Source organism: Eleutherodactylus coqui, chromosome 5, assembly GCF_035609145.1.
Source record: "Eleutherodactylus coqui strain aEleCoq1 chromosome 5, aEleCoq1.hap1, whole genome shotgun sequence".
Taxonomy (NCBI): domain Eukaryota; kingdom Metazoa; phylum Chordata; class Amphibia; order Anura; family Eleutherodactylidae; genus Eleutherodactylus; species Eleutherodactylus coqui.
Window position 1 is genome coordinate 13,755,402 of NC_089841.1, and position 144,179 is coordinate 13,899,580.

Sequence of the window (144,179 nt, forward strand, 5' to 3'; positions counted from 1 at the left end):
GCACAATTCTGGTCACCGGTGCTCAGGAAATATGCTACAGTGCTGGAGAGGGTTCAAAGAAGAGCAACTAAACTAATACATGGAATGACGGGACTGGAATACCCAGAGAGGCACCAAAACTGGGATTATTTACTCTAGAAAAAAGAAGGCTAAGGGGTGATCAAATAACTATGTATAAATACATGAGGGGACAATACAAGGATCTCTCCCATGATCTGTTTACACCCAGGACTACGATGGCAACAAGAGGGCATCCGTGACGTTTAGAGGAAAGCAGGTTTCATCACCAACATAGAAGGGGATTCTTTACTGTAAGAGCAGTTAGACTGTGGAACTCTCTGCCTGAGGATGTAGTGATGGCAAAATCCATAGAGGAGTTTATTACGCTCTAAATGTGACCACCTTAGATATGTGATAACTTCACGGAAACAAACCTTTGTTCTTTGCACAGATGCAGCTTAGGACATAATAGATGACTAAGCTACTTCATAGTGTATAGAAGATTGGAGTTGATGCATGGAGGACAGAAGCCAGGGACCCATGAGTAGGGGACGCTCTCATGGTGTAGTTTCCCAGGGGCTCTCTGTCTTCCACTGCCCGCTTCTCCAGTGGACGCCCAGACAGATGATGTTAAAGGGGTTGTCCCGCGAAAGCAAGTGGGGTTATATACTTCTGTATGGTCATATTAATGCACTTTGTAATGTACATTGTGCATTAATTATGAGCCATACAGAAGTTATTCACTTACCTGTCCCGTTGCTAGCGTCCCCGTCGCCATGGTTCCGTCTAATTTCGGTGTCTTCTTGCTTTTTTAGAAGCGCTTGCACAGATGGGTCTTCTCCCTTCGGCTCGGCTCGGCAGCATCTGCGTTTTGGCTCCACCCCCTTGTGCGCGTCATCACGTAGCTCCGCCCCCGTCACGTGCCGATTCCAGCCAATCAGGAGGCTGGAACCGGCACACGTCATGGGGCGGAGCTACGCGATGATGCGTACAAGGGGGCGGAGCCAAAACGCAGATGCTGCCGAGCCGAAGGGAGAAGACCCATCTGCGCAAGCGCTTCTAAAAAAGCAAGAAGACACCGAAATTAGACGGAACCATGGCGACGGGGACGCTAACAACGGAGCAGATAAGTGAATAACTTCTGTATGGCTCATATTTAATGCACGATGTATATTACAAAGTGCATTAATATGGCCATACAGAAGTGTATACCCCAACTTGATTTCGCGAGACAACCCCTTTAACCTTTGCATAAGAAATGTTGTAAAAGTGTATGCCATATCAGCTATTTCATGTAACTTAGTTTAATTATCACTTACTTTATACAATTTTGTTCAATTATCATCTTATTAATAAAATTGAGTTGCATCAACCCATCTGTCCTTCCTTAAAGCCGTATTCGAACTTGTTGCCTTTCAACTTGGCAAAACAATGGTCCACACGGTTCACCGACGGAAATGCGCAGTACAGATCTATAAAATCTGCGGCTCATCCGCAATGTCACGCAAAATCTGCAGTAAAACTGAATATGCTGCGATTTTTCATCAGTTGGTTTCCGTTCGTGTGCATGAAGAATCCTTTTTGCATAGCATGTTATGGAGGGTTATTGCCCATGTTCATGAGGCCTAAGGCCATGTTCACATGGAGTAGACTTGCAGCGTAGTTTTCCATTTTTCACAGGAGAGTTATAGAAATAGGGCCTTGCCTAAATATTTTAACCCCATAACACTATAGGACATATCGTAACTTCCTGCAGCATCGGGGTATGTATGTAGAGAGATAACACAGCAATCTCCCTTCAAACAACGTGGGCACCCGCCAGCAACAGCTCCGATACGACGTGTGGCTCATCAGAGCTGTTAATCTTTTAAATGACCCAGCTAATACTCTGGAGTCCCGTATGACTCCCCCAAGATGAGATCGCAGGGAGGAATGCGGGTGTCATGGCAGCCGGAGGCTTTCTGAAAAGCCCCAGAGCTGTCATAATAGAATGCCTATTAAGTTATGCCCTTGGGGTGGCATGATAGAATGGCTGTCTGATTGCAGCATGATGTAATCCTATGGCATTACATCACACTGTAGGAGCAATCAGAGCATCAAATGTTAATGGTCCCTATGGGGGCTAAAAAAAAGGAAAAATAAACTTTAAAAAGTTTTATTAATTATTAAAAAAAACAAACCCCTTTGCCGTATTTTTAATAAAAGAATCTAAATAATAAAACAAAAATACATATTTGATATCGCTGCATTCATAAATTTCCAATCTTCCAAAGTAACGCATTATTTACCCCACACAGCGAACGTCATCCGGAAAAAAACGAACGCCAGAATTGGGCTTTTTTGTTCACCCTGTCTCCAAGAAAAAATGTAATGAAAAGCGATCAAACAGTTATATGTACTCCATTATGGTACCAATGGAAAAGCTGAGTCCTAGCACAGCTATGTCAACAAAAAAAGTTATGGCGGTCAGAAGATGGTGGCAGAAAATAATTGTAAAAAATTAAATATCCTTGAAAATAAATAAAAGTAGCAGAGCAAAAAAAAAAAGCACAAAAAATTTGGTAGTGTAGTAATCGCGCTGACGCATAGAATACAGTTATCATGTCATTTGTGTTGCAGTTTGTGTGCCATTTTTTCCATTTTACTCCTCTTAGAATTTTTAAAAAGTTTTTCAGTACATTATATGGTACATTAACCCCTTCATGACATGGCCTATTTTGGGCTTAAGGACGCAACAATTTTTGGCGGATTTTCTTCTCCGTTTATCAAAAGTCATAACTGTTTTATTTTTCCGTCGACGTGGCCGTATGAGGGCTTGTTTTTTGCATGGCGAACTGTAGTTTTTATCGGTGCCACTTTTCGGTACATAGACTATATTGTAAAACTTTTTTTTTTTTTTTTAATGATAGCAGGGAGAGAAAACGCATCAATTCTGCCATAGATTTTTTTTTTTTTTTTTTTACAGCGGTACTCATGCAGCATAAATGAGACATTCCTTTTTTTCTGCGGACCGGTATGGTTACAACGATACCAAAATTCTTACATTTTTTTTAGGTTTTCCCACTTTTCTGCAATAAAAACCCTTTTTCTGGGTAATCTTTTTTTTTTTTCTAAATTGCTGCATTCAAAGTCCTGTAACTTTTTTATTTTTTGATGTATGGCACTCCATGAGGGCTTATTTTTTGCGAGACGAGCTGTAGATTTTATTGGTACCATTTTGGGGTACATACGGCTTTTTTGATCAATTTTATTGTGTTTTTAGTGAGGCAAAATGCTAAAAATTAGCATTTTGCCTCAGTTTTTTAGCGTTTTTTTTTGCGTTTTTTTCCGTGCACAGTCAAAAGCATGTGCAACTTATTGTACGCGTCGTTACGGACGCGACAATACCAAATATGTGGGGTTTTATTTTTTTTTTACCTTTTTTTATGCTAATCTGAGAAAAAGCATTAAAAAATGTTTTTTTAAACTTTTTTTTACATTTTTTTAAATTCTTTTTTTAATCTTTGTTTTTTTTACACTGTTTGTGTCCCTCTGAGGGACTTTAACCACTGCCCTGATGATCGCTGGTATAAGGCATGGCAGAGCTACTGCTCTGCCATGCCTTATCGCTTGTACAGCGATTATAGGCACAGGCAATACAGGACGCCAGTGTCTGGCGTCCTGTTGCCATGGTGACAGGCCGGGCTCTCGCGATGACATCGCGAGTTCCGGCCGGAGACACAGAGGGAGCCGCGCTCCCTCTGTGAACTCTTTCCCTGCCGCGATCTACTTAGATCGCGGCAGGGAAGGGGTTAACAGCGGGGGATGCATCTCCGATGCCCCCCCGCTGTTGCAGCGGGACGCCGGCTGTGACTGACAGCCGGCTCCCGCTGCGAGAGAGCGCGGGATCTTATGTGATCCCGCGCTATCTCCAGGACGTAAGTTTACGCCCTGTTGCGGGAAGTACCAGGCTGCCAGGACGTAAACTTACGCCCTGCAGCGGGAAGGGGTTAAATAGTACCATTGAAAACTACAACTCGTCCCGTAAAAAACAACAAGCCCTCATACAGCTACTTCTAAGGATAAATAAAGGAGTTATGATTTTTTAAAGGGGGGGGGGGAGGAAAAAATGAAATTCGAAAAAAAAGGGCCATATCCTTAAGGAGTTCATGAGCTGAAAACCCTTCGCTCTCCTATGATGTCACGTAAAATGAAAACCACGATACCATGTGACCTCTTGTTGGAACACAACCAGAAGTGGGGGATCCCACTCTGCGCCGAGTAAGAAATTTAAATTTTTGGAAAACCCCTTTAAATAGTTATTAACTGTTGACTGTACCCGGAATCTAATACAGCACTCAGCAAACCTTTATGAAGAGCTGCTCTGAGTTTTGGCAATGTGACCAAAATGTGTGATATTTGGTCTTATGGTATAGGATGCGTCAGAGAAAGGGAAATATAAGAGCAATCAATCACTGAAAATGGCCAGATACTTACTGATACAGTAGGAAAGATATCTTCACCACCTCAGCATGCAGGCAGCCAAATATCAAATGAGGGAGCCAATTACACCTGTGGAGGCCACCGATGAGACCACCACTCACACAACCTCCTAATATAGATGGGGGTGGCTGCTTAGTGTATACTCCTACACAGAGTAGTAGATACAGGGTGCCAGACCATTCCGATACATGTAGTGCATTATGCAGGCTAGCAACCAATTAGTGGCAACGTATCAGTTTTGGCGGGTTGCCCTGCACCCTTAAAAAATGCGACCGGCCAACTAATAGGTTGCTAGCCTGCATGGTGCACTACATGTAGGAGAAGGTCCTGCACCATGTATCCACTCTGTGCAGGAGTATACACGAAGCAGCGACACCCTCCCCCCCTTCTTATATTAGGAGGTTGTGTGAGTGGCGGTCTCATCGGTGGCCTCCACAGGTGTAATTGGCTCCCTCATTTGGCAGTTTGCCTGCCCGCATGCTGAGGTGGTGCACATATCTGCCCTCCTGTATCAGTTAGTATACGGCCGTTTTCAGTGCTTGTATGATATAGGATTCGGTTTAGATCAAAATGTGTTTCCTGGAGTGAAGATAAGAAACCTGTTATGGGAGATGAAGGGATTTGGTGTCCAGATTCAGTGACTCCTTTAATGTTATAAGATCAAATGTTTATAATAACCCAAATCATTATATATTTATTATAAGGGGAAAAAAGGATGGCTTCGGGGGCGGAAGAAAACCAGGAAATATGACCGTCGTATACCAACTGTTATCCATCAATCCATCGATTAATATCTTCCTTGTACGGTTCCAAGTTAGAATATGTAAAGGTAAGGGTACGAGCTCGGGAGAAATACACAGCGGCACCAATCAGTTATGGGATCAAGGTAAGTCCCAGTTTATTAACACAAAACCATCATTCTATATGGGCAAAATGACGTCATAGATACAGGGGGTGCAGCAATCTGGGGTTTTCCGTTCATATGTTTGGCCTTCAGCAGTTTCATGGAAGATCAGTGATGCATGAAACGGGTACAATAACATGTCAGTATGCACCTGCAATGGAGCATCTCTCTATATACACATATATATCGATACCAGATGAGAAATAACAACTCCCTTGAGTCTTAGGGTGAATCTAATAGGAGATTGTCATATGAGCCACAAAGCTTGGAAATCCCCTATAGTTGCTCATTACTTAGACAGAAGCTTAAGTAGGTGGGAGGTTAGGTGACAGAAGAGGAAGTCACATATTATGGAGACATCTGTTAAAGGGAGCAAATATTAACAAAACATTCTGTATTCTAAGATACAAGTTCTGCCTGATAAAATAGAGCAATAGAATGTCATTACCACCAACACAGTGGAGAACGGGCAGACAGGACATGAAAAGATTACATAGACAGACAGAACGATTCCAGTGGACAAGCTACAGCCAAATATATTCATGTCAAACAGCATCCCGCCCCGAGAAGAAGCTTCTGGAATGGAAGGAAACTTTCTCTGTGATGGTAACATTGATATAAGTGATTCCAATATCAGAGCAATGGGAGAATTTATTGTGGAGAACCGACCCCTTGTGGGGAGGCTCTAGTACCCTGTTGTACCGCCTCTAGCTTGGATACAAGATGTGATACACACGGGCTTGGGGGCTCTAGTACCATATTGGCCCGCCTCTAGCTTGGATACAAAATGTGATAGGGGTTGGTTTGCAGACTGTAATATTCTTTTATACCGCCTCTAGTTTGGATACAATATGTGGATACAGGCAGGCATGAAAGCTCTGGTACCCTGCTTGGCCGCTTCTAGCCTAGATACAAGATGTGATACTGGCGGGTGTACAGAGGATCTAGTACCTTGTTGGGCTGCATCTACCTTGGGTACAAGATGTGATACGGGTGGGTAAGGAGGCTCAAATACTTTGCTGTACTGCCAACCAATCATCACAACAACAGTAGGGGCAGTGTGCTGCTCCACAGCAGAGGCAGGATTGCGTCTCTCACCCCCTAGATCTCGAGACACAAACACAGCCGTCTTCAGTGCCCAAACTAAATCTGGATTATTGCTGAAGACAACCCTGTTCGACTACGTAACAATCCAGTTTAATCGTTTATGACACCACTGCAAACGGAGGCGATGGTGAGTGGGTGTCAAAGGCCATACACGTAATGGGTGCTGTGAGACCAAATGTCCTTCAGCCAAGCACCCGGAAATGGCTCCAACAGACAAAGTGGCCTGTAATGATGGCACCACCTGTCTCTGGATGGCAGACACAAAACAGTTGGAGCTGCTCATGCTTGTCGGATGAACAGACGGTCCTCTGGTGGTTTCTCAAAGGTATCCTGAGCTCGGTCACCTTCTGTGCCCTCACACATCTACTTGTCCTAACACCTCATAAAAATCTGATCAGAACGGTCCGATGGGGGACAATTTGTCGAAACGATCATACAGCTTTTTGCATTCCAAAAATATGCCCTTTCTCAGACTCGGATAACGGAGTGAAATCTCTTCTCTGCATCATGGAGGAGTCTACCAGTCAACAAGCTCTACACAAGCGTAAGAAGAGGTCACTACACACAAGGAGCCTCTGAGAGCCTTTTATTGCACAAGGGGGGACCAGTTTTAGAGCCCCAGGTGACAAGATCGTTCATCTAAACGGAACTTTCATCATTTGTATATCTGCCTGAAATGGAACTGCATGCCGAGTTATCAGCAAAACGACAACTTCTTCTGGGGGCCGGATTGTTTTTAACAATGAGTATACATACCTTGGTTGTGATTATGTCTCTGACCGCCTGGAATATTTTTTCCTTATGTTTTTTTTTTCTCTATATGTTATATTTTGTTCAAAAAAACTATATTTACTTGAAACTTGAGTGCTTTCACTTATTTAGCATATTTCAGTTCTGGACTGCAATGGTAAAGCTGTTCCATTATGACAATTATGGTACATGGGTTAATTAGTGGTACTGCTGTCTACTATGGCCCTGGGTGGGTAAACAAGCACTGTGCTGTAAAATCAAGTAACGGTTATTCGATAAAAGCCTTGTGAAACTAAAGGAGATCGGCTCCAGTACAAGCAGATACGTTTATAGATATAAGCTTTTATTAATAATTAGAAACAATTAGAAGCCGTTATATGTATCAATGTAAAATATTCTATACACATAATTATAGTATGAAATCATTTATTTCCACCATCTTTTCCTTCATTTTATCTTCAATATCATTTCGATGCTAAAAGAACTATAAAAAATTCTGCTTAGCTTGAAGAATTTTTTACCCAAGGGCAAAAATAGGCCTTCAAAAGGAACTATAGGGACCCCGGCCGTGCCGTCTCCACCCAAGTCCTGGATCAAGGAGAGAACATCTGCCACGACGTCCATATCTTCATGCCAGCTGCTGAATCAGTTGTTTGGTATCCAGATATAATGCGGTTGGACAATTGCTCAACGTAAAAAATAACTTTTATTAAATAATTTTAAAACACCCAAGACGGTCCAAAGAAACACAGAAAAAGATTCACGTATTTACATATGATCATAGTCTGTCATATGTAGTGCATTATGGAGTATTGTTCCTGCCTAATAACAAGGCCATTCTGTGATTATTGGAAACATTCTGCACGGTGGTTGATTCTACTCTGCGCACGTCTTTAGCTGTCCTCTTAGGCCTTAGTCAGACGGGCGTTTTTTCGCGCGATTTGCGGATCGCATGATGGATGCACATCCGCAAATCGCGTGACCGGTGCGCGCAAGTCGCCCGCAAATCGCCCGAAAATCTGCTCCTAGCCGCGTTTCATTAGAAACAGGCCGGAGCTGTCCAGCGCATTGCATTCAATGGAGACGGCAATAGAGCCACCTCCATTTAAAGCAATGCGCTGCGGGCGAGCCCGGGATGAATTGTCGGCAAGGGCTTAAATATATAAGCCCTTCCCTGCAATTCATCCTAAAATGTGTAAAAATAAAAAATATATGTATACTCACCTTCTCCCGGCAGCCGGAGCTCCGCGCGGCCGTCCTGCAGTGGGTGTGAGTCAGACCTGCCCCCTGATTGTCTCAGCGCTGAGCCAATCAGAGGCATGTCTCACTCACACCCATTCATGAATGGATGTGAGTCAGACCTGCCCCTGATTGGCTCAGCGCTGAGAGGCAGCAGTCACTCACCCATTCATGAATTCATGAATGGGTGTGTGAGTGAAACCGGCCTCTGATTGGTCAGGGCTGTGACCAATCAGAGGCAGATCATTCAGCAGGCGGGGATTTTAAAGCCCCGCCGGCTAAATAGTGCCGAGAAGCAGTTCAGGAGAACTGACAGCGGCCGCGGCTGGACTCCGGCTGCAGCGGAAAGGTGAGTATACATTTTTTTTTTATTTTAACCCATTTTAGGATGAATTGCAGGGAAGGGCTTATATATTTAAGCCCTTCCCGACAATTCACCCCGCGCACGCCGGCAGCCCATTGCTTTCAATGGAGCGGCTGTATTGCCAGCTCCATTGAATTCAATGAGCAAACATCGTTCTTCTCTGTCACAGCTGTTACAGCTGTGGCAGAGAAGAATGATTTGTCTTCTATATGTTCTCAATGGGGTCGGCGCTGCTGCCGCCGGCCCCATTGAGCGCATATAGAGAAGTGAACAGGAATCGCAGATCGCAGATAGGTGCGATCTGCGATTTTTTGTTCTATAATTTATCGGACGAGCGGATAAAAAGCGCTCATGTGTCCGATACCATTGCAAAGCAATGGTTTTATAAAATCGCCGGACGCATGCGCATGCGCAAATCGCGGCAAAAAACGCCCGTCTGACTAAGGCCTTAGATGGTAAACCTAAAAAGACCATTCAGATTATTTCCTTATTTCAAGTCCTCTTTGTGTGTTTATTTCTTTTTTTTATTTTTGTCTTTTTTTTGCCCTTAATCTAGGACATAATAGGGATATATAGGGTGAGGTTCCAGCATGGGGGGGGGGGGTCGCCTTTTTCACATATTATTTGAGGATACCACAGGGCATTAAAAGCCTTTTTAAGGCATCCTCTTTTTACATCTGTCTTTTTCTACATTTTCTTTGCTCCCTCCTAGATATTTTTAATTATTTAGTAAGTTATGTTATACGTTAATAATGTGCAGCAGTGATTTCTGTGATCCATGAATAATCTTTGCTGTACGACTAAATATCTTCCTTCCAAGTGGGTGTAATTTCTTGGATTCTGTGATATATGGACAATTGCTCAGCCCGATGCTATATAATCCCCTCTCATCTGACCAGTAGCGCTCTCATTCATGTTACATGTGAATGCTGTAGGTCACTTTATTGTATCCTGCCGGAATAATAAGAGTTCGTATATTTGGAGAAGACGCTTTATGTTGTCTTCATCCATAATGATAGATGTGTTTTCTGGATTACAGACGTTTATTGGTAATTCTATACATTTAGTGCTCTGAATTGCTTCCCTTTCTCTTCTGTGACATCTCACTTTACTTTGATGGTAACTTCTATTTTAACTTGTACTTTTTGTCAAGAAAACAAGTTTGTAAAGAAAACCCCTGAAAATACTTTCCCGTGTGAGTTCTGATACGTCTAAGAACTGATTTCTGAGAAAAAAAATTTGTATAATGTGAGCCTGTATTCTCACGGCAATATTCCTGTGTGAGTTCTGTCCAAGATGAACGAAATTCACGTAAGAACAGAACCCGTTGAATGACTTCATTCACAGTAGCAATTTTTTCACTCGACCAATAGTTAGAATTTAAAAATTCGCTGTATGTAGTATTCTTGTCCAAATCTCGGATGAGAATAGTACATGTAGCTGTGTGGTGTCCCGCCCGTCAGATAGCACATGGACAGCGCGTCCGTCTGCTGTCTGATGCCAGTTACACCTGAGAATCTCAAGTGCAACTCACTCTTGTACATGTGTAAACAACCACAAGATGAAAATGGGTTGCCTCCTGTGTGAATTCTCTGATTTCTAACAAGATCTGATTTACTGAAAGAACATTTCTCACTTTCTGCACCTTAAAGTACTCTCTATCCTGTGTGAGTTCTTTGATGCTTAACATAGTGTGATTTCTGAGTAAAACATTTCGCACACTCTGAATATGAAAATGGTATCTCCACTGTGTGACTTCTATGATGTGCAGTTACAGCATACATTTTAATAAAAGGGGATTTTTTTTTTCTTTTTTAGTCTACATCCATCCACTAGAGTGTTGAAAACTGACAGATCGATTAGAGTCCAACCACTGCACCCACACCAATCCCGAGAATGAAGGGGGGGTTATTTGACCCACTTCTGGTCATCCCTGCATCACTGCTGTAAACAGAGGGATGTCACCTTGAATGGAACTCTGGCTGCACATGTGCAGCACAACTCTAATCATTTCAATGGGGCTGATGCAAAGAGCTGAGCAATAGTGTTTAACTATTTCTGTCAGCCCAATTGAAATTAATAAAGTGGGATCACCCATGTGCAGCTAGAAGTGGATGGAAGGGGGGCAAACAAGATCCCCTATTCTTGGGATGGTGGGGGTCTCAGTGGATGGATCCTCACCAAACAGCTAGTTATCCCCTATCCCACGGATAGGGAATTACTTAACCTAAACGGAATACTTTTTTAAAACACTTAAAGTACATAAAAATGGCTTTTCCTCTGTATGAATTCTCTGATGTTTAACAAGCGATGCTTTCTGAGTAAAACTTTTCCCACATACTGAACATGAAAATGGCTCCTCCCCTGTGTGAATTCTGTGATGACTAGCTAGATCTGATTTCTTTATAAAACATTTCCCACATTCTAAACATACAAATGGCTTCTCCCCTGTGTGGGTTCTTTGATGTGTAACAAGAGTTGATTTCAAAGTAAAACATTTCCCACAATCTGTACATAAAAATGGTTTCACCCCTGTGTGAATTCTCTGATGTGTAACAAGATCTGATTTCACTTTAAAACGTTTCCCACATTCTGAACATGAAAATGGCTTTTCCCCTGTGTGAATTCTCTGATGTATGACAAGATGTGATTTCACAGTAAAACGGTTCCCACATTCTGAACATGAAAATGGTTTCTCCCCTGTGTGAAATCTCTGATGTACAAGAAGATGTGATTTCACACAAAAACGTTCCCCACATTCTGAACATGAATATGGCTCCGTCCCTGTGTGACGACGTTGATGTACAATAAGATTTGGTTTCCGTGTAAAACATTTTCCGCACTCTGAACATGAAAATGGCTTCTCCCCTTTGTGAATTTTCTGATGATTAGATAGATCCGTTTTACTTAAAAAGCATTTCTCACATTCTTGACATGAATACGGCTTCTCTCTTGTGTGAGTTCTCTGATGTTTAACAAGATTTCTATTCTTAGTAAAACATTTCCCACATTCTGAACATGAATATGACTTTTCCCCTGTATGAGTTCTCTGATGTTCTTCCCTTCTGTGACTTTTCTTTTGCTTCTCAGTCTGTGATGAATCAGAAGATGGGCCCTGTATAAGAGGATCAGATGATGGATCTTTGCTGTGAAGGGCTGAGGAAACATCTGGGATAATGGCAGGTTCTTCATCTGTATCTTGTGTGATACCACAATCTTCTGCTTTACAGTCAGCAGATATCAGACATCCCTCAGAGCTCCCGATACTGTCATCTGCCAAGAATAAAACTCATTTTACTGTTGTTTGATGATAATGTTTCTGAAGCCCTGTTTGTACAATGACATTGCATTGGTCATTATTTAAGTCTGCTCCTGGGTCTAGGTGTTTCTGATGATTGTATCAGCTCTGTTGGAGTGAGGTTATGCTCTCTGGAGTTCTGCTGCTAAAGCTAAGTAATATTATAGTTGTTTATTTCTGCCTTAATGCAGTGGTGCTTTGATTGTCTGTTTGTTCTCTTTCTACTTGGTGTAAGAGTTAGTGGCCGAGGCACGGGGCGTGAGGCCGCCTTTATCAAGGCGATTACCTCACTTTCTGGCAGTGCTATTCCTAGAAATCAGGGTGAGGTTATTCCTTCATTCTTTTGTTTTGATTCTATTGTGAACACAGCCTCGCATTTGTCCTGGACATGGTGCGTTTTGGATTCCGGGCAAACATAACATCCATGTTCTGTATTCCATTATCTGGGTCTATGCCTCCACATTCTGGATTCCATTACCCGGGTCTATGCCTCCACATTCAGGAGTCTTTTACTGTTCTGGATTCCGTTACCTGGGGCTATGTCTCTGCGTTCTTGATTCTGTAACTTGGACCTATGTCTCTGCGTTCTATGCTTACGCCTCAATCTCCGTTTGCTCGCAAGATGGCTCCTCTTTGTGGATCCCCGTCCCGAGTGCATCCCCTTTTTGCTCTATCTCCATATTCTGCATTTTGTTATCCAAGCTTATTTATCCATGTTCTGTTATCTGGGACCATGTCTACAACATCTGCATTTTGTTATAGGTGTATCTAAATTCTGTATTCTGTATCTGGTCCATGTCTTATCATGTGTTATCCCCTGCAATTGTATCAGGTTTTCATTGATTTTTAAGTTGTAATTTGGCTGAATATGGGAATATACAACAGAAACGGACAGATCCCAGAGCTTATAAATTTACATATCTATCTGCTGCTGGTGACTGAGGAGAATCTGTGACTCTTCTCTGCTGTATTTAGTGGTTACTACTCACCTGGGTGGTTACCTGTAGGAATCTCCTCTTTACACCGCTGATCGCCCCTCACATTTGTCTCTGTAGTATTAATATTGGTCAGATCTTCATCCTGATATAAAAGCTGTGAGACAAATATTGTGGAAGTCAGCAGATGGTTGGAGAAGTCGTGTGGAAGGTTTTATGACATAATGACCTGACAGAAGTAGTTATCTGAGCCACATAGCTGCAGGTCTAGAAGCCGGACATAGATATTCCATGGCGGCTCAATGACCCCCCAGGAACCTCATACATATGTATATCCGGCATAGCTATACATGCTACACGTTGTCTTAGTGGAGGAGATCAGTGTCTACCAGACACATCCGCTGCTTGTCTCGGGGGAAATAAAGGAGCAGATAGATATAAATCCAACCTGTTGGCTCCTTACTCCCAAGAGCAGTCTCCACCGCTAGAAAACTGTGAGAAGATCCAGACAAGATGTAATGTCTCTGGTCAGCAGTAATCCTGCCATCTCCACCGGCCTCATCACACAAGGAGAAAAAATCTAATAAGACTGAAGGCAAGAGCTTCACAGCCTTCTACAGATCAGAGGGACATCTCCATCTACCTGATGGTCCTGTGGAAGAAGACGACGGGGACATCTCTCTGGTGGGCTTCTCTTACTGGATGGAACTGCAGGAAACACAGATGGACACTGAAGTCATTCTTTATATACAGACTAACTGATATAGCCAGCCTCACCCCTATCAATTTGATGCAGGTGTTTACATGTTGTTCGCATAGAAAATTTTATGAAGCCAAGGTTACTAATGAGTAACCAATGAATAAAATATATATATATAGAGGAGCGTTAGATTCTCCTCAGGCTGAATGTACGGATGTCCCTCTTCAGAATGTGCCATCCCTCCCACTCTCCTCATTTAGGGCCTAAAGAATGCTCGAGCCAAATTTCACACTTGTACGACACCAGGAAGTTACATTACATAAGGGTGCACTTACTTTAGCACTTAGCATTGGATAATTGAGTTTGATTTTCCTATTTCGGACCTAAAGAATGTTCATGCCAAATTTCAGGTTTGTCCGACACCGGGAAGCTAGAGAATTAGATTTGGTACATTACACAGGGGCGCCAATACTTTTGCACTTAATATTGAATTTTCGAGTTGTGACCCCTTTAATTTTCCTGTCAGGGAGCTGGGGTCCGGGTGACTGGGAGTCCCTGAACTACCCGCAACTCCTATCCCTACCTAGGCTAGGCCAACTGGACGACTGTCCCTAGACTCGCTAGAGATGCGGGACAGAGTCAGACTCACAGACAAATACAGGAGACAAACAAACACAAAGGCAGGTCAGCAGCAGAAGAAGGTGAGGTACAAAGGATCAGGCGAAGGCAAAGTCAAGTCCGAGCAAGCAAGTCAACACAGGAAATGCAATACAACTAACGCGGGTGTAGCTGGAGGCCAAAAATACACTGGTAACATAAGACAGAAACTAAGCAGTTTAAATGCTGTCAGAACACCCACCCCAGCAGCTGATTGGGGCGGGGAATGTGACAGCAGCAGGACCCAATCACCAGACGCTGGGAGAACAGCCGCCAGCGCCTGCTAAGGACAGGCAAAGACTCAGACATCAGGCAGCGAGTGCAGAGCAGAGACCCAGACCTTCAGCAGCGAGTGCAGAACAAGCGTGTTTGGATGTCATGGTAGCGGGGACAACACGGCTTACTAGGCGCAAGTTCCCTGCGCATGGGAGAGTGCTCCCAGAGCCAGTGTCCAGGACTACGGCGGCCAGGGCAGGTCACCAAAACCAGAGCTCCCCTGCACCGCAGCCTGGGAAATAGGTCTGGTAGTGTGGGCACAGATACCCCCCAATGCTGCCGGACCTGACATTTCTTATTTAGGACCTAAAGAATGCTCCTGCCAAACTTCATGTTCGTACGACATCGGGAAGTTAGAAATTAGTGGCGAGTCAGTTAGTCAGTGAGTGAGGGCTTTCAGCTATATATACAGATAATAAAGTCCCCGTGGATTTAATCCTGTCTATTACCTGGTGATGGGAGCGGCTGGCGGGTCTCCATCATGGCCTCCTTGTACAGATCCTTGTGTCCTTCTAAATACTCCCACTCCTCCATGGAGAAATAGACAGCGACATCCTGACACCTTATAGGAACCTGACAACACAATATACAGTCATCACCCAGAAGCCTCCAGTGCTGTTACTGTATAATGTCCCAGCATTCCCTGCAGCGTCACCTCTCCAGTCAGCAGCTCAATCATCTTGTTGGTGAGTTCTAGAATCTTCTGTACATTGATGTCCTCATGTATCAGGGAGTGAAATGGGGGCCCCGGGATTGGGCTCAGGGGTCTTCCCCATTCATCAGACACAGGGGCCTGACAGCCATCAATAGAGGTCTTCTTCACTACTATGTAATCCTGTATATAGTCAGATATAAAAGGGAATCTGTCATCAATATTTTACAGCATAAACTAGGCCTAGCCACACGTGGGGAATGTGACTACAACTATGTATTTACCACTCTTTTTTTCAGGTAGAGCAACATTTATCCCAAAAGCTTCCCAATGCTGTATACTATCTACCTGTCTTGGACTGGTCTGCTTTCTACCTCTTTCTTTGCAGCAAAATCCGACAACGATTGATAACATACACACACACCTGATATGAAAATGAAGGCATAGACACTGTCTATGGAAAGCATGAAACCCTTGACTGAGAGATCAATCATCATGCAATGGGCAGGATGTGGGAGTAAGCCCAAATCCATCCAGAGCAGCAGACAGTCTATTTTGGCTGGTTCTGGGTAATTTGCATACACAGTACAACCAGAGGCTGCCAATTTCATGTTGACAGCTATTCTGTCTGGAAAAAGAGTGGTATGTACATACTATTAATCATTTTCTCACATAAAACTAGGATTAGTTTACATTTACTACAGAGTTTTCAAAAGTTTATTAGCTCTCCAGTCACATCATCTGTTATTATGATAAATAAAAATAATGTAATGTGACATCATCAGAATCTCTCCCCTGTATAGTGACATCATCTGTTATTACAATTGATAATAATGATGTAATGTGACATCATCAGAATCTCTCCCCTGTATACTGACATCATCTGTTATTACAATTGATAATAATGATGTAATGTGACATCATCAGAATCTCTTCCCTCTTCAGTGACATCATGTGTTATTCCTATGGATAATGATGTAATGTGACATCATCAGAATCTCTCCCCTGTATAGTGACATCATCTGTTTTTACCATTGATAATAATGATGTAATGTGACATCATCAGAATCTCTCACCTCTCCAGTAAGCTGTAAGAGTATCTCTAGGGTTAGACTTAATATACTTTCTGTCATCTTGCTAATGTCCTTTTCCATCCTTCACAATTCAATCAGGATCATTATTTTGTATGGAAGATATTAGAGGATCCTGTATTGTAGGGACCTGAGTAGAAAGAAGATGAGACCATGTTGTAACCACACAAATCCCATGAAAACAATACAAGTACTTAAGAGAATAAGGGGAAACATTTAAGGAAATGTGAGTGATCCTACTCCCTTGGATGAAAAGCAACCCCACACATGAATGGTCTCAGGATGCTCCACTGCTAGTGTGAGAAAAGCTATAGTATTCTCCATCTTGCCCTGTAACTTGCTCTTCCTTGTTGTTTCTCTGTTTGTCCTTTAGCAGATATTATTTTTTCTATCACAAGAATGCAAGGCCGTTTTCCAAGGCCATTAATGAGGTCTCATGAGAAACTGCTTCAATTGGCCTAAGAGAAGTCCTGCCTCTAAAGAGACGTCACCCCAACGTGGGGCACTTGTTGAGTTTAAATAACTAATGATAATAAATAAATTAGAATTATTACAAGTGAGGCGTCTTCTAGCCTCATAGTAAATGTCTTTGTTTAAATATCTCTGCTGATTGACTAATAATTCAGATGACTTCCTATCACATTGTGTGATTTGTAAGCTTCCTCAAAGTTGAGCATTAAAGGAGTCTTCCAGAAAGAATGCCATTGATGACCTATCCTCAGGATAAGTCATCACTAGTTGATTGGCTGGGGTCCATCACTCAGCACCCTGACCTATCAGCTGGGTAGGTGCATGCTGTCAGCGCTGCAAATACACAGAGGTCATAGCTGAAGCAGCGTAAGTCTCTGCGCCACCCTCTGTGTAGTGGCTGGCGCTTGTAACTGCATGCATGGCTCTCATTGATTTCACTGGCAGCCATGCCTGCTGTTACAAGCGCCGGCCACTAAACGGAGGTTGGCGTGGAGACTTCTGCTCTGACCTCTGTGTATTTGCGGCGCTGACAGCATGCGCCTGCTCAGCTGATCGGTCGGGAATTCCAGGCGACGAACTGTTGAGAATAGGTCATCAATGGCATTTTCCCAGGTAAACCCCTGTAACATTTAATTTGACCTCCTAAAAACATACCAACTAGCGAATATTACGTTAACATTGGCATGACACAGGACTGATGGTAGCGCTCATTTTATCTAATCATCTTTACAGATGTCCCATCATGGAATATCTTTACTCTAGTCCTTGCAGTCCATGTACTTCCTGCAGAATGTCCATCTGTCCTTGTTTTTTTTCTTGGACAGAAGTATCTTTACTGTCCTGTTGACACCAGGCAGCCTCCAGAAGCATTTGGCTCACTGTGTTGTACTGACACCTACCTGCTCCTGAGAGGTCACTTTTCATCCAAGGGAGTGGGCTCACGCACTGCCATGAATAAAGAATGGTACTGTAACTAAACAACCTCCAAGAGCAACTTCTCCCAACCATCCAGTATGATGGAGCACCATGTCAGAAGGGAAAAGTGACATCCAAGTGGCTTTGTGAACAAAACATTGACATTTTAGGTCTGTGGCAAGGAAACTCCCAGATCTCAAACCCATTGGGAACTTGTAGTCGATCCTCAAAAAGAGGGTGGACAAACAAAAACACACAAACTCCAAGCACTGATTAGGAAGAATGGGCTGTCACCAGTTAGAATTTGGCCCAGAAGCTTATATTCAGCATGCCGCGTGAAGTGCAGAAGTCTTCCGTCCGTGCGGGAACTGCAGGAAAATGAAGCATGCTGCGATTTTTCATCCGCGAGCGGAAACCACAGTTCGTTTCCGCTCGTGTGCATGAAGAATCATTTTCCCATGCTGCTAAACTCCCTCCCACCTGCGGCGGCTGCCATGGGCTCCCATAGGAGCCCATGCAGCGGCTGACGTATTCCGGCCCAAAAGATAGTTCCAGGACTATTGTTTGGGCCCTAAATATATAGATGAGAAGCATCTATATCTTTTGGGCCCGACATAAAAATGTCTAGTGCTATATTGGGCTGGCAGGGTGCTTTTACGTCATTGGAATCCAATGCATCAGATCACAGTGTATACCAGCCAGCCATGAAAACGGCCGGCTCATATACGCTCGTGGGAAAGAAGCCTGAGAGCGTGATAACAGACCGAGAATATCGAGCCCAATATCGAGCTTACCTGTGTGTAGGTAGCCTAAGAGGGAAATCTGTTTAGCCACATTACAAACCACTTTATAGACTGTGTAAGAAGCTAAAACCGTGACACACAGTGGTGCTACCAGTAGTAAAAACCTAGATGTACACACACCCGGGCGATGGCGCACCCCCATGTGTGAGCCCGGCCTTAGTTGCAAACTCGAATTTTCATGCAGTTTGATGCAATGTTGTGTGAAGGTGGTCGTGTGCATAAACTATGAAGCTGTAATTATAAACACGGTATGCAGGGGCTGCAATGTGCAGTATATACAGGATATGTTTAACACAACTGTGAATGTCAGGCTAATATTGTGGTTCAGTGTTTGAGCACACAAGCTCATGTTTCTGTAGATGAGTGTGCCATTTATGAAATTATGCAAATAAGGAAGAAGGAATGATACCTCTGCAGCGCCACCTATTGGATGGCAGCATTCCCGCAAATCAGTGCCCGACCCTTTATACTGGTCCTTATAACAATGATTGGAAATTGAAAACCAAGCCAAAATCAATACACAGACAGCTGTTTCTAGGCTTTTGCCTTAAGGAGAGATGATCCCCCTCCCGACTCACATCATAAGCCTCTCAGCAGTCAAGCCAGAATCCTACTGCACACTGATGAGGGGAAAAAAACCCGAAACAGCTGTCTGTGTATGGGCTCTGGCCTGGTTTTCAATTCTCAATATTGTTCCAAAGACCTGTATAAAAGGGTTGGACATTGATTTGCAGGAATGCTGACATCCAATAGGTGGCGCTGCAGAGGTAGTGTTCCATTTTTCCTGTTTGCATATATTTCCCAGAGGAGCATGCATGGCCTTATAAGTCTCCTCACTCACCTCCTAGGTGCTCTCCTTAAGGAGTAACGATACCCTCCCGCTCCGTATATTAACTTTACCCATGATTACTTTTACACGGTACATGTGTGTGATTTCCGCTTGTATGTGAGTTTTAGCTATAAATTTATGTTATAGTGCATTAAAAAACATTCCTGTTCATCCTACAGTTACATGAAGGTGGCGCTATCTGTCAGCAGCCCCTCAAGACCGCTCCACTCAATGTGCTGTCTGCTTATAGAGAATACATAGGGTTTAGGGGTGCACTTACTTTTCAAGGCGTGCGATTCCTGTATTTTATAATTCATTATTTTTTTGAATTTCCAACTTACAACCTGATTTTTGGCCGTTCCAGTTGTGGTGTTTCACGAAGACATCGAGGTTTCTATGAATTCTGCACGTGTTGGACGTCTGTTTTTAGGTGATATCCTGCATATAATTTTGCGCTCGGGTTGCACTTTAAGCTACAAATATAAATGTTTACGTTTTTTGTTTTTCATACACTTTGAAGCAAACTTGCATGAAGGTGCTGCTGTGTATTTAGTGAAGCCTGGTGTTTTGACAATCTGCTACCGTATAATGTATGGGAGGGCGGTTATCTAGTAATGGCGAGAGAATTTATACAATTAAACATTCGATAATTGTTCTGGTTACCAGAGATGCAAAATGTCTAGAACCCCTGGAAAAAAAGGGTTACCCCCTCCCCCCCCCTGCGGCCCTGACATGAGGGGACATATACATACCTCCACCTGCAGAGCCGGGCGTTTACTGTAGATGCTAAATCCCGGTGGTCTAAAGGACCTCTGATGACGTCACCATCATGTGACCAAACCTGTGTGGGAGGAGCCATTCTAGAGTTTGCTAGGAAATACCCTTCATGGGTTGCAGGGAGGCGCAGCAGAGAAAAGCCGTCAAAAAGACTATAAAGAAATAGGGGTGAGTTTGGATGTTCTCTTTGTGCTAATTCTTCTTGTTTTTCCCCCTCTTCCTCGCCTCTAGAGAAGGATGAAGTCAGGCGGTTTAGTAGTTCACACTGATGCATTGCAGTATTTAAGTTCTAAGATCAAATCTGATTATGGGCAACATCTGGATGGAGTTTGTCCTTGGTGAGATTTGAAACTAGGATCCCAGTGCTGCAAGGTGCCAACCAGTGAGCCACATGCCTTGAAGAAAATTCATTCATTCATTCATTCATTTATGTTGGGTTTTTTTTATTGAAAAAGTGATTTTCCAGTGATTTTTGCTAAAAATTGGGTCGGGATGACCTGATCCGACTTCACGAAAATCAGTTCGATTTTATGGCCCGGCAGATCACGATGAGCAACACGACCCAAAATGAGAGATGAAATTTGACAGCATGAGTGGGTGAGCCAGGCGGCAAAGTGATCCAGACACAGGCTGGGAGGGCATGGCGGGTGGTAGATGACCGCCACTCGCATGGACAGTGGAAGGAAGGATCTAAGGGTGTGGACCTTCAAAAGAGAGGATTGTGAGCAAGGGTACTAGGGAAATAGCCTGGACGGTGCATTGTGGAGAGAGGAGAACACCTACTCCTCCAGCATGCCGATTCTCAGGTTTGGGGATACGGGAGGAATGTAGACCATCATAAGACAGAGCGGCGAGGGAAGCTGTGTCAGACTCTTGGATCCATGTTTCTGTGGGTGCGAGCAGATTGAGGGATTTTGTAATGAAGTCATCGTGAATGGCGGTGAGTTTATTGACTGCTGGCTGACAGTTCCAGAGCGGACACGTAAAGGAGACAAGAGAAGGTATATAGTGAATATTAACAAGATCTGAAGGGTGTCTTAGCAGGGCAGATAAGATGTTATGGCTAGTGATAATAGAAGGTGGGGTTAGGAGGGATGTCCCCCGCAGCTGGTAGTAGGAAGATAGAGAGGGATGGAAGGCACTGAAGGTAGACATAGATTGCTAGTTCGGAAGCAGAGAGCTAACAGGAAAGCAGAAGCTATAATAACAGTAATGGTACGGAAATGTAATTTACTAAAGCAGGTAATGTAGCATACCTGTCTCCTGCCCTGTATGACCCCAGACACTTGGACATTAATGACGCTTCCAGAAAAATAGCGTTGTTCGTCTCGATCGGCAATAAAATCATTCTGATTTATGGAAAATTGAATCGGCATAGTCTGAAATTTCCGATTATGCATGAAGCCAAAAGTAGTGGTCTGTATTTTATGGTACCCCCAAGAGTTGTAGCACATTCATCTTAGTCTGTCCCCTCTTCCTTCGTCTCTTCATACCACCTTTCAAGACCTTTCGCAGATATCCATATGTGCCAAATGCCTACTTTGTGGGTCAGAAAGGGTGTCCTGTTTCCTTAAGGAGAGCACCCAAAACATGTGTCGAGGCACCTAGGGGGTGAGTGGGTAGGGGTATAGCATCATCTCTCTGCAAGGAGAGCACCCAAAAGGGGCGTGGGGACACCTAGAAGGTGTAATTTATGCAAATAAGGCAGTAATTCCATCATCCTTATTTGCATAAATGCCTACTTACACACAGTGGTGCACATGGTAAATGCCAAAATGCTGTTCTAAAAGTCATATGTCTAGGGGACTGCATCAAATGGCTGAAGATCTGTTGACTGCTCTGCAGGCTCAGACGCACACAGGACTGACACCGCATATTCTGAAGTCAGGCAAGGTCATGTGTGCAATGGGGCCAACCTGCTGGCAGTTCTTCGCCTTGGCAACCCCACGCATGTACCTTGCCTTGCCCATGAAATGACCCTGGTATGTTGTAGAGGCTAAGCCAGCAGCAGAAAGCGATCATGGAGTACCAGATGGTATATGCTATTAGCAGATGCTGTATAGAGGTTGGTCACTTGATGCCTTTGGAGTGGCTGCAGGTCAAAGACATGTTTGCTGTTTTATCCTTTATTGAGGAAGTGACCAAAATTGTGAGTCGGGATGATGCACTGATCAACGAGACTATCCTTTTTGTTTGCCTGCTGGAACAGATGCTACAGGGCCTTAGAAATAATAACGGTTGCGTTGTTGTCACAGAAAGAAATCTCCCAACTGTATTGTTCCTCAACACTGCAGGGAGGGTGGCTTTGGGCAAGAAAGGGGGCCTTCTTCTCCAACATGTTTCTTCCCCATTAGAGAATTATAGAGGGGAAAGAAGAGAAGAATAATACAGATCCAGAGGCAGGGGAGGGGCCTATGCAACACTCCTTACATCCATCACTAACCCCAACTATTCTACGTGGCTGGCGGGACAGGTCAGAAAACATTTTTATGCCTGACCCTGAAGAACGTGGACCATCACCCTTTGGCACTTTATGGCATATAAGTGCTTTTATGCTGTGGTGCTTGCAGAAGGCCCACCACATAGCCCACATCAAAACATTGCATCATTCCTTAATCCTCACTACAAGGCCACAATGACAAATCTTATTCTGGCAGTGGAGAGGAACTCCAAAATGCAGTGCTATCAGGACAAACTGTTAAGCAGTTTGAGGACAGCATTCACTCATGGTGAATGAGCAGGAAGCTGTCACAGCAGCCTCACCACTGGGGGAGGGGAAGTCTAACAGCTCTCATAATATGCAATTCATATCTGTGAGTGTGAAGGACAAACGGAAAGTTCAAGCCTTTCATTGCCTGCATTTTTCCGTGGATCCTTCGCACGGACGCCAAACGCAGATTCCACAATTGGAATCCATTCATGTGAAGCCACCATTAGGTCTGTTTAAAAACGTCACCCAAAAGTACTTGTAAAAAAGCACTTAACATTTATCACATTTTTGACAAACTACAAAAAAACCCACAAAAGCTTTACGTAAAAAAGACAAAATTAACTTTGATTAAATTAGATATTCAGGTCACAGCTACTCTGCTGCATAAACGTACAAAAGTCAACACCCCTGGAACTATACAGTGCATAAATCTCATGGACATTGTATAGACTTAGATAAGAACATTATATTATATACAGCAGTGTAAATAATAGGGAGTACCTGGTCCTGTGATGAGCAGGAGTCAGGGTGACAGGTGAGGGGTGAGGGCACGGGTCACTTGTCACAGTGCTGGCAGTAATCCCCCTCACAGTGTGGTGATCAGGAGTCGGGGTAACAGATGAGGGGTGAGGTAACCGATCACTTGTCACAGTGCTGGCAGTAATCTCCCTCACAATGTGGTGATCTGGAGTTAGGGTGACAGATGGGGGGTGAAGTAACCGGACACTTGTCACAGTGCTGGCAGTAATCCCCCTCACAGTGTGGTGACCAGGAGTCGGGGTGACAGATGAGGGGTGAGGTAACCGGTCACTTGTCACAGTGCTGGCAGTAATCCCCTCACAGTGTGGTGACCAGGAGTCGGGGGACAGATTAGGGGTGAGGTAACCGGTCACTTGTCACAGTGCTGGCAGTAATCCCCTCACAGTGTGGTGATCAGGAGTCAGGGTGACAGATGAGGGGTGAGGTAACCGGTCACTTGTTACAATGCTGGCAGTAATCCCCTCACAGTGTGGTGATCAGGAGTCAGGGTGACAGATGAGGGGTGAGGCCACCGGTCACTAGTCACAGTGCTGGCAGTAATCCCCTCACAGTGTGGTGACCAGGAGTCGGGGGACAGATGAGGGGTGAGGTAACCGGTCACTTGTCACAGTGCTGGCAGTAATCCCCTCACAGTGTGGTGATCAGGAGTCAGGGTGACAGATGAGGGGTGAGGTAACCGGTCACTTGTCACAGTGCTGGCAGTAATCCCCTCACAGTGTGGTGACCAGGAGTCGGGGTGACAGATAAGGGGTGAGGTAACCGGTCACTAGTCACAGTGCTGGCAGTAATCCCCCTCACAGTGTGGTGACCAGGAGTCGGGGTGACAGATAAGGAGTGAGGTAACCGGTCACTTGTCACAGTGCTGGCAGTAATACCCTCACAGTGTGGTGACCAGGAGTCAGGGTGACAGATGAGGAGTGAGGTAACCGGTCACTTGTCACAGTGCTGGTATTAATCCCCCTCACAGTGTGGTGATCAGGAGTCGGGGTGACAGATGAGGGGTGAGGTAACCAGTCACATGTCACAGTGCTGGCAGTAATCCCCCTCGCAGTGTGGTGATCAGGAGTCGGGGTGACAGATGAGGGGTGAGGTAACCGGTCACTTGTCACAGTGCTGGCAGTAATCCCCTCACAGTGTGGTGACCAGGAGTCAGGGTGACAGATGAGGGGTGAGGTAACCGGTCACTTGTCACAGTGCTGGCAGTAATCCCCTCACAGTGTGGTGACCAGGAGTCGGGGTGACAGATGAGGGGTGAGGTAACCGGTCACTGGTCACAGTGCTGGCAGTAATCCCCCTCACAGTGTGGTGACCAGGAGTCGGGGTGACAGATGAGGGGTGAGGTAACCGGTCACTGGTCACAGTGCTGGCAGTAATCCCCCTCACAGTGTGGTGATCAGGAGTCGAGGTGACAGATGAGGGGTGAGGTAACCGGTCACTAGTCGCAGTGCTGGCAGTAATCCCCCTCACAGTGTGGTGACCAGGAGTCGGGGTGACAGATGAGGGGTGAGGTAACCGGTCACTAGTCACAGTGCTGGCAGTAATCCCCCTCACAGTGTGGTGACCAGGAGTCGGGGTGACAGATGAGGGGTGAGGTAACCGGTCACTAGTCACAGTGCTGGCAGTAATCCCCACGGAGTCAGGGTGACCAGGAGTCGGGGTGACAGATGAGGGGTGAGGTAACCGGTCACTTGTCACAGTGCTGGCAGTAATCCCCTCACAGTGTGGTGACCAGGAGTCGGGGTGACAGATGAGGAGTGAGGTAACCGGTCACTGGTCACAGTGCTGGCAGTAATCCCCCTCACAGTGTGGTGACCAGGAGTCGGGGTGACAGATGAGGGGTGAGGTAACCGGTCACTAGTCACAGTGCTGGCAGTAATCCCCACGGAGTCAGGGTGACCAGGAGTCGGGGTGACAGATGAGGGGTGAGGTAACCGGTCACTTGTCACAGTGCTGGCAGTAATCCCCCTCACAGTGTGGTGACCAGGAGTCAGGGTGACAGATGAGGAGTGAGGTAACCGGTCACTAGTCACAGTGCTGGCAGTAATCCCCTCACAGTGTGGTTACCAGGAGTCGGGGTGACAGATGAGGGGTGAGGTAACCGGTCACTGGTCACAGTGCTGGCAGTAATCCCCCTCGCAGTGTGGTGACCAGGAGTCGGGGTGACAGATGAGGGGTGAGGTAACCGGTCACTTGTCACAGTGCTGGCAGTAATCCCCCTCACAGTGTGGTGACCAGGAGTCGGGGTGACAGGTGAGGGGTGAGGTAATCGGTCACTTGTTACAGTGCTGGCAGTAATCCCCATGGAGTCAGGGTGACAGATGAGGGGTGACAGATGAGGGGTGAGGTAACCGGTCACTTGTCACAGTGCTGGCATTAATTCTCCTGATGGTGGTCGTTGTTGGTGTGTCACTCAACTCTCCCGTCAGTCACACTATATAATGGGGTGATGGGGAGGGGCTCCCAGCTGTTCTGCTCTCTGATGTGATGTTATGGTGATGCAGTGCCAACCCCAATTATAGTCCAGAGTGTCAGCAGAAACAGGGAGCTCGGTGGTTGGAGGCGTTGAAAATGGAGGTGCAGGACTTGTACAAACTACAGGTGGAACTAGCTTCTTGTGAGAGGGTGGCTGGGTTTCCTTCCTCTTTCTATACTCGCTGTCCGAGGCCTCTTCCTGTTACATTACCAGATACTGCTCTGTGGGTGGATTCACTCACTGAGGTAAGTGTCTGTCAGGTAACCTCTGAGGTAACGGTCTCTCTCTAGATAACCTCTGAGGTAACTGTCTCTCTCTCAGATAACCTCTGAGGTAACTGTCTCTCTCTCAGATAACCTCTGAGGTAACAGTCTCTAAGATAATATTTGAGATGACTGTCTCTCTTTCGGGTAATCTCTGAGATGACTGTCTCTCTCTTGGGTAATCTCAGAGATAACTGTCTCTCACGTAATCTCTGAGATAACTGTCTTTTGGGTAATCTCTGAAGTAACTGTCTTTTTCTTAGGTATGCTCTGAGGTAACTGTCTCTCTCTCTCTGGTAATCTCTGAGGTAACTGTCTCTCTCAGGTAATCTCTGAGGTAACTGTCTCTCAGGTAATCTCTAAGGTAACTTTCTCTCTCTCAGGTAATCTCTGAGGTAACTGTCTCTCTCAGGTAACCTCTGAGGTAACTGTCTCAGGTAAACTCTGAGGTAACTGTCTCTCTCAGGTAATCTCCGAGATAACTGTCTCTCTGGTAATCTCTGAGGTAACTGTCTCTCTCTCTTTGATAATCTCTGAGGTAACTGTCTCTCTCAGGTAATCTCTGAGATAACTGTCTCTCTGGTAATCTCTGAGGTAACAGTCTCTCTCAGGTAATCTCTGAGGTAACAGTCTCTCTCAGGTAATCTCTGAGGTAATGGTCTGTCTCTCAGGTAATCTCTGAGATAACTGTCTCTCTGGTAATCTCTGAGGTAACAGTCTCTCTCAGGTAATCTCTGAGGTAATGGTCTGTCTCTCAGGTAATTTCTGAGATAAGTGTCTCTTTATCAGGTAATCTCCGGCAGAAGGCCAGCCAGCTTTCGGGGAGAACACAGGCGTAAAAAAAATGGCGGACACAGGTGGTTCTGCGGTCTCTCTCCACAAAATGGCCACTACAGAGGTCTGGCTTGGGAATGCACGCAGTTAAACAGGATTTAGAACTGAAGGTGACTAATGTTGAGTGTGTTTTTGTCACGGGTGACGCCAGTACCTTTAAATTGTGAACTCCTAGTGGATGACACGAGAATAACAGAGATGAGTCCACAGTTTTTCTGTTGCGAAACCGAAGGTGCACAGTTCTACTGACAGTCTTTTCACAATTTGCGCAAAATTATACACTCCATGGCAATACAGGAATTGGTCTTTCCACACAATGTAGCAGTTGAATGCAACCCAGTCAAGGATATTTAATAGGGTTTTCTTCAATGCACTCCCTCTCTAGCTTTAGGATTATTTGTGAACAGGATCCCCGTCAGTCCCGGTTATCTGCGGGTTGTGCTCAGTAGGTTACCGTGAGGTCTGTGTAATGGAGGCTGGGGTGAGACTGTACTTGTAATGGAGGCTGGGGTGAGACTGTACTTGTAATGGAGGCTGAAGTGAGGCTGTACTTGTAATGGAGACTGAGGTGAGGCTGTACTTGTAATGGAGGCTGGGGTGAGGCTGTACTTGTAATGGAGGCTGGGGTGAGGCTGTACTTGTAATGGAGGCTGGGGTGAGGCTGTACTTGTAATGGAGGCTGAGGTGAGGCTGTGTCTGTAATGGAGGCTGGGGTGAGGCTGTACTTGTAATGGAGGCTGGGGTGAGGCTGTACTTGTAATGGAGGCTGGGTGAGGCTGTACTTGTAATGGAGGCTGAGGTGAGGCTGTACTTGTAATGGAGGCTGGGGTGAGGCTGTACTTGTAATGGAGGCTACGGTGAGGCTGTACTTGTAATGGAGCCTACGGTGAGGCTGTACTTGTAATGGAGGCTGGGGTGAGGCTGTACTTGTAATGGAGGCGAGGGTGAGGCTGTACTTGTAATGGAGGCTGGGGTGAGGCTGTACTTGTAATGGAGGCTGGGGTGAGGCTGTACTTGTAATGGAGGCTGGGGTGAGGCTGTACTTGTAATGGAGGCTGGGGTGAGGCTGTACTTGTAATGGAGGCTGGGGTGAGGCTGTACTTGTAATGGAGGCTAGGGTGAGGCTGTACTTGTAATGGAGGCTGGGGTGAGACTATACTTGTAATGGAGGCTGGGGTGAGGCTGTACTTGTAATGGAGGCTGAGGTGAGGCTGTACTTGTAATGGAGGCTGGGGTGAGGCTGTACTTGTAATGGAGGCTGGGGTGAGGCTGTACTTGTAATGGAGGCTGGGGTGAGGCTGTACTTGTAATGGAGGCTGGGGTGAGACTGTACTTGTAATGGAGGCTGGGGTGAGGCTGTACTTGTAATGGAGGCTGAGGTGAGGCTGTACTTGTAATGGAGGCTGGGGTGAGGCTGTACTTGTAATGGAGGCTGGGGTGAGACTGTACTTGTAATGGAGGCTGGGGTGAGGCTGTACTTGTAATGGAGGCTGAGGTGAGGCTGTACTTGTAATGGAGGCTGGGGTGAGGCTGTACTTGTAATGGAGGCTTAGGTGAGGCTGTACTTGTAATGGAGGCTGGAGTGAGGCTGTACTTGTAATGGAGGCTGGGGTGAGGCTGTACTTGTAATGGAGGCTGGGGTGAGGCTGTACTTGTAATGGAGGCTAGGGTGAGGCTGTACTTGTAATGGAGGCTGGGGTGAGACTGTACTTGTAATGGAGGCTGAGGTGAGGCTGTACTTGTAAGGGAGGCTAGGGTGAGGCTGTACTTGTAATGGAGGCTGGGGTGAGACTGTACTTGTAATGGAGGCTGGGTTGAGGCTGTACTTTTAATGGAGGCAGAGGTGAGGCTGTACTTGTAATGGAGGCTGGGGTGAGGCTGTACTTGTAATGGAGGCTGGGGTGAGACTGTACTTGTAATGGAGGCTGAGGTGAGGCTGTACTTGTAATGGAGGCTGAGGTGAGGCTGTACTTGTAATGGAGGCTGGGGTGAGGCTGTACTTGTAATGGAGGCTGGGGTGAGGCTGTACTTGTAATGGAGGCTGGGGTGAGACTGTACTTGTAATGGAGGCTGGGGTGAGGCTGTACTTGTAATGGAGGCTGGGGTGAGGCTGTACTTGTAATGGAGGCTGGGGTGAGGCTGTACTTGTAATGGAGGCTGGGGTGAGGCTGTACTTGTAATGGAGGCTGGGGTGAGGCTGTACTTTTAATGGAGGCAGAGGTGAGGCTGTACTTGTAATGGAGGCTGGGGTGAGGCTGTACTTGTAATGGAGGCTGGGGTGAGGCTGTATTTTCCCTGTTTTTCCAGCATCACAGGGGCTCAGAACACTCTCTGTTTTGGTAGTAGAATCCCAACCTATTGTCCTCAGACTGCTCGCTGACTGACTTCTTTACTCCCTGAATCACTCGCTGACTGACTTCTTCACTCCCTGAATCACTCGCTGACTGACTTCTTCACTCCCTGAATCACTCGCTGACTGACTCTCTTCACACCCCAGCTTTGACTGACTGACTGGCTGAATGACTCCCAGACTTCTTCTCTCACTGACTCTCTGACTGGAACTGACTTCCCGCTCAAACTGTCTGACTCAAAATTGTGTAACTCCTCCCCATATCCCAACTTGCACTGCTCTGTTTTCACGGGCTTGGATCCTCTCTACCAATCAGTGATCAGCGTGACAGTAACCAATCAGGAGACAGACATTGCCAGGCAGATTAGGACTTTGTCTGTCAGGAAAAGGGAGAAACAGGGAGTACATACAGGGGGGTTTTAAAGATTGGTGAATGTGTTACATCCTGTAGGACCTTCTGTCTGTCTCTCTCTCTCTCTCTGGTAATCTTTGAGGTAACTGTCTCTCTCTATCAGGTAATCTCTGAGGTAACTATCTCTTTGGTAATCTCTGAGGTAACGGTCTCTCTCTCTGGTAATCTCTGAGGTAACTGTCTCTCTCTCTCTGGTAATCTCTGAGGTAACTGTCTCTCTCTCTGGTAATCTCTGAGGTAACGCTCTCTCAGGTAATCTCTGAGGTAACTGTGTCTCGAGTAATCTCTGAGGTAGCTGTCTCTCTCTCTCTCTGTGAGGTAACTCTCTCTCAGGTCACTGATAACGACTCCTCTACACTCACTGATCTCCCTCGGCCCACAGAACTAACTGCCGGCTGTCCATGTCACTGACTTTACCTCAAAATGTGATTGTTCTCAGCAAGAGAAACAACGTAATCTTGTAGATATGATACCTTTTAATGGCTAACAAAAATACATGATGTAATAATAGCGAGCTTGTGAACCAACGCAGGGATCTTCTTCAGGCTTATGGATTGGATCTGAAGAGGCATGCATATTTGGTTTTGTGGAGCCTGTCTGTGGGCTCCACAAAACTTCTGGACTTGATACCGGAGAACCCCAAGGTTGGAACATTCTACATGCTTCCAAAACTACACAAAGCTGGCAACCCAGGAAGGCCGATTATCTCAGGTGTGGGAACCCTCACTGAAGGAATCTCAGGATGGGTGGAAGGTATCCTCAAACCAGCTACCTGCAAGACACCACGGACCTACTGAACAAACTGTCAACCGTAGGTCCCCTCTCCAATGGCACCATCCTGGCCACTATGGATGTGGAATCCTTGTATTCCAACATCCCACACGAGGATGGACTGACTGACTGCCAGGCGCACCTTGAGGCCAATGGGGTCGCCTCTGATGCAGTGCTACAACTCACAAGATTCATTCTCACACACAATTATTTCTCCTTTGGCAAAGAGAAATTCCTGCAACTCACGGGGACTGCCATGGGCAGTAAAATGGCACCACAATATGCCAACCTTTTTATGGCAAAACTGGAGAGTGACTTTCTGGCCTCTTGCCCCAGCAAACCATTGGCCTACTTCCGCTACATTGATGACATCATGATCATCTGGACCCACACCAAACAAGAATTAATAAAATTCCATGAAAGATTCAATGCATTCCACCCCACCATAAAAATGACATTAAGCTACTCGCATACAGAAATCAACTTTTTGGACACCACCATAAAGATTTCAAACAACTCAATACAGACATCCCTATACCGAAAACCGATTGATCGGCCCACATACCTCAGATGGGACAGTTTCCATCCTAAACACATCAAAAAGTCCATTGTCTACAGCCAGGCCATCAGATACAACCGGATCTGCTCCAACCCAACAGACAGAGAGGAACATTTGTACCATCTTCAAAGAACATTTATAAATCAGGGCTACCATCCCACCTCAATTGATGACCAAATCACCAGAGCCACCAGGATACCCAGAAGTCAACTACTCCAATACAAGAAGGAAAGAAACAATCGTGTGCCTCTAGTAGTGACCTACAATCCGCAACTAGAGGTACTAAGGAAAACCGCAAGAAAACTCCACCATACCCTGCACAAGGATGACCGTCTGAAAACCATATTCCCGGACCCTCCGCTTCTGTGTTACAGGCGACCTCCAAACTTGAGGAACTTTATAATCAGGAGTGCATTACCCTCTGACACACAAAAAGGAACTTATCCCTGTAATGTAAAGAGCTGTAAGACCTGCTCACATATACTGACTGCGGACAGGATACGGATCCCCAACACACAGCAGGACTATAAGATCCCAGGGACATTTACATGTTCCTCGTCCAATGTTGTGTACCTGATCCTGTGCAGTAAATGTCCTGTTGGGGGTCTTTATGTTGGAGAAACAGGACAGAAACTGAAAGCGAGGATGAGATCTCATCACCACACGATTGAACACAGAAAAAGAGAATTACCTGTGGCCGAGCACTTCTCTGACCATGGACATAACATAGGAGATATGAGAGTTTTGATATTGAAGGGTGGTTTCAAGTCACAAAACCACAGAAGAATTTGGGAATATAAATTGATAACAACCTTTGACACGCTGAATACGGGGTTAAATTATTCCCCAGGATTTATGCGTGAATGGGAAGTGTGAGACATTTATTATACAGATAAGACCCCCATCAGCAGTAATTCAGGGACCGTAAACTTTCACTCCCTTATTAGTGTTTAGCTAAAAATGTTTGTGTATATCTTGTAGCAATTCAAGCCTGCTGACTTTCCCCCCTCCAACAGTAATTTAGGGACCATAAAACTTTCACTCCGCTATCAGTGCCTAGACAAAAAAGGTTTGTTTGCTGTTGCAGAATTCCTTTTAAGTGCGAACCAATCACAACCATATCTGTGCCTTGTCATAAGTATGTATGTTATAAGTGTGTATAAATATCCATGCCTCTTCAGATCCAATCCATAAGCCTGAAGAAGAACCCTGCGTTGGTTCGCAAGCTCGCTATTATTACATCATGTATTTCTGTTACCCATTAAAAGCTCTCATATCTACAAGATTACGTCGTTTCTCTTGCTGAGAACAATCACATTTTGCTCTACTGGCTAACACGGTACCAGATCTTTGTTTTCATTATGACTTTACCTCAGCTCAGCTCCTCCTACTTGCCCTGCTCTTATTGGCTGTCTGATTAACCCTTATAGTGCCCCTTGGGAAGGCCCCACCCCCTCTGTATGATAGAATGCAGCAGGTAAACCTGGATGTTCCATTATAACCTGACTGTCAGCCGTGTGACATCCCAGCAGGAGGAGGCGGATTGTTCTAGAGACACTGGGAGTTAGGATTCATATAGAGAACAGTCTCAGGCCCAGCAGGGAGAGGGGGCGGGGCTTGTAGACCAACCTCCTGTCATGTGATCCCTGACTCCTCCCATACAGATGATCACATGACAGTGACACCATCACAGGTCCTACAAGCACACGGCTGCTGTCCAGCAAGTTATCCGCTATCCAGCGTTTGATCTCCTCATCCCAGCAGTCCTACTGAGGTGAATGGATTACCGGAGTGTGTTGGTGTCCTCTATGGCCCACAGCTTGGTATGCACCGGGGCCACAGCCTCAGATTGGCGGGGGACCCAGTGGTCAGATTCCCATCGATCAGCAATGTCGCCATCCTGTGGGCAGCCGATAACTTGCTGGGGTGGAAGAACCCTTTTATCTAGTTTCCTTTTGTTCTTATATAGGAGATCTATCCTTCTGGTCATCGGGGCGAGAAGCTGAGATTTGGGCGTCCAGTGACATCATATATTTTTTTTAATATTTAGTTTTATTTAATGCATGTCTTTTGCTTATATAACGCCATCGTATTCTGCAGCGCCGTACACACATCACTCTACAGACATGATATAAAGTCACTTTCTCCAATTCATTCATACATGGGCTCATTTTTGTATTAAAGGGGTTTTCCAGGATGACGTTATTGATGTGTCCTCAGGATGACTTATCATTAGTTGATTGGCAGTGAACTGCCTCTTGTGATCGCCACTGATCAGCTGATTGTAAAGGCCATGGATCTCGGCTGAGCACTGCCGCCTCTTCTCAGATGTGGCGGAACATTTATCGGTCACATAGCCTAAGAACTGCTCGGTCCCATTCAAGTGAATAAGATTGAGCTGCAGTACCAAGAACATCCACTATACACAGTACAGTGCTGTGCCTGGTAGGGGCCGAAGTGATAGCAGACTCACCTGGGTTCCGCTGTCACTTCAATGATAGGATCAGCTACTAATGACATCTCCTGACGATACAGTAGGTCATCAATAGTTTAGTCCCGGAAACACCTGCAAGCCAATTTAATAGGGTTTCCCAGTAGTTTAATTGTATCCCCCATCCTGTTTACCCCCTAGCCACAGGATGGGGGTAACTATCTGATCAGTTGGGGTCCGACTTCTGGGACCCCACTGATCACCAGTAAAAGGATCTGCCCACCTGTAAGACTGGTAATGAATAGAGCGGCAGCATACAAGCTTGGCCATAATATATATATTTAAAGGAAGTGCCGGAGATAGCAGAGGGCTTGAAGAAATCTCCGCACTTCCATAGTGATTGATGGGAGCAGCGGATCGGGTAGTCATCCCCCATCCTGTAGAGAAGGGGGAACTTTATGTTGCTGTAAAACCCCTTTAACCTATCAGTATGTTTTGAAGTGTGGAAGTAAATCGGAGCGCCAGGAGGAGACCCAAGTAAAGATGGGCAGAACATACAAATTTTATGCATCTATTGGCCCTGGTCAGAGTTGAACCCAGGACTCCAGTGCCACAAGATAACCATACTTACCACCAGCCACCGCGCTGTACGTTATGTGTTTAGTTTTTGTTTTATTTTATTCATTTTTCACACATTGTGCCCCTGTGTGACCCAAATAAAGTCAACTACTACTGGATGTTGGGCGACAGTTAGAAAGTTTCTCATGGAATCCATAGCCCATCCCCTGTGTCAGCTGCAGACAGGCCGCGGATCGTACGGCTTCCATTGACCTCAATGCAAGCCGTCTGAGCGGAAATCGCACTGAAATGGAGCATGCTGCGATTTATTTTCTGGACCAAAAAAATTTGCAAAACACCTCTGCATGCTTTAATTCAGGTGCGGACGCCCATGCTTGCCTATGGACATCGGGCCTAAGTTTATTAAATATTACCCCATGAATGTTCATTTGTTTTCTCCACCTTCAGTCTATCATGTACGGGCATCTTTAGTAAAAAAGGGAACTCTGTTCTGTCAGCTGAGGGGTGGAGAAATAAAGGGAAATTTAGAGGTTTCTTATACGTCTTGGAGTCAGTAGGGTTTCTGGAAGATGTTCGTCTTCCCATGTTGTTCACCTTCCCATCCTCTTTTTTTGCTTATGCATTTTTGAGGCAAAAAGTGTGATTTAGGTTTTTTTTTGGCCTGTATAAGTTAGCATAAATTACTATATCAGTGATTAAAGGAACACTCAGTGCAGTGTCCTACAGGGAGGCCCCAGATACCTGACATACATGAGGAGCTGGAAGGGTATAGTGCTGACTCGTCACAGTGGCACTTACCATTCTCCATCCTGGAGGGACACACGCAGCCAAGGCCAGGGTAGCACTGCAGTCCACCTAAGACACTCCTAGGATAGGGAATGCCCACAAAACTGGATAACATGGGATTAGTTGTCACGCATGATGCCACCATTCCTACACACACCGGTATGACCCTTGGCAGATAAGAAATTCATCCACAGACTGTTCTTAGTACCATGAGTCTATGAGAATGGTTAGAACCTAGCATAAACTTTGAATGAATAGACTTAGGGAACTTAGTACCTCCACACAGCTCTTACAGGCTCAAAGACGCACATGTGTGAACAGAGATTATTATCTTGTAGTACCTCCACCCAGCTTTGGATAATATGACAATTAAAGGGTGTACCTCTATGTGGTGATCCAGACTTCAGACGTCCACGTAGGAAAATTAGAAGATTAGATAGTACCTCTGCACTGGCCTTGAAAGGAAGCAGTTACTCACAGATGCTCTCTCTCACTCTTGGGGGCTCACTATTTACATCCAGAACACAAGCAGCATGGGATATCTCTCCTCCTCTTCCATCTTCACCACAGGAAGGCTGAAAGTGTCTCCATGTGGCTCTGTGTTAGGTGGAACTCAGTGGCAGGCAAGATGGAAGAACCCCCTTCCCGCTTTCAAGCACTCACATTAAGGCTGCCTGTCCACAGGCAATGTGAAATCCCGCGGGAGCCGCCACCCAGGCGCAGAAGCCGGCAGACGAATCACCGTGGTGAGCCTATCTGACAAATAGGCTCACCGCGGAGAATCGCAGCAATTCGCAGCATGCTGCGAATTGCTGGCCGCGAGCAGAGAATCGCAATGATTCTCCACTCGTGGACAGGGGGGCTGCACTTTCCATAGTGGCGCTATGGAAAGCATTCACTGTGTTCCCCGCGGCCGGAGAATCGCCGCGGGGAACGCAGTGAAAATTCGCCCATGGACAGGAGCCCTTATACCTTCTCTCATACCCTGTAACATGACATAACTGATACATTTACATGCAGGTTTTGGATTTCTGTAGATATTAACCTCTCAAACGCTGCAGCTGTGCAACACATACACTGGAAATGCCAAGACAGATTTGCACAGTGCATCAACATAAGACATACATGTATGGCATTTATGGAGGGGACCAGGATGATGTACTGGGTCACTACACTCAGACATGATGGGCTTATTTGCTTCTGGTGGTTTTGATGATGCAGGTGTGGATGGAGGAGGGGGATAAAATCTTCCTATGTGCAATTAGACATCAGTCTTGAGAATTATGGGAGAAGGATAGTTAAAGCATTAGAGGGGATATCTAAAGAAAACAAATTATACCCTATTTACAGTTTAGGGAAAAATGTGCATCTTGGTAAGGGCCTGACTGCTGCGACCGATACCACTCCCTAGAATAGGGCTCTGGTGTGTCCTGTACTGATAGCAGCAGTGATTAAACATATAATTGCCACCCTATCCCTATCAGTTCAATTGCCAGAAATACCCAAGTGCTTGAACTCAACTATCTCTGGTGGTCCTATTGAAATTAATAGAGCGACGGGGTATGCATGTGTGACTGCCTTCAGGATGTGCCAGAGCCCTGTTCTTGGGCTCGGTGGGGATACCAACTGTAATAAGGGATTATTTGCTTTTGTGGAGTAATCCCTTTAATAGAATGATGGCACAAAACACTACCATGCAGAAGTATGCTGATAAGTCTTTGGCTTTTTGTTCTTTTTTTTGTTTCTATGGTAACGAGTGTTACATCACATGAAAGCCTTTGTGTCTAATATATGTTTTCAAAATGTTGTGTTTGTAGCTTATGGCAACAGTGATCTAGGCACGCGGGAAAACAAAATGGCGGAGTCTAAGGTGGTGATCACAGCAAATGAGAGCAGAGGAGTGATAAAATCCTTGCTTCTACAAGGATATTCATGGTGATATGTCACAGACATTGGAGGATCAATGCCCTTCATATTCTATAGTTAAGAACTGGGTTGCCAATTTTAAAATGGGCCACTTCAGCACCAATGATGAGGAACGTCCTGGACGACCGAGAGAGGTTGTTGTTCCGGAGATCGTCGGTTCCGGAGATCGTCGATGCTGTGCACAACCTCATACTGGAGAATCGGCGAATTTCAGCTAAAGGAATAACAGACGTCATGGGGATTTCTCGTGAACGTGTTTGTGTCATTATTCATGAACTTTTGAACATGAAGCTATCTGCAGAGTGGGTCCCCAAATGTTTGACAACAGATCAGAAAAGCATGCGAGTGAAAACTTCCCGGTCCATTTGTCAGCGTTTCCGGACTGATAAGAACTTGCTGGATCGACTGGTCAATATGGATGAGACCTGGATCTATTTGTATGACCCTGAAACCAAGGAGCAGTCAAAAGAGTGGAGGCACAGTGGTTCCCCTCACCCAAAGAACTTCAGCCACTAAGGTGATGGCGTCTGTGTTCTGGGATAAGGAGGGTTTGCTGCTAGTGGACTACCTTCAAAATAGTTCCACCATCAATGCAAGGTATTACATTGAACCTTTGGACCAATTGAAGGCAGCTCTGAAGGCCAAAAGGCGTGGCAAGCTGTCCAAAGGAATCTTGTTCCTGCAAGACAACGCCTCCGCTCACACTGCACAAGTGACCATGGCAAAACTGGTGGAGCTAGGCTTCCAGCTGGTTGACCACCCACCTTATTCACCAGATCTAGCTCCCTCGGACTAGCATCAGTTTCCAAACCTGAAGAAACACCTCAAGGGTACCAAATTTCACACCATTTCTGATGCCATGGCTGCTACGGATGACTGGTTTGAGGCACAACCAAAATCCTTCTTTTTGCTAGTCTTACAGAACTTGGAATGCCGATGTAAGAAGTGTGTTGACATCAGTGGAGAGGATGTGGAATAAATGTAAAGTTTCATCTTCCTATCTCGTTTCTTTCTGGGTAAAGCAAAGACTTAGAGGCAGCCCCTTGTATTGCACCAACAAGCATAGTAAGGCTATAAAGAAAAGTAAAAAAAACAGTTTCCCTTATATCAGATCAAAAGTATAAACAATTAAGAAACACAATTACTATCATCACATCCTAAAAAACTTGCTTATTCCTCACATTCATTTAAAAAAAAAATAAAACTCCAGAATTCTGTACTACACACACACACACACACACACACGAAAAGGCACAGACATAGTGAGATTAATTTGCGCTTAAAACAATACCAGACAAGATGAGCAGAGAAGTAAATACTTAATTAGTCCACTGGTAAGGATTATGACAGTTTTATGATCTCTAAATTGGTGTTAGGGGGTCACCAGGACTGCGTGTTATCTCTCAGACTTGCAAATAAGGAAGTTGGAACAATACCTCTGCAGTGTCACCTAATGGGGGTCTTCAAATAAATGTATGACTTTTTAACAGTCTGTAAAACAATGATTTGGAATAGCACCCATTCCCTGACCCACTCACCCCTCCAGGTGTCTCCACACACTTCCTGGGTGCTGTCCTTAAGGACAGCCCTCTTGACCTCCTTTAGACCTTTACTGCTCATATTGTCTGGTATTGTTTTAACTGCAAGGTAATCTTGCTATGTCTGTACCTTTTTATGTGTGAACATTTGCATATATATATATATATATATATATATATATATATATATATATATATAATATAATATATATATATATATATATATATATATATATATATATATATATATATATATATATATATATATATGCCCCATCCCAGAGGTGTAACTTGAAGCTCCTGGGCCCCAATGCAAAACCTGCAACAGGGCCCCCAACTATAATGCTTTATTCATAGTACTGGGCTCCCTATATGGAGAAGAGAGGCCTTATGGGCCCCCTAAGGGTCCTGGGCCCGGGTGCAACTGCATCCCCTATAGTTATGCCCCTGCCCCACCCAGATGTGTTTCATTATGCCTGAGGAAGGATCCTGAGGGGTCCAAAAGCTCACTCTAACATCCTAGACTTTGTTAGCCATTAAAAGGTATATCTACAAGATTACTCAGCTTCTCTTAATGAGAACAATCACACTTTGCTCTGCTGGCTAACATGGTACCATGTCTGCCCCCGCCCCGATCAGCTGTCAATATATAACAATAAGACAAGTTCCCTTTAATATCTTCTCAGATGGTCCCCCTTATTCCCTTCAGCAATTGCATTTTAGATGGCAGTTTGTGTGGTTTTTATATTGTCCCATATTCTTTCCATTCAGGTCCTACAATATCGGATCCTTTGATATCTTTTATGTAAGATATTTTGATGACTGACCTATTCAAGATGGAGAAGGACAGAAACAAGATGATTGAGAGTGCATTAAATCTCACCCTAGAGATACTCTTCCAGCTTACTGGTGAGGTGAGAGTTTCTAATGATATCACATTATATCAATCTGACCTATGGCGATAACAGAAAATGTCACTAGACAGGTGAGAGATTCTGATGATGTCACATGACATCATTCTTATCTATGGTAACAACAGATGATGTCACTGGAGGGGGAGATATTCTGATGATGTCACATGACATCATTCTTATCTATGGTAAAAACAGATGATGTCACTCGAGAGATGATGGACTGTGGAAATGTCTGTAGTGATATTTATTAATGTCTCCCCATATACAGGATTACATAGTAGTGCAGAAAACCTCTAATGATCGCTGTTGGGCCCCAGTGTGTGATGGATGGGGAAGACCCCTGAGCCCAATCTTGGGGCCCCCACCTCACCCCCTGATACATGAGGACATCAATGTACAGAAGATTCTAGAATTCACTAACAAGATGATTGAGCTGCTGACTGGAGAGGTGATGCTGCAGGGAATGCTGGGACATTGTACAATAATGACATAAATCAGCCGTACATACTGATACAAAATATCAGCTACACAGCTCTGCTACATGCACATCACACATACACACACAACTCTGCTGCGCTGCTTTCGCATATGAGCCGTAAGTGATTTACGAACTTCAGCAGCTCGCTGAGAAGACATGTTCGCTCTGCTGAGATTTACAAACTTCAGCTGGTGGCTGATGTGAAATTGTGGCTTGTCGCTGTGTCATGTAAGCTGCATTAGCTGCACGGTGGCGTTGAACCCTTTGTGGTAACATGTTTGCATGACAGCGACGGTTTGTTTTAACACTGCATAACAGTTAACGATTAGATGAAAGCTTGACTTGTGTGGGTAGCATTAGCACTTGTGATGACAGGATATCACGTTCTGTGAGCACACAGCTGTGATGACGTCATAAGGTGGAGTTCAGACACCATTTTAATGATAACATGATGGTGATATCACCACAGGTCCTGTAAGCACGCGGCTGCTGACAGGGTCTGCGTTTTATATATGCTTCAGATGGACCTGCGATGATGTCATGGGGCAGAGCTCAGAGACCATGTGACTGTGTGATGATGTCACTGTCATGAGATCAGGGAGCAGGGCTAAGTGGTGGTGGCTGATCACATGACAGCAACATCATCAAAGGTCCTGTGAGCACACAGCTGCTGTCATGCTCTGCATGTTTCATACTGTAGGACCTGCGATGACATCACCAGCATGTGATATGGGGCAGAGCATGAGAAGCACCCACACACATACAAAGAGACAAGTGGTTGTTAGTAGTTTGATTATAAAATAACAGCACTGGAGGCTTCTGGGTGATGACTGTATATTGTGTTATCAGGTTCCTATAAGGTGTCAGGATGTCGCTGTCTATTTCTCCATGGAGGAGTGGGAGTATTTAGAAGGACACAAGGATCTGTACAAGGAGGCCATGATGGAGACCCTCCAGCCGCTCCCATCACCAGGTAATAGACAGGACTAAATCCACGGGGACTTTATTATCTGTATATAAAGAATGATTTAGTGTCCGTCTGTGTTTCCTGCAGTTCCATCCAGTAAGAGAAGAACCCCAGAGAGATGTCCCCATCCTCTTCTTCCACAGGACCATCAGGTAGATGGAGATGTTCCTCTGATCTGTAGAAGGCTGTGAAGCTCTTGTCTTCAGTCTTATTAGATGCCTTCTCCTTGTGTGATGAGGCCGGTGGAGATGGCAGGATTACCGCTGACCAGAGACATTACATCTTGTCTGGATCTTCTCCCAGTGTTCTGGCGGTGGAGACTGCTGGTGGGAATAAGGAGCCAACAGGTTGGATTTATATCTATCTGCTCCTTTATTTCCTCAAGACAAGCAGCGGATGTGTCTGGTAGACGCTGATCTCCTCCACTGAGACAACATGCAGCGTGTCTAGCCATGCCAAATATATACTTATCAAAAAAATCAAGCACCTAGGAGTACTCAGAATGGAATGAAACTTTCTCTGTGTGTTTGTAATGTTGATATAAGTAAGTGATTACAATATGAGAGCAAAAGAATAATTAATTACAGAAAACTGAACCCTTGGGAGGCTGTAGTTCCCTGTTGTATTGCCTCCAGCTTGGATGCAAGATGTGATACAACAGGGTACTAGAGCCTCCATGGACACCTGTATCTTATCTTGCATCCAAGTTAGAGGCGGTACAACAAGGTACTAGAGCCTCCATGCCCACCTATATCACATCTTGCATCCAAGCTAGAGGCGATACAACAGGGAACTAGAGCCTCCATGGCCACCTCTAGCTTGGATGCAAGATGTGATACAGGCGGGCATGGAGGCTCTAGTAACCTGTTGTACCACCTGTAGCTTGGATACAAGATGTGATATAGGTTTGCAAGGAGTCTCTTTTACCCTGTTGTACCCCCTTAAGCTTTGATACAAGATGTGATACAGGTGGGCATGGAGGCTCTAGTGCCTTGTTGAGTCACCTCTAGCTTGCATATGATATGTAATACCAGCGGGCATGGAGGCTCTAGTACCCTGTTGTACTGCCTATAACGTGGATGCAAGATGTGATATGAATAGGCATGAAGCTCTAGCACATGCGATGGCCCTCCAGACCATCACACCAGCAGTGGGGGCAGTGTGCCGCTTCACAGCAAAGGCAGGATTGAGGCGCTCATTGATAGGTCTCCAAACACAAACATAACCATCGTCTGTTGCCAAACTTAACCTAGATTTGTCGCTGAAGACAGTCCAGCTCTGGTCCATAACAGTCCAGTTTTTTCATTCATGACACCACTGCAAATGAAGGTGAAAGTGGGTGTCAAAGGCCGCACACGTAATGGGCCAGTGAAACTAAATGTCCTTCAGCCAAGCACATGGTTATGGGTCAGACAGACACAGGGGTGTAATGATGGCACCACCTGTCTCTAGATAGTGGACAACAAAACAATTGGAGCTGCTTGTGCTTCTCGGATGATCAGACAACCCTCTCTACTGGTCCCAACACCTCCTAACTGGTCAGACGCTCCTCTCTACTGGTGGTCTGTCGGGGGCATCTTGAGCCTGGTCACCTTGTGCGCCCTCACACATCCACTATTCCCAACACCTTCTAACAGTCTGCTCAGAACGGCGCAGGTGGCAGGCAATTTGTCAATACGACCATCCAGCTTCTCACATTCTAATAATGCGCCCCCCTCTCAGTCTCTGGTAACGGGGTGAAATCGCTTCTCTGTGTTGTAAAGGTGTCTAGTGGTCAACAAGCTTTACACAAGCAGAAGAAGAGGTCACTACACACAAGGAGCCTCCGAGAACCTCTTATAGGCCATGGGGGGAACCACTTTTAGGACCTCAAGTGGTAAGACTGTTCATCTAATCACACCACAACTCTAATCATTTACATATAGATGGAACTGCATGTCGAGTTTTGCAGCAAAATGACAACTTCTTCTAGGCACTTGATTTTTTTTCAAAGAGTGTACATGCGTATGAGGTTCCTAAGGTTGTCATTGAGCCATCATCTAATATTTAGTCTCTAGACCTGAAGCTATGTGGCTCAGATAACTACTCCTGTCAGGTCATTTTTGGTCATTATGGTGATTAAATGATTAAACGTGTTTTCCAGGCAGTGGCCGCTGTCAAGGCCGGGATACACCAGGGTTGGAGTGGAAAGCATTGTTCCAACCCCTGTGTAGTGGCCGGCTCTCCTAATTCCAGTTGTAGCTCTCATTGAAATCAATTCTTTCAGGTCATGTCAACCTTAATCTGGTCATATAAAACCTTCCACACGACTTCTCCAACCGTTTGCTGACTTCTACAATATTTGTCTCCCAGCTTTTGTATCAAGATGAAGATCTGACCAATATTAATACTACAGAGACAAATGTGAGGGGCGATCAGCGGTTTAAAGAGGAGATTCCTACAGGTAACCGCCCAGGTGAGTAGTAACCACTAAATACAGCTGAGAAGAGTCACAGATTCTCCTCGGTCACCGGCTGCAGATAGTTATGTAGATTTATAAGCTCTGGGATCCGGCGAACGCCAGTGACTATATTGGGGTCCGCCCACTCTCCGCCAAGCTGCCTGGCTTTTATGAAAGATTTGAAACCAGCCTTAGTCTGACTGCGCCTTTTCACCTTAAGTTTATTCTTTTACTGATTATGTCTATATTTGTAACTTTTTATTTACTCTGCATGGTATTATATATTCTGGATTTCAACACCTATGTTTACGATTAGAGATGAGCAAGCACGCTTGGATAAGGCAGTTACTCGAGCGAGCATCGCTCTTCTCGAGTAACTGAATTCTCATCCTAGCAGGCTCGGGGGGGGGGGGGGGGGGGGGAGTGCGGCGGGGGGGGGGGGGGGGAGAGAGATCAACGACAGAGGAAGAAGTCTCCAAGCTCCTTTCCGCTGCCCGCCCCACCACCTGCGCTAGCAACTCTCTCCCCTCTCACCTCCTCCGGTCCCTTTCCCCAGCTCTCATTACTCACCTCACCACAATCTGCAACCTCTCTCTAACCTCTGGCACTTCCCCTCCTCATTTAAACACTCCATCATATCCCCTCTGCTTAAAAAACAAACCCTGGACCCGACTAATGCTGCCAACTACCGACCCGTCTCAAACCTCCCCTTCATCTCCAAATTACTGGAACGCCTGGTCTACTCCCGCCTTACACGCTTTCTCTCTGACAACTCACACCTCGACCCCCTCCAGTCTGGTTTCCGCTCTCTACACTCGACCGAAACTTCCCTTACAAAAGTAACAAATGACCTGATGACTGCAAAGTCGAGAGGTGACTACTCCCTACTAATCCTCCTTGATCTGTCTGCTGCATTTGACACTGTCGACCATAACCTCCTTCTCACTATGCTCCGCTCTATTGGTCTAAAGGACACTGCTCTCTCCTGGTTCTCTTCTTACCTCTCTGACCACTCTTTCAGTGTTTCCTTTGCTGGCTCTATCTCCGCTTAACTTCCTCTTGCTGTTGGGGTACCCCAGGGCTCGGTCTTTGGTCCCCTTCTGTTTATCTATACTGCCCCAATTGGACAAACCATCCACAAATTTGGCCTCCAATACCATCTCTACGCTGACGACACCCAACTATACACCTCCTCTCGTGAGATCTCTGGACCATTCCTCCAAAATATCACCGACTGTCCGCTGTCTCTAACACTATGTCCTCCATTTTTCTCAAACTAAACCTCTCTAAAACTGACCTTCTTGTCTTTCCACCTTCTAACCGACCTCCCCTCAACATCTCCACTCCAGTGTCTTGCACCATCATAACCCCCAGACGGCATGCCCGATGCCTTGGGGTCACACTGGACTCTGACCTCTCCTTTACCCCCCATATCCAATCTCTGGCCCAAACATGCCACATGCACCTCAGAAATATTGCTAAAATATGTCCGTTCCTAACCACGGACACGCTAAAGACACTCGTGGTCGCCCTCATCCACTCCCAGCTTGACTACTGCAGCTCGCTACTCATCGGGCTCCCCCACACTAGACTCGCTCTGCTCCAATCCATACTAAATGCGGCAGCTAGGCTCATTTTTCTATCCAGCCGTTACTCAGACGCCTCTGCATTATGTCAGTTGCTGCATTGGCTGCCCTTCCACTGCAGAACTAAATTTAAACTCCTCAACTTCACCCACAAAGCTCTGCATGGTGCCGCGCCACCATACATCGCCTCCCTCCTGTCAGTACATCACCAAGCCCAATCACTCCAATCTGCTAACACTGTCAGACTAAACACCCCTGTAATACGAACCTCACATGCTCGCCTACAGGACTTCACCAGAGCAGCACCCATCCTCTGGAACGCTCTACCATAAGGCATCCAGACAATTCCCGATGCACGAAATTTCAGACGTGCCTTAAAAATGCACCTCTTCAGGAAAGCATACCAAATCTCCTGACCTAGTCCCTCGCCCCTCCCTATGGTGCCCCACCCTGTTTGCCTTCTAATAATTGATCTGTACATGAAATTTCCTATTGCCTGTGTTCCCCAACCCATTTGTGTTTAACCCAATGTACCTCACATTGTAATTGTTGTATTGTTTTGCATTTATCCATGCCTGAAAGCGCTGCGGAATAAGTTGGCGCTATACAAATAAAGATTATTATTATTATCTTGATAATAAAGTTGATATTTGCTTCAGAAAATGACTTTGGAGGCTGCCCATGACGAAAAGGTTGGGCCTAGCACTTACATTTTCTAACGAAGCAATGGAGGTAGAAAGCACTGAACTGTCTTCCGAGGAACATCTGGGAAGATGAACTGGAAATGTATGTCTGTACTGTGGTGGATCTGCCCATTCCTTGCGAACATGCCCAGTCAAGTTGGGACTCCGCTACCTGCAGTCTTCGGGACAAGCTCTGGGTGATATAGTGTTCTTGCCATAATTTCTCCTCCAAGTATCAGTGACCCATGGTAATGTACACTTCTCTACTGAGGCCTACCTGATTATGGCTCTGCCAGGAATTTCACGAATCTGGCTCTGGCAACACAGCATAGGAAAGATAGACTACTCCTGAAAAAACCCTTGTCTGTCACTTATGTGGATGGGGGGGGGGGGGGGGGGGGGAGGGCGCCTCTAGCCAAATGTCATCATGTTAATCACTGAATGTAAATATAAAGCCTACATAAGGTGGCATTTGATCAAAATAGCATCCAAAAGGAAAGGGGAAAAGGACAAGCCCTCCTAGCCCCAGATAGAAGGCTCTTCCTCCTCCAAACATTAACCCTTTCCAATCCAATTTGTATCCTGATTTTCCTAGGGGTCTTACTCTTTTTCTGCCATTATACAACAGCGCTATATGCTGGCTAAAGCCAGTACTGCATGAGGTAACACGTTGGATAGGCTCCGACAGCAGAGAGGCTGGCAATATTCAGTAAGAGGACACCGACGGATGTCTTCCAACATCGGAGCTGTACAGCCTTAAATCATAATGTCTTCAGAGGTCAGACAGTGGATTGGAAAGGGTTAAATCAGCAAAATGTCTCCTTAGCTACGACAAGAGCAATTAAGGATATTAAACTACAAATTAATCTGCTTCTCTCACAGCGACTTATTATAAATACGCTAACAAACTGGATCGTGCACTTGCAGCCAGTCTCCGAAACAGGGCTAAAAATAATAACGTCTTCAAAATTAATACTCCTCATGGGAAACAGACGTCCAACCGTGACCAGATTTATGATACCTTCCATGAATACTACAACATACTGTATAAGGTCCAAAAGGGTAACACGCTTTTCCCCCAGAAACCACAATTCTGGGAGCCCTGAAGCTCCCCTCCATTTCAGATGCTCAGAGAGAATCCCTGAACGCCAATGTTTCCGAGGAAGAAATCCTAAACACCATTAGCTAGGTAAGGCCCCCAGACCCGACTGTTTTACCACCCTTTATTACAAAAAATTTAAAGGTATCCAGTTCAACCATTGTGAAAAATATTTCAAGACCTCATAAAGAAAGAGACTCCTCCAAATGAATTCCGGGACTTCCAACTTACAGTAATCATTAAAGCAAATAAAGGCCACCCATCCCCCAAAATTTATAGACCTATTTCATTGCTTTACCTGGATTACAAGATTTTCATGGCTATTCTAGCTACATGACTGAACCCCTCTCCTGGCCCTGGTCCATAAAGATCTGCTGGGGTTTATACCTGTAAGACAAGCTCCAGATAATGTCCGTAAAGTGTTAAACATTATGGACCATGTTACCAACACAAAAGCACAGATGCCCTTATTAGCGTTAGACTTAGAAAAGACCTTTGATACACTATCGTGGAGTTATTGATTTTAGGGTTCTACAGAGCATTGGAATCCAAGGGCCCTTCCTCTCTGCTCTCTCGGCCATCTACTCCACACCTGCGTTTCTTAAACCACCCTCCACAAGAATTACTCCTATACAAATCAATAGAGGAACCAGACAAGGATGCCCCCTGTCCCCGGCCCTATTTTCTTTAGCTATTGATAACCCCCTCTGGGTGGACATTGAGAAAAGACACATAAATCTGCGCCTGATACCTTTTTTAACCTGGTTCACAGACCCTTTTCCTTCAGGATTGCTGTAAATGAGCCCCCTTTTCTATTATCCCCTTCTGCTGTGGAGAAGTACTTGATTTAAATATAACTTGACCTCAAAGCCCTCTCTGATGCTACCCGTGATTACCACCATATCTGGACCTATCCTGCTTCACATGGTAGAGATGCAACTGCATAATAACATTACGCCTCTTTTACTATCAAGTCAAAATTTATTACCAAACATCAATTTATGGCCATATTCAAACTACCCACACAGGAATACCTACGGATCCAGGTGTTCCATTTTGTCCAATCCCTACCCCTGCCCCCCATTCTCTCCAATCTCACCCCATTTGAAAACCTTTGTGCTAACAACCCTTCTCGGAGAGGAACTCTCTCATATATAGTATGCTGAACCAACCCATAGCCGGGGAAAAACTTCAATTTATGAGAAGGTGGGGGGAGGACCTAGGAATGGAGTTGACTCTAGAAAGATGACAGCACTGTTGTTCCACTATTACTAAGGGTAATCATTAGGTTTTTCCTTATGGAAACTTCGGTTAAAATCCTTAATATAACATACTTAGTTCCACAAAGAATCCACCATGTGTACCCATCTTCCTCCCTGCTCTGTTTCCGAGGTTGCCGAGAGGTCGGGAGTATGTTCCACACTTGGTCTTGCCCGGAGGTTATTAAGCTATGGAAACGTGTTCATAATTTGATGAACCATTTGTTTGTGAGCCCGATATTTAAATCTCTCACGGTTTTCCTTCTAGGAGACCGACCACTGAAGCTTAAATTCAGAGCCCATCGGCTTATTCAGGTCATTTGTATGGCCACAAGGATCCATATCATTTTCAAATGGAAAACCCTAAATCTCTTCCTGAGATAACTAAAAGAATATCCATAATCATGCTTTATGAAAGGATCCATAATATCAGAACGGACTCACTATCCAATTTCCTACATACATGGCAGCCCTGGATTGACCATTCAGAAGTCCCAGGACTACGTTATAGCTTAGCTTTCTTTCTAACCAATCCTGAACATTTAGTATACAAACAGAGAATTGATATGGATCCTTGACTACCCCTTGTTATATTCCCATTGTTACTCCTTCCTAATATTATAGTTTAATGAATACAATGCTATATTAAAATTTATAGTACTTCTAGTCAGTAATAATTGAACCCATGCGTGGGGAACTAAGAATGTTGTACACCAATATTTTTTGTGGAAATTTTGAATAAAAACCATTAAACTAGAAAGAAGATTCCAGCTAAGAGAGTAATCACCAGCACTCTTTACATTATTGTTATTAAATCTCAGTAATATCTATCCCAGTGGTCAGTGACAGCTTACTGTGCTTCCTGCTGGCCAATCTGCTCTCCTCTGGGGTTCTCCTTAATCTCACTGTATGTAATAGTCATTGTTGACACATCAGGCACATTAGTGATCATATTCTGGGTCTGACGTGAAAGCATATAGGATTATTGTATGCACTAAGCTGTTTTATAGATGAACAGTTTTATATTTGCTGAACACAGTGTGTATTACATTCTGCTTCATAGGAGATTTTTGAAAAAAACATACCATATATACTCGAGTATAAGCCTAGTTTTTCAGCACATTTTTTTATGCTGAAAAAGCCCCCCTCGGCTTATACTCGAGTGAGGGGAAAAAAGCAACAACAAAAAAAACGGAATACTCTCCTCCCAACCTGTGTCTGTGTCCCTGGTGCGATGGTCTCCCCGGCGGTGCGGCAAGCTGCTTGAGAATTCTCCCCACTGTCAGCTTTGAATTCCCCTGCTATCAGCGCTGTGTAGGTAAGCACTGTGATTGGATCAAACGCCAGCCAATCACAGCCAGTGCTTGATCATTTACAGCCATTCAGCTTATGACATCACTGAATGGCTGTGATTGGTTTATTGAGGGCCGGCTGTGATTGGCTGGCACTCGATCCAATCACAGCACTTATTTTCACAACGCTGACGGCGGGGGAATTCAAAGCCAAGCATGGAGATGACAGTGGGAAGAATTTTCAAGCAGCTTGCCGCAGCGACGGGCAGACCATTGTGCTGGAGACACAGACGCCAGCTGGTAGATGAGTATTGCATTTTTTCTTTACCTAGTATATACTCGAGTATAGCTAGGCTTATACTCGAGTCAATAAGTTTTACCAGTTTTTTGTGGTAAAAATTATTAACTCTGCTTATACTCGGGTCGGCTAATACTTGAGTATATGCGGTAAATTAATTTTGCTGCAGAAATAACCAAACTCTGTGCATATGGAATATACTATTTATGTAGTCTGAGTTCAGTGATCTACCGGGGTGCAGGCACCTATGGCTTCTTCATACATGGCCATTCTACTCCTCCCATCATCTTAAAAAGAAGTGCATGTAGCTTTACGGTTCACCATTGAGCATTTACTAAAAGAGTGTTAACAGCTACACTGATACATGAACTAATGAAGATAGAAGCTTCACTACAGCAGGGAAAAACTACAACAGAACAGTCTGGTGGCTGAACATCATGATCTACTGGTCCTCGCTCTGAAGTCTGCTGTGGGATTGTGATCTGTTTTGCCACTACTGCTAAGGCTACTGTCACACCAATATTAGGTCTCAGTTGAAAGACTTCCATCTCTCTGTTCCATTTTTGGAGAAAACTGAAATAAAACGGAAAAATGTTTTTTCCCCCTATTGATTTTAATGGGGTTTCAAGAAAATGAAAAATCTTCAGTTCACTTCCATTCTGTTAGGTTTGCAATTTTTAGAACGGAAAATAGTGCAGTCTGCAGCATTATACTTTCCTAAAAACGGAAACCTGATGGAATAAGAGCAAGCCTTTTTGTTTTTTGGAAGGGGAAAATTCGAATTTTAGTTATGAACTGCATTTTGCTGTATGACTTGTTACAGAAATGTTATAAAATATCTACATGATGTTTAATCAAAAATAGTAAAATCGTTTTTTGTTTTCTTTACAGAGGATGGTACTGGGAGCTCAGAGGGGTGTTTGATAGTTGTAGATTGTAAAGCAGAGAATTGTGGTATCACACAAGATACATATGAAAAACCAGCCATTATCCCGGATATCCCCTCAGCTCTTCACAGCAAAGATCCGTCATCTGATCCTCTTATACAGGTCCCACCTTTTGATTCATCACAGACTGAGAAGCAGAAGAAAAGTCAGAGAAGGGGAGAGCATCAAAGAGCTCAGACAGGAGAGAAACCATATTCATGTTCAGAATGTGGGAAATGTTTCTATGCAAAATCCGATCTTGCTTTACACCAGAGAACTCACACAGGAGAAAAGCCATATTCATGTTTAGAATGTGGGAAATGTTTCACTGGGAAATCAGATCTTGTTAAACATCAGAGAACTCACACAGGAGAGAAGCCATATTCATGTCCAGAATGTGGCAAATGTTTTAATGTGAAATCAAATCTTGTTAAACATCGGACAATACACACAGGAGAGAGGCCATATTTTTGTTCAGAATGTGGAAAATGTTTCAATCGGAAATCACATCTTCTTAGACATCAGGTAATTCACACAGGGGACAAGCCATTTCCGTGCTTACAATGTGGGAAATGTTTTACACGTAAAACATCTCTTGTCGTGCATCAGAGAAGTCACACAGGGGAGAAACCATCTTTTTGTTGAGAATGCTGAAAATGTTTCAATTGGAAGTCACATCTTCTTAGACATCAGGTAATTTACAGTGGAGATAATATTGTAATCCGTATTCTTGTAGTGTCAAGGAAAGTGATTTATATATAAATCAGCTCCAACTGTACATCAAAGATCTCACAGCGGAAAAACATTTTGTGTTCAGAAGCTTACATCTTCTTGAAATCACATCTTAGGCATCAAGAAACTCGCACAGGAAGTCTCTAATTTGTTTTTTTCCAAACCTTTATTAAAACTTATATTTTCTTAAAATACAGAGATTATCATTATTCCAGCAGGATTACAATAAAGTGACATACGGCATCCACATGTAACATAATGTGCTATTGGGTCAGATAATAGGGGATTATATAGCATCAGACTTAGCTATTGACCTTCCACATTACAGCAGGAGTTCAAAACAGCAGATCCCGGAGCGGGCACAAAAGACATTGATCTCATTTGCAGTTTTTTGTCCCATTGATAAGGGACTTGGGTGGAGATGGCAGGGCTGGGACCTTGTTTCTAGCAATCTGAGATGGTCGGAGATTAGGTCAGAAGACCTGTGGTTAGGCCGGAAGACATAAAAGAAAAAAACGTAGCCATAATATGTGTATGTCATTGACTTATAAATATGTCTGGAATCCATTTTTCAGGCCTCTTGCCATAGACTAATGACACAAATTTTGGCCATGTTTTAGCCCCCATAATATGGATGTGTGTCCCAGCCTGACTATGGGCACGCTGACCTCAGCTCCAAGCATACTTAAAATCTAAGAATGTATTTTGGCTGCAAAAACGCGGTCAAAATATGCTATTGTGTATGAAATAGATTTTCTGGGCCTCTCACTGTTTCGGTGAAAAACAGACCAGCATTCTTTCAGGAGGGATTGACAATAACTTTGCTCAATCTGCTCTGGGCAGAAACAAACCTATGCAGTGTGCAGCATGCAATTCAACCTGCAGTCTTAGGTATACACATATGCACATTCAGTGCATTACCGGCTGGCCGCTTTGTCTGCAGCACCGCACTGATCACAGGCAGACAGGATGGCCAGCCTGAGAGGAAGCAGCTGGGAAGGAGTTGAGAGGCAGTCACATGGGCTGGCAGGGACTGATGATGTCATCATGTGCTGCCCCTGCCTCCTGCTGGACGGCTTCTGCTGCTATCACATGTAGAAGGAGAAGTAGTTCAGGCCCTGGGGTATGTGTATCTGTATATGTATATAGTGTGTGTATGTATGTATATATATATATATATATATATATATATATATATAGAGAGAGAGAGAGAGAGAGAGAGAGAGAGAGAGAGAGAGAGAGAGAGAGAGAGAGATTATAATGCATATGTAGATACAGTGTGTGTGTCTAAATATATTTATCTATCTGTTTCATATTTATCAATTTATGTATCTATCTCCCTATCTCCTATCTATCTATCTATCTATCTATCTATCTATCTATCTATCTATCTATCTCTCTCTCTCTCTCTCTCTCTCATATTTATCTATTTATGTATCTATCTATCTTTCTCACGTCTATCTATCGATCTCACTATTTATGTATCTATCTCCCTATCTCCTATCTATCTATCTATCTCTCTCATATTTATCTATTTATGTATCTATCTATCTTTCTCACGTCTATCTATCGATCTCACTATTTATGTATCTATCTATCTATCTATCTATCTATCCCCTATCTATCTATCTATCTATCTATCTATCTATCTATCTATCTATCTATCTATCTATCTATCTCTCTCATATTTATCTATTTATGTATCTATCTATCTTTCTCACATCTATCTATCGATCTCACTATTTATGTATCTATCTATCTCATATCTATCTATCTATCTATCTATCTATCTATCTATCTATCTATCTATCTATCTATCTATCTATCTCTCTCTCATATTTATCTATTTATGTATCTATCTTTCTCACATCTATCTATCGATCTCACTATTTATGTATCTATCACTCTCATATCTATCTATCTATCTATCTATCTTTGGTATAAGTTATGCATCTCCCTGGATTTACTGTATATATTTTCACTCCTTACACACAATTAAAAAATGCATCAGAAACACATGCGGTTATTAATAGTATTTGCAGCTTCTTAATAACGTTTGTGGTCTTTCAGTACTGCATGCAGGGTTTTTAATGTGTTTTTCTTAATTGTTGTGTTAAAGTACAACAAAAACATGAACCACCCTAAGGCCGCAGTCCCACGGGACCGAAATCCTGCGGAAATCTCATGGAATGACCACATGGGAATACTATGAGATTTCTGGGACAGAAATGCAGCTTTAGAACTCTCTGCGGCCATCTCTCTGTGGCGAACTTCTGCTGCGGCCATCTCTCCGCATGGAGAGGAGAGAGGCCACTGCGGAAACGGCGATACAATTGAAATTCCATGGCTTTGATTCCCACACGGCATGGCCGCGCATCACTTTGCTGCTTTGACCCAGAATAAAAATTGCAGGCGGAATGTGTGACCCCAGCCTAAGGCCGCTTTCACATGTGCGTTCATAAAACGCAGCTTGTAATCCAGGCATTTTTACCAGAATTTCGAGCAGTGTTTTTGAACACATGGTACAGCGTTTGACAGCGCTTTTTAATGCACCCCATTATTATGATGGGTGAGGAAGTAAAAAAAAACCATGAAACTGCAATAATAGAACAGACAGAACATTTGCACCCGGGCCCCTGAGCTTTTAGGTACGCCCCTGCCTGCAGTACCAACCTAGGTCACCACGATAGAGACAGCGCTGTTAGCTTTCAGCTCTGTCTGCTGCTTGACCATTGGCCTGATGCTCAGTAAATTAGCAGGAATCCCAAGGAGCTGAACCCCGTCAATCAACTATTGATGGCCCATGCTGAGGACAGTTTATCATTAGTAAAGGTCGAACAGAACCCCTTTAATTACATAAATTAAAACAATTATAGATGATATTTAAATTCTTTCTTACCATTCAACCCAGTCAGGCTGTGATAGAAAATATTCTGCAAACGAATCCCTTATACGAGTACAGCAAGAGTCGATCAAGATCCAGACACATCTGCTCTTGGTAAATTGTTTTCTACTTTTGAGTTCAAAGACAGTGGGTCCTTGGTCAGTAGATAATTGTGGATAACTGCTCAGGTCTTCATAACATTTCCATTGCTTCCGGGTTCAACTATATCCGCCTCGTAAAGATCCTATATGTATTTGTTAGCATCCTTATAGCACTCTACATTAGACGTTTTGCTTTACTGAGTCTAGTTGAATATTCTCTTATTGTAATTTAGTCCACGATTGTCATACGGCTTCAAAAGGTTCCCACTCATTTGGTAAGCTTCACAAGAACAAATGGCATTGGTGGCGCATCTGCACGTGAAAGCGGCCTTGGCCTCTGAAAAATTATTTGGGTTACCACTGCCAACTGGGTGGTAAACTCTTTTTGCCACGCGCACCCCCTCTCATATATCTTGGCAGCTGGAGTCACAAAGTCAGACACAACCAGCTGCAGCCAAGAACATCACTCTGCTCTCCACTACAGAGCAGCTCATCCCCAGGTCTCTGTATACTCTGTACTGAGTCTGATATAGTAAGTACTGGAAAGCAAATCCTAGTGCATTATCTGAATGATCATAAAATTGCAGGTTCCAATCCTCTATAGGGACATAAATAGTAAAAAAAAAATAATCATGTTAAAAAATGAAAAAGAAAAGCCTTTTCTTCACACTTTTGCCTTCTTAAAAAAAAACTAATAGAAAAAGTTACATTTGGTGTTATTGCTTGCATAACCACTTGTACAATAAATCAAAAAACACTTTTTATCCTGCACAGCAAACGCTATAAAATGTGAGAAAAAAAATATAACCAAAATGCGTTTTTACCATTCCGTCCATCATGACAGCACTCATGGAGGTTGCCCTCTTTATCTCGTTGGGACAGGAAGAGGAGAGTTCAAAAAGGCCACCTCCCACCACCATTCCAGAGTGTTCTTCCTGTCCCAACGGGATACAGAGGGAGTTCTCTGTGTATATCGGAGAGAGCGCTCACTGTGGAAGTTCGGGTCGGTACCCGCTCAGGAGAGCAGAGGCGGTCTATGGAAATGCTGTGGCACCCCTGCAAATGGGTTTAGCATCTAGTGGTGGCGCAGCAGCCATTGCAGGGGCAATGGATGATGGAATGGTGCTGCGTCGCACGGAAAAACATCAGACGCGTCAGCCCACCAAAATCCAAAGACGAGTGCAGTGGCTCCACAACCCCAGAAAGCCTCTCCTGTGGGGTTACGGCTCAGAGTTTACCTTGGAAGAGCTATGGGGAAGGTGGCAGGTTTGAATCCCTAATGGGCTTCTCCTGCAATATTGCAGCTCAGAGCCTCCTCCTAAACGCTATGGACAGCATGGAGGTAGCAGGGGAAATCTGCAAACCATGTGTAGTCCACTTGGACAAAAAGCTCATTGCCTATGTTTGGTATAATGACACTCACCTGTTAATGCAGGTTGAAACTCCACAGCCACGGCCTGGAGAGCAGTTCACTGGAACAAAAGCTCATAGTATATGTTTGGTATAATGGTATTCACCTGTTAATGGAAGATGAAGCTCCATAGCCAAGGCCTAGTGAGTAGTTCACTTGGGCAAAAACTCAAAGTATATGTTTTGTATAATGGCACTCACCTGTTAATGTGGGATGAAACTCCACAGCCAAGGACTGGTGAGTAGTTCACTGGAACAAAAACTCTTAGTATGTGTTTGGTATAATGGCATTCCCCTGTTAATACAGGATGAAACTCCATAGCCAAGGCTTGCGGAAGGCTAATCAGGGCGGAGCTGGAATCCTTGATAGGTAATCTCTGCCAGAGGGTCAGAGAACTAGTCTCTAACCCAGCCAGGTCCCTCTAGACCAGCAAATAAGGACCCATATTCATGAGCACCCTGAGGGAATGTGGCGCTATACCTTAGCTGGATTAAAGCACGTCTAGTAAAAAGGAGATCCTGAGTTCAGTATATAAAAATATATATAATATACTAGCTACCCTGTCGCGCGCTGCTGTGAAGAGAGACAGACATTCATTTTTATATATATATAGATAACAACCAATCAATATATAGATAACAACCAATAACACCCAATCACAGCGCAGCTTTTATTTTACCTCAGCACTATAATATATAACAACCAATCACAGCGCAGCTTTAATTTAACCTCAGCAGTATAATATATAACAACCAATTGTGAAGGCTATGAGCATAAAACTTTATTTCATCCTGTCTCCTATGAATATCTTTGATATATGCTTGTACATTCATGTGTTGTTTGCACGGCAAGATTGCATTGTTACAGGAATTAGAAATAGAGAATAGTACTTAGCAAAAGTATATAGCTTACATTCTTCCTTATCTTCTGTTACACTGTTCAAAGGTCAGTGTGCAATAGTGTCCAGTAAAGACAATGCCTTAATGAGTATCTGCTATCTATGTAAAAACACATGACTGACTGAAATGTGCACTTATTGACAATAGACCAAGAAAAGGAAAAATGGACTAAAAAGGGAGCAACAGTACAGGACGGCGTATGGCGAACAGTCAACAGAACTTGCCTACCACGGTCCCTGTGCCCCATGATGGCCCAGCTGATGCACGGAAAGAGGCACCTATCAAAGCAGTAATGATGTCGGCACTTGAATGAGGACGGGTGGCTCGTGGGTTCTCTGTAGTTGCTTCATCATTAGTCCAATCTTGTATGATCTATGCCGTAGGCAACAGGGCAGAAGTAAAATTTGCCACATAACACTTGCCGGGGCCACTCTACCCATTTCAGGGATTGCAAATTGACTACACTCAGCTCCCACTTGTTAGGAAGTATGAATACGTGCTTGTTGTTGTTGATGTCTTTTCAGGTTGGAGACCTACCCTGTTACCAAGGTAAAGGAGCAGGTAACCGCACAGAAGCTCATGAATTAGGTAATCTGCAGATATGGGGTACCGGAAGTGATTGAGTCAAACAAAGGTACACACTTCGCAGGTGAAATAATGCAACACATCATGTCTGCTTTGGGTATATCCTAGGAGTAGGGGGAAAGTAGATACTAAAGACAATGAAGGAAACGGGCAAATCTTGGATTGAGTGCGTTCCATTAGTTTTTTTTTTCAGGAGTGTACATGCCACAATAGCTGAGCTTGGGGAATGATTCTCTTGTTAATTTTGTCATAGGCCTTTCTCCAAGGAATTGTCAGTAACGCATTCTGCAGTCTCTGCTTCTCTCCCAGGTTCCACAGGCGAGTGTCACGATCTAAAACCAGGTGACCGGGTCTATGTGAAAAAGTTCGAGAGGGAAGGACTAGAAACCCTGTTTAAAGGTCCTGGGCGGAAGTGGCCATCACACGTTCAGGGGTAGGAAAGGAGGGAATATGGAACCCTTGGTCCGAAGAATATGAAAGGAAAGTGACATTGTGGTACAATTCCTCTTAACACACACATAGCCACATACACCTTTGACTACTGTACACAAGCCCCCTGTTTCAGGGATCAGAACAAATTAATACAATAAAATATGCAATATGAAGAGTACACTAAGGGTGAGAATCTAACATCGCATCGTGCTGAGAAGTCGACGCTCCAGGTGGTAGCTTTGATCCACATGTATACATAGATGCAATAGGAGTGCCAAGGGGGGTGCCAGATGAATTTAAGACCAGAGATCAGGTTAAAGCAGGTTTTGAGTCCTTATTTGCTATTGTCACTGTTAATAAAAATGTAGATTGGATAAATTATATCTATAACAATTAGCAGAGGCTTGCAAACTACACCAGGAACTGGACAATGTGACACCAACATTCCCTTTATTTGAAGACCATAGGTTCCAACGAGGGTGCACTCTGCGGGGTGTTAACTTGTACAGATAGAGGGTATAGATGCCTAGAAAATGAGCCCAGGGAATCCATGACCTCCTTCTGAGGTGAGGTAGGGATTCCCCCTCCAAGAGTAGGGCCTTATGGGCAGTGGGGAAACCCTGACGCAAGGTAGAGGCGATCGAGGTAGAGTGCGAGGCCTGGTGCTTGATCTCCATGTTAAGTTTTTAGGGGGGTTTGTGAGGGTATATGTATATATTGCCATATGTTTTTATGCTTTTATACCTGTATGCAAGTTCTATTCAATGCTAAAATGAGAAAAACTTAATATGTAGCCTTAAAAATCATATCAGATATGCCAAGGCTTTGCAAGGCTTAGAGAGATGTGTCCATAAATTCAGAGATGATACAGAAACGGATACGAAGGCCGCGTGCTTGGCTGTCTTCCCAGAAGCTCCGTATCAAGATAACGACTGTTTAACTACAAATAGGACTAACACTGCCTCAGGCGGAATTGCGGACATCACATATATGGTTATGCGGTGGATTTGGGCCAATAAGAACTATTACCAATTCCTAGTGATGTGACCAAAGGGTATAATACCCCATGTAATCTGTAATGAAGTGCACAGTTATTTCCCCGTGTGAGGAACTATACCAGACCTCCATGTGTGGTGTTTCGTCTAGATACTCTCGGAGTACCTTCAACTCTGGTTCCAAAAGGTTGTAGAATGCCCCTTACAGAATAGAGGCTCCGTAGAGCAACTCCACTGGGCAATCATAGGGTCAATGATGTGGTAGGTGGTCAGCTTTGTTCTTGCTGCAGGCATCCCTGAACATTAGGTACTGAACCAGTAATTTCTCATAGACCTGTTGACAATCTTCGGGGTCTTACACTGACTTAGGGGTGATCCGGCAGTTCTCTTTACAGCACTCTGAAGGTAAGGCAATGGTCCTTTGATTCTCAGTTGATAAAGGAATTATAGGTAGAGAACCAGGGGATCCCGAAAATCACCGGAAATTTAAGGAATGAGATGAGCTGGAAGCTGATCGTTTCTTGGTGGTGAGGTTTCATGCGGAGCTCCAGTTCGATTGTTTCCTGTGTGACTAGTACTGACGACAAGGTGACCAATCCATGATTTCCATATCAATAGATATGGGCTTAGGTCTGGTTGCAATTTTTTTTGTCAAGAGCTAATCTAAAGTCCATGAAGTTTCCTCCCGCTCCTAAATCCAACATCACTGAGTACTGTGTCCTCTGACTTCCCATTAGATTTATATTGGGAGGACAAAGTGATGGAACGGAGGAAGGGTTTTCATATTGTCTTGAACTACAGGTGCAAAGGTTGGTTTGGTGGCATAGCTTTGTTTAATGAAGGCTGGCTTGGTCGTGGTCTTGACGTTGGTTGGGGCGAGAGTCCTCTGGAATTTATTTCAACAGTTTAAGGCATAATATCCCGAGCTCCACAGCAGAGGCACAAAGTTTTAGCAGGGCGCCTTTCTATTTTAGTGTTGGAAAAGGGTTTACTGATGACATCAACCTGTATCAGTTCTGGTGCAGCTTCAGTCTTTTGCTGGGGACTCAACATGGATTGACTAAAGGAGTAAGGCCTGTTGATGCCTAAACCCTGCAGTCTCTCTTTTTGCCGCTCAGAAAGTCTCTGGTCGATTCAGATACATAGCTCTTAAATTTTCCAGGTTACCAGGTGTCTCCACTCAGGCAAGTTAATCCTTAATGCACTCAGATAATCCCCAATGAAATTATCTTAGTTGTGCAGTTTGGTTCCACGTGGTATCATTTACCCAGCTACGAGATTTTGCTGTATATTCTGCAACAGAGCATCGCGCTTTTCATAGGTTGTGTAACCTACCTTTGGCTGTAGCACAGCGATTAAAATGCTCAAAGATTTGATCCAGAGCGGTCGTGAAGGCAGTGAGTCTATCGAGGAGATTACTGTTGGTCTCCACGAACGGCGAGGCCCATGCAAACACCTCATCAGTGAGGTGGTTGATGATGAAGAAGACCTTCTTCCTGGTTTAAAAGGTGGGACATACCTGAAAATAGATTTGCATCGGTTGAGAAAACCTCGGTAACGATGACGATTTTCACCGAATTTTGCTGGCAGTGACATGCGGACATCTGCACCTGAATGATGCAAATCCAAAAGTTGTTTCTGTAAAGTAATTATATCTTCTATTGATCCACCATCAGTGACTGTAATCCAGAAAACGTTTCTTTCTAGGAGGCACAGAAATCTTGGAGTTCTGTGATTCGTTTCTACAGGGTGGTCACTACGGACTTAATTCTTAGGCATGATTATTTTATAGCGTTTCTGGCACTGGGGCTGGAGCCGCGAGTGTAGTAGACGTAGGTTTGGGGAATGGTCAACAAAAGCCAGAGGTCGGTATAAGGAGGTCGCATGTCGTGGTACAAATGGAGGAGGCGGGTGGCTGTCTCTCAGGTAATCTCTAAAGTAACTGTCTCCCTCAGGTAATCTCTGAGGTAACTGTCTCTCAGGTCATTTCTGAGGTAACTATCTCTGGTAATCTCTGAGGTAACTGTCTCTCTCTGGTAATCTCTGAGGTAACTGTTTCTCTGGTAATCTCTAAAGTAACTGTCTTCCTCAGGTAATCTCTGAGGTAATTGTCTCTCTGGTAATCTCTGATGTAAGTGTCTCTCTGGTAATCTCTGATGTAAGTGTCTCTCAGGTAATCTCTGAGGTAACTGACTCTGGTAATTTCTGAGGAAATTGTCTCTCAGGTAATCTCTGAGGTAACTGTCTCTCAAGTAATCTTTAAAATAACTGTCTCTCTCTCTGAGGTAACTGTCTCTCAGGTAATCTCTAAAGTAACTGTTTTCCTCAGGTAATCTCTGAGGTAACTGTCTCTCAGGTAATTTCTGAGGTAACTATCTCTGAGGTAACTGTCTCTGGTAATCTCTGAGGTACTGTCAGGTAATCTCTGAGATAACTGTCTGTCTGGTAATCTCTGAGGTAACTGTCTCTCTCTCATGTAATCTCTGAGATAACTGTCTCTCAGATAATCTCTGAGGTAACTGTCTCTTAGGTAATCTTTAAGATAACTGTCTCTCTCTCTGAGGTAACTGTCTCTCAGGTAATCGCTAAAGTAACTGTCTCCCTCAGGTAATCTCTGAGGTAACTGTCTCTCAGGTCATTTCTGAGGTAACTATCTCTGGTAATCTCTGAGGTAACTGTTTCTCTCTGGTAATCTCTGAGGTAACTATCTCCAGTAATCTCTGAGGTAACTGTTTCTCTGGTAATCTCTAAAGTAACTGTCTTCCTCAGGTAATCTCTGAGGTAATTGTCTCTCTGGTAATCTCTGATGTAAGTGTCTCTCAGGTAATCTCTGAGGTAACTGTCTCTCAGGTAATCTTTAAAATAACTGTCTCTCTCTCTGAGGTAACTGTCTCTCAGGTAATCTCTAAAGTAACTGTCTTCCTCAGGTAATCTCTGAGGTAACTGTCTCTCAGGTAATTTCTGAGGTAACTATCTCTGAGGTAACTGTCTCTGGTAATCTCTGAGGTAACTGTCAGGTAATCTCTGAGATAACTGTCTCTCTCTCTCATGTAATCTCTGAGATAACTGTCTCTCAGATAATCTCTGAGGTAACTGTCTCTTAGGTAATCTTTAAGATAACTGTCTCTCTCTCTGAGGTAACTGTCTCTCAGGTAATCTCTAAAGTAACTGTCTCCCTCAGGTAATCTCTGAGGTAACTGTCTCTCAGGTAATCTCTAAAGTAACTGTCTCCCTCAGGTAATCTCAGAGGTAACTGTCTCTCTTTGGTAATCTCTGAGGTAACTGTCTCTCTCTCAGGTAATCTGAGGTAACGGTCTCTCAGGTAATCTCTAAAGTAACTGTCTCCCTCAGGTAATCTCTGAGGTAACTGTCTCTCAGGTAATCTCTAAAGTAACTGTCTCCCTCAGGTAATCTCTGAGGTAACTGTCTTTCAGGTAATTTCTGAGGTAACTGTCTCTCAGGTAATCTCTGAGGTAATTGTCTCTCTCTCTGGTAATCTCTGAGGTAACTGTCTCTCTGGTAATCTCTGAGGTAACTGTTTCTCTCTGGTAATCTCTGAGGTAACTGTCTCTCAGAAAATCTCTGAGGTAACTGTCTCTCAGGTAATCTCTAAAGTAACTGTCTCTCTGGTAATCTTTGAGGTAACTGTCTCTCTCTCTCTCTCAGCTAATCTCTGAGGTAACTGTCTCTCTGGTAATCTCTGAGGTAACTGTCTCTCTCTCTCTCTGGTAATCTCTGAGGTAACTGTCTCTCTCAGGTAATCTCTGAGGTAACTGTATCTCTCTCTCTCTCTGGTAATCTCTGAGGTAGCTGTCTCTCTCTCTGGTAATCTCTAAAGTAACTGTCTATCTCAGGTAATCTCTGAGGTAACTGTCTCTCTCTCTCAGCTAATCTCTGAGGTAACTGTCTCTCTGGTACTCTCTGAGGTAACTGTCTCTCTGGTAATCTCTGAGGTAACTGTCTCTCTCTCTCTCTCTCTGGTAATCTCTGAGGTAACTGTCTCTCTCAGGTAATCTCTGAGGTAACTGTCTCTCTCTCTCTCTCTCTCTCTGTCTCTGGTAATCTCTGAGGTAGCTGTCTCTCTGGTAATCTCTGAGGTAACTGTCTCTCTCTCTCTCTGTCTCTGGTAATCTCTGAGGTAACTGTCTCTCTGGTAATCTCTGAGGTAACTGTCTCTCTCTCTCTCTCTCTCTGGTAATCTCTGAGGTAGCCGTCTCTCAGGTCACTGATAACAACTCCTCTGCACTCACTGATCTCCCTTACTGCCGGCTGTACATGTGACTTTACCTCAGCTCAGCTCCTCCCACTTGCCTTGCTCTTATTGGCTGGCTGATTAACCCTTATTGTGCCCCTTGGGAAGGCCCCACCCCCTCTGTATGATAGAATGCAGCAGGTAAACCTGGATGTTCCATTAGAACCTGACTGTCAGCCGTGTGACATCCAGCAGGAGGAGGCGGATTGTTCTACAGACACTGGGAGCTAGGATTCCTATGGAGAACAGTCTCAGGCCCAGGGGGAAGAGGGGGCGGGGCTTGTAGACCAACCCCTGTCATGTGATACCTGCCTCCTCCCACACATGTGACTGATCACATGACAGTGACATCATCCCAGGTCCTACAAGCACACGGCTGCTGTCCAGCAAGTAATCCGCTATTCAGCGTTTGATCTCCTCATCCCCGCAGTCCCACTGAGGTGAATGGATTATCGGAGTGTGTTGGTGTCCTCCACGGCCCACAGCTCGGTACGCTATTGGTCAGAGCTGAACCCAGGACCCAAGCGCTGCAGGATAGCCATAGTAACCACCGGCCCCGGGCCGTACAGTCTGTATTGGTTTCATCTTACACTTTGTGCCTTCTGTGTGACCCAAATAAAGTCCTCAGAGAGTGAATGTGGGGCGACAGACAGCTTGGCTGAGGCGGCTGTCACAGATCGCTCCATGGATGGCCATCACCGCTGTAATCAGTTGTCTTCTCCCCCTTCAGTCTATCATGGACGGGCATCTTTAGTAATAAGGGACTCTGTTCTGTCAGCTGATGGGGGAGAATCGTGGGGTTCTTGTCCGTCTGGGGGTCAGTGGGGTTTCTGGAAGACGTCCGTTTTCCCGTGTGGCTCATCCTCTTATTTTGCTCATGTACAATACACTATAATGCAGACGTATTGAAGTGTGTTGGAGCAACAAGCCTGGTAACACTAGAAAGGAAAAGAAAAAACATTTCCCTTATATCAGATCAAAGGGCATAAACAATAAAGAAACACAATTACAAGTAATAGACCGTAAGTAAAGCTCTACCAATCAGAGCGCGGGGATCCTACTGAGCCGTGAAGTTAGCATGTCCTTTATATCACATGACGAATTACATAACAATGGAACTCAACAACAAGGGCAGAGGGTTCCTCCAATTCCACCCAGCAGATTTCTTAGATGTTTCTCCATCCATTATAAGACGTTAAATAGCGCTATTAGAAACAACAATATGGCGTCAAATAAGCAAACCTTCATAAGGCTGATGTGATGGGGAACAAGTTCCATCTCCTGGAAGGCATATCTAAACAGAAGCCAGGAATGTGGAGAAGAACCAACAGGAGGGTCCCTGTCTGCCCCCGCCCAGATCATCAGCTGTCAGTGTATAACAATAAGACAAGTTCCTTCAATATCTTCTCAGATGTTTTTCCTTATTCCCTTCAGAGTTTATATTTTAGATCAGGGGTCCCCAACTCCAGTCCTCAGGGACCACCAACATGTTTTCAGGATCTCCTTTAGTAAGAACATCTGTGGCAATGTCTGAGGCATCGACAAAAATTACATCACCTGTGCAACACTGAGGAGATCCTGAAAACATGACCTGTTGGGGTCCCCGAGGACTGGAGTTGGGGAACACTGAGCTAAATGACAGTTTGTGAGGTTATTATATTGTCCCATATTCTTTCTATTCAGGTCCAACAATATCGGATCCTCTGATATCGTCTATGGAAGATATTCTGGTGATTGACCTATACGGGATGGAGAAGGACAGGAACAAGATGACGGAGAGTGCATTGAATCTCACCCTAGAGATACTCTTCCAGCTTACTGGAGAGGTGAGAGATTCTGATGATGTCACATTATATCATTCTGACCTATGGTGATAACAGATGATGTCACTGGAGAGTGGAGAGATTCTGATGATGTCACATCACATCATTCTTATCTATGGTAATAACGGATGATGTCACTGGAGGGGGGAGAGATTCTGATGATGTCACATTACACCATTCTTATCTATGGTAATAACAGATGATGTCACTGGAGGGGGGAGAGATTCTGATGATGTCACATTACATCATTCTTATCTATGGTAAAAACAGATGATGTCACTCGAGAGATGATGGACTGTGGAAATGTCTGTAGTGATATTTATTAATGTCTCCCCATATACAGGATTACATAGTAATGAGGAAGACCTCTAATAAGCGCTGTTGGGCCCCTGTGTGTGATGGATGGGGAAGACCCCTGAGCCCAATCCCGGGGCCCCCACCTCACCCCCTGATACATGAGGACATCAATGTACAGAAGATTCTAGAACTCACTAACAAGATGGTTGAGTTGCTGACTGGAGAGGTGATGCTGCAGGGAATGCTGGGACATTATACAGTAACAGCACTGGAGGCTTCTGGGTGATGACTGTATATTGTGTTGTCAGGTGCCTATAAGGTGTCAGGATGTCGCTGTCTATTTCTCCATGGAGGAGTGGGAGTATTTAGAAGGACACAAGGATCTGTACAAGGAGGCCATGATGGAGACCCACCAGCCGCTCCCATCACCAGGTAATAGACAGGACTAAATCCACGGGGACTTTATTATCTGTATATAACGAATGACTTCAGTGTCCGTCTGTGTTTCCTGCAGTTCCATCCAGTAAGAGAAGAACCCCAGAGAGATGTCCCCATCCTCTTCTTCCACAGGACCATCAGGTAGATGGAGATGTCCCACTGATCTGTAGAAGGCTGTGAAGCTCTTGTCTTCAGTCTTATTAGATGTCTTCTCCTTGTGTGATGAGGCCGGTGGAGATGGCAGGATTACCGCTGACCAGAGACATTACATCTTGTCTGGATCTTCTCCCAGTGTTCTGGCGGTGGAGACTGCTGGTGGGAATAAGGAGCCAACAGGTTGGATTTATATCTATCTGCTCCTTTATTTCCCGAGACAAGCAGCGGATGTGTCTGGTAGACGCTGATCTCCTCCACTGAGACAACGTGCAGCGTGTCTAGCCATGCTGAATATACATACACTCATTGTCAATGTGATTGGCAGGTGAGATCCACTAGGCGGTTCAGGTGTGAGGCGATCCTATAAGTTTCAAAGTCTGGATGACCTATGCCACCAAGTTTTTTGGTTTAATAAGGGTTGCATGTGTAATCATATGACCCTTCCACAGCCAAATACATTTTGCTACAAGGTGTTTCAGCTTGGCAAAGATATTATGAGAAATCTATATTGGTAGGGTTTGAAGTAAATACAACACTTTTGGCAAGCATATCATTTTAATTAGATTCTTCCTGCCAAACCAAGAGATCAGCGAGGAGCTCCAGAGGAGGAGATGAAATTTAAATTGTAAAGATCTGTAAGAATTTGGAGTATTCTTGCCGCTAGTTAATAATCTGTTTAATCTGTTTTTTAAAGGTGACATTTTTACAATTTCTGTCCAAGAGGCCGATTCTATATTTATGTTTAGCAATTCTGGTTTGGAGAGGTTTAATTTGAATTTAAATATTTTGCCAAAATTTTTAAACTCTTATAAAATGGAAGGGGTTGGGGTTTTAGGATCTATGAGGAAAAGCAGCAGATCATCTGTGCAGGAGGTTGTTTTGTGTTCTCTGTGGCCATAATTTTGTTATTTTGTCTGATTCTCTCCAGAACCATCTCCATAGTTAGTACGAATAATGAAGTGGATAGGGGGCGTCCCTGTCTGGTTCCGTTATTGATCTGGGCTGTGGGTGACAATTCAGTGTTTATTGTAATTCTAGCAGATGGAAGGATGAACAAGGCCACAATCTTATCTATGAATATATCTGGGAAACCACATTTTTGAGGAGACTTTTTGCAGAAGGACCAATCTACCCTATTAAAAGCCTTCTCGGCATCAGTGGTGAGAAGGGCTAATGGTGATTTGTTACGATGAGCTAAGTGAATCAGATTGAGTAATTTGGAAGTATTATCCTTTGCTTCTCTATTTGGTATGAAGCCAACCTGTTCTGGGCAGAATTGATTTTATTCTGGTGGTTAAATCTTAGCATATAGTTTAACATCATTGCTAATTAAATATATGGGCCTATAACTACTACATAAGGAGGCATCCTTTCCCTCTTTGGGGATTAAGGTTATGTGGGCCGTCAGCACTCCATTGCTAATGGAGATAAAATATTGTACTAGATGCTGGGAAAGGGTTTATTTGAGAGTTTTGACATATAGGGACCTGAAACCATCAGGACCCGGGCTTTTTCCATTTGGGCTTGCCTGAATTCTTTCCTCCACTTCCTGAGGTTTAATCGGTTTAAAGAATAGTTGTAATTGATTTGTGGGTATACTGGGGTGATTAACCGAGTCCAGGAAGTTGCGGATTTTTTGGTGTTTATCTGCTAATTACTGTATGGGGCTTTGGATATTATATAAATCGGTATAATATGCATGGAAAATTTTGGATATGTCTGTTTTTTTATGTAGTTTATCATTTTTATTTTTGATCTTGGGAATGAATGCTTTGGCATTCTAATTTTTAATGAATACTCTGAGTTTTTACCGCATTTATCAGAGAACTCATAGTGTTTATATCTTGCGAAGAAGAGGTGCTTTAACGTAATGTGCAAATTAACCCGGTGCTTTTTAAGTTGTGAGAAAGATTTTTTGTTGCAAGTTTCTATAAGCTTAATCTGTTCAATGATTGATATAACATCTCTCTCTTTTTCCTTTTTCTTTCTTGCACCTAGTTCAGTAAATATGCCTCTTATTACAGCCTTATGGGCCTCCCACAGTATAGTGAGGTTATGTGGCTCCAGAGTGTTCTCCTTAAAGGAATGCTGTAGGCCCTTGTGAATATATGCAATATCATCCTTGTTTTTCATTAAGTTATCATTTAATAACCAGTGGGATGCCGACCTTCTCTTGGGGGAGATAGATAGATTTCTCAGGAATATGGGGATGTGATTTGAGTGAAGAATGGGGTCATAGAATGTTTTGCTGACTGTATCCAACAGTGAGTGTGTGACGTAAACATAATCGATTCTCGAGTATTTTTTATGAACTGGGAAATAGAAGGAGAAGTATTTAGTATCTGGATTCAGAGCTCTCCATGGATCGACGAGCTGGAGATCAACTAACAATTTCTATACATTTGTTAAAGGAGACAGCTAAGGGAACATTTCAAATATCTTAAGGAAGGGTTGAGCAGAACATTAAATCTCCTAAGATGAGATAGCCTTCAGAAAACTCATGCAATTGGTTAACGACATTAGTGAAGAAGGAGTCTTGGTGAGAGTTAGGGGCATGGATATTAGCTAGGGTGAATATCTTATCCCAAATCGTTCTCTTGACGAAGATAAACCTGCCCTCTGGGTCCATATTGGTATTTAACGCTTTGAAAGGAACATTTTTTATGTAAGTCTGTAGCTACACCTTTATGTCTTTTTAATGGTGTAGAAGCATTGAACCATTGGGTAAAGGATTTATTTTTAGTAACAGGTGTGTAGGTTTTTTTTTTGTGTTTCTTTCCTTTTTGTGGTATATTAATACCCTTCACATTAAATAAGGCCAAGTGTAGGTCAGCAATATATAGGGTTATATACATATATATATTCTAGATAAACCGCATCAGCAGAACCATCAAACAAGTTCAAAGCAAAATATAAGAAAAACACACAACTTTAGTTGAGTCCTATCTGGTGCCAGATTATGAAGCAAGAATTAGAAATTTGAGAAGACGTGGGATGGCGCAATGGATCCATGTCTCCCAGCGTGGTCTGCTACCTGCAAGTGAATAATTAGTATAAAGCAGAAGTGGATAAACATATGCCAAAAAAAGAAGAAAAAGCACAAATTGAGAATGAGTGGTTATAACTCCACACAGTTGGAGATTAGCTGTAGAGTTCAAGCATTGTCATTCGTAAACCATCTTCTAGGAGATTTATATGAGTCCGTGTCGAGGGTTCAAGATTTCTTATTTTGCGTGGTGTTACCTATTACCATGTTTTACATGTAGGAAGGGCAGGTATACTCAGGAGGTCTTCAGCTGTGGTCCTGTCAGGGATTTGAATATGGCCTAGGTCTAATTTAGGTAAGACATATGGAAGATCTTCAAGGATTCTGATGGTCCAGGTTTTATTGTGACCGGATATCGCCAAGCCGAAGGAAAACAACGATCTGTAGACTATAGCTTTTTTCCACAGAACTTTAGTGAGGAGCTGAAGCTGTCTTCTTAAGTCAAGGGTCAATTTGGCTAGGTCTTGAAATATTAAGATCTCTTTATCAGCATATTCGATCTTTTTAGCCAGTTTGGTTTTGTAAAGAATCTCCTCCTTGACTTGGAAGCTTTGCAGGCTTATCTGCGTTGATTGATCTTGGCCTAAAGACTCGGTTTGCCCTTTCCAAGCCCAGGTCATAATTATCTGTTTTGCCCAGAAGCTCATTAAAAATAGCAGTCTCTAGTATATCTTGGTCCAAGACAGATTCAGAGACTCCTCTAATTCGAATGTTATTTCTACTCAAGCAATTTCCGAGGTCATCAATTTGCAATTTGTATCCCGGCCCTGCGTCTACTCCTCCCTTCCCCCCCTTCCCAGATGATGATAGGCTGCAGGCCCTCACCTCTGGGACTTTAAAATAGCGGCTGCTTTATGGGGAAAGTAGAGTTTTTGCTGGTCCTGAGGAGTGCTCAGTGCGTGGTACCTTGCAACGCTGACGACCGAGAGCAGCGGGTATAGAGCAGGTCCCCAAGGTCCTGTGATGCAGGGGCCAAGTCCCTAATGGCGATCTGTGTCATGTTGCAGGCCACCCCCCGCCAGTGAGTGTGGTGGGAGATGTGATCCTGCGGCACCACAGAGCGCCACAGTCCACTCCCTTGCAGGTGGGGGGTTACCTGCCCTGTCGATGCAGTGTGGGATGTAAGTGCCGATCTCCTCCAGCCGTGAGTCCCGCTAGTACAGTCCAGGGAAGTGAATGGCTGAGCAGGCTGGGCTAGACCGCGAACCCTCTCATCAACAGTGAAGCTCTGGAAATGTCTCAAAGAGCTCCGCAGAAAAGTGTGTCCGGAGGGCTCAGAAAGGTGCTCCAAAGCTTTTTTTCTGCCAGATGACTTAAATTTCTGGCTGCAAATAGAGTTCAATGGTGGAGCTCAGCAGCGTGCGTCCTCTTCCCAGGCTTGCCAAGCCACACCCCCCGTTTTTGGTGCATTTTTGCTACAGATCCACAGCAGATTTCAAATCGAAAGGGTGAAATCTGCTGTGAATCCTCATTAAAAATCAGCATCAGAGATGTGGATTGTGGCTTAGCTTCTGATGTGGATTTTGCTGTGGATTTTGTGCTGCACAAAATCTGCACAATTCTGTTACATTTGAACATACTGTAAATCACACCAACACAATCCATAGCATAGGCCCACACACAGACCACACATGGCATATTGTAGACAGTTTAAGGCACAGGTACTAGATCATGTATGTAAATTTGTTTTGCAGCTGTAGGCAACACAGTTTACGTATGGGTATGGGTACAGGTGTGAGTGGAAGGGAAGGTCCCAAGCTGAACTTTTGCACCTGGGCCCCTGAGCCTTTACTTATGCCCCTGGGTGTAACGATAGCGCCACATGTCTCTGGATAATCGAAAACAAAACAATTGGAGCTGCTCGTGCTTGCTGAACAATTAGACGCTCCTCTCTACTGGTGGTCTGTGGGGGCGTCCTGAGCCTAGTCACCTTGTGTGCCCTCACACATCCACTGGTCCCAACACCTCCTACCAGTCTGCTCAGACGCTCCTCTCTACTGGTGGTCTGTAGGGGCATCCTGAGCCTGGTCAACTTGTGCGCCCTCACACATCCACTGGTCCCAACACCTCCTTACAGTCTGCTCAGAACGGCCCGGTGGGGGAAATTCATCGATACGACCATCCAGCTTCTCACATCCCAATAAGGCACCCCCTCTCAGACTCTAGTAACAGGGTGAAATCCTTTTTCTGCATCGTAGAGGCGTCTAGTGGTCAAAAAGCTCTACACAAGCGGAAGAAGAGGTCATCACACACAAGGAGCCTCCGAGAGTCTTTTCTAGGCCAGGGGTAGAGCCACTTTTTGGGCCTCACAGGACAAGACGGTTCATCTACTCACTACACAACTCTAATCATTTACATACCTGCGTGCCGAGTTTTACAGCAAAATGACAACTTCTTCTAGGTCCTCCCCCCCCCTACCCCAAAGAGTGTACATGCGTAAGAGGTTCCTGAGGTTGCCATTGAGCTATCATCTGATATCTAGTCTCTAGACCTGAAGCTATGTGACTCAGATAACTACTCCTGTCAGATTATTTTTGGTCATTATGGTGGTTACATAATTAAAGACGTTTTCAGGGTTAGAGAGGAAATCACTGCTCCAACCCCTGTGTAGTGGCCGGCTCTCGTAATTCCAGTAGTAGCTTTGATTGAAATCAATGCCTTCAGATCATGTCACTCTTATTCAGGTCATATAGAATATTCGACATGACTTCTCCAACCGTCTGCTGACTTTTACAATATTTGTCTCACAGCTTTTGTATCCGGATGAAGATCTAACCAATATTAATACTACAGGGACAAATGTGAGGATCAAACAGGAGTTTGAAGAGGAGATTCCTACAGATAACTGCCCAGGTGAGTAGTAACCACTAAATACAGCAGAGAAGAGTCACAGATTCTCCTCAGTCACGGACCTTTCATGTGATCAGGGGCGGAGCATGTAAGTCATTCACTCAGGATGAGTGTCACTATTATGTGATAAGGGGTGGAGCACGACAGAGACATCATCAGAGGTCCTTTATCTCCAGTGCTGTGCTGCTTCTGATCCTATTTGTGTGGGATGAACACTGTATGCAGCAGAGCCATGTGTGTGAATTGCGTGCAGCAGAGCTTTGTGTGTATGATGCACGCGTAGCAGAGCTGTGTGTGTGTAAAAGCACATAGCAGAGCTGTGTGTATGTGTAATGCATGCATAGCAGAGTTTTTGTGTGACGCGTGCTTGTAGCAGATCTGTGTGTGTGGCGGGTGCTTGTAGCAGATCTGTGTGTGACGCGTGCGGGTAACAGAGCTGTGTGTGTGACGTGCGCATGTAGCAGAGCTGTGTGTATGTGATGCGCGCAGGTAGCAGAGCTGTGTGTATGTGATGCACGCGTGGAGGAGAGCTATGTGTGTGTGACGCGTGGGTAGCAGAGCTCTGTGTGTGTGACACGCACATAGCAGAGTTGTGTGTGTTTGACACGCACATAGCAGAGTTCTTGTGTGTGTGTGACGCATGCGTAGCAGAACTATGTGTGTGTGTGAGACGCGCGTGTAGCAGAGCTCTGTGCATGACACGCCCATAGCAGAGTGTGTGATGTGCACATAGCAGAGCTATGTGTGTGACGCGTGCGTGTAGCAGAGCTATGTGTGTGTGACACATGCCTGTAAAAGAGCTGTGTGTGTGATGTGCTCGTGTAGCAGACCTGTGTGTGTAATGTGCTCATGTAGTAGAGCTGTGTGTGTGTGACGCGCGTGTAGCAGAGCTGCGCGTGTGTGTGCCGCGCGCGTAGCAGGGCTACGCATGTGTGCCGCGCACATGTAGCAGAGCTCCGCGTGCGTGACACGCACATGTAGCAGAGCTCCGCGTGCGTGACACGCACATGTAGCAGAGCATTGACTATATTGGGGTCCGCCCACTTTCCGTTGAGCTGCCTGGCTTTTGTACGGAAGATGTGAAACCGGCCTAAGTCTGACTGCGCCTTATCACCATATGTTTATCCTAATTATATTTTTTTACTGATTATGTCTATATTTGTAATTTTATGATTACTCTCCATGGTATTCTATATCCTGGATTCTAACACCTATTTTTCCTACCTATTATGCAACTTTAGTAATTTCATAATTTTTTTTTAAGTTTTTTTTTTTTTTTAATTTGCAATAAAAATAATGACAATTCAATAAAGGCTCCAGAGCAAAGATGTAAAGGGAAGAATGAACAAATGAAAATAAAGGATTATGTATACACAGTATTTTGTGTGGATATTGCTTACTGAAGCAATAAGATCACAAAAAAACACATAAAACTTAACATCAGCACGGAAGGCTAACTCACCATCAAAATTTCGAGGCCGCTAGTCATCCATCCGGAGGGCAGGGAGGGCGACCTTAAGCCAGTCTTCCCAGAATTGATCAAACTTCTCTGGACATTTGCGGGATTTTATAGTATTTCATAGCACGGGAAATATGAATTAAATAGCTTCAGCCAAAGATTTATAGATTTCCATGTCGTAACAAGAACTGTGCATAGAATAAAAGCAGTGTTTTATAGGGGCCTAATGCTAAGGAGTCTAAGATTCCCAAAAGATTAGAAAAGGGCAAATGTCCTTATCTTCAGAAAAGGGAAGAAGTTGGATCCAGGAAACTACAGGCCTGTGAGCCTGACTTCTATACCAGGAAAGATCTTTGAACAAATTATTAAACAGCATGTATGCAAGTACTTGGAAGAAAATAAAGTAATTAAGCAGATCCAAGCATTGGTTTGTAAAAAACAAGTCATACCAGACAAATCTAATTTCCTTCTATGACAGAATCACTGACTGGGTTGATCAGGGAAATGCAGTGGATATAGTATATCTTAACTTTAGTAAAGCATTTGACCAAGTATCTGATACCATACTTATTGAAAAAATGACCAAATATGGGATTGACAAGGCAACTGTTAGGTGGATTCCCAACTGGCTGAGTGATCGTACTCAAAGAGTGGTCATAAATGCCTATACATCCAAGTGGAAGAATGTATCTAGGCTCTATCCTAGGCCCAGTGTTCAACATTTTAAAAAAATGATCTGAAGGAGGGAATTAATGGGAAACTGATTAAATTTGCCGACGACACAAAGCTAGGAGGGATAGCTAACACTAGAGAAGAGAGATGGTATTCAAAAAGATCTAGAAAAGCTTGAACAGTGGGCGGTGACTAACAGAATGGTATTTAACAAGGAGAAATGCAAAGTTCTACATCTGGGCAAGTAAAATCAAAGTAGCACATACAGAATGTGAGGAATTGGGCTAAGCAACAGCACGTGTGAAAAAGACTTGGGTATACTAATATATCATAGACTGAACATGAGTCAACAATGTGATGCAGCAGCCAAAAAGGCAAACACAATTCTGGAATGTAATAAGACAGTGTTTCTCAACTCCAGTCCCCAATACGTCATGTTTTTAGGATTTCTTCAGTATTGCACAGGTGATGTAGTTATTGTCGGTGCCTCAGACATTGTCACAGGTGTTAACCGTGCCCACTGGAGCATCCCTGTTAAATAGGCTGGAGTCCGCCTTCCTACGGATGAGAGACATGGTTTCCAAAATGGGAATGTGCCCCCTCCGAGAATTGCTAGGTGAGGGAGGGTCAATGATGTTGGTCTGGTTCCAATATTTACAAATCTGATACTACATTTGCTCACTCGGTTCCATCACGAGACGACGTGCCTCAAAAACCCAGTTTGAAAAATTATGCATGTCACCAGCGCCACTGCAGGCAGGAATTTCAGTGGTTTACCGAATCATGCTAGCGGAAGAGACGCAGAACAATGCAACACCTTTTGTAAGAGGTTTGGAGAGAGAGATGGAGCGCTCCTTCACAGAGGAGGCTTGGACTAAATCCTCCCCCCTTTCACACAAGCTCTCAATCTGAAACAAATTTCAGGAGATTAACTACAAGCTTTTGTAAATTTTTAAAATTATTGTCTGTCGCCATCTTCTGGGCGAAATAGCCTTTTTATTTCTCTGTTGACATAGTTGTGAGAGGGCTATCTTTATTCTTGGAGACATTATTTTTTCTGATGTTTTGCGTGAATAATGCATTACTTTTTAATAGATCAGACTTTAACAGAAGCATCGATACCAAATATGTATTTTTGTTTTTTATTTACATTTTTTAATTATAAATATGGCAAAAGGGTTTGTTTTTTAATAATTAGTAAAACTTTATTGATCTTATTTTTACTTTTTCTTTTAGTCCCCAGAGGGGACAACAACTTGCGATACTTTGATCACTCCTGCAGTATGATATAATGTCATAGCATTACATCATACTGCCATCGGACACGCAGTCTATCAAGCTACCCCACAGGGATGGCTTGATAGGCATTTTGCCATGACAGCCCTGAGGCCTTTCAGAAGACCCCAGGCTGCCATGACACCCGCATGGCACCCTGTGATCTTATCTTTACGGTTCACTAATGAGCAATTTTCTAGAAGAGTGGTGACAGGTACACTAATGCAGGAACCTATGAAGATGGAGGCTTCACTACAGAAAGGAAAAACGGCAAGAGAACAGGCTTGTGGCCGAACATCAGGATCTGATAGTCCTCGCTCTGAAATCTGCTGTGGGATTGTGATCTGTTTTGCCACCACTGTTAAGGCTACTTTCACACCTGCGTTAGATCTCAAGATTTCCGTTTCTCTGCTCCATTTTTGGAGGAAACTGAAATAAAACAGAGAAATATTTTTTCCCCCCATTGATTTCAATGGGGTTTCAAGAAAACGGAAAGGCTTTAGTTTACTTCCGTTCTGTTAGGTTTCCATTTTTTATGATGGGAAAATAGCGCAGTCTGCAGCATTGTTTTTCTTTCCTAAAAAACGGGAACTTGATGGAATGAAGCAAACTGACGCCTTTCCGTTTTTTGAAGGGAAAATACTAATTTCTGTTACAAATTGCATTTTGCTACATGACTTGTTATAGATATTTTATAAAATATCAATATATTGTTTAAAGTTTATATTACTCAAAAATAGTAAAATAAGTTTTATTCTTGGCAGATGACAGTACCGGGAGCTTAGAGTGGCGTTTGATAACTGTAGATTGTAAATCAGAGAATTGTGATATTATACAAGATACAGATGAAGAACCTACCATTATCCCAGATATCCACTCAGGCCTTCACAGCAAAGATCCATCATCTCATCTTCTTATACAGGTCTTGTCTACTGATTCATCACCGACTGATACGCAAAAGGAAAGTCACAGAAGGGGAGAACATCAAACAGTTTACACAAAGGAGAAGTCCTATTCATGTTCAGAATGTGGGAAATGTTTTAATGGTAAATCAAATCTTGCTAAACATTGGATAATACACACAGGAGAGAAGCCATATTTATGTTCAGAATGTGGGAAATGTTTCCCTGGTAAATCAGATCTTGTTAAACATCAGAGAACTCACACAGGAGAGAGGCCATATTCATGTCTAGAATGTGGCAAATGTTTTAGTGTGAAATCAAATCTTGCTAAACATTGGATAATACACACAGGAGAGAAGCCGTATTTATGTTCAGAATGTGGGAAATGTTTCACTGGGAAATCAGATCTTGTTAAACATCAGAGAATCCACACCGGGGAGGAAAAGCCATTTTTATGTTCAGAATGTGGGAAAAGGTTTGCTCATAAAAGAGATTATGTTAAACATCAGAGAACTCACACAGGGGAGAAGCCATTTGCTTGTTCAGAATGTGGGAAATGTTTTAATCAGAGATCAAATCTTCTCAGGCATCAGAGAAGTCACACAGGGGAAAAGCCATTTTCTTGTTCCGAATGTGGAAAATGTTTCAATCGGAAATCACATCTTCTTAGACATCAGATAATTCATACGAGAGAATCTGTTTTCTTGTAGTGTCAAGAAAAGAGATTTATCGAAAAGTTAGCTCCAACTGTACATCAAAGATGAAAAATATTTTCATGTTCAGAAACTTAAATCTGCTTGAAATCCCATCTTAAACAAAGGAACTCACACAAGGAAGTCACCAATTTGTTTTTTCAAAGCTTTTATTACTAATTCAACTTTAAAATACAGATTATTATTATTCCAGCAGGATTACAATAAAGTGGCATACGGCATCCACATGTAACATAAGGTATTATTGGGTCAGATAATAGGGGATTATATAGCATCAGACTCAACAATTGTGCAACCACATTACAGCAGGAGTTCAAAACAGCTAATCCAGGAGCGGGCACCCAAAACATTAATATCATTCGCATGAATGAATAGCTAACATAGTGCTATTCATGAATGAATAGCTAAGCACTATCTGTAATTGGCTGAGCGCTCACCCAATCAGCACAGCCCTTTCAGGAGGTGGGGATTTTTAAATCCCCGCCTGCTGAAAGTGCTGCATAGCAGTGTCGGGGAGCCAGCCGTAGGACGCATGTGAGCAGCGGATAGGGAGTCCTTTTTTTTAACTTTTTTAACCACTTATTGATGATTTTCAGGGAAGGGCTTATATTTCAAGCCCTTCCCCGAAAATCATACTGCAGGGTTTGCCAAAAACCACTGCTTTCAATTGGACCGGCAGCAGCACCGATGACTGTGACTGGCTGAACGACTCACAGACTTCTCTCACTGACTTTCTGACTGCAACTGACTTCCCACTCAAACTGTCTGACTCAAAATTGTGTAACTCGTCTCCATATCCCACCTTGCACTCCTCTGTTTTTGCGGGTTTCCATCCCCTCTACCAATCAGCAATCAGTGTGACAGTAACCAATCAGGACACAGACGTTGCCGGACAGATTAGGACGTCGCCTGTGAAGAAAGGGGAAAAACAGGGTTTCTCTGGCCGATAACCCCAGAAATGTCTCCTAAGGAGTACATAAAGGGGAGTTTTAAAGATTGGTGAATGTGTGACATCCTGGAGGACCTTCTGGGCAACTACACTGGAAGACATGTCCGTAGTATGGACAAAGACACATAGTCATAATATGTGTGTGCATCACTGTTTTATAAATGTATCTGGAATTAATTTTAGAGGCCTAGTGAAAATTTTATTTCAGACAAGTTCATAGGCTGATGACACACATATTTTGGCCGTGTTTTGGCACCCATAATATGGGTGTGTGTCCCAGTCTGACTATGGGCACGTTGACCTGAGCTCCAGGCATACTGAAAATCTCATAACATATTTTGGCTGCAAAAGAACAGTCAAAATAACCCATAGTATCACTGGTCTATGAATGTGTCTGAAATTTCATTTATAGTCCTCTCGCTGTTCAGCGGAAACAGACCAGCATTCAGTAGGGATTGTCAATAATCTTGGCTTGATCTGCTTATCCTCTGGGCAGAGACAAACCTAAGCAGAGCGCAGCATGCAGTTCAGAGCAAGCAGTCATTGCCAACTGCACCGGCCTTTTTCAAACTCAATTTATGCCTTTAATCTGATAATAATCCTGAAAAATGGAGATAGATGATGAGGACAGCGCCTTGGGATAAAGGGTACAGGGAACACGATCAAATTCCTAAGGAAATCTTCTCCAATCCTCATATGTTCCAAATCAGTGGAGAGCCGCATATATGAAGGAAAATAAACCCCCGATCATAAGGTGTGGGTACAAACCAGTTAGAAAAACAACCAAATGCACTCAAACTCTACAAGTCCAGAGGATTAGAGGGTGCTCACTCAGGAGAAGGGAGAATACCCAGCTGAATTCTGGATGCAAACTCCCCCTTAAAAATCCTGGATAGCTTTGTACAAAAGCAAAGCAAATTCCACTCTGGATAATGGGAATCCAATTAGAATTATAGCAGGACAGGCCTCAGGGTAGAGAATCTGGAGAGGTACAACGCGTTTCGGCTCTATAACAGAGCCTTTTTCAAGCATAAAATATCAAAACATTTAGGGCTTTAAATAGCATAAAGATTGGTATAACTTACATCAATATCCTAGTAGCGGTGTGCGATGTCCGGCGCCATTACGGCGCCAGCCGCTCTGTGTATAGAGGCTGTGTTTAGGGGCTGTGGATTGTTCTGTTTAGCAATTTGTATAAAAATAGTGATGATCTTGATGTTGATCTAGTAAAAAGCCATGTTTTTAAAATGTTTTGGTTTCAAGAGATACCAATAAAGTTTCTGGTGCATTACAAGAGACCATACAATAAATTGAAAGTTAAAAAGTATATATATGCGCACGCTGGAAAATGTATGTACAAGTAAAAATAGATGTCAAAAATCAAACATATGTAAAACATAACTTCTAAGTTTACATAAAAAAGTAAAAATAATGAGGGACCTAAGCAGAGCGCAGCAAGCACTTCAGAGGGAGCAGTCATTGCCAACTGCACCAGCCTTTTTCACATTAAATTTATGCCTTTATTCTAATAATAATCTTAAAAAAAATGTAAAATTATATTCAAAGACTTTAACAAAACATGAAATATACATTCTAAATAGTAAAAACAGTCATTAAAAAAACAAGTATATTGTCAACTTTACACATAACCCAGGAAACAAATGTAAGGGGTTCTGTGGGACTTTTGCTACTGTCTTGAGGATGGGTGATCAATTGTTGATCAGTGGGGTCCACAGCTCAGGATCCACTGTGATCCAGTTAGCCTCCAGTCAAACTGTCAGGGCTCATGTCCACGGGCAAAATAAGAATTAAAATCCGCAGCAGATTTTAACTCTTCTCCTGCCCGCGGATCCGCACCCCATAGGGATGCATTGACCACCCGCGGGGTAGATAAATACCCGCGGATGGTCAATAAAAGGGATTTAAAAAAAAATGGAGCATGAAAAAATCTGGACCATGCTCCATTTTCATGCGGGTCTCTCGCGGGGACGGCTCCCGCGGGCTTCTATTGAAGCCTATGGAAGCCGTCCGGATCCGCGGGAGACCTAAAATAGGAATTTAAAAGAATTTACCCATCCGGAGCGGACCGGGAAGGTCTTCTCTTCCTCACGGCCGCATCTTTCTTGCTTCGGCTCGGCGGATGTGCCGAATTCATCCGCCGGCCGAAAAAGAAGATCCGGCCGTGAGGAAGAGAAGACTTTCCCCGCCCGCTACGGATGGGTAAATTCTTTTAAATTCCTATTTTCAGCGCTCATGTCCGCGGGGAAGGAGGGACCCGCTGCAGATTCTCCATGTAGAATCCGTAGCGGGCCTGATTTTCCCCGTGGACATGAGGCCTCAGTAATAACATTTCACGACAATAACTCTGTTCATATTGGGAGATAATAAACAAAAGGCAGCTCTCCTGGGATATGAAAATAATACAAAGAATGGTGTCAGAACGCGCCTCATGCAGTTTGAATAATATTGATAAAGTGGAAGGTGAAACAAGACTCACCTGGTGCACGGAGGGTTAACCCATTTGTAAGGGAGTTACCCTCCGGCACCTGTTGTCCACGTCGGCTTCTATGAAGTTACTTTTCTGTCCACTGTCTCCTTGGTAGAGGAGAGGCGTCCCGGGTAATACAAGCTTTGTACACTTACCAAAGCAAGTCCAGAGATATCCGTGAATATAAATACAAAATATACCAACGCTGCTGTGGACTCAGCACTTCTATTTAAAATTCCTTACGTGTTTCAAGAGGTAGAGCTTGAGAAAGGCACATAAAGTGTTGAAACGCGTAAGGAATTTTAAATAGAAGTGCTTAGTCCATAGCAGCGCGGGTATATTTTGGGATAAGAAAATAGATACATTTGCAAATAAAATGAAGATGACTTGACTGGCGTTATTGGGCCACCATAGAATTGGCAGTCCGTTCCACCTAAAATCCCTGATTGCTTCTAGATTATCTGATGATTTTTTACTCATACACCACTGGTCATTCAAGCATCCAAAGAAGGAGAGCGTCAGTGGGACTTCGATGTAAATCTTAGAAGAGTAAAGTACAGGATAAACAATATCTAGCGCTCCACGGAATATGACTATATTTATATAGAGAGTAGTAAGTTGTAAGGAGAATTCACTCTCTTCACAGGGGTATCTCAGTTGAAAGCACCCCTTAATCCTGGTTGGCGATGTACCAAGGCTTGAAATAATGAATCCACAGGTTTTATTTATAAAATAATATATGAACTGTATAGTCTTAATTCATTCTAAAAATAATAAACATAGGCTAATTGACTAAGGAAAGTGTGCAACGCATTTCGGGGGATAACAACCCTTTTTTGAAGCACATAACAGGGTGTCTAGCCAATTGGTGCATTTCTGAATTTTAGATATCAGTTGGCCTGTACTTTTGACTTCCCGCTATTGTGATTTTTTTGGCATGAAAAAAAGGCGTGAAAGTATTTACCGACGCTGTCAATCCAGGCAGAGAAGCCTTCGGTGGAGCGCACATTTTGCGCTTCAAATAGTGTGGTGCGTCCAGATGGGAAAAGAATTGCTGGAACGCACGCTTTTCCGCTCCGAAGAGTCGGAGGCGATTAGGGAGCCCAGGTGACCGGATATGATGAAAAATAGTTAAATGCATAAATAGAATATTAAAAAAAAAATATTAAGGCTACTGGTGTTAAAATTACATCAATACTGATTAATTAAAAACAAATACATATGTACTTAAATGAGACATAATATAAAATCCTGAAAGTTATACTTCAGACTAATACACAGAGAATGCTTAAGGAAATGAATTAATATTGAAAAATCTTTAATGGTGTGGGCCATACAAACCAAATGTAAAAAATAGAGGACAAAATTGGTATGAAATTGTGTCCAGGGGGAGCCATAAAAGGGACTCCAATAGCAACTCAGTAAAAAATAAAAATCATGATCTAGGGGGGAGTGGCCTAGCAGATGGAGGATAGGGCTATCTCTCCAGAGCTCCACTTCCTTGCAGGCAATCCTATCACATCCACCAGCATCCACAGCTAAAAAGAGGCTAAACCAAGACGATGGGGAAGAGGAGAAGAGGTACCCTCACCACAAGAGGAATGGAGGATGAATCCGGCCCCCTGGACCGCTTTGTTAGTACCAGCAAGGACCCCCAGGCGCAACCCGGAGGAGACAGGATGGCAGCCTCGCCAACCCGATGAAGAGGGGAGAGAAGCAGGGGAGTGGTACAGTCAGAGGAGTCAAGTGCCTCAGATCCACAGGATGGATCCCCGAACAAGCAACCCGGCAAAGAAACCTCACCTGCCAGCAGACATCGGGTCCTGCGTGCTGAAACCAAGATGGTGCCGTGGGAGTGAGCAGAGCTGGAACGCACAACAGAGGAGGAAGCCAGGGTCTTCTGCTTGCCTTACTTGCCGGGTAAAGAAACGCCATAGCCAGGAAAGCATCACCTCCTGTTGGGGGACCAGCGAGACGGGATGGCTGGAGAGTCACTGCAGCGGGCAGCCTCGCTGAAAGTACAGGCCCCATCCCTAGCGATGCTGACCCGAAAGTGAAGTAGTAGTGCAGAGGGACACCACGGAGCAGTTCAGTGGACCCCACAAGCAGGCCCCAGACCTCCGCCATGGACACACAACGTACAGGGAAGCGGAGACAGGCTAACTCCCCTCTCTCTAGAGAGGATGGGCCACCAGGGGCATAAGCGGAGGTAGCAGGGAGGGGAAAGGAACAGACACCACAGAGACTAGAGCCATCACCTGAGACACCACATAAGGCAGGGAAGGAGTGGGCAGCCTCGCCTAGATCCTCTCCTCTCCCACAGAGAAATAGGGGGGGGGGGAAGAGGTGGAGAATGCCGTACAGCTGCGCAGGGGCAGCAAGCATCATTCATGGACTGTTATGCTGCCTCCTCCCATATAAACAGAGCAGAGGGGAGCAGCCTTGCTCTTCCAGAGAGAGACCCAGCACCAGATAGAGATAGGCCTATATCCCATCAATACACTTACACCAAAAAAGCCTCCCAGAGACCCCTGCAGTTTGCTAAAAGAGGTACACATACACCAATGAAAGGGCAAATAGCTAGTCGTGCCAGAGATCCAGAGACAGATGACTGGGACTGGAGGGAGCACCTGAGAGCTATCCTGACCAAGGGGGACCTGTATAACCTTTTTGCCCAATTTATGTCATCATAGAGGTCGTTGCTTGAATCTCTCCAGAAAGAAATCCAACATATAGGGCATCGCCTGAAGGTGTCACTCAGGTTGTGGTAAAAATAAGTTTTACCCTCTGTGGTTCCACTGCACCCATCTGGAGAGCAAGACTTGTGGAGTCTATAACATTTTATAAATCAGTGGCCCCCACAATTTTGGTGCAGCAGAGTGATGAAGGGACAAAAGGTTTCGATAAAGACTTATGGAACACCCTGCGAACCCTCCTTTTGAGATTTCCAGAGGACCGGTACACCTTCTGTCCCACCCTGTACGGCTCAGATACAGACAGACTCTTCCCACTACGCAACTGCATACGAGACCCCACAACTTCTAGATTCTTTTGCACTTCCTTCCATCCCCCCTGCAGCACATCGGTGGCGACATCAGCAGCAGGACAGGCAGACGGGGGAGGAAGGGAAGTCAGACCACGGGGACTGAGCGCGGTATCAACTGAGCAGAGAGGAAGGGGAGCAAGATGGCTATGGCAGGATGGTCCCCACTGGGTCAACTCCCTAGTGGCCCAATCGAATTGGGGGTTGTGCAACGCCAGCCACGGCATCCCCAGTACCATGTCTACCGACATTTTCTCCATTACCAGGAATGATAGATCTTCCGAGTGGCGACCCCCCACCGTGAACTGTAACACTGGGGTCCTCCATCGTACCAAGCCCGTAGCAAGAGGGGTAGCATCAATGCTAGTAAAACGAATTGGCGTCTTCAGCGCCACAAATTCAGCCATCAGGGGTCTAACAAAACGCATGCTTATCAGGTTAGCGGAGGCTCCGGAATCAATAAACGCCTGCCCTGAGCAGGAGAAGTTCCGGAATCTAACCTGACAAGGTACCAGAAGTTTAGGAAGTACCTGTAGTCCTAGGCGATCCTCCCTGCTATCGCCTAGGACTTGGAGTCTTTCCGCCGGTTCAGACTGTGGGCGCTGAGGCCTCAGGGGGCAGGTTATCACCCGATGTCCAGCTTTCCCGCAGTAGAGGCAGAGATGATGCAATAAACGAATCTGGCGTCACTCCTTGGGGTCCAGCGGGTCCACCTCCATAGGCTCGGGAACAGAGACTGGTAATGAAGGGGGAACCGGACAAACGACCTCCCGCTCTCTACGGGCCTGTCTATCTTGCTTCCCAGCCCTGAGACTCCTATCTGCCTTCACCGCTAGCTCCATGGCCTCCTTTAAGGATCCGGGAGCGGGATGGGAAATTAACAGGTTTTTAACCGCGTCATAGAGGCCCTGCAGAAAAACGTCTTTCAGAGCGCTATGGTTCCATGCAGTATCACTTGCATAGCGTCTGAAGTTGGAGCAATAATCCTCCACACTAAGCGACCCCTGATGCAACGCCAACAGCCGGGAAACCGCCAACCCCGCTCTGTCCGGTTCGTCGAAGATACCCCCGAGTTCCAGAAAAAATGTGTCTACGGACTGCAGGCAGGGGGAACCCTCGGGGATGGAAAAAGCCCCACAGCAGGGACATTATCAGCCCGAGCCTCCGACCCGGAAGAACGGGGACGCATCCAAAAAAACAAGCGACACGCCTGTTGGAAAACGAAAAACTTGTTCCTCTCCCCAGAGAACACCTCGGGAAGAGGGCACTTGGGTTTGGGACTGGTTGAGGCGTCCGGCCCCTGCGACAACCCCCGCTGCTCCTGGGCTGCCATGCGAGCGGATAAGTCCTGGACCACCGGCACCAGGGCTTGCAGCTGGCTCGCAAGGGAGCTGATCGCCTCCATGGAAAAAACAGTTTAAAGGGCCAGTTATTATGTTACGGCACTCTGACCCCCCGAGCGCCAGGTGGGGTGCCCTGAACTTCCCGCACCCCACTGTCCCTGCCTACTTGCCTCGGCCCTGGCTAACCTCAGGCGGACAACTGGACAGCGGTCCCTGCGCTGGCTAGGGACCTGGCGACTGACAAGAAGAAACTAACTGATGGGGGGACAGAGTGCCGACAGAGAGGCAGATGCAAAAGACCAACAGGACTTACAAGGCAAAGCAAGGCTGGAGATGGAAGCTGACAGGCAAACTAGAAGGAGGCTGACTAGCAACTAGTACTGACTGAAACAGGCTGACTAGGTGCAAGCAGAACCAATAACTGGCAGTGAGCTCAGGTCACTGCCAGCCTTATAAACGAAAGACTCCGCCCCGGGTGGAGAGTGGGAGGAGTCAGCTCCCCCACTACTGCACAAGAGAGGTGGAGGAGTGCGGGCGGTGCCCTACGGGCGGACACGCCCACGCCGCAGCACACCAGCCATTCCACGTCACCGGGAGGGCCCCGACGTCAGGGCTCCAGGACGCCGGAGCCGACGCCGGGGTGGCGCGCGCTGACCGCGGGACCCTGCGCCGCCCTGCATGGTAACACTCAGTGATAGAGAAACAACTAATAAATCTCAACCAGCTGCCACTTTCAAAGCTAAAATCTCGGAATTACGACACAAAATTTTAGAAATTCTGGATCAGAAAGCCCTCTGTCGAAGGGACAAGTTGAGAGATGGATATTATGAGTACGGTGATAAAGAGTGGCAGGTGGCTGACCAGGGCACTCCACCCTAGTATAGCTCACCCTCATATACACTCAATAAACAATTCTGGGGGTAGGCAGGCACGCTCCCCGCAAGAGATTCTGGAAGAATTCTGCTCATTTTACTCTAAACTCTACAATATCCTGGAACCCTTGGGAACACCAGAGAGCCAGAGCAAACAGGCAATAGCCGAATATCTGGACCAGGATGCCCAGTACTCCTCCACATTCTATAACACATGTGGGAGCTTGGTTTCGGATTTGCTCCTGCAGTCTTTTAATGCCATTTCACGGGGCTGCCCCTTCCCTCCTCAGGCCCTCCAGGCACAAATCGTGCTAATACCAAAGCCAGGTACGGACACCCCTGTTGTGTGGAAATTACAGCCCAATCTCACGTATTTACTGTGATCTAAAAATATTTTCCAAAATGCTGGCAAATTGATTGAATCTCTTGGTCCTGCATCTTATACATAGAGACCAGTTAGGCTTCGTCCTGGGCAGGGAGGCACAGGACAACACCATTAAAACTTTATCTCTAATAGCAAGGGCACGCAGAATGAAAAATTCGCTTTGTCTGTTGTCTACCGACACAGAGAAAGCATTTGACAGGAGCAGTTGGAGATTCCTGGAGACGACTCTTATAAAATTGGGGCTTGGGCCTAGGGTGCTCTCCTGGATTATGGCATTATATCGCGCCCTCTCTGCAAGATTGTCCACTCCCTTTGAGATCAAGAATGGCACGCAACTGGGGGGTCCCGATTCTGTTTATATGACCCTCTTATGTTATGTGTATAGTGGACCTGAGGGATGCCTACTATCATATACCTATCCACGCAGCTTCACAAAAGTATCTTAGATTCACTGTTCGGATAAATAGGGTTGTTTTGCACTTTCAATTTATTTTTTTACCTTTTGGCAATTCTTCTGCCCCTAGGGTATTTTCTAAAGTTATGATTGCACCAATCAGGTTCCTACGAGAGAGAGGCATTAACATTATTCCATATCAGGATGATTTTCTGTTAATTGCTAAGAACGTGGATTCTATGCAGTCCCATTTAGAGCAGACACCTAATCTCCTTACTTATCTGGGTTGGGTCATTAATCATGAGAAATCCAGTCTTAACCCTGATACCAGAAAAGTCTTTCTGGGGGTACTCTTAGATTCCGTAAGGGGTTATTCGTTTCTATCAGAGCCAAAAATCTTGGATATTAGTCTTTCAATACACAGATTTAAGAGGAAAAATTATGTCTCCATTAGAGAGGCAATGAGGGTCTTAGGGCAGATGACAGCCTGCCTACCTACGGTACCATGGGCGAAATTTCATTGTAGTGTCCTACAACAAAAAATCAGTCCTCCTTGGATAAAAAATGTAAGTTGCCAAGCTGGGTGAAGAGATCCCTAAACTGTTGGCTAGCACCCTCTAGGCTCTGGAAGGGAGTACAGTGGTCTCTATCCCTATGTGTCGGCAGATGCTTCTTTATTTACTCCATATCATGTTAAAATGCAAGGTTTCAACCCACGCAGGGGTCTTTTTCAAGTCAATGGCACAAATCACATACACATACCATATATAACAAACCTCCACCAATCATCTAACACAAATCTAATAAAACACTCCCACATACAGCTATAGATAATTGAATACCTCACCGCCGCAGGTGCTGTCCCACAACCTCTCTAGATCCACCATGACGACCACCAGGAACAATGAGGTACATCAGGAATGGTGTCCGATCACATCACTGGCCTGCGCAACAGCTCCTCCATAGCAACGCTGTAAACAGTACAGCCCCGTTCTCGGCATTCCGAATCCTCAAACGCGCATGCGCGAGTGCTCTGAACTCTCGCGTGAGTTGTACAAGGCAATCTCTTCTGCGCACCCTCCTCTTCAAAAGAGCATTGTAGTCATGGGAACCCCAGCGTCCTCTCCGCCCATAATCCAAAACAGAGGTCACATAAACAAATGACTGCTATTTACTCCATATATATCCCAGGGCACAGCAGAATATCTACATCTCACTGGTACATATTGTAACAGATATAGAGAACAGGTCATGATATGCAGAAGAAAAATCTATATTCGTTACATCACTATCACATGGCACCTAATATACATAAATAGAATAATTTCTATTCATTAAACTGCTGTCTGCCATCATACTAGATGTTAAAAAGCACCTTGTACATACAAAAGACCCCTCACTCAAAAACGTTCAATACATAGACAAGTGGCTAGAAATCTTTCGCTGAGCATACATACCGTGTTTCCCCGAAAATAAGGCACCCCCGAAAGTAAGACACATTAAGAAATTTGCAGAAATCGCAAATATAAGGCACACCCCGATAATAAGGCATACTAAAGTGTGCAGGCAAGTCGAGAGGCCTGTCCCCCTTCTGCCATCCTCGTTGTCTCCTACCTTCTCCTGTGCTGTACGAGTGTGCTGTTGGGAGCTCCCCTTGCTGGCTGGAAAAGTCCATACTGTCGTTCTGTTGCTGCTGTACACATCTGCTGTGATAAGCTCCCCCTGGTGGCCGGAAGCTGCAATACCATCCCTGCTTACAAATGGTCCAGGAAATTCTGTCTGCAGACAGGTACGTTACTAAATACAGCCCTTATTTTATGGCTCTGTGTGTGAGTCAGGCAACCATATGTGTGATTCTTAAGGCTGGGTTCTCACAGAGTGTATTTCCAGCCTTAGGGGGTGAGCATTACAGTCTCCAGACAGTGTGTGGGAGCCAGGTACTTTACAGCTTTTATTTTTTGTGGCCCTGTATGTGAGTCAGGCAAATTTTCTGTGCCAGAAAATGATGACATGACTGTCATTGAGTAATTTTTGCTTTGTTTTCACAGTTTGTCTAGCTATATTGGTTTGTGGTGACAACTACGGTACTGTGCAGTATATACGGTAATAAATGTTCATTTTTTTTGTTAAACAGTAAATAGGAATTCTTCTTCATTGAAAAATAAGACACCCCCTGAAAATAAGACGTAGCGCATATTTGGGAGCAAAAATTGATATAAGACGCGTCTTATTTTCGGGGAAACAGGGTAGTAGGGAGGAGCATTAGAAAGAAAACTATCATCAGAGTGGATCAGGTTGTGGACCCAGCAGATGCAGCAGTTCGAAATCTGTGGGAAAGAAAATATAAAATCAGAAAAATGACAAAGGACAGGAACCAACTATACAAAAGGCAATGGATTATACTCCAGATTTAAACTGCTAAGTTGCAAAGTATCCAGCTCTAAAATCCATCGCGCCTCTTTAAATCTCAGTCTCCTCTCTCTGTCACCACCCCTGTTATTGGGAGGCTTACAATCTATAATTTGGAATCTGAGCTGGCTGATGGCATAATGGTGTTCAAGAAAATGTTTGGCTACTGGAACATCTTTCCTCTCTGTACGTATCGTACTTTAATGTTTTGATATTCTACATTCTGTCGTGGTTTCTCCAACATACAACAGCCCACATGGGCATGAAATAACATAAATAACATAGGAGGTACTGCAAGTAAATCTGCCTCTAATGGCCGCCTGCACACGGGCGGAAATCCCGCGGCGGGATTATCTGCAGGATTTCCGCCACTGAAAGCCTGCATAGGAGTGCATTACAATACGCACTCCTATGCCAACGGCCGCGGTTTGGCCGCCTGAAATGTCGCGCGGCAAACAAACCGCGGCATGTCCTATTTCTGTGCGGGGCTCACAGAGCCTCGCACAGAAACGTCACTCACCTGGCCGCCGGCTCCGGTCTGAGCATGCGCCGGCTGCCCGGCAGCCGGCACATGAAAGAGCCGGGGGCCGCCAGGCGCGGGTGAGTACGCGCTCCTGCCTGCAGGCGCTGGGGTCGGGTCCCGCTGCGAGAATTCTCGCCGCCGGATCCGGCCCGCCCATCTGCAGGCGGCCAATGGGGTAGCATTTGCTGTATAACAGCAAACTGTTTCTCTGTTTCTTTTGTACAGGTCCGTCCACAATCTACCACCGTTTTTATACACCATCACGTCCAGAAATTGAACCTGCTCCTTTGAGCTCGTGAGGGTAAATTTGAGGTCCGGGAGGATACTATTAAGTTCCTGATGAAACATCTGAAGATCTGCTTCTGTACCATCCCAAATGATGAATATATCATCTATATAACGCACCCATAAGCGTAATTTTGACCAAAAGGGGGATGTGTAAATGCGTGACTCCTCTATATGTACCATGTACAGATTAGCGTACGTCAGGGCCACGTTCGAACCCATCGCGGTTCCCCGACGTTGTCTATACTATGAATCACCATACATGAAATAGTTGTTCTGGAGAATAATCCCCAACAGCGTCAATATCAGCATCACTTTCCCATTATCAAGATCAGAGATGGTCAGAAAAGAACACACAGCCTCCAATCCAGCCTCATGCTGTATGTTTGTATACAATGCAACTACATCGAAGGTACCAAGTATAGCTTCAGGCAAAACATCAACAAGAAGTCCGTAGTATCCTTAACATATGACTTAGCACCAATTACATATCCTCTAAGCACTTTATCCAGGAATTTCGACACGTTGCTATACAATGACCCTCTACCTGAAATGATGGGCCGGCCAGGTGATTGGTACAGATTTTTATGCATCTTGGGCAACATGTAAATTACAGATGTAACAGGGTGTGTAACAAAAAGAAACTCACTCAATTTTTGGTCAATAGTACCCAATTGGCATGCTTCATCAAGTACTCTCAATAGTTCCTTCTGGAACCTCAACGTAGGGTTACTATTCAGCAATTCGTATGTTTCACTATCATCTAGCTGTGTGTTGATCACACTTTCCTCCAGTTCAATACACTAAGAGATGAACACTATAAAAATGCCCCCACCTTCTTTTTCCACAGGTAGATTGAGATGTCCCTCTGATCTGTGTTATAGATTAATGGGAATATGGATCCACTGAGCCAACCAACTCGGCCGAGGCCAGTCCTGGAGTGGTTGGGAGCTGACTCCTTAGATAGACGGACTGTAGACAAGAAAAGGGAGACTGACCCTTAGCTATGGAGGAAATGGAAGAGCCCTACCTATAAGCAAGGTGATCGCCCCAATAAGGGTGGCCCTGCATTGGAACCTTGGGTCTGACTATTCCTGATGGGGTAAAAGTCGGTACCAGATGGAACTTCTAAACCTAAAGAACCAGACAGAGGGGTCCGGAGCAAAATTACTGACATAAGAACAGGAATTCCGATGGAACTGGCAGCAGACAGAGAAGCATACAGATGAAGAACAGAGCAAGGGTAACCATACACAAGAATGGGAACTGACAGAAAATAAATGTACAAACAGATCTGATATGCAATAAGCCTCAGACAGAACAGAAGGCTTGAAACAGACCACACAGAGAAGCAGATAATACACAGATCAGACTGCAAACATGGAACTAAGACAGAACAGAGTAACCAAAGAAAGCCAACTGTCAGGAACTAACAAACACCATTTCAGAGGCAACCAGGAAGTGCATCAGCTCAGCATAAATAGGGGAGTAATGACTAATTAAACCCCTCATGTGAGCTGAGAGCCAAGTTAACCCTCTCAGTATTGGTTAACCCTCTCAGTGCTGGACAAAAGCAGACAGGGAGAGCAGAGATGCCTGCAGCTGCCCGGTACCGCATAAGGGCGGCAGAAACTAGCAGTGACCTTACAATCTGTAGAAGGTTGAGAAGCTGTTGTCTTCAGTCTTATTATATTATTCTACTTGTGTAATGAAGGCAGTGGAAATGGCAGGATTAATTCTCTCTTGGGAGAGTATGGAACAGGCTCTGGGGCTGAGCCAGGTCCATAAGGTGCACATTCCGGCTGTTCGAAACAGCTGACAGACTGCTGCAGCCATCATTATAAATCCAATTCTGGTAATTGTCTTTCTCAGTGCTGCCAGAGACATCTATATGGCCAGAAAGAAGAAAGGGGCTCCCTCTGTCTCACAATCGGCCCAAAACAAGTTATCAGGCCAGTGCAGAACCTAATAAAGACTTGCAGCTGTGCCTTGGGTTTTTTACTACTAAGACATGTTCACACAGGGCAGATTTGCTTCAGATTTTCAATGCGGACCCTTTCCATGGAAAATCTGTGGTATATTTACAGTAGCAGCAAAGTGTATGACATTTTAAAAATTTTGTTCACACACTTTGAAAAAAATCGCCTACGAAAATTGACCTACTGAGCCGAATACACTTTTCTACTTGTCAAAGTGCTGGCAGTAATCCCCCTCACAGTGTGGTGACCAGGAGTCATGGTGACAGATGAGGGGTGAGGAAACCGGTCACTTATCACAGTGCTGGCAGTAATCCCCTCACAGTGTGGTGACCAGGAGTCGGGGTGACAGATGAGGGGTGAGGTAACGGTCACTGGTCACAGTGCTGGCAGTAATCCCCCTCACAGTGTGGTGACCAGGAGTCAGGGTGACAGATGAGGGGTGAGGTAACCGGTCACTGGTCACAGTGCTGGCAGTAATCCCCCTCACAGTGTGGTGACCAGGAGTCGGGGTGACAGATGAGGGGTGAGGTAACCGGTCACATGTCACGGTGCTGGCAGTAATCCCCCTCACAGTGTGGTGACCAGGAGTCGAGGTGACAGATGAGGGGTGAGGTAACCGGTCACTTGTCACAGCGCTGGCAGTTATCCGCTCACAGTGTGGTGACCAGGAGTCGGGGTGAAAGATGAGGGGTGAGGTAACCGGTCACATGTCACGGTGCTGGCAGTAATCCCCCTCACAGTGTGGTGACCAGGAGTCGAGGTGACAGATGAGGGGTGAGGTAACCAGTCACTTGTCACAGCGCTGGCAGTTATCCCCTCACAGTGTGGTGACCAGGAGTCGGGGTGACAGATGAGGGGTGAGGTAACCGGTCACTTATCACAGTGCTGGCAGTAATCCCCCTCACAGTGTGGTGACCAGGAGTCAGGGTGACAGATGAGGGGTGAGGTAACCGGTCACTTGTCACAGGGCTGACAGTAATTCTCCTCACAGTGTGGTGACCAGGAGTCGGGGTGACAGATGAGGGGTGAGGTAACCAGTCACTAGTCACAGTGCTGGCAGTAATCCCCCTCACAGTGTGGTGACCAGGAGTCGAGGTGACAGATGAGGGGTGAGGTAACCGGTCACTTGTCACAGTGCTGGCAGTAATCCCCCTCACAGTGTGGTGACCAGGAGTCTGGGTGACAGATGAGGGGTGAGGTAACCGGTCACTTGTCACAGGGCTGGCAGTAATCCCCCTCACAGTGTGGTGACCAGGGGTCTTGGTGACAGATGAGGGGTGAGGTAACCGGTCACTTGTCACAGGGCTGGCAGTAATTCTCCTCACAGTGTGGTGACCAGGAGTCGGGGTGACAGATGAGGGGTGAGGTAACCGGTCACTTGTCACAGTGCTGGCAGTAATCCCCCTCACAGTGTGGTGACCAGGAGTCGGGGTGACAGATGAGGGGTGAGGTAACCGGTCACTAATCACAGTGCTGGCAGTAATCCCCTCACACTGTGGTGATCAGGAGTCGGGGTGACAGATGAGGGGTGAGGTAACCAGTCACTAGTCACAGTGCTGGCAGTAATCCCCCTCACAGTGTGGTGACCAGGAGTCGAGGTGACAGATGAGGGGTGAGGTAACCGGTCACAGTGCTGGCAGTAATCCCCTCACAGTGTGGTGACCAGGAGTCGGGGTGACAGATGAGGGGTGAGGTAACCGGTCACTTATCACAGTGCTGGCAGTAATCCCCCTCACAGTGTGGTGACCAGGAGTCGGGGTGACAGATGAGGGGTGAGGTAACTGGTCACTTGTCACAGGGCTGGCAGTAATTCTCCTCACAGTGTGGTGACCAGAAGTCTGGGTGACAGATGAGGAGTGAGGTAACCGGTCACTTGTCACAGTGCGGGCAGTAATCCCCCTCACAGTGTGGTGACCAGGAGTCGGGGTGACAGATGAGGGGTGAGGTAACCTGTCACTTGTCACAGTGCTGGCAGTAATCCCCCTCACAGTGTGGTGACCAGGAGTCTGGGTGACAGATGAGGGGTGAGGTAACCGGTCACTTGTCACAGTGCTGGCAGTAATCCCCCTCACAGTGTGGTGACCAGGAGTCTGGGTGACAGATGAGGGGTGAGGTAACCGGTCACTTGTCACAGTGCTGGCAGTAATCCCCCTCACAGTGTGGTGACCAGGAGTCGGGGTGACAGATGAGGGGTGAGGTAACCGGTCACTTGTCACAGGGCTGGCAGTAATTCTCCTCACAGTGTGGTGACCAGGAGTCGGGGTGACAGATGAGGGGTGAGGTAACCGGTCACTTGTCACAGTGCTGGCAGTAATCCCCTCACAGTGTGGTGATCAGGAGTCGGGGTGACAGATGAGGGGTGAGGTAACTGGTCACTTGTCACAGGGCTGGCAGTAATTCTCCTCACAGTGTGGTGACCAGGAGTCTGGGTGACAGATGAGGAGTGAGGTAACCGGTCACTTGTCACAGTGCGGGCAGTAATCCCCCTCACAGTGTGGTGACCAGGAGTCGGGGTGACAGATGAGGGGTGAGGTAACCAGTCACAGTGCTGGCAGTAATCCCCCTCACAGTGTGGTGACCAGGAGTCGAGGTGACAGATGAGGGGTGAGGTAACCGGTCACTTGTCACAGTGCTGGCAGTAATCCCCCTCACAGTGTGGTGACCAGGAGTCTGGGTGACAGATGAGGGGTGAGGTAACCGGTCACTTGTCACAGGACTGGCAGTAATCCCCCTCACAGTGTGGTGACCAGGAGTCGGGGTGACAGATGAGGGGTGAGGTAACCGGTCACTTGTCACAGTGCTGGCAGTAATCCCCCTCACAGTGTGGTGACCAGGAGTCGGGGTGACAGATGAGGGGTGAGGTAACCGGTCACTAATCACAGTGCTGGCAGTAATCCCCTCACACTGTGGTGATCAGGAGTCGGGGTGACAGATGAGGGGTGAGGTAACCGGTCACTTGTCACTGTGCTGGCAGTACTCCCCTCACAGTGTGGTGATCAGGAGTCGGGGTGACAGATGAGGGGTGAGGTAACCGGTCACTAGTCACAGTGCTGGCAGTAATCCCCCTCAGTGTGGTGACCAGGAGTCGGGGTGACAGATGAGGGGTGAGTTAACCGGTCACTTGTCAAAGTGCTGGCAGTAATCCCCCTCACAGTGTGGTGACCAGGAGTCAGGGTGACAGATGAGGGGTGAGGTAACCGGTCACTTGTCACAGTGCTGGCAGTAATCCCCTCACAGTGTGGTGACCAGGAGTCGGGGTGACAGATGAGGGGTGAGGTAACCGGTCACATGTCACGGTGCTGGCAGTAATCCCCCTCACAGTGTGGTGACCAGGAGTCGAGGTGACAGATGAGGGGTGAGGTAACCGGTCACTTGTCACAGTGCTGGCAGTAATCCCCTCACAGTGTGGTGACCAGGAGTCGGGGTGACAGATCAGGGGTGAGGTAACGGTCACTGGTCACAGTGCTGGCAGTAATCCCCCTCACAGTGTGGTGACCAGGAGTCAGGGTGACAGATGAGGGGTGAGGTAACCGGTCACTGGTCGCAGTGCTTGCAGTAATCCCCCTCACAGTGTGGTGACCAGGAGTCGGGGTGACAGATGAGGGGGGAGGTAACCGGTCACATGTCACGGTGCTGGCAGTAATCCCCCTCACAGTATGGTGACCAGGAGTCGAGGTGAAAGATGAGGGGTGAGGTAACCGGTCACTTGTCACAGTGCTGGCAGTAATCCCCTCACAGTGTGGTGACCAGGAGTCGGGGTGACAGATGAGGGGTGAGGTAACCGGTCACTTATCACAGTGCTGGCAGTAATCCCCCTCACAGTGTGGTGACCAGGAGTCAGGGTGACAGATGAGGGGTGATGTAACCGGTCACTGGTCACAGTGCTGGCTGTAATCCCCCTCACAGTGTGGTGACCAGGAGTCGGGGTGACAGATGAGGGTTGAGGTAACCGGTCACTTGTCACAGTGCTGGCAGTAATCCCCTCACAGTGTGGTGATCAGGAGTCGGGGTGACAGATGAGGGGTGAGGTAACCAGTCACTAGTCACAGTGCTGGCAGTAATCCCCCTCACAGTGTGGTGACCAGGAGTCGAGGTGACAGATGAGGGGTGAGGTAACCGGTCACTTGTCACAGTGCTGGCAGTAATCCCCTCACAGTGTGGTGACCCGGAGTCGGGGTGACAGATGAGGGGTGAGGTAACCGGTCACTAATCACAGTGCTGGCAGTAATCCCCCTCACAGTGTGGTGACCAGGAGTCGGGGTGACAGATGAGGGGTGAGGTAACCGGTCACTTGTCACAGTGCTGGCAGTAATCCCCCTCACAGTGTGGTGACCAGGAGTCTGGGTGACAGATGAGGGGTGAGGTAACCGGTCACTTGTCACAGTGCTGGCAGTAATCCCCCTCACAGTGTGGTGACCAGGAGTCGGGGTGACAGATGAGGGGTGAGGTAACCGGTCACTTGTCACAGTGCTGGCAGTAATCCCCTCACAGTGTGGTGATCAGGAGTCGGGGTGACAGATGAGGGGTGAGGTAACCGGTCACTAGTCACAGTGCTGGCAGTAATCCCCCTCAGTGTGGTGACCAGGAGTCGGGGTGACAGATGAGGGGTGAGTTAACCGGTCACTTGTCAAAGTGCTGGCAGTAATCCCCCTCACAGTGTGGTGACCAGGAGTCAGGGTGACAGATGAGGGGTGAGGTAACCGGTCACTTGTCACAGTGCTGGCAGTAATCCCCTCACAGTGTGGTGACCAGGAGTCGGGGTGACAGATGAGGGGTGAGGTAACCGGTCACATGTCACGGTGCTGGCAGTAATCCCCCTCACAGTGTGGTGACCAGGAGTCGAGGTGACAGATGAGGGGTGAGGTAACCGGTCACTTGTCACAGTGCTGGCAGTAATCCGCTCACAGTGTGGTGACCAGGAGTCGGGGTGACAGATCAGGGGTGAGGTAACGGTCACTGGTCACAGTGCTGGCAGTAATCCCCCTCACAGTGTGGTGACCAGGAGTCAGGGTGACAGATGAGGGGTGAGGTAACCGGTCACTGGTCGCAGTGCTTGCAGTAATCCCCCTCACAGTGTGGTGACAAGGAGTCGGGGTGACAGATGAGGGGGGAGGTAACCGGTCACATGTCACGGTGCTGGCAGTAATCCCCCTCACAGTGTGGTGACCAGGAGTCGAGGTGAAAGATGAGGGGTGAGGTAACCGGTCACTTGTCACAGTGCTGGCAGTAATCCCCCTCACAGTGTGGTGACCAGGAGTCTGGGTGACAGATGAGGGGTGAGGTAACCGGTCACTTGTCACAGTGCTGGCAGTAATCCCCCTCACAGTGTGGTGACCAGGAGTCGGGGTGACAGATGAGGGGTGAGGTAACCGGTCACTTGTCACAGTGCTGGCAGTAATTCCCTCACAGTGTGGTGACCAGGAGTCGGGGTGACAGATGAGGAGTGAGGTAACCGGTCACTTGTCACAGTGCGGGCAGTAATCTCCCTCACAGTGTGGTAACCAGGAGTCGGGGTGACAGATGAGGGGTGAGGTAACCGGTCACTTGTCACAGTGCTGGCAGTAATCCCCCTCACAGTGTGGTGACCAGGAGTCTGGGTGACAGATGAGGGGTGAGGTAACCGGTCACTTGTCACAGTGCTGGCAGTAATCCCCCTCACAGTGTGGTGACCAGGAGTCGGGGTGACAGATAAGGGGTGAGGTAACCGGTCACTAATCACAGTGCTGGCAGTAATCCCCCTCACAGTGTGGTGACCAGGAGTCAGGGTGACAGATGAGGGGTGAGGTAACCGGTCACTGGTCACAGTGCTGGCTGTAATCCCCTTCACAGTGTGGTGACCAGGAGTCGGGGTGACAGATGAGGGGTGAGGTAACCGGTCACTTGTCACAGTGCTGGCAGTAATCCCCTCACAGTGTGGTGATGAGGAGTCGGGGTGACAGATGAGGGGTGAGGTAACCGGTCACTTATCACAGTGCTGGCAGTAATCCCCCTCACAGTGTGGTGACCAGGAGTCGGGGTGACAGATGAGGGGTGAGGTAACCGGTCACTTGTCACAGGGCTGGCAGTAATTCTCCTCACAGTGTGGTGACCAGGAGTCGGGGTGACAGATGAGGAGTGAGGTAACCGGTCACTTGTCACAGTGCTGGCAGTAATCCCCCTCACAGTGTGGTGACCAGGAGTCAGGGGGAGAGATGAGGGGTGAGGTAACCAGTGACTTGTCACAGTGCTGGCAGTAATCCCCTCACAGTGTGGTGACCAGGAGTCGGGGTGACAGATGAGGGGTGAGGTAACCGGTCACTTGTCACAGTGCTGGCAGTAATCCCCTCACAGTGTGGTGACCAGGAGTCGGGGTGACAGATGAGGGGTGAGGTAACCGGTCACTTGTCACAGTGCTGGCAGTAATCCCCTCACAGTGTGGTGACCAGGAGTCGGGGTGACAGATGAGGTAACCGGTCACTTGTCACAGGGCTGGCAGTAATTCTCCTCACAGTGTAGTGACCAGGAGTCGGGGTGACAGATGAGGAGTGAGGTAACCGGTCACTTGTCACAGTGCTGGCAGTAATCCCCCTCACAGTGTGGTGACCAGGAGTCTGGGGGAGAGATGAGGGGTGAGGTAACCGGTCACTTGTCACAGTGCTGGCAGTAATCCCCTCACAGTGTGGTGACCAGGAGTCGGGGTGACAGATGAGGGGTGAGGTAACCGGTCACTTGTCACAGTGCTGGCAGTAATCCCCTCACAGTGTGGTGACCAGGAGTCGGGGTGACAGATGAGGGGTGAGGTAACCAGTCACTTGTCACAGTGCTGGCAGTAATCCCCTCACAGTGTGGTGACCAGGAGTCGGGGTGACAGATGAGGGGTGAGGTAACCGGTCACTTGTCACAGGGCTGGCAGTAATTCTCCTCACAGTGTAGTGACCAGGAGTCGGGGTGACAGATGAGGAGTGAGGTAACCGGTCACTTGTCACAGTGCGGGCAGTAATCCCCCTCACAGTGTGGTGACCAGGAGTCGGGGTGACAGATGAGGGGTGAGGTAACCGGTCACTTGTCACAGTGCTGGCAGTAATCCCCTCACAGTGTGGTGATCAGGAGTCGGGGTGACAGATGAGGGGTGAGGTAACCGGTCACTAGTCACAGTGCTGGCAGTAATCCCCCTCAGTGTGGTGACCAGGAGTCGGGGTGACAGATGAGGGGTGAGGTAACCGGTCACTTGTCATAGTGTTGGCAGTAATCCCCCTCACAGTGTGGTGACCAGGAGTCAGGGTGACAGATGAGGGGTGAGGTAACCGGTCACTTGTCACAGTGCTGGCAGTAATCCCCCTCACAGTGTGGTGACCAGGAGTCGGGGTGACAGATGAGGGGTGAGGTAACCGGTCACTAATCACAGTGCTGGCAGTAATCCCCCTCACAGTGTGGTGACCAGATGTCGGGGTGACAGATGAGGGGTGAGGTAACCGGTCACTTGTCACAGTGCTGGCAGTAATCCCCCTCACAGTGTGGTGACCAGGAGTCGGGGTGACAGATGAGGGGTGAGGTAACCGGTCACTTGTCACAGTGCTGGCAGTAATCCCCTCACAGTGTGGTGACCAGGAGTCGGGGTGACAGATGAGGAGTGAGGTAACCGGTCACTTGTCACAGTGCGGGCAGTAATCTCCCTCACAGTGTGGTGACCTGGAGTCGGGGTGACAGATGAGGGGTGAGGTAACCGGTCACTTGTCACAGTGCTGGCAGTAATCCCCCTCACATTGTGGTGACCTGGAGTCTGGGTGACAGATGAGGGGTGAGGTAACCGGTCACTTGTCACAGTGCTGGCAGTAATCCCCCTCACAGTGTGGTGACCAGGAGTCGGGGTGACAGATGAGGGGTGAGGTAACCGGTCACTAATCACAGTGCTGGCAGTAATCCCCCTCACAGTGTGGTGACCAGGAGTCAGGGTGACAGATGAGGGGTGAGGAAACCGGTCACTGGTCACAGTGCTGGCTGTAATCCCCTTCACAGTGTGGTGACCAGGAGTCGGGGTGACAGATGAGGGGTGAGGTAACCGGTCACTTGTCACAGTGCTGGCAGTAATCCCCTCACAGTGTGGTGATCAGGAGTCGGGGTGACAGATGAGGGGTGAGGTAACCAGTCACTAGTCACAGTGCTGGCAGTAATCCCCCTCACAGTGTGGTGACCAGGAGTCGGGGTGACAGATGAGGGGCGAGGTAACCGGTCACTGGTCACAGTTCTGGCAGTAATCCCCCTCACAGTGTGGTGACCAGGAGTCGGGGTGACAGATGAGGGGTGAGGTAACTGGTCACTTGTCACAGTGCTGGCAGTAATCCCCCTCACAGTGTGGTGACCAGGAGTCGGGGTGACAGATGAGGAGTGAGGTAACCGGTCACTTGTCACAGTGCTGGCAGTAATACCCTCACAGTGTGGTGATCAGGAGTCGGGGTGACAGATGAGGGGTGAGGTAACCGGTCACTTGTTACAGTGCTGGCAGTAATTCTCCTCACAGAGGTCGTTGTTAGTTACTCTGCCCTCAGTCACACTATATAATGGGGTGATGGTGAGGGGCTCCCGGCTGTACTGCTCTCTGCTGTGATGTTGGGGTGATACAGTGCTGACCCCAATAATAGTCCCAAGAGTCAGCAAAAACAGGGAGCTCTTGCTGTACTTGTTCAACAAACTGGTGGTTGGAGGTGTCCAACATGGAGGTGCATGACTTGTACAACTACAGGTGGAACTGGCTTCTTGTCAGATGGCGGCTGGGTTTCCTTCCTTTCTTTTACTCGCTGTTCAAGGCCTCTTGCTGTTACATCATTCTTCTGTGGGGGAATTCCCTCCATACTGCGGTAATACAATGTCGGGTAAACTCTGAAGTAATAGTCACTCTCTGGTAATCTCTGAGGTAACTGTCTCTCTCTGGTAACATCTGAAGTAACTGTCTCTCTGGCAATCTCTGAGGTAACTGTCTCTCTCTCTCTCAGGTAATCTCTGAGGTAATGGTCTCTCTCTTGGGTAATCTCTGGGGTAACTGTCTCTCTCTGGTAATCTCTGAGGTAACTGTCTCTCTCTGGTAATCTCTGAGGTAACTGTCTCTCTCTGGTAATCTCTGAGGTAACTGTCTCTCCCTCAGGTAATCTCTGAGGTAACTGTCTCTCTCTCTGGTAATCTCTGAGGTAACTGTCTCTCTCTCTCTGGTAATCTCTGAGGTAACTGTCTCTCTCTGGTAATCCCTGAGGTAACTGTCTCTCTCTCTCTGGTAATCTCTGAGGTAACTGTCTCTGTCTGGTAATCTCTGAGGTAACTGTCTCTCCCTCAGGTAATCTCTGAGGTAACTGTCTCTCTCTCTGGTAATCTCTGATATATCTCTCTCTCTCTCTGGTAATCTCTGAGGTAACTGTCTCTCTCTGGTAATCCCTGAGGTAACTGTCTCTCTCTCTCTCTCTGGTAATCTCTGAGGTAACTGTCTCTCTCTCTGGTAATCTCTGAAGTAACTGTCTCTCTCAGGTAATCTCTGAGGTAACTGTCTCTCGGGTAATCTCTGAGGTAACGGTCTTTCTCTTGTAATCTCTGAGGTAACTCTCTCTGGTAATATCTGAGGTAACTGTCTCTCTCTGGTAACTGTCTCTCAGGTAATCTCTGAGGTAACCGTCTCTCTCAGGTAATCTCTGAGGTAACTGTCTCTCTCAGGTAATCTCTGAGGTAACTGTCTCTCTCCAGTAATCCCTGAGGTAACTGTCTCTCTCTCTGGTAATCTCTGAGGTAACTGTCTCTCTCTCAGGTAATCTCTGACGTAATCTCTGAGGTAACTGTCTCTCAGGTAGCTGTCTCTCTCTCTCTCTCTGAGGTAGCTGTCTCTCAGGTCACTGATACCGGCTCCTCTGCACTTACTGATCTCCCTCGGCCCACAGAACTAACTGCCGGCTGTACTTCACTGACTTTACCTCAGCTCAGCTCCTCCCACTTGCCTTGCTCTTATTGGCTGGCTGATTAACCCTTATAGTGCCCCTGGGAAGGCCCCACCCCCTCTGTATGATAGAATGGAGCAGGTAAACCTGGATGTTCCATTAGAACCTGACTGTCAGCCGTGTGACATCCCAGCAGGAGGACGCGGATTGTTCTACAGACACTGGGAGTTAGGATTCTTATAGAGAACAGTTTCAGGCCCAGCGGGCAGAGGGGGTGGGGCTTGTAGACCAACCCCTGTCAGGTGATCCCTGACACCTCCCACTGATCACATGATCGTGACATCATCACAGGTCCTACAAGCACACGGCTGCTGTCCAGCAAGTTATCCGCTATCCAGTGTTTGATCTCCTCATCCCCGCAGTCCCACTGAGGTGAATGGATTACCGGAGTGTGTTGGTGTCCTCCACGGCCCACAGCTCGGTACGCTATTGGCCCAGGGTGCCTGTCTGCCCCCGCCCAGATCAGCTGTCAGTTTATAACAATAAGACAAGTTCCCTTCAATATCTTCTCAGATGTTCCCCCTTATTCCCTTCAGAGTTTATATTTTAGATGACAGCTTGTGAGGTTATTATATTGTCCCATATTCTTTCCATTCAGGTCCTACAATATCGGATCCTCTGATATCGTCTATGGAAGATATTCTGGTGATTGACCTATACAGGATGGAGAAGGACAGAAACAAGATGACGGAGAATGCATTGAATCTCACCCTAGAGATACTCTTACAGCTTACTGGAGAGGTGAGAGATTCTGATGATGTCACATTACATCATTCTTATCTGTGGTAATGACAGATGATGTCACTGGAGAGGGAAGAGATTCTGATGATGTCACATTACATCATTCTTATCTGTGGTAATGACAGATGATGTCACTGGAGAGGGAAGAGATTCTGATGATGCCACTGGAGAGGGAAGAGATTCTGATGATGTCACTGGAGAGGGAGAGATTCTGATGATGTCACATTACATCATTCTTATCTGTGATAATCACCAATAGTGGAGTTTAAAAGGGGACTTGATATCTTTCTGGAGAGGAAGGATATTATAGGTTATAAGTCTTAGGTTAATTGTCAATCCGGGTATACAGGCAGGTAGGAACTATTAGGGGTTGATCCAGGGAACAGTCTGATTGCCATTAGGGAGTCGGGAAGGAATATTTTTCCCCAAAAGGGCTAATTGGCTTCTGCTCCTGGGGTTTTTTGCCTTCCTCTGGATCAACACAGGAGGATAGACAGGCTAGACTAGATGGACATTGTCTTCATTCGGCCTAACGAACTATGTTATTATGTTACATTACATCATTCTTATCTGTGGTAATTAGAGATGAGCGAGCATACTCGCTAAGGACAATGCTCGATCGAGCAATTGCCCTTAGCGAGTATGCTCGCTCATCACTAGTGGTAATGACAGATGATGTCACTAGAGAGGGGAGAGATTCTGATGATGTTACATTACATCATTCTCATCTATGGTAATAACAGATGATGTCACTAGAGAGAGGAGAGAGTCTTATGATGTCACATTACATCATTCTCATCTATGGTAATAACAGATGAGGTCACTGGAGAGGTGAGAGATTCTGATGATGTCACATTACATCATTCTTATCTATGGTAATAACAGATTATGTCACTGGAGAGGGGAGAGATTCTGATTATGTCACATTACATCATTCTCATCTATGGTAATAACAGATGATGTCACTGGAGAGGTGATGGACTGTGAAAATGTCTGTAGTGATATTTATTAATGTCTCCCCATATACAGGATTACATAGTAATGAAGAAAACCTCTAATGATCGCTGTTGGGCCCCTGTGTGTGATGGATGGGGAAGAACCCTGAATCCAATCACGGGGCCCCCACCTCACCAACTGATACATGAGGACATCAATGTACAGAAGATTCTAGAACTCACCAACAAGATGGTTGAGCTGCTGACTGGAGAGGTGACGCTGCAGGGAATGCTGGGACATTATACAGTAACAGCACTGGAGGCTTCTGGGTGATGACTGTATATTGTGTTGTCAGGTCCCTATAAGGTGTCAGGATGTCGCTGTCTATTTCTCCATGGAGGAGTGGGAGTATTTAGAAGGCCACAAGGATCTGTACAAGGAGGCCATGATAGAGACCCACCAGCCGCTCCCATCACCAGGTAATAGACAGGACTAAATCCACGGGGACTGTATTATCTGTATATAAAGAATGACTTCAGTGTCCGTCTGTGTTTCCTGCAGTTCCATCCAGTAAGAGAAGAACCCCAGAGAGATGTCCTCGTCCTCTTCTTCCACAGGACCATCAGGTAGATGGAGATGTCCCTCTGATCTGTAGAAGGCTGTGAAGCTCTTGTCTTCAGTCTTATTAGATGTCTTCTCCTTGTGTGATGAGGCCGGTGGAGATGGCAGGATTACCGATGACCAGAGACATTACATCTTGTCTGGATCTTCTCCCAGTTTTCTGGCGGTGGAGACTGCTGGTGGGAATAAGGAGCCAACAGGTTGGATTTATATCTATCTGCTCCTTTATTTTCCCCGAGACAAGCAGCGGATGTGTCTGGTAGACGCTGATCTGCACTAAGACAACGTGCAGCGTGTCTAGCCATGCCGGTTATACACTCATTGTCAAAAAAAAATCAAGCACCTAGGAGTCGTCGGAATGGAATGAAACTTTGTCTATATGATTGTAACATTGATGATTACAATATCAGAGAAAAATAATTATATATTACGGAAAACTGAACTCTTGTATGGAGGCTCTAGTACCCTGTTATACCGCCTCTAGCTTGGATACAAGAAGTGATATGGGTGGGCATGGAGGCCCTAGTACCCTGTTGTACCGCCTGTAACTTGGATGCAAGATGTGACAGTGGTGGACATGGAGGCTCTAGTACCTTGCTGTACCGCCTCTAGCTTGGATACAATATGTGATACCGGTGGGCATTGAAGCTCTAGTACCCTGTTATACCACCTCTAGCTTGGATGCAATATGTGACACCGGTGGGCATCCAGGCTCTAGTACCCTGTTGTACCACCTCAAGCTTGGATACAAGATATGATATTGGGGGCATAGAAGGTCTAGAACCCTGTTGTACTGCCTCTAGCTTGAATACAAGATGTGATACAGGTGGACATGGAGGCTCTAGTACCCTGATCTACCGCCTCTAGCTTGGATACAAGATGTGATACGGGTGGACATGGAGGCTCTAGTACCCTATTGTGCCGCCTCTAGCTTGGATACAAGATGTGATACAGGTGGGCATGGAGGCTCTAGTACCCTATTGTACTGCCTCTAGCTTTGATGCAAGATGTGACATGGGTGGACATGGAGGTTGTGCTTTTTATTGGTTTCATGACAGCTATTGAAGGTTAGTTGGACAGAAGGGTTTGGGATCTGTTTGAGTTTGATTTTATTGTAAGGACTGGAGCACAATAAATGTTTCTGATTATAATGTAGCGAGAGAAGTTCCAGCTCCACCCAAAGTTTAGGATGTGATTGGCAGGTCAGATCCACTAGGCGGTTCAGGTGTGAGGCGATCCTATAAGTTTCAAAGTCTGGAAGACCTATGCCCCCAAGTTTTTTTGCTTTAATACGAGTTGCATGTTTAACCCTGTGACCCTTCCCCAGCCAAATACATTTTGCTACAAGGTGTTTCAGCTTGAAAAAGAAATGATAAGGGATCGCTTTTGGTAGGGTTTGAAGTAAATACAACATTTTTGGCAAGCATATCATTTTAATTAGATTCTTCCTGCCGAACCAAGAGATCAGCAAGGAGCTCCAGAGGAGGAGATCTTTTTCAATTCTCTCCAGCAGGGTACGAAATTTAAGTTGTAAAGATCTGTAAGATTCCCCTAGATACGTAATTTGTTTACTCGTGTTTTTAAAAGGTGAACTTTTTAAAATTTCTATCCAAGAGCCCAACTCCATATTTATGGTGAGCAAATTTGATTTGGTTTAATTTGGAATTAGATTTTTGGCCAAAATGTTTAAACTCTAAATTTAAATCCTAAAATGGAAGGGGTTGGGGTTTTAGGATCTATGAGGAAAAGCAGCAGATCATCTGTGCAGGAGGTTGTTTTGTGTTCTCTGTGGCCATAATTTTGTTATTTTGTCTGATTCTTCCAGAAGCATCTCCATAGTTAGTACGAATAATGAAGTGGATAGGGGGCGTCCCTGTCTGGTTCCGTTATTGATCTGGGCTGTGGGTGACAATTCAGCGTTTATTGTAATTCTAGCAGATGGAAGGATGAACAAGGCCAGAATCTTATCTATAAATATATCTGGGAAACCAATTTTTGAGGAGACATTTTGAACAATCTATCTTATTAACCCTTTCCAATCCACTGTTTGACGTGTGAAGACATTCTGATTAGAGATGAGCGAGTATAGTCACTAAAGCTAACTACTCGAGCGAGTAGTGCCTTAGCCGAGTATCCTCCCGCTCGTCTTTAAAGATTCGGGGAGCGGCGGGGGAGAGCTGGGAGGAACAGAGGGGAGATCTCTCCCCCCCCCCGCTCTCCTCTGCTCACCGCCACAACTCACCTGTCACCCGCGCCGGCAGCCAAATCTTTACAGACGAGCGGGAGGATACTCTGCTAAAGCACTACTCGCTCGAGTAGTTAGCCTTAGCGAGTATACTCGCTCATCTCTAATTCTGACTGAAGGCTGTACAGCACCGATGTCAGAAGATGTCCGGCAGGGTATTCTTACTGTATATTACTGGACGCTCTGTTGTCGGGGGCCTCTCCAGCATGTCTCATACCACAGTACTGGCTCTAGCCAGCAGATGGTGCAATTGTATAATGGCAGAAAGAGAAAGCCTCCCTAGGAAACCCTGAATCCAAAATTGGATTGCAAAGGGTTAAAGGCCTTCTCAGCATCAGTGGTAAGAAGCGCTAATGGTGATTTGTTACGATGAGCTAAGTGAATTAGATTGAGTAATTTGGAAGTATTATCCTTTGCTTCTCTATGTGTTATGAAGCCAACCTGTTCGGGGCAGAATTGATTTTATTCTGTTGGCTAAATCTTAGCCTATAGCTTAACGTCATTGCTAATTAAATATATGGGCCTATAACTACTACATAAGGAGGCATCCTTTCCCTCTTTGGGGATTAAGGTTATGTCGGCCGTCAGCACTTCCTTTTGTAAAGGATTGTCATTGCTAATGGAGATAAAATATTGTACTAGATGCTGGGAAAGGGTTTATTTGAAAGTTTTGACATATAGGGACCTAAACCATCAGGACCCGGGCTTTTTCCATTTGGGCTTGCCTGAATACTTTCCTCCACTTCCTGAGGAGTAATCGCTTTATAGAATAGTTGTAATTGATTTGTTAGTATACTAGGGAGCGGGTTCAAAGACAGGCAACTGAAGTAATAAATGGAATGGTGGACTACAATACCCAAATATGTTATCAAAATTGGGATTAGTTACTTTATACTACATATTTGAAAAGCTTATGCCAAGGGCCTAGATCATGTATGTAAATTTGTTTTGCAGCTGTAGGCAGCACAGTTTACGTATGGGTACGGGTACATGTATGGGGTGGAAGGTCCCAAGTTGATCTTTTTCACCTGAGCCCCTGAACCTTTAGTTACGCACCTAAGTGTAACAATGGCACCACCTATCTCTGGATAGTTGAAAACAAAACAATTGGAGCTGCTTGTTGGATGGTCAGACAATCCTCTCTACTAGTGGTCTGTCGGGTCGTCCTGAGCTCAGTCACCTTGTGTTCACTCACACATCCACTGGTCCCAACACCTCCTAACAGTCTGGTCAGATGCTCCTCTGTACTGGTGGTCTGTAGGGGGCGTCCTGAGCCCGGTCACCTTGTGTGCCCTCACACATCCACTGGTCCCAACACCTCCGAACAGTCTGGTCAAATGCTCCTCTGTACTGGTGGTCTGTAGGGGGTTTCCTGAGTCCGGTCACCTTATGTGCCCTCACACATCCACTGATCCCAACACCTCCTAACAGTCTGGTCAGAACGGCCCTGTGGGGGACAATTCATCGATGCAACCATCCAGCTTCTCACATCCCAATAATGCACCCCTCTCAGACTCTGGTAACAGGGTGAAATCTCTTCTCTGCGTCGTAGAGGCGTCAGTGGTCTACAAGTCGAAGAAGAGGTCACTACACACAAGGAGCTTCCGAGAGCCTTTTATAGGCCAAGGGGGGAACCACGTTTAGGGCTTCAGGTGTTAAGACTATTCATCTAATCACCGCAACTCTCATCATTTACAAATCTGCCTGAGATGGAACTGCATGCAGAGTTTTGCAGCAAAATGATAACTTCTAGGTGCTGGATTTCTTTTTTCAAAGAGTGTACATGCGTATGAGGTTCCTAAGGTTGTCATTGAGCCATCATCTAATATCAGTGTCAGGATACATCAGGGTTGGAAATCGCTCTTCCAACCCCTTTGTAGTGGCCGGCTCTCCTAATTCCAGTTGCAGCTCTCATTAAAATCAATGCCTTCAGATCATGTCACTCCTAATCTGGTCATATAAAACCTTCCACATGACTTCTCCAACCGTCTGCTGACTTTTACAATATTTGTCTCACAGCTTTTGTATCAGGATGAAGATCTGACCAATATTAATACTACAGAGACAAATGTGAGGGGCGATCAGTGGTATAAAGAAGAGATTCCTACAGGTAACTGCCCAGGTGAGTAGTAACCACTAACACAGCAGAGAAGAGTCACAGATTCTTCTCATTCACAGACCTTTCGTGTAATCAGGGGCGGAGCCTGTAAGTCATTCGCTCAGAATGAGCGTCACTGTCATGTGATCAATGGCGGAGCATGACAGAGACATCATCAGAGGTCCTTCATCTCCAGTGCTGTGCTGCTTCTGATCCCAGTTGTGTGGGATGAACACTGTATGCAGCAGATATGTAGATATGTTGAGGACAAACTGCTTGACTTAACTTAAAGAAATTAATGTCCTTTTATTTACTTGTAAATGTAGCTGACAATAAAAATATTTTGAAGCTAAAAAAAGGGCATGTAGATTCACGTTTCACCATTGAGCAAATTTCTAGAAGAGTGGTGGCAGCTACACTGATGCAGGAACCTATGAAGATGTGGGCTTCACTACAGAAAGGGAGAACTGCAAGAGAACAGCCTAACAGACAAACATCATGATCTGAGAGTCCTCGCTCTGAGGTCTGCTGTGGGATTGTGATCTGTTTTGCCACCACTGTTAAGGCTACTTTCACACCTGCGTTAGATCTTAGTTAAACATTTCAGTTTCTCCTCTCCATTTTTGGAGGAAACTGAAATAAAATAGAAAAATATGTACTTTTCCCTATTGAGTTCAATGGGGTTTCAAGAAAACGGAAAGGCTTCAGTTTGCTTTTGTTCTGTTAAGTTTCCATTTCTTGTGACGGCAAAATAGCGCAGTCTGCAGCATTATTGTTCTTTCCTAAAAACGGGAACCTGATGGAATCGAAGCAAATTGAAGCCTTTCCGTTTTTTGGAAGGGAAAACACTAATTTTAGTTACAAATTGCATTTTGCTACATCTAAATCTTGTAAAATATCAATATAATGTTTAAGGTTTATGTTATTCAAAAACAGTTAATTAGTTTTATTCTTTTCAGATGACGGAATCGGGAGCTCAGAGGGGCGTTTGATACCTGTAGATTGTAAAGCAGAAAATTGTGGTATTATACAAGATACAGATGAAGAACCTGCCATTATCCCAGATGTCCCAGCAGCCATTCACAGCAAAGACCCATTCTCTCATCTTCTTATACAGGTCCCATCTTCTGATTCATCACAGACTGATAAGCAGAAGAAAAGTCAAAGAAGGGGAGAACATCAAAGAACTTATACAGAGGAGAAGCTGTATTCATGTCCAGAATGTGGGAAATGTTTTACTGGGAAATCAGATCTTATCAAACATCATAGAACTCACACAGGAGAGAAGCCGTATTCATGTCCAGAATGTGGCAAATGTTTCAATCGGAAATCGAATGTTGTTAAACATCGGATTATACACACAGGGGAAAAGCCGTATTCATGTTCAGAATGTGGGAAATGTTATGCAGATAAATCATATCTTGTTAAACATCAGAGAATTCACACAGGGGAAAAGCCATTTTTATGCTCAGAATGTGGAAAAAGGTTTGCTCATAGTAGAGATTATGTTAAACATCAGAGAACTCACACAGGGGAGAAGCCATTTGCTTGTTCAGAATGTGGGAAATGTTTTAATCAGAGATCAAATCTTCTCAGACATCAGAGAAGTCACACAGGGGAAAAGCCATTTTCTTGTTCCGAATGTGGAAAATGTTTCAATCGGAAATCACATCTTCTTAGACATCAGATAATTCATAGGAGAGAAATCATTTTCTTGTAGTATCAAGCAAAGTGATTTATTTTAAAGTCCGCTCCAACTGTACATCAAAGATAATAATAAAATAATCTTTATTTGTATAGCGCCAACTTATTCCACAGCGCTTTCAAGCATGGGAGAACATAGACAAATACAACAGGTTACATGTCTTATACAATCAGTGTGAAACAAAGGGGTGTGAGTTATACGGGGGGGTGGAGATAAGGCATGGAGGAAAGCAAGCAGTACGGGAATTACATGTGGAAATCAGTTTTTAGGAAGCAAACGGGGTGGGGGCTGTAACGAGGTTCAGGGGTAGAGGTCATATGCGATAGGCAGGCTGGAAAGTGTGGGGAGCCATGGGAAGGGGCAGGGGGACTAGGTCAGGAGATTTGGTATACCTTCCTGAAGAGGTGCGTTTTTATGGCGCAATTGACATTTTGTGCATCGGGTGTTGTCCAGATGCCTTGGGGTAGTGCGTTTCAGAGGATCTGTGCTGGAGTCCTGGAGGCGAGATCTCACAGAGGAAAAGCATTTTCATTTTCAGAAACTTAAATCTTCTTGAAATCACATCTTAAACCAGGAACTCACACAGGGTAGTCACCAATTAGTTTTTTTCCCCAATTTCTATTGATAATTCAACTTTAAAATATAGAGATTATCATTATTCCAGCAGGATAACAATAAAGATTACAGCATCCACATGTAACATTATGTGTTATTGGGTCAGATAATAGGGGATTATATAGCATCAGACTCAACAATTGTCTAACCACATTACAGCAGGAGTTCAAAACAGCTGATCCAGGAGCGGGCACCCAAGACATTGATCTCATTCACAGTTTTTTTTGCCCTTGATTAGGGACTTGGGTGGAGATGGCATGGCTGGGCCATGTTTCTAGCAATCTAAGATGCTTGGAAATCAGGTCAGTCCGGAAGACATGTCCGTTGTATGGACAAAGAAACATAGCCATTATATATGCGTATGTCACTGTTTTATAAATATGGAACCAATTTTTATAGGCCCCTTGTATCCCAGTGGAAATTTGATTTCAGACAAGTTCATAGGCTGATGACACACATATTTTGGCCATGTTTTAGCACCCATAATATGGGTGTGTGTCCCAGCCTGACTATGGGCACGTTGACCTGAGCTCCAGGCATACTTAAAATCTAAGGACATATTTTGGCTGCAAAAGAGCAGTCAAAATATCCTATAGTATCTGGAAAATGGAAAATCCAACCAGCAGCACCAAGATGGTCCCACTCTGGGTCAGGCAGAAATATGTAGAAGCCAGGAAAGGAATCCAAACCAGACAGACTCCAATTGATAAAACGTCCAATAAATGAAGTAACCAGCAGCATGAGCAGATGCAAATGGAAAACTGCTTTATTGCCCCATCACCATGACAGCAACGTTTCGGCCATGTTGGCCCTTCTTAACATGACCGAAACGTTGCTGTCATGGTGATGGGGCAATAAAGCAGTTTTCCATTTGCATCTGCTCATGCTGCTGGTTACTTCATTTATTGAATATCCTATAGTATCACCGGTCTATGAATGTGTCTGGAATTGATTTTCTAGTCCTCTTGCTGTTCAGACCAGCATTCTTTCAGGAGGGATTGCCAATAATCTTGGCTTGATCTGCTTATCCTCTGGGCAGGAGACAAACCTAAGCAGAGCGCAGCATGCAGTTCAGAGCAAGCAGTCATTGCCAACTGCACCGGCCTTTTTCAAACTACATTTATGCCTTTATTCTGATAATAATACCAAAAAATGTAAAATTATATTTTAATAAAACATGAAATATACCTTCTAAATAGTAAAAACAGTTATTTAAAAAAGAAGCAAGTATATTGTCAACTCTGCACATAACCAAAGAATAAATGTAAGGGGTTCTGTGGGACTTTTGCTATTGAGGAACTGTCTCGTGGATAGGTGATCAATTGTTGATCAGTGGGGTCCACAGCTCAGGATCCCCTGTGATCCAGTTAGTCCCCAGTCCAACTGTCAGTAATAACAACGTTTCAAGACATTAACTGATCATATTGTGAGATAATAAACAATGGCGGCTCTCCTGGGATAGGGAAATAGACAAATTCACAAATAAAATGAGGGTGACTTACCTAGAAGGGGCAGTCTGTTCCACCTGAAGTCCCCGTTTGCTTATACATTATCTGATGTCTTTTTGGTCATACACCACTGGTCATACAAGCAAAGAAGGAGAGCGTCAATGGGACCTCAATGTCAATCTTGGAAGCGTAAAGTACAGGATAAACATTAGTGAACAATATCCAGCGCTCCAGGGAACATGACTATATAACGGGAAGTGTGCAATGCATTTTGGGGGATAACTTAACCCCTTTCTCAATCACATAACAGGGGGTCTAGCCAGGTGGTGCATTTCTGATGTTTAGATATCAGTTAGTGTGTACTTTCGATTTCCCGCTATTGTGCTCATTTTGGTGCGAAAAAAAGGCATGGAAGTGGGTGTTTACCAACGCTGTGAATCCAGGCATAGAAGCCTTCAGTGGTGCGTCCAGATGTGAAAACAATTGCTGGAACACACGCTTTTCCACTCCGAAGAGTCGGAGGCGATTAGGGAGCCCAGGCGACCGGATATGATGCAGAATAGTTAAATGCATAAATACAATATTACAAAAAAAATTATAAAGGCTACTGGTGTTAAAATTACATCAATACTGATTAATTAAAAACAAATACATATGTACTTAAATGAGACATGCTTTAAAAACCTGAAAGTTATACTTCAGACTAATATACAGAGAATGCTTAAGGAAATGATATAATATTGAAGCATCCTTAAGGGCTTTTACCCACTAGCGGTATTTTTCCTTGCGATGCGACAGCGACAATTATGAAACCACTGATTTTCAATAGTTTCAGACTCATTTGCGATTTTTCACTCCAGCTTCGCATCACAGAGAAGAAATCTGCGACGACGCTCGATCCAATCACAGCACTCGCTTGCTGGAGGCGGGGTATTCAAAGCCCCGTCACCAGAAGGAGAGTTCTGTGTCAGTGCTGAGGACACAGCAGCCTGCCGCAGCCCCGGGACCCAGCGCGAGAGACTGACGCCGCCAGCTAAATGAGTATTGATGTTTGGCCTACAACCCACTGCTTTCAATGGAGTCGGCGGCAGCAGCGCCGTCCCCATTGAAAGCAATGGTATAATATCGCTGACTTCTGCCACAGCTGAGGCGAGTGTTTTCACATGCTATTGGGTAAAAGCCCTCAGATGTCCGCATGCTACTGCCAACAAATTTTGGTGGGGATCCTCTTTGCTATCGAGGTTTCCTCAACCAATGCAGAACCTATTTTCAGATGCAGCCAACTTTGCTTACCAGTGATAGGAAGAAGGTCTTCTTCATCATCAACCTCCTCACTGATGAGGTGCTTGCATGAGCTTTGACATTTGTAGACAAAGCAACAGTTATCTCCTCGATAGCCTTGCTGTCTTCATGACTGCTATGGGTCAAATGTTTGAGGATCCCAATCGCTGTGTCACAACCTACGACAAGGGTGACGCTCCAATGCAGAATATTCAGCTGAATTTTGTTACAGGGTAACTGATACCATGTGGAACCAAGCTGCACAGCTAAGCCAATTCCATCGGGGATTACCTGAGTGCATAGAGGATGAACTCGCAAGAGTGAAGATCCCTGGTAACCTGGAAGATTTTATCCAACTATGTATACGAATTGACCTGAGACTTTTCGAGGGGCCAAAAGAGAGACTGTGGGATTTGGGAACCAACACTCCTTACTCTTTCAGTCAATCTACGTTGAGTCCCCAGCCAAGGACTGAAGCCGCACCAGAAGCGATGCAGGTTGATGTCATTCGTAAACCCCTTGCCACCTCTGAAAAAGTAAGGCGCAGTGCTGAAAATCTGTGCCTTTTTTGTTAAAGCTCGAGTCATCATGCCTTAATAAGTTCCAGAGGACTCTCGCCCTAATCACCATCAAGATCATTACAATCCAGCAATCGCAAAAAAAGGGAATGCTGCTAAATAAATCTCTGTATCTGTAGTTCAAGACGGTGTGAAAAACCTTCCTCCATTCCACCATTTTGTCCTCTCCATAGATATCATAACAGGAAATTAGAGAATACAGTGCTCAGCGATGTTGGATTCAGGAGCAGGAGGAAACTTCAGGGACTTAAGATTTGCTCTTGACAAAAGCATTGCAACCAGACCTAAGCCAATACCTATTGATATGGAAACTGGGATGGGTCACCCTTGTCCTCAGGACTAGTCACACAGGAGACAATAGAATTGGAGCTCTGCATGAAACCTGACCAACAAGAAACCATCAACTTCCAGCTCATCTCTTCCCCTAAATTTCTCGTTATTCTCGGGATCCTAGTCATAGTCGCTCTGTGAACTGGGAATCAAGGACCATTGCCTTCCCTTCCGAGTTCTGTAGAGAGAACTGCAAGATGGCACCATCCACCCCCAAACCAGTGCAAGACCTCAAGGATTGTCAGCAGGAATATTAGAAGTTACCAGTTCTGTACCAAATGGTCAGGGAAGTCAGCAACAAAAAGAAAGCTGACCAGCAACCACCTCATTGGTCACACGAATGCCCAGTGGAGTTGCTCCCTGGAGTCTCTATATCGTTCTGGCAAATCAGCAGCATTGAATTAAAGGTACTTTGAGAATACTAAGACAAAGACTTAAAAAAGGGTTAATTTGACTGCCATCTTCCCCAGCTGGAATGCCTATATCCTTTGCAGAAGAGAGCGCCTCCACCCTGCGACCCTGTAACGATTACACAGAGTTAAATAAGGTTACGATTAAAAATTTGATGAAAAGATCTTCACTAAACCAGATATAAAAGGGGCTTATAACCTTGTATGTAAGCATGCATGCCATGCGTGTGGCTGCCACGCGAATATGAGCTGTATTAAGTATGGCTGGATGAAGTATGATGCAGTTAATGGCAGTTAATAACATCCATCTACCTTCTCTCTCTCTCAACAGGTACATTCATTTCCGCATCATCCCACTCCAAGCTGAACTCCCTCTGCTATATCCCTCCGCTTAAATCATCTGTGCTGCTTGCTTGCTGTGAATTATGTATTTTGCATTTCATCTGTTTGCATCGGTACGTTTATTTATGGCTAAATGAAACTTTACTTTTAGTCATTTCTGCCATCCACCTCCCCCAAATGGCATCTTTCACCCATCCTTGCTGAGATGCTTTCCTTATCTAAGGAGAGCAATAAATTTCACTCCCACCCCTCCCCCCCCCACGTCCCCTTTGGTCATTAGGCTTGCAATGCTAAAGTCAGCTGGCTAGTCAATTGGAACCTGATTAGCCACTCCCAGCTGTTTCCTAGTCGTACCTTTAACTTTCACTATAATATCAGTAAGTATGGCTGGATGAAGTATGATGCAGTTTGACCATGGCAGTTCAACAGGGTAGGAGACAGGTAGGTCTCAAACTCTGCCTAAATACTTTACACGTCAAGCTATTGCTAATGCTGTCACCTCTGTTCTCATCCTTGCTCTCAGTTTCAGAACTTCTTTCAAGTGCCAACCTCTGGGGCACTCTATTCACATTAGCCCCTCTCTCCTGTCCTCATCTATGCACAGCTCGCATGCACTCTTTATCTTCTTGCTTAGCCTCAAACCCCCTAATGCCACTAACAAACATAACAGTCGTCCTCATAAATCTCCTAACCATCTGCTAACCCTCTCTATCCTGCTGCTACTAGCTGCTGGGGATATGTCTCACAATTCTGGCCCACCCTCCACTGCTCTTAGCTATCACCCCCTACCTGACTCACTAATAAAATCCCTAAGCCCAGCTGCTAGCCCATGCATACCGTCCCCTGACTCCTTTAAATGTGCGCTCTGGAACTACCAGTCAGCATGTAATAAACTCCCCACCATCCACGACTTTTTTACTGCTAAATCTTTAAATCTGCTCACTCTCACAGAAACGTGGATACAGCAGTCTGACACGGCCTCCTCTGCTGCCTGTCTCACAATGGCCTGCAGTTGTCCCATACCCCGAAACCAGATGACAGGCCAGGCAGAGGAGTAGGTGCTCTTCTCTACCCGAAATGTACCTACCAGGTCATCCCCCCTGTACCCTCACTCACTTTTCCATCATTTGAGGTACATATGCTACGGCTTTTCCGTCCGCTGTCCATGCGAGTAGCAGTTATGTACTGCCCCCCAGGTGCTCCTCGGCTGTTTTTGGACCACTTTGCTGCCTGGCTCCCCCACTTCCTATCCTGCGAAATTCCAACCCTCATCTTAGGTGATTTTAACATCCCCACTAATGACCCCAACTCCCCATCTACCTCTCAGCTTCTTTCGTTCACCTCCTCCCTTGGTCTCTCTCAACTCACAGCCTCTTCCACTCACAGGGATGGCAACACTCTTGATCTGGTCTCCCTCCGTCTCTGCTCTGCTTCCAACTTCACTAACTCCCCTCTCCCGCTCTCAGATCATAAGCTCCTCTCTTTCTCTGTCACGCTCCCTAACATCTCTCCAGACTCACCTACCTACCGTACCTACAGGAACCTTAAAGCCATTCACACCCAGGACTTTGCTGAATCTGTACAGTCCTCTCTGTCCCCTATCTCTCTCCTCTCCTGCCCCAACCTGGCTGCCGCTCACTACATAACCGCTCTCAAACATGCCCTGGATGAAGCGGCGCCCCCCATGACCCGAGCCATCCGATGTAGAACGCAGCCACCCTGGCTCACGCCTCAAACACGCTTCATCCGGCGGTGCTCTAGAAGTGCTGAAGGGCTGTGGAAGAAGTCGCAAACGTCCGCAGACTTCCTTCATTACAAATTCATGCTCAGAACCTACAACCTCGCCCTCCACCACGCCAAACAAGTCTACTTCACCTCTCTAGTCTCCTCACTATCGCACAACTCTAAATGGCTCTTTGATACTTTTCACTCCCTTCTCAGCCCTAAACCGCAGCCCCCTGTGACGGATCTCAGTGCTGTAGAGTTGGCTGCTTACTTCAAAATGAAAATTGATGACATCGGTCAGGAAATAACTTCCCAATCCCAGACTAGCCCTGACCCTAGTCTTGTCAGCACTGCATCTAGCTCCTGCTCACTGTCTGTACTCAGACCAGCGACAGAGGAAGAAGTCTACAAATTGCTCTTCTCTGCTCGCCCCACCACCTGTACTAGCGGCCCCCTCCCCTCACACCTCCTCCGATCCCTCTCCCCAGTGGTCATCTCCCACCTCACCATTATATTCAACCTCTCTCTGACCTCTGGCATCTTTCCCTTTTCTTTCAAACACGCCATCATATCCCCACTGCTAAAGAAGCCGACTCTGGACGCGACTGATGCTGCCAACCACCGACCCATCTCTAATCCCCCCTTCATCTCCAAACTACTAGAATGCCTGGTTTATCCCGCCTTGTAAGCAATCTATCAGAGCACTCTCTCCTAGACCCCCTACAGTCTGGCTTTTGACCTCAACATTCGACAGAAACTGCCCTTACAAGGGTATCCAATGACAGCCAAATCGAGGGGCGATTACTCCCTACTGATCCTCCTCGACCTCTCCACAGCATTTGTACAGTGTTGAGGAAGCGCCAGATATGTAACAGATTCAAAAAAATAATATAATAAAAGTAAAAATAAAATCTCACTTGTATAGACTACTGGTACCCTAGAGCACCAGTGGTCTTGACATGGTAAGATATAGCACAGCAACGCGTGTCAGTACTTCAAGTACCTTTTTCAAGCCCTGATTACATATACAGATTACAAATATATATAGTAGTTTACCTACTAGAGAGACACCGGAATATCCAGTAAGTAAACTACTATATATATGTGTAATCTGTATATGTAATCAGGGCTTGAAAAAGGTACTTGAAGTACCGACATGTGTTGCCTTGCTATATCTTACCATGTCAAGTATTTTATACGTGGAATAAAGAAGACTTTACTTTCTGAACAAGTAAACTCTTTGTGGAGATAATTGGAAATCGGAGGGGGAACTGTGGACATCATAACCCCGTCCTTCAAAGTAAGTTACTTCAACTTGAAAGTGCATATATTGTACAATCACATGGGGAAAGTGGGTCCTATGAGCGCAGGAATCTTTTACTAAACATTTCCTTCTCCACAGCATTTGACACTGTTGACCACAAACTCCTCCTCAGTAAGCTTCGCTCCATCAGCCTAAAGGACACTGCTCTCTCCTGGTTCTCCTCCTACCTATCTGACTGCTCTTTCAGCATCTCCTTTGCTGGCTCTACCTCCCCTCTTCTTCCCCTTGCTGTTGGGGTCCCCCAGGGCTCGGTCCTCGGCCCCCTCCTTTTCTCTATCTACACAGACCCTATTGGACAAACCATCAGGAGATTTGGCCTCCAATACCACCTATATGCTGACAACACCAAGCTATACACCTCTTCCTGTGACATCTCTGCACCTTTCCTCCAAAACATCAATGCCTGTCTGTCCGCTGTCTCTAACACTATGTCCTCTCTCTCTACCTAAAACTAAACCTCTCTAAAACTGACTTACTGGTATTTCCACCCTCCACTAACCAACTTTATCCTGACATCTCCATCTCAGAGTGTGGCGCCACCATAACTCCTAGACAACATGCCCGCTGCCTTGGGGTCATATATTCGACTCTGATCTATCATTTACCCCCTACATCCAATCTCTCGCCCGAACATGTCAGCTGCACCTCAAGAACATCGCAAGAATCCGCTCTTTTCTCACTATGGACACGATAAAAACGCTTACTGTTGCCCTTATCCACACTCGGCTCGATTATTCCAACTCGTTGCTGATCGGCCTCCCCTGCACCAGACTCTACCCTCTCCAATCCATCCTGAATGGTGCAGCCAGGCTCATCTTCCTGTCCAGCCGCTACTCAGACGTCTCTGCCCTGTGCTAGTCACTGCACTGGCTGCCCGTTAAATACAGAATTCAATTTAAACTCACTACCTTCATCCACAAAGCCCTCCACAGTACAGCGCCACCCTATATTGCCTCCCTCATCTCAATCCATCACTCAGCCCGGGCTCTCCGCTCTGCTACCAAAACCAGACTGAGCGCCCCTTTAATTCGAACTTCTCATTCCCGCCTTCAAGACTTCTCCAGAGCAGCACCAGTCCTCTGGAATGCACTACCAAAGGCTACCCGAGCAATCCAGGATTTGCAGACCTTCAGGCGTGCTCTAAAAACGCACCTCTTCAGGGAGGCATACAGCATACTCTAAACAAACCCCTCTGTACTCCGCCTGTTTACATGCTCCCTGACCTACTGACTGCAATCCCTGCTAGCCATCATAACCCCCCCCCTGCAGTCATACCGATTCTGCCATCACACGGCTAAATGTCTGACCATTGTATACGTGTATAGCATCCCTTACTCTCCACCTCCCCATACCGTGCACATCTCCAGCCCTTTACCTTCTGTATCACCCCATTATCTGTAGTATGTAAGCTCGTTGGAGCAGGACCCTCACTCCCTATTGTTTCCATCAACTGATTACCATGTCACCATGGTTCTGTAATTTTTGTATATTTTTGTCTTTCTGTATTCCTCCTGTCTATGTAAGCGCTGTGGAATATGTTGGCGCTATACAAATAAAGTTTATTATTATTATTGTATGGATTTGCCCAGGGAACAAATGAAAGACTGCTTTTAGAATAAGGTATGGTAATTTTGAAAACCTGGTAATGCCGTTCCGCATTTGTAGTGCTCTTGCTACCTTCTAGCACTTCATTAACCCCTTAGTAACCAGCCCATTGCCTTTTTATGTCCTGGCCTGCTGAGCTTAATTCCCAAAGGACGTAAAAACATGCTTCCTCTGGGAATGAAAGCCCTGCAGGCTCTGGACATGACAGCTCCAATGCAACAGTTAAAGTTTGATGCACTGTTCAGTTTGGGCCCAGTTGTGCATCCAGACAGAAGATTAGGGCCACAATCATAGGTGTATCAGGAGGGGTCACAGGGGTTGCCATTGCGACCCAGCCCTTGCTCTGCGGGGGCCCAGAGGCCCCGCCATATTCAAAATGCACACTTGTGTATTCTCTAGAGATGGAGCAGTGCGACCGGCATTAAACTGGCAGCCGCGTGATTGGTCCCGCCGGGGTGTGTGGCTGCTGGAGGGGAGGGGAGGCTGACATCCCGACGAAGAGAAAATTGCAGCTATGGCTCCTCTCGGGTTACTTCTCTTCCAATAGCAGAGTGTCTGCAGCCGCCAGTGAGATGTCCCGGGAGCAACAAGCTGCTATCTAGGGCCAAAAAACATTATTTTCCATAGTAAACTCCTGAATGGCTCCTTCCACAGGCTGGTCACATGAGTGTGACATCATCAGAGTTCTTTGACAGAGACAGCAGACCCACCCAGCTCAGGTAGTTCACCATGTGCTCCTGGGAGGAAGACCCCTCCATCTGCTGGGAGTCACACACAAACTAGTGGAGTTACTGAAGTGGGAAGATTTACATGAAGTTCATCAAACAATCCTCCATCTATAACCTCACTGACCAGTGGTGAATGACTGCAGTTAACTCCTTCATGACCGGCCTGCTTTAGGCACTAATGACCAACCAATTTATAAGTCTTTCTTTGTGTCAATTCCTAGGGTCATAACCTTTTTTTTCTTCTCATTGACATGTTTGTTTTAGAACTTTTATCAATTTTTTTTGCAGGAGAATAGGAATTTTTGTTTTTTTAGACCATTTCGATTGCTGAATAATGTACTAGTATTATTCTTCGTCTCGGCTAATATTCTGTGATATTAATCCCTTCCTGCCACTGGGCGAAACTGTACGTCCTGGCAGGGAGGTTCTTAGCACAACAGGGCAAACACTTCCACCCTGGTGATAGTGCGGGATCAGAAGAGATCCCGTGATCTCCCGCATCAAGAGCCGGCTGTCACCGATAGCAGCCTCCCCTTGCAACAGCAGGGGTGCATCGGGACAGCAACCCCCACTGTTAAGACCTTCCCTGCTGCAATCTATGTAGATTGCGGTGTGTAAAGGGCTCACAGAGGGAGCGCACTCCCACTGTGACATCATTGTACTCTCGCAATGTAGAAAGTCCGACAGGTTGCAATGGCAACAAGACACCAGATACAGGCGTCCTGCTTTGCCATTGCTATGATCGCTATAACCAGCAATAGGGCATTGCCGGAGAGAAGTCCAGCAATGCTTTCTCATAGCGATCATAGGTGGGTTGAATGTAAAAAAAAAAAGAAAAATGTCAAACAAATAACTTTTTTTGTGCTTTTTCCCATATTAGCATAAAAAAATTAAAACTCCACATATTTGGTATCGCCATATCCGTAATTAAACATATACAATAAGTAGAACACACTTTTTATCTGGCACGACACTGACAGACATGTGGAGACGCTGTTGTAGTAATACTGTATAATGTCTGCTCCTCCACAGACACTGACAGACATGAGGAGACACTGCTGTAGTAATACTGTGTAATGTCTGCTCCCCCCGACACTGACAGACATGAGGAGACGCTGCTGTAGTAATACTGTATAATGTCTGCTCCTCCACAGACACTGACAGACATGAGGAGACGCTGCTTTAGTAATACTGTATAATATCTGCTCCTCCACAGACACTGACAGACATGAGGAGACGCTGCTGTAGGAATACTGTATAATGTCTGCTCCACAGACACTGACAGACATGAGGAGACGCTGCTGTAGTAATACTGTATAATGTCTGCTCCACAGACACTGACAGACATGAGGAGACGCTGCTGTAGTAATACTGTATAATGTCTGCTCCTCCACAGACACTGACAGACATGAGGAGACGCTGCTGTAGTAATACTGTATAATGTCTCCTCCACAGACACTGACAGACATGAGGAGACGCTGCTGTAGTAATACTATATAATGTCTGCTCCTCCTCCACAGACACTGACCGACATGAGAAGACGCTGCTGTAGTAATACTGTATAATGTCTGTTCCTCCACAGACACTAACAGACATGAGGAGATGCTGCTGTAGTAATACTGTATAATGTCTCCTCCACAGACACTGACAGACATGAGGAGACACTGCTGTAGTAATACTGTATAATGTCTCCTCCTCCACAGACACTGACAGACATGAGGAGACGCTGCTGTAGTAATACTGTATAATGTCTGCTCCTCCACAGACACTGACAGACATGAGGAGATGCTGCTGTAGTAATACTGTATAATGTCTGCTCCTCCACAGACACTGACAGATATGAGGAGACGCTGCTGTAGTAATACTGTATAATGTCTGCTCCTCCACAGACACTGACAGACATGAGGAGACACTACTGTAGTAATACTGTATAATGTCTGCTCCTCCACAGACCCTGACAGACATGAGGAGACGCTGCTGTAGTAATACTGTATAATGTCTGCTCCTCCACAGACACTGACAGACATGAGGAGACGCTGCTGTAGTAATACTGTATAATGTCTCCTCCACAGACACTGACAGACATGAGGAGACACTACTGTAGTAATACTGTATAATGTCTCCTCCTCCACAGACACTGACTGACATGAGGAGACACTGCTGTAGTAATACTGTATAATGTCTGCTCCACCACAGACACTGACAGACATGAGGAGACGCTGCTGTAGTAATACTGTATAATGTCTGCTCCTCCACAGACACTGACAGACACGAGGAGATGCTGCTGTAGTAATACTGTATAATGTCTGCTCCTCCACAGACACTGACAGACATGAGGAGACGCTGCTGTAGTAATACTGTATAATGTCTCCCCCTCCACTCACACTGACAGACATGAGGAGACACTACTGTAGTAATACTGTATAATGTCTGCTCCTCCACAGACACTGACAGACATGAGGAGACGCTGCTGTAGTAATACTGTATAATGTGTCCTCCTCCACAGACACTGACAGACATGAGGAGACACTGCTGTAGTAATACTGTATAATGTCTCCTCCTCCACAGACCCTGACAGACATGAGGAGACGCTGCTGTAGTAATACTGTATAATGTCTGCTCCTCCACAGACACTGACAGACATGAGGAGACGCTGCTGTAGTAATACTGATTAATGTCTCCTCCTCCACAGACACTGACAGACATGAGGAGACGCTGCTGTAGTAATACTGTATAATGTCTGCTCCTCCACAGACACTGACAGACATGAGGAGACGCTGCTGTAGTAATACTGTATAATGTCTGCTTCTCCACAGACACTGACAGACATGAAGAGACGCTGCTGTAGTAATACTGTATAATGTCTGCTCCACCACAGACACTGGCAGATATGAGGAGACGCTGCTGTACTAATACTGTATAATGTCTCCTCCTCCACAGACACTGACAGACATGAGGAGACGCTGCTGTAGTAATACTGTATAATGTCTGCTCCTCCACAGACACTGACAGACATGAGGAGACGCTGCTTTAGTAATACTGTATAATGTCTGCTCCTCCACAGACACTGACAGACATGAGGAGACGCTGCTGTAGTAATACTGTATAATGTATGCTCCTCCACAGACACTGACAGACATGAGGAGACGCTGCTGTAGTAATACTGTATAAAGTCTGCTTCTCCACAGACACTGACAGACATGAGGAGACGCTGCTGTAGTAATACTGTATAATGTCTGCTCCTCCACAGACACTGACAGACATGAGGAGACACTGCTGTAGTAATGCTGTATAATGTCTGCTCCTCCACAGACACTGACAGACATGAGGAGACGCTGCTTTAGTAATACTGTATAATGTCTGCTCCTCCACAGACACTAACAGACATGAGGAGACGCTGCTGTAGTAATACTGTATAATGTCTGCTCCACAGACACTGACAGACATGAGGAGACGCTGCTGTAGTAATACTGTATAATGTCTCCTCCTCCACAGACACTGATAGACATGAGGAGACGCTGCTGTAGTAATACTGTATAATGTCTCCTCCTCCACAGACACTAACAGACATGAGGAGACGCTGCAGTAGTAACACTGTATAATGTCTGCTCCTCCACAGACACTGATAGACATGAGGAGATGCTGCTGTAGTAATATTGTATATTGTCTGCTCCTCAACAGACACTGACGGACATGAGGAGGTGCTGCTGTAGTAATACTGTATAATGTCTGCTCCTCCACAGACACTGACAGACATGAGGAGACGCTGCTGTAGTAATACTGTATAATGTCTGCTCCTCCACAGACACTGACAGACATGAGGAGACGCTGCTGTAGTAATACTGTATAATGTCTGCTCCACAGACACTGACAGACATGAGGAGACGCTGCTGTAGTAATACTGTATAATGTCTCCTCCATAGACACTGACAGACATGAGGAGACGCTGCTGTAGTAATACTGTATAATGTCTGCTCCTCCACAGACACTGACAGACATGAGGAGACGCTGCTGTAGTGATACTGTATAATGTCTGCTCCTCCACAGACACTGACAGACATGAGGAGACGCTGCTGTAGTAATACTGTATAATGTCTGCTCCTCCACAGGCACTGACAGACATGAGGAGACGCTGCTGTAGTAATACTGTATAATGTCTGCTCCTCCACAGACACTGACAGACATGAGGAGACGCTGCTGTAGTAATACTGTATAATGTCTCCTCCACAGACACTGACCGACATGAGGAGACGCTGCTGTAGTAATACTGTATAATGTCTCCTCCATAGACACTGACAGACATGAGGAGACGCTGCTGTAGTAATACTGTATAATGTCTGCTCCTCCACAGACACTGACAGACATGAGGAGACGCTGCTGTAGTGATACTGTATAATGTCTGCTCCTCCATAGACACTGACAGACATGAGGAGACGCTGCTGTAGTAATACTGTATAATGTCTGCTCCTCCACAGACACTGACAGACATGAGGAGACGCTGCTGTAGTGATACTGTATAATGTCTGCTCCACAGACACTGACAGACATGAGGAGACGCTGCTGTAATAATACTGTATAATGTTTGCTCCACAGACACTGACAGACATGAGGAGACGCTGCTGTAGTAATACTGTATAATGTCTGCTCCTCCACAGACATTGACAGACATGAGGAGACGCTGCTGTAGTAATACTGTATAATGTCTCCTCCATAGACACTGACAGACATGAGGAGACGCTGCTGTAGTAATACTGTATAATGTCTCCTCCTCCACAGACACTGACAGACATGAGGAGACGCTGCTGTAGTAATACTGTATAATGTCTGCTCCTCCACAGACACTGACAGACATGAGGAGACGCTGCTGTAGTAATACTGTATAATGTCTGCTCCTCCACAGACACTGACAGACATGAGGAGACGCTGCTGTAGTAATACTGTATAATGTCTGCTCCTCCACAGACACTGACAGACATGAGGAGACGCTGCTGTAGTAATACTGTATAAAGTCTGCTTCTCCACAGACACTGACAGACATGAGGAGACGCTGCTGTAGTAATACTGTATAATGTCTGCTCCCCCCGACACTGACAGACATGAGGAGACACTGCTGTAGTAATACTGTATAATGTCTGCTCCTCCACAGACACTGACAGACATGAGGAGACGCTGCTTTAGTAATACTGTATAATGTCTGCTCCTCCACAGACACTAACAGACATGAGGAGACGCTGCTGTAGTAATACTGTATAATGTCTGCTCCACAGACACTGACAGACATGAGGAGACGCTGCTGTAGTAATACTGTATAATGTCTCCTCCTCCACAGACACTGATAGACATGAGGAGACGCTGCTGTAGTAATACTGTATAATGTCTCCTCCTCCACAGACACTGATAGACATGAGGAGACGCTGCTGTAGTAATACTGTATAATGTCTCCTCCTCCACAGACACTAACAGACATGAGGAGACGCTGCTGTAGTAACACTGTATAATGTCTGCTCCTCCACAGACACTGATAGACATGAGGACACGCTGCTGTAGTAATATTGTATAATGTCTGCTCCTCAACAGACACTGACGGACATGAGGAGGTGCTGCTGTAGTAATACTGTATAATGTCTGCTCCTCCACAGACACTGACAGACATGAGGAGACGCTGCTGTAGTAATACTGTATAATGTCTGCTCCTCCACAGACACTGACAGACATGAGGAGACGCTGCTGTAGTAATACTGTATAATGTCTGCTCCACAGACACTGACAGACATGAGGAGACGCTGCTGTAGTAATACTGTATAATGTCTCCTCCATAGACACTGACAGACATGAGGAGACGCTGCTGTAGTAATACTGTATAATGTCTGCTCCTCCACAGACACTGACAGACATGAGGAGACGCTGCTGTAGTGATACTGTATAATGTCTGCTCCTCCATAGACACTGACAGACATGAGGAGACGCTGCTGTAGTAATACTGTATAATGTCTCCTCCACAGACACTGACAGACATGAGGAGACGCTGCTGTAGTAATACTGTATAATGTCTCCTCCATAGACACTGACAGACATGAGGAGACGCTGCTGTAGTAATACTGTATAATGTCTGCTCCTCCACAGACACTGACAGACATGAGGAGACGCTGCTGTAGTAATACTGTATAATGTCTCCTCCACAGACACTGACAGACATGAGGAGACGCTGCTGTAGTAATACTGTATAATGTCTGCTCCACAGACACTGACAGACATGAGGAGACGCTGCTGTAGTAATACTGTATAATGTCTCCTCCTCCACAGACACTGATAGACATGAGGAGACGCTGCTGTAGTAATACTGTATAATGTCTCCTCCTCCACAGACACTAACAGACATGAGGAGACGCTGCAGTAGTAACACTGTATAATGTCTGCTCCTCCACAGACACTGATAGACATGAGGAGATGCTGCTGTAGTAATATTGTATATTGTCTGCTCCTCAACAGACACTGACGGACATGAGGAGGTGCTGCTGTAGTAATACTGTATAATGTCTGCTCCTCCACAGACACTGACAGACATGAGGAGACGCTGCTGTAGTAATACTGTATAATGTCTGCTCCTCCACAGACACTGACAGACATGAGGAGACGCTGCTGTAGTAATACTGTATAATGTCTGCTCCACAGACACTGACAGACATGAGGAGACGCTGCTGTAGTAATACTGTATAATGTCTCCTCCATAGACACTGACAGACATGAGGAGACGCTGCTGTAGTAATACTGTATAATGTCTGCTCCTCCACAGACACTGACAGACATGAGGAGACGCTGCTGTAGTGATACTGTATAATGTCTGCTCCTCCACAGACACTGACAGACATGAGGAGACGCTGCTGTAGTAATACTGTATAATGTCTGCTCCTCCACAGGCACTGACAGACATGAGGAGACGCTGCTGTAGTAATACTGTATAATGTCTGCTCCTCCACAGACACTGACAGACATGAGGAGACGCTGCTGTAGTAATACTGTATAATGTCTCCTCCACAGACACTGACAGACATGAGGAGACGCTGCTGTAGTAATACTGTATAATGTCTCCTCCATAGACACTGACAGACATGAGGAGACGCTGCTGTAGTAATACTGTATAATGTCTGCTCCTCCACAGACACTGACAGACATGAGGAGACGCTGCTGTAGTGATACTGTATAATGTCTGCTCCTCCATAGACACTGACAGACATGAGGAGACGCTGCTGTAGTAATACTGTATAATGTCTGCTCCTCCACAGACACTGACAGACATGAGGAGACGCTGCTGTAGTGATACTGTATAATGTCTGCTCCACAGACACTGACAGACATGAGGAGACGCTGCTGTAATAATACTGTATAATGTTTGCTCCACAGACACTGACAGACATGAGGAGACGCTGCTGTAGTAATACTGTATAATGTCTGCTCCTCCACAGACATTGACAGACATGAGGAGACGCTGCTGTAGTAATACTGTATAATGTCTCCTCCATAGACACTGACAGACATGAGGAGACGCTGCTGTAGTAATACTGTATAATGTCTCCTCCTCCACAGACACTGACAGACATGAGGAGACGCTGCTGTAGTAATACTGTATAATGTCTGCTCCTCCACAGACACTGACAGACATGAGGAGACGCTGCTGTAGTAATACTGTATAATGTCTGCTCCTCCACAGACACTGACAGACATGAGGAGACGCTGCTGTAGTAATACTGTATAATGTCTGCTCCTCCACAGACACTGACAGACATGAGGAGACGCTGCTGTAGTAATACTGTATAAAGTCTGCTTCTCCACAGACACTGACAGACATGAGGAGACGCTGCTGTAGTAATACTGTATAATGTCTGCTCCCCCCGACACTGACAGACATGAGGAGACACTGCTGTAGTAATACTGTATAATGTCTGCTCCTCCACAGACACTGACAGACATGAGGAGACGCTGCTTTAGTAATACTGTATAATGTCTGCTCCTCCACAGACACTAACAGACATGAGGAGACGCTGCTGTAGTAATACTGTATAATGTCTGCTCCACAGACACTGACAGACATGAGGAGACGCTGCTGTACTAATACTGTATAATGTCTCCTCCTCCACAGACACTGATAGACATGAGGAGACGCTGCTGTAGTAATACTGTATAATGTCTCCTCCTCCACAGACACTGATAGACATGAGGAGACGCTGCTGTAGTAATACTGTATAATGTCTCCTCCTCCACAGACACTAACAGACATGAGGAGACGCTGCTGTAGTAACACTGTATAATGTCTGCTCCTCCACAGACACTGATAGACATGAGGACACGCTGCTGTAGTAATATTGTATAATGTCTGCTCCTCAACAGACACTGACGGACATGAGGAGGTGCTGCTGTAGTAATACTGTATAATGTCTGCTCCTCCACAGACACTGACAGACATGAGGAGACGCTGCTGTAGTAATACTGTATAATGTCTGCTCCTCCACAGACACTGACAGACATGAGGAGACGCTGCTGTAGTAATACTGTATAATGTCTGCTCCACAGACACTGACAGACATGAGGAGACGCTGCTGTAGTAATACTGTATAATGTCTCCTCCATAGACACTGACAGACATGAGGAGACGCTGCTGGAGTAATACTGTATAATGTCTGCTCCTCCACAGACACTGACAGACATGAGGAGACGCTGCTGTAGTGATACTGTATAATGTCTGCTCCTCCATAGACACTGACAGACATGAGGAGACGCTGCTGTAGTAATACTGTATAATGTCTCCTCCACAGACACTGACAGACATGAGGAGACGCTGCTGTAGTAATACTGTATAATGTCTCCTCCATAGACACTGACAGACATGAGGAGACGCTGCTGTAGTAATACTGTATAATGTCTGCTCCTCCACAGACACTGACAGACATGAGGAGACGCTGCTGTAGTGATACTGTATAATGTCTGCTCCTCCATAGACACTGACAGACATGAGGAGACGCTGCTGTAGTAATACTGTATAATATCTGCTCCTCCACAGACACTGACAGACATGAGGAGACGCTGCTGTAGTGATACTGTATAATGTCTGCTCCACAGACACTGACAGACATGAGGAGACGCTGCTGTAATAATACTGTATAATGTTTGCTCCACAGACACTGACAGACATGAGGAGACGCTGCTGTAGTAATACTGTATAATGTCTGCTCCTCCACAGACATTGACAGACATGAGGAGACGCTGCTGTAGTAATACTGTATAATGTCTCCTCCATAGACACTGACAGACATGAGGAGACGCTGCTGTAGTAATACTGTATAATGTCTCCTCCACAGACACTGACAGACATAAGGAGACGCTGCTGTAGTAATACTGTATAATGTCTGCTCCTCCACAGACACTGACAGACATGAGGAGACGCTGCTGTAGTAATACTGTATAATGTCTGCTCCTCCACAGACACTGACAGACATGTGGAGACGCTGCTGTAGTAATACTGTATAAAGTCTGCTTCTCCACAGACACTGACAGACATGAGGAGACGCTGCTGTAGTAATACTGTATAATGTCTGCTCCCCCCGACACTGACAGACATGAGGAGACGCTGCTTTAGTAATACTGTGTAATGTCTGCTCCTCCACAGACACTAACAGACATGAGGAGACGCTGCTGTAGTAATACTGTATAATGTTTCCTCCACAGACACTGACAGACATGAGGAGACGCTGCTGTAGTAATACTGTATAATGTCTCCTCCATAGACACTGACAGACATGAGGAGACGCTGCTGTAGTAATACTGTATAATGTCTGCTCCTCCACAGACACTGATAGACATGAGGAGACGCTGCTGTAGTAATACTGTATAATGTCTCCTCCTCCACAGACACTGATAGACATGAGGAGACGCTGCTGTAGTAATACTGTATAATGTCTCCTCCTCCACAGACACTAACAGACATGAGGAGACGCTGCTGTAGTAACACTGTATAATGTCTGCTCCTCCACAGACACTGATAGACATGAGGAGACGCTGCTGTAGTAATATTGTATAATGTCTGCTCCTCAACAGACACTGACGGACATGAGGAGGTGCTGCTGTAGTAATACTGTATAATGTCTGCTCCTCCACAGACACTGACAGACATGAGGAGACGCTGCTGTAGTAATACTGTATAATGTCTGCTCCTCCACAGACACTGACAGACATGAGGAGACGCTGCTGTAGTAATACTGTATAATGTCTCCTCCATAGACACTGACAGACATGAGGAGACGCTGCTGTAGTAATACTGTATAATGTCTGCTCCTCCACAGACACTGACAGACATGAGGAGACGCTGCTGTAGTGATACTGTATAATGTCTGCTCCTCCATAGACACTGACAGACATGAGGAGACGCTGCTGTAGTAATACTGTATAATGTCTCCTCCACAGACACTGACAGACATGAGGAGACGCTGCTGTAGTAATACTGTATAATGTCTCCTCCATAGACACTGACAGACATGAGTAGACGCTGCTGTAGTAATAGTGTATAATGTCTGCTCCTCCACAGACACTGACAGACATGAGGAGACGCTGCTGTAGTGATACTGTATAATGTCTGCTCCTCCATAGACACTGACAGACATGAGGAGACGCTGCTGTAGTAATACTGTATAATGTCTGCTCCTCCACAGACACTGACAGACATGAGGAGACGCTGCTGTAGTGATACTGTATAATGTCTGCTCCACAGACACTGACAGACATGAGGAGACGCTGCTGTAATAATACTGTATAATGTTTGCTCCACAGACACTGACAGACATGAGGAGACGCTGCTGTAGTAATACTGTATAATGTCTGCTCCTCCACAGACATTGACAGACATGAGGAGACGCTGCTGTAGTAATACTGTATAATGTCTCCTCCATAGACACTGACAGACATGAGGAGACGCTGCTGTAGTAATACTGTATAATGTCTCCTCCACAGACACTGACAGACATAAGGAGACGCTGCTGTAGTAATACTGTATAATGTCTGCTCCTCCACAGACACTGACAGACATGAGGAGACGCTGCTGTAGTAATACTGTATAATGTCTGCTCCTCCACAGACACTGACAGACATGAGGAGACGCTGCTGTAGTAATACTGTATAAAGTCTGCTTCTCCACAGACACTGACAGACATGAGGAGACGCTGCTGTAGTAATACTGTATAATGTCTGCTCCCCCCGACACTGACAGACATGAGGAGACACTGCTGTAGTAATACTGTATAATGTCTGCTCCTCCACAGACACTGACAGACATGAGGAGACGCTGCTTTAGTAATACTGTATAATGTCTGCTCCTCCACAGACACTAACAGACATGAGGAGACGCTGCTGTAGTAATACTGTATAATGTCTCCTCCACAGACACTGACAGACATGAGGAGACGCTGCTGTAGTAATACTGTATAATGTCTCCTCCATAGACACTGACAGACATGAGGAGACGCTGCTGTAGTAATACTGTATAATGTCTGCTCCTCCACAGACACTGATAGACATGAGGAGACGCTGCTGTAGTAATACTGTATAATGTCTCCTCCTCCACAGACACTGATAGACATGAGGAGACGCTGCTGTAGTAATACTGTATAATGTCTCCTCCTCCACAGACACTAACAGACATGAGGAGACGCTGCTGTAGTAATACTGTATAATGTCTGCTCCTCCACAGACACTGATAGACATGAGGAGACGCTGCTGTAGTAATATTGTATAATGTCTGCTCCTCAACAGACACTGACGGACATGAGGAGGTGCTGCTGTAGTAATACTGTATAATGTCTGCTCCTCCACAGACACTGACAGACATGAGGAGACGCTGCTGTAGTAATACTGTATAATGTCTGCTCCTCCACAGACACTGACAGACATGAGGAGACGCTGCTGTAGTAATACTGTATAATGTCTGCTCCACAGACACTGACAGACATGAGGTGACGCTGCTGTAGTAATACTGTATAATGTCTCCTCCATAGACACTGACAGACATGAGGAGACGCTGCTGTAGTAATACTGTATAATGTCTGCTCCTCCACAGACACTGACAGACATGAGGAGACGCTGCTGTAGTGATACTGTATAAAGTCTGCTCCTCCATAGACACTGACAGACATGAGGAGAGGCTGCTGTAGTAATACTGTATAATGTCTGCTCCTCCACAGACACTGACAGACATGAGGAGACGCTGCTGTAGTAATACTGTATAATGTCTCCTCCACAGACACTGACAGACATGAGGAGACGCTGCTGTAGTAATACTGTATAATGTCTGCTCCTCCACAGACACTGACAGACATGAGGAGACGCTGCTGTAGTGATACTGTATAATGTCTGCTCCTCCATAGACACTGACAGACATGAGGAGACGCTGCTGTAGTAATACTGTATAATGTCTGCTCCTCCACAGACACTGACAGACATGAGGAGACGCTGCTGTAGTGATACTGTATAATGTCTGCTCCACAGACACTGACAGACATGAGGAGACGCTGCTGTAATAATACTGTATAATGTTTGCTCCACAGACACTGACAGACATGAGGAGACGCTGCTGTAGTAATACTGTATAATGTCTGCTCCTCCACAGACATTGACAGACATGAGGAGACGCTGCTGTAGTAATACTGTATAATGTCTCCTCCATAGACACTGACAGACATGAGGAGACGCTGCTGTAGTAATACTGTATAATGTCTCCTCCACAGACACTGACAGACATGAGGAGACGCTGCTGTAGTAATACTGTATAATGTCTGCTCCTCCACAGACACTGACAGACATAAGGAGACGCTGCTGTAGTAATACTGTATAATGTCTGCTCCTCCACAGACACTGACAGACATGAGGAGACGCTGCTGTAGTAATTCTGTATAATGTTTGCTCCACAGACACTGACAGACATGAGGAGACGCTGCTGTAGTAATACTGTATAATGTCTCCTCCTCCACAGACATTGACAGACATGAGGAGACGCTGCTGTAGTAATACTGTATAATGTCTCCTCCATAGACACTGACAGACATGAGGAGACGCTGCTGTAGTAATACTGTATAATGTCACCTCCACAGACACTGACAGACATGAGGAGATGCTGCTGTAGTAATACTGTATAATGTCTGCTCCTCCACAGACACTGACAGACATGAGGAGACGCTGCTGTAGTAATACTGTATAAAGAGGCGCCGGAATAGTAGCCCCCGGGGATATATATGGAGGCAGCCCATGACAGGGTTAACGGGGAGGCCAGGGTTAATGGAAGGGTGAAGAGGGGGGGGGGTAGTAGAGGGGGAAGTTAGAGAGAAAGTGCGGGAACAGCAGGGGGAGGAGCATCCCTAGGCGGCAACGGAGGAAGAAGAAGCAGAAGGAGAAGACGGAGGCCACGAGGAAGAAGAGGGAAGAGGTAGAGAAGACCCAAGACCCCAGGCAGAAGTCCCAAGACCCCAGACAGAAGTCCCAAGACCCCAGACAGAAGTCCCAAGACCCCAGGCAGAAGTCCCAAGACCCCAGACAGAAGTCCCAAGACCCCAGGCAGAAGTCCCAAGACCCCAGACAGGAGTCCCAAGACCGAAGTCTGCAGACCGAAGTCCCAAGACCTGTCCGTGAAGAGCCCGAAGGTGATCGTCAGGAAGCGCCCAGAAGAGGACTTACCGGACATGGAGGCCGCCATGGAGAAGATCCGGGCAGCGGTGGAGGAGCGGGGCATCGACTGGCTCATGAGGATCCTGGATGTCGGGGCCCCGGGCCCATCGGAGGTGGAAGCGGCACCCGCACGGTCAGCAGCATCGGGGGGAGAGGCGTCCGGAGCCCCTGCAGCAACTGCGGTGAGAGAAAGGGGGCGAAGGACAGCCGCTGCGGGGAGCCGCACACCGGAGGCAGCAGCGGGAGCGCTGTCGGGGACTGCTAGCGGCCGGAGGGAGGAGGCAGGAGGGAGCAGGCAGACACCGGCAGCATCGGCGAGAGGGCCGAGTACTAGGAGGGCCCGCGCTCCGGCGCGTCTGAGCCCGGATCAGGCTCCACAGCGTCGGCGCCGCATAGAGAGTCCCTCACGGGCCCCTCCGGGCCGGCTCCCTGCACCATCCATGCCATCGGGGGAGCGCAGGCCCGGGAGGAATCTCGCCGGGCGGCACGGCGCAGCGTCCGGCACTAGGTCCCGTGCTGCCAGGGGGGCGGGGCCTAATACCGGGCTGTCGGCGGTGAACCGAGCTACAGCGTGGGGCCGCTCTGCAGGAGAGCCGGTGGTAGCAGAGCAGCCCCACAGTAACTTCCAGGGACAAGCTGAAGTGCGGCCCGTGAGAGCCAGGCCGAGCAGCAGGCAGGCGGCTGCGAATCCGGAGGTGCGTATGCAGCCAGAGGAGGACCCCGGTCGTCAGTTCGGACCACATTCGGACGAGGAATCGGATCCGCTGGAGGGAGGATCGGCGGCTGGTGGGACTACAGCCCCTACGCAGCCAGGTGAGCAAACACACGGGGACACTACTTACATGCAGTTAGCCGCGTTGCGCACGCGGGAGATAGTTTTGGGGGGTGGACAGGGGATGGGGGGGCGATGGCAGGCACACATGGCGCAGCGAGTGATTTTGGGTTATTTCTGGGTGGATTATGGGAGTTGTGGCGCAAGCAAGACGCAAGAGCAGGGCCGTCGCCAGTAGCTGCTTGGACGCTACCGTCCAACGCGTCGATCGCCGACGAGAGCGCTAGGGGTGGTAGCACGGCGGGGGCGTCTGTAGGGCAGCAGGTAGCGCCCGTTACGGTAGGGGTCCAGACGGAGAAAGATGGGGAAGGGATTCGCTTGGATGACAGAGCGAAGGGGGAAGTTTATGTGTGTTTCGAGGGCCCCCTAGGTGCACACTTAAAGAAGGAGGTTAGAGAAAAGATTTGGCGCGACGAATACGTCGAGATCTTTTCCCTTCTCCCTTTGGAAAAATTCAATTTAGATAAAGGGAAAAGGACAGAATATAAGAAGGAAGAGGAGGAGAAACGTCGGTGGAAACTGATTCCACAGACGTTCTCCAACTGGATGCAAGCCTTCGCTATTCTGGCCAGCGTTATAGGTGAAAAGGCGCCGGAGAACTGCTCCGGCCTTTTTTGCTATCTCGATGCGATAGGTGAGGCGTACAGGGTGTACGGGGGCCAAACGTGGCTTAGGTACGACGAGCAATTTCGTCAGCGGAAAGCGATCCGACCGTCTATTCGGTGGGATCAGAAAGATATTGGCCTATGGTTGCGGGTAATGGCCCCAGTTAGGTTTGGCCAGCCCTTTCAGGGGGGGGCCGGGACTAGCAGCTCGGCCAGTGGTTCCCAAGGGGGGGGGCAGGGAGGTCAGTCAGGGAGTCATAGGCTCGGATTGTGTTGGCAGTTTAACGACGGCCAATGCAAATTCGGGAACTCTTGCAGGTTCAAGCACGTCTGCTCCGTGTGTAACGGCACGTCACATGGAGCAGCAAAGTGCTTTAAAAAAGGAAAAGGAAAGGGTTTCGGGGCACCTGGAAAAGGGATGACACCAGTGAAACTGGCAAAGATGGTGCCGTTTCTAAATAGGTACCCCGACCGAGATAAGGCTAGTTTACTGTTTGAGGGTTTTAGGGACGGTTTTAGGATTCCCGCCCCAGTTCATAGGGTTCCGGTCACAACCAAGAATTTGCCGTCAGCGATTCGGCAATCGGCTGTGGTGACCGAAAAATTGTTTAAGGAGGTTCAGTTAGGCCGCATGGCGGGACCGTTCCGTTCCCCGCCCGTGGCGGACCTGGTGGTCTCACCGCTGGGGGTTGTTCCTAAGAAGGAACCTAACAAGTTTCGACTCATACACCATCTGTCATACCCAAAGGGGGCGTCAGTAAATGACGGTATAGACCCGGAAATTTGTTCTGTGGTGTATACTTCATTTGACGCCTCAATAAAATGGGTCCGCAGGTATGGGCAGGGAGCGAAGCTGGCAAAGGTGGATATCGAGTCTGCGTTTAGGTTGCTCCCAGTTGCTCCCGAGAGCATTCGTTTGTTAGGGTGTTTTTGGGAGGGAAGTTATTTTGCGGATAGGTGCCTACCCATGGGCTGTTCCATTTCTTGCGCTTATTTTGAAGCGTTCAGTTCCTTTTTAGAATGGGTAGTTAGGGATTGCACGGGGATTAGGTCTGTGATCCATTATTTGGATGACTTCCTATGCATAGGGCCAGCAGGTTCGCCTATTTGTGCAACTTTGCTGGGGTCACTTCAATGGGTTTCCGGTCAATTCGGGGTGCCTTTGGCGCCTGGGAAGACAGAGGGGCCCACTACATGTTTAAAGTTCCTGGGCATTACCATTGACACGGTTGCAATGGAATGCAGATTGCCCGAGGAGAAGTTGACAGAGTTAAAGGCGGAGGTAAAGAGAGCAAGGGTTGTCACCAAGGTCACTTTGAGGGAGCTCCAATCGTTATTGGGCAAGCTTAATTTCGCTTGCCGAATAATGCCGATGGGGCGAATTTTCAGCAGAAGGCTAGCGTCAGCAACGGCGGGGGTTCGGTTACCCCACCATTTTATTCGGCTAGGTAAGGAACTCAAGAAAGATTTAGCAGTATGGGCGGCGTTTCTAGAGAACTACAACGGTCGGTCAGTAATGATGGAGGAAATGGTAAACAATTTTGATTGGGAATTGTTTACTGACGCCGCAGGGAGTTCGGGTTTTGGGATTTACTTCCAGGGCCAGTGGTGCGCGGCCGGATGGCCGAGCGATTGGTTCTCGTCAGGGTTGGTAAGGAACTTGGTGCTACTCGAGCTCTTCCCCATTATAGTGGCGGTGGAGATATGGGGCGAGCAATTTAGGAACAAGAGGGTACGCTTTCACTGCGACAACCTGGGGGTCGTGCAGGCGATAAATAAATTGTCTGCATCGTCCCCTCCAGTGGTGGCCTTACTGCGCCACCTGGTGCTGAAAGCGTTATCACTTAACGCTTGGATAGGTGCGGTACATGTGCCGGGGGTGAGCAATTCACTAGCGGATGCTCTTTCTCGTTGCCAGTGGGAGCGATTCCGACGTTTGGCCCCGGCAGCAGAGAAGGAAGGGGTGTCTTGCCCGAGACACATCTGGAGCGTGGTCAGCGAGCAGTGAGGCACTTGATAGGTACCTCACTGGCTCGGAGTACGTGGACGTCTTATAGGGCAGCCTGGTCGGAATGGGAGGAGTGGCTGCAGCAGTGGGGAATCGTGCGTTCAGACGAGGACAGGGTAGGGGCGTTGTTAGGATGGTTGGGGAAAAGTTCTGAGACAGGGTTGTCAGTCGCCAGAGTTAACAAATTTATGGGAGGAGTGGCGTTTGGCGCTAAGTTGCGGGGTTTGACTGATGTTACAAAGAATTTTGTAGTCAGACAGGCACTAAAGGGGTTTAGAAGGGGGCGGGGGGGGTCAGATATGCGTCGGCCAATCTCGTTCGACTTGTTGAAGAGATTGGGGGGCGCATTGGGGGAGATATGCGGGGAAGGGTTTGAATACTCGCTTTTTAAGTTGGCTTTTTCATTAGCTTTCTTTGGGGCTCTTCGGCTGGGGGAACTGGTTTCCCCCAGCAAAAAGAAAGGGGGGGGTTTACAAAGCGAGGATACCAAGGTTATAAAAGGGCGGTTGGAATTAGTCATCCGTCGTTCTAAGATGGATCAGGAGGGTAGAGGTCGGAGAGTGTCGCTAGGACAAGTGCGGGGAGAGTCCATGTGCCCAGTTAAATGTTGGGAGGACTATAGTTTGTTAGCAGGAGTCAGGGTGGGGCCTCTTCTGCAGCACCGAGATGGTCGTTTTTTGTCAAGGTTCCAGTTCGAGGCGGTGTTAAGAAGAGCGATAGATACGCTGGGGTTAGACAGCTCTAATTTCGGGACACATTCTTTTAGAATAGGCGCGGCAACGGAGGCAGCAGAGAGGGGACTGGATAGTCAGGCGGTGATGGGCATCGGTCGGTGGAAGTCGGGACGGTTTAAACGTTATATCAGGCCGCACTTGCTTTAAGCGGGGGGGGGGGGTACGTTTTGCGGCGGGGTTAATTACGACTAGTTGTTTTTTCTTTTGTTACAGATCATCGAGCCGCGTTGGTGTGGATAATGGGCCACTCTTTTGTGTATTGGGGGGGGGAGAGGGCTAAGATCAGGCCTAACGGTAGACAGTTAAGGCTGAGTAGAGAGACGGCGGTAATTCGATGGATCGGAGTGCGGGGCATGGCCTGGTTCCGGGTGTTACAGGACGTTCAGCGCTTAGTCTCCCTAGACAGGCCGCCTAACATCCTCGTACTGCACGTCGGGGGCAACGATTTGGGGCAGAGACCCTTTAGGGACCTAGGTAGGGACATCCGGTACGATATGCTTCGTATGATGCAGATGTACCGGGGCTTGATCGTGGTCTGGTCAGAGATGGTCCCTCGCAAGGTGTGGCGCAACGCGCGCTCAGTGCGGGGGATAGACAAGGCCAGGATCAAGGTTAACCGGGAGGTTTCACGCTTCGTTGCGCGTAATGGAGGAGTGGCCGTTCGGCACATAGATCTTGAGAAGGGAGTAGGAAACTATTGGAGGAGCGATGGCGTGCATCTCAACGAGATTGGGACGGATCTGTGGTTAGAGGGGGTTCAGGAGGGAATAGAACGCGCGTTAGTTCTGTGGGGTGCTGCGCAGGCATGAGGTGGTCATGCCATGCTGGCGGTGGCGTTCGGAAGGGGGGGGGGGGGGAGTTCTTGGAGCCAGCTGATGTGCGGGGCGGGGGGGGGGGGAACGGGGGCTGATGGCTACCTCCCCCCCCCCTCCCCCTTTTTGGTATAGTGTGTGTGGTCAGCCTGTCGCCTCCCGGCTCTGTCAGGCCGTAGTCCCTGCAGAGAAACGTGGCTAGCCGAGGAACGGCTCGCGCCTCTCTGAGTCGGGAGGAGGAGGGCGACTAGGGGCAACCGGTTGTGTGTTGCCTCCCGAGTCGGCTGTCTTGCGACGGGAGGGTTTTAGCGGGAAGGATTTCAGTCTCCCGAGTCGGATAGAGGGAGAGAGCGGCGGGAGGCAGGACGGAAATCCTTTTCCCTGTTGGGGAGGCGACAGAGGGGGTTGGAGGCTCCGGGGACTTCCCCCTTTTCAGTGGGTTGTTTTATTTGATGTTTTTATCAATTGTTAATAAGAATTTTAATAAATGGCCGCTGTGGCCAAAAATTTATCCAAGCTAGAAGTTGCAGCGTTTTAATTGAAGAAAGGGGGAGGTTTGGGTTAGGTCACAGAGGTCACATCCGATATACCCGCGTCAAGAGGCGCCGGAATAGTAGCCCCCGGGGATATATATGGAGGCAGCCCATGACAGGGTTAACGGGGAGGCCAGGGTTAATGGAAGGGTGAAGAGGGGGGGGGGTAGTAGAGGGGGAAGTTAGAGAGAAAGTGCGGGAACAGCAGGGGGAGGAGCATCCCTAGGCGGCAACGGAGGAAGAAGAAGCAGAAGGAGAAGACGGAGGCCACGAGGAAGTCCCACCCACCCGCCCTTACTTTAGCATATAGGGGGCAGTTTAGTTAGTAGAAAGGGTCGTAGAGGTATCGTAACATTGTCATAGCGGCGTTCGGAAGGGGGGGGGGGGGAGTTCTTGGAGCCAGCTGATGTGCGGGGCGGGGGGGGGGGAACGGGGGCTGATGGCTACCTCCCCCCCCCCTCCCCCTTTTTGGTATAGTGTGTGTGGTCAGCCTGTCGCCTCCCGGCTCTGTCAGGCCGTAGTCCCTGCAGAGAAACGTGGCTAGCCGAGGAACGGCTCGCGCCTCTCTGAGTCGGGAGGAGGAGGGCGACTAGGGGCAACCGGTTGTGTGTTGCCTCCCGAGTCGGCTGTCTTGCGACGGGAGGGTTTTAGCGGGAAGGATTTCAGTCTCCCGAGTCGGATAGAGGGAGAGAGCGGCGGGAGGCAGGACGGAAATCCTTTTCCCTGTTGGGGAGGCGACAGAGGGGGTTGGAGGCTCCGGGGACTTCCCCCTTTTCAGTGGGTTGTTTTATTTGATGTTTTTATCAATTGTTAATAAGAATTTTAATAAATGGCCGCTGTGGCCAAAAATTTATCCAAGCTAGAAGTTGCAGCGTTTTAATTGAAGAAAGGGGGAGGTTTGGGTTAGGTCACAGAGGTCACATCCGATATACCCGCGTCATGTCTGCTCCTCCACAGACACTGACAGACATGAGGAGACGCTGCTGTAGTAATACTGTATAATGCCTCTTCCACAGACACTGACTGACATGAGGAGACACTGCTGTAGTAATACTGTATCATTTCTGCTCCTCCACAGACACTGACAGACATGAGGAGACGCTGCTGTAGTCATACTGTATAATGTCTGCTCCTCCACAGACTGACAGACATGAGGAGACGCTGCTGTAGTGATACTGTATAATGTCTGCTCCTGCACAGACACTGACAGACATGAGGAGACGCTGCTGTAGTAATACTGTATAATGTCTCCTCCACAGACACTGACAGACATGAGGAGACGCTGCTGTAGTAATACTGTATAATGTCTGCTCCTCCACAGACACTGACAGACATGAGGAGACGCTGCTGTAGTAATACTGTATCATGCCTGCTCCCCCACAGACACTGATAGACATGAGGAGACGCTGCTGTAGTAATACTGTATAATGTCTGCTCCTCCACAGACACTGACAGACATGAGGAGACGCTGCTGTAGTAATACTGTATAATGTCTCCTCCAGCAGCTGTCGATCACCTTGCTCATGTGATGCCTGACTCCTCCCACACAGGTAACTGATCACATGATGGTGATGTCATCACAGGTCCTTGAAGCACATAGCCGCTGTGCGGCTCTGCAGGTCTGTGTGTTCCCTCATGTCAGGACCTCTGGGGGAAGGAAAGTATATTTTGGTTATTGAGGACTTGTGAGTTTTTGTCGCATGCCGTTCATCCGTCCGCTCTGTCTCTTCCTGTATATTTCATGCATGGGAGAAATGTACATGAAACTAAAACAGGTGTAATAGCTCTGAAGCATGTTTGTTCTTTATATTGTACGTGTGCTATCATTTTTGATCTTTTCTTTTTATTGTTGCACTTTTTTTACTGACTGCAAGTTATGAAAAAAGACATTTTTCTACCTAGTTTGTGAGTCGGGAGAACGTAGTGGGTGGTGCGTAGTTTGACTATGTGTAAACCGTTCTAGCTTTATGGATCCAGTAAACACTACGGCCCTCAGACTGCATCCGGACGGGCTACAAAACATCGCTCATGTGAAAGAACCCAATGGGCCTCACATTGTAGCGAGATCCTGTAGCCCGTGTGGATGCAGCCGTATGCTGATAAGTTTTGTTTTCAGTGATACCTGAGATCTTGTTTTTCATTTTTCTATTTGCAATTTTTTGTTATCATAAGGTAGTACCATCTATCTATCTGTCAAACTCTGATTTTTTTTTTTTTAATACTACAAAATTTTCCCGTCCATCAAGTGATCTGCTATGCAGCCTTTGAACTCGCCTATCTTGCAGCGAATGAAATGCAAGAGCCCATGCGCGTCCTCTGCTGTCCCCTAGCTGTCGCCATCCTGTGGGCAGCAGATAACTTGCAGAACCCTTTTATCTCATCTCCCTTCTTGCTTTCCTCTTATTTGTTCTTATATGGGAGAAATATTGTTCTGGTCATCGGGCCGAGAAGCTGCAATTTGGGTGTCCAGTCACTTCATTATTAATATTTTTATTATTTCTCTTATATAACGCCAAGATATTCTGCAGCGCTGTACACATATTTTCATCACTCACATCAGTCCCTGTCGGTATTAGTGTATCTTGAAGCCACCGGAACATTGGGTGGTGACAAGATAGAGGGTTTTTGACAGGCCGGCCACGCCCCCGCTCAGGTCCTGCACAAAGTGACAGAGGTGTAACCTGTGCTCCAGCGGCTTACCCCTTGGCACACCGGCTTCTTATTCTCTGTCGGCGGCCTCCCTGCAGTGGACAGCTGGGGTGGAAGAGCGGATTCCCCAGCGGCCTCCGTGCACTGGCCAGCGGCGGAGGAAGTGCGGCTTCACCGGTGGCCTCCCTGCACTCGCGTGCGACACAAGATCATCAGGGATTGGCGGCGGACAACCTCCCCTGGGGTCTCACTGCACTGAGCGGCGGACAACGAGGGAGCAATCGAGCGGCAGCACAGCGCTGCTATTACAGTGAGTGATGGAGGGAGGGGGACGGAGAGGCTGCAGGGGAGCCGGTACACAAACTAACTGCTGGGACACTGCTGCGTAGGGAGGGGGACGGAGGCTGCAGGGGAGCGGGGACACAGCTATATTACTGCGGGGACAGCGCTGGGGAGGGAGGGGGACGGAGGCTGCAGGGGAACGGGGACACTGCAATCTAAAATCCAGGGACAGGTAGGCTGCTAGGACCTTTTGATGCTTGACCCAATTGGGAGCTAGGGGTATGCCAGGGGCGTTCCTCCTGTCAAAGCCCTAGCTTCCAGTGGCATCAAGATACATTAATACTGTCCCTGTCTGCTATGGGCCACAATATATAGTCTTTTTCACACATGGACTCATTTCATATTAAGGGGTTAACCAACTTTCAAAAAATTTAGCAGCTGGGCACAACCTACAATAAAAAAGAGACTATTATTTCCCATCGTTAGACCCCCGGGACACCTCTGAGTGGCTATGGCTCATGATATGTGTGTATTGTGACAATCAGGCGACTTCCAATCAGATGCTGCAGCATCTCACTCTGAACTCTTGGCATCAGTGCTCACATCGTGGGCACCATAATGCCAGGCGTTTGGGGCAGTGACATTGCGGTTTCTGATTGGCTGCAGCAAACATACATACTGTCAGCCAGAGTCGCACAGCTGTGTCCCAGGGGGCTGAATATAGGCGAGTATCGTCTCTTTTTATATTTTATTTTATGATATGCCCAACCACTAAAAAATATATATATACATTTTAAAGGGGTATTCAAGTATTATAAGGTTGTCCTCTATCCACATAATTAGGGGTTAGCTGTCTTATTGATGGAGATCTGAGCACAGAGATCCCCCACTGTTCATCAGAACAAGGGTTTTGTGTTTCCTTGTAAGACAGGAAATGTATAGAGCCGTAGTGGGCATGCTCAGCCACCTTTACCCTCATGGCAATGGAAGCATCGGAGATAGCAGAGTGCTTGAATAAGGCTATCTGCATCACTCCCACAGAAGTCAATGGGAGCACTAGATGAGATAGTTGTCATCTATGGATATGGGATAACTTTATGTCCCTCCTATGTAAATTCTGGGGAATTAAAGTATTTCACGCACAAAGTACACTTTTCCGAACAGGAACGTTCGGTTCTACCCGTTTACTTAAACGTGTATCATTGATAACAGTCCAACAATTTTTACAGTGGTGATTCAGGGAGGATTCACGGGGTATTGGCATCTCTACAGTCCCAGTTATCTGCAGGCATTAACTCTTCTGGTAACTCTCTCTCTACTGCCAGTCACTCACACTTCTCTCTCCGGACTCATGCAGCTTCCACACGTTTCTCCCAGCCCCGGGAACATTTGCTTCTTTAAAGATGGTGGCTAAGGCTAGGCCCAGGCGGAAACAATGGACCATCTCTTGGACTCTTCCATTCTCAAAGCCACTGGTTCTCTCACTCAGGTTGACTGTATCTCACACAGGCTCAACAGGACCGCTCCACCAAACCGGTACCACAATTGCTCTCACTACTACTCCCCCTCACACATTGCCTGACAATGCTATTATACCATACAAGACAAAATCATACATTTCCAGACATGACCCAGACATTAACACTTTAATGCCTGCAACCATACAATACACATAAACCTGATGCACTCTACAAACAAGACAGTGACACGAGACAAACAGAATATTCTGGAGGGGATCTCATTAACTCTGGGCCTCTACATACCATTCTACTATACTTCAATATTACAGTGTATCATATTGCCTATAAAGCTCAACTTAAGGTTGAGTCTTTTAATCCCCTGTAGATGGCAGGCCATGAAGGTCATCTACAAGCCTCTGAGTGTAATAGCAACCCATTGGGACCTCATGATCATATTTCGGGGGTCCAGTGGGTGACAGACGTAGCCTTCTCCCTATGTCAGTCCTTCATAACCCACGGTCACGTTGACCAGGACATGTAAATGGTAAAACGGAGGGGATTGGCGTATCCTGCAGTCTCTGCCATTACAGAAAATGCTGATCTGTCATTAGGTAGCACGTGAGACCCACGACAGGCTTCTGATGCAGCACTGAAAAACAGTGGATGCATCATAATAAAACCCCTTAATAACTTGTAGTACAGTACACAGAAGGGCCTGCAGAGGGCTGCAGACAGGACTTCTGGTGCGAGGGTTAACACAAAGGGGTGGAGCAGGAACTAGAAAAGGGCCAGTTCCTGCCAGAATCAAGGGAGGAGAGAAGACCAGCGCAGCAGAGCTGAAGTGCTGTAGGTTGATGGACAACAACCCTGGACTCACACCGAAGTTGAGAGAGACGTTGGCTGAGAGACAGATTTGTGGAGC

General features: G+C 46.1%; 5 protein-coding genes across 5 annotated transcripts; 4 read left to right on the top strand and 1 right to left on the bottom strand.

The window, feature by feature from the left end:
* Nucleotides 1-9,468: 9,468 nt before the first annotated feature.
* LOC136629025 (gastrula zinc finger protein XlCGF57.1-like) lies at nucleotides 9,469-20,273 on the bottom strand. The gene is made up of 7 exons (XM_066605141.1): nucleotides 20,226-20,273; nucleotides 16,441-16,585; nucleotides 15,368-15,547; nucleotides 15,162-15,285; nucleotides 13,723-13,787; nucleotides 13,134-13,236; nucleotides 9,469-12,119 (listed from the first exon to the last, which is right to left on the bottom strand). The coding sequence occupies exons 2-7, from the start codon at nucleotides 16,516-16,518 to the stop codon at nucleotides 11,074-11,076; spliced, it is 1,596 nt and encodes a 531-aa protein (XP_066461238.1). The 5' UTR covers nucleotides 16,519-16,585; nucleotides 20,226-20,273; the 3' UTR covers nucleotides 9,469-11,073.
* Nucleotides 20,274-20,328: 55 nt separating this feature from the next.
* Nucleotides 20,329-78,546, top strand: LOC136629077 (zinc finger protein 436-like). The gene is made up of 8 exons (XM_066605201.1): nucleotides 20,329-20,418; nucleotides 39,194-39,336; nucleotides 39,605-39,784; nucleotides 40,664-40,787; nucleotides 40,869-40,933; nucleotides 43,134-43,236; nucleotides 50,330-50,977; nucleotides 75,664-78,546. The coding sequence occupies exons 2-8, from the start codon at nucleotides 39,241-39,243 to the stop codon at nucleotides 76,281-76,283; spliced, it is 1,836 nt and encodes a 611-aa protein (XP_066461298.1). The 5' UTR covers nucleotides 20,329-20,418; nucleotides 39,194-39,240; the 3' UTR covers nucleotides 76,284-78,546.
* On the top strand, nucleotides 63,041-75,739 carry LOC136629055 (gastrula zinc finger protein XlCGF66.1-like). The gene is made up of 7 exons (XM_066605180.1): nucleotides 63,041-63,144; nucleotides 64,339-64,481; nucleotides 64,822-65,001; nucleotides 65,084-65,207; nucleotides 65,290-65,354; nucleotides 71,166-71,268; nucleotides 75,594-75,739. Exons 2-7 carry the CDS (start codon nucleotides 64,371-64,373, stop codon nucleotides 75,605-75,607), a joined length of 597 nt encoding a protein of 198 aa, XP_066461277.1. The 5' UTR covers nucleotides 63,041-63,144; nucleotides 64,339-64,370; the 3' UTR covers nucleotides 75,608-75,739.
* Nucleotides 78,547-101,334: 22,788 nt separating the features above from the next.
* On the top strand, nucleotides 101,335-109,347 carry LOC136629037 (oocyte zinc finger protein XlCOF8.4-like). Its single transcript, XM_066605159.1, has 7 exons — nucleotides 101,335-101,377; nucleotides 101,508-101,650; nucleotides 102,680-102,859; nucleotides 102,942-103,065; nucleotides 103,148-103,212; nucleotides 107,472-107,574; nucleotides 108,510-109,347. The coding sequence occupies exons 2-7, from the start codon at nucleotides 101,540-101,542 to the stop codon at nucleotides 109,268-109,270; spliced, it is 1,344 nt and encodes a 447-aa protein (XP_066461256.1). The 5' UTR covers nucleotides 101,335-101,377; nucleotides 101,508-101,539; the 3' UTR covers nucleotides 109,271-109,347.
* Nucleotides 109,348-133,032: 23,685 nt separating this feature from the next.
* On the top strand, nucleotides 133,033-138,351 carry LOC136629034 (uncharacterized). The gene is made up of 2 exons (XM_066605154.1): nucleotides 133,033-134,155; nucleotides 137,735-138,351. The coding sequence occupies exons 1-2, from the start codon at nucleotides 133,357-133,359 to the stop codon at nucleotides 138,328-138,330; spliced, it is 1,395 nt and encodes a 464-aa protein (XP_066461251.1). The 5' UTR covers nucleotides 133,033-133,356; the 3' UTR covers nucleotides 138,331-138,351.
* Nucleotides 138,352-144,179: the final 5,828 nt, after the last annotated feature.

Coding starts and splice junctions, on each gene's coding strand:
- LOC136629025 (XM_066605141.1), bottom strand. CDS start 16,518: ATGGAAAAGGACATTAGCAAGATGACAGAAAGTATATTAAGTCTAACC. Junction 15,548..16,440: donor TCTTACAGCTTACTGGAGAG/GTGAGAGATTCT, acceptor GACTATATACAG/GATTACATAGTAGTGAAGAA. Junction 13,237..13,722: donor TTCTTCCACAGGACCATCAG/GTAGATGGAGAT, acceptor TTTGTCTCACAG/CTTTTATATCAGGATGAAGA.
- LOC136629077 (XM_066605201.1), top strand. CDS start 39,241: ATGACTGACCTATTCAAGATGGAGAAGGACAGAAACAAGATGATTGAG. Junction 39,337..39,604: donor TCTTCCAGCTTACTGGTGAG/GTGAGAGTTTCT, acceptor CCCCATATACAG/GATTACATAGTAGTGCAGAA. Junction 40,788..40,868: donor CCAGCCGCTCCCATCACCAG/GTAATAGACAGG, acceptor TGTTTCCTGCAG/TTCCATCCAGTAAGAGAAGA.
- LOC136629034 (XM_066605154.1), top strand. CDS start 133,357: ATGGAGGCCGCCATGGAGAAGATCCGGGCAGCGGTGGAGGAGCGGGGC. Junction 134,156..137,734: donor TACAGCCCCTACGCAGCCAG/GTGAGCAAACAC, acceptor CTTTTGTTACAG/ATCATCGAGCCGCGTTGGTG.
- LOC136629055 (XM_066605180.1), top strand. CDS start 64,371: ATGGAAGATATTCTGGTGATTGACCTATACGGGATGGAGAAGGACAGG. Junction 64,482..64,821: donor TCTTCCAGCTTACTGGAGAG/GTGAGAGATTCT, acceptor CCCCATATACAG/GATTACATAGTAATGAGGAA. Junction 65,355..71,165: donor TTCTTCCACAGGACCATCAG/GTAGATGGAGAT, acceptor TTTGTCTCACAG/CTTTTGTATCCGGATGAAGA.
- LOC136629037 (XM_066605159.1), top strand. CDS start 101,540: ATGGAAGATATTCTGGTGATTGACCTATACAGGATGGAGAAGGACAGA. Junction 101,651..102,679: donor TCTTACAGCTTACTGGAGAG/GTGAGAGATTCT, acceptor CCCCATATACAG/GATTACATAGTAATGAAGAA. Junction 103,066..103,147: donor CCAGCCGCTCCCATCACCAG/GTAATAGACAGG, acceptor TGTTTCCTGCAG/TTCCATCCAGTAAGAGAAGA.